We start from the raw sequence: 144,179 nt of genomic DNA, 5'->3' as shown, positions 1-144,179 counted from the left end.
AGGCGGCTGAGCCTTCCTAACCCATACATTGTTCCGGCGACGATCTCCGCGAGAGCTTTCATTTCTTTTAACAACAGCAGGCCCCTTCATGTTAGACATCTTCTTAGGCCTGAAACTAGAACGGGTAGGAACTTCCTTTCGCTTTCGATCAGGACGAGCTTTCACAGTCTTAATACCACGGGTACGAGGTTTGGCAGAATCAGGACCCTCATACTTAACACGAATACGAGGTACCAAAAGCTCAGCCGGCTCCCCATTTCGAGCCTCGGTCCTCACAGCTTTATCATCGGAGCTCATCCACAACTTGTAGTTTTCAGAAAGACCCACAAAGCCATTTGTAGCTACGGCCCAACGCGGGAGACCATCATAATACTTAGCCCACGCTTGAACCCGTGCTTGTGAAAAGGCCGCTACTTTAGGTGGTACCGTATCAGAAAAGGGGATAGTCTGCCTTAAACCGTATTGACGCATGACTCGGTAAGGGAAAATATAAATGGGCCGAGATAGCCCCAACAAAGAAACATAAACCGATACATCAGAACCCCCCGTCATAGTAGTCAAACCCCACCATGGTACCACCCACTTAATAGAACAGATGCCATAAGTAAAAAAGGAGGTCCATTCGGCCTCGTCCTGGCCTTGGTGCAAATATTTTCAAGAGCCTAAGCCGTTCCACGAGCCAAATCTGCAAAAAAACGGGTACGATCAAAAAATAATAATAAAAAGAAAACGGTTCCTGGGGCGCAGTTTCAACGCCCAGGACCAGGCGCCGAAAATTCCAGCGCCCAGCCCTGGGCGCTGAAACTCAGCCCCAAGGCAGAACGAATAAAAAAATATATGTGCAAAAAAATGTATACGTGCGCAAAGAAAAAAATCGATTACCTGCAGTAATAGGGGGCTATCCTTAAAATATTCAGATTTGGCATCCTTCTTCAGCTCATCCGCACTCAGTAAAGTCTCGGCAATAACCAACGGCATAATAGAATAGCAACTTTCCATCTGGCTAATCAAGGGGATCAACCTTATGTCACCGAACTCACCATTGTTATTCGACAGCAAATAATGATTCAACAAGCAAAAAACAAGGGCTCGAATATTCAATTTCTGTTCGGTCATATTCTTACTAGGCCTAAAGTGGTGTTTTACAAGTTTTGCCAAATTAACCTCATCACCTACAACAACTTCAGCAAGCATGTTAGCATCTAGTCCTAGGAAAACCCCTATGGTTGTTTTACTCTCTTCAATAGTGCTAGGAGTGGCAGGGGTAGCATTAATAGGATAGCCAAGGATCGCAGCAAATTCATCTGGCAAAGGACATATTTCGTTGCCCCGAAAGACAAAAACATGATGATCGGAATCCCAAAAGCTTAGGGCTGCTTGCAGAAAATTATAGTCAATGTTAATTTGTTGTAAACCTAAAAGTGCCTCTAAGTGATATTCTTTCAACAAAGCCTTTTCTGTAGGATTAAGGGCCCGTAGCCAACGCCTAACAGTCCGTTGGAGTGAGAAAGTGGGAATCGACATGACAAAAGCAAGGAGTAATTAAAACACAGCAAAGAAAGAAGGAAATTGAGAGTGATGGAAAATAGGGACGTATCTAGCCTCTATATATAGCTGAACGCATCAAGTGACATCCTGATCCCATTCGGAAACGTGTTAAGAAATTCGAAAGTCAAAATTCGCCAGGAAAGGACTTTCAGCGCCCGAAGCTGGGCGCCGAAATAATTAACGCCCAGTCTTGGGCGCCGAAAATGCAGCCCAAGGCCCAGATTTCACAAAACGCGGAACAGGAAAAGGCCTAAAACCGTGTTGCTAGACGCGAGGCCCTATTGCAATTAAGATGAAGCCCAAAAGCACCTTTAAGCTCCCAAATAGCAAAAATGAATGGTAAAACTTGGTCTTAACTTAGACTTGTCTCAAGAAACATATATGTACACTTTTCAAAACAAAAATATCAAGGTCATTCTTCGAAACACCAAAAAATATTGTTAAGTCGTTGGTTTCTCAAGTAAAAAATGTTTGTCTGTCAAAGGATTGAACCGGGCTAAGCTAAACCGAATGATATTAAACTTTGTCGCCCGAAGACTGAAGTCGCACCCCATGACTTCGCCAAAGTAGCACACCACTATGAAAGGCCGCTCGCACATACGAGCTCGACCCCAAACATGATTAAAAAACGTTATGAAGTATGCGAAAAATAACCACCAAAGCCCAAGTGCTTGGGGGCTCGCGAAAAGTATACTCCAACAAAGAGACCGCAATCAAAATCACATTCCCGGGCTGCGCTATACGCCGTCCCATATTTGGATGATCTCGAAAGAACAGGTTCGACCTCAGAAAAGGGTCGTCGTTGACACTTGTACATGGTCCTCTGATCAAAGACCAAGTAGTGGCAAAAATCGAGCCATAAAGACTAGCTCAAAACCACGAAAGCAGACGGTCGCAAGACAAAGGTCCGTCTGAACACGTTGTCAGCCCATGTTCAGGTTACAACTAAATTCGAGCATCCCTCGAAAGAATTCGCTCTTGCAAGAATGAATAAAAAGAAATTCTCAAAAGAAATCACAAAGAACAAAAGAAATAGGAACTTGCCCATCTTCAGTTAGCAGGATCGCGTCACAAACCACGCGAGTTCCCAAATCGAAAAAATGAATTCAGGGATGTCCACCCTTAGAGGACAGGGCTCGCCCACCTTCAGCGGGCGGGGTCTGCGTCACTAGCCGCGCAGGTCCTCAGTTTTCCAAAAATAAAATTTTCAAAATTCAAAATGAAACAGGTTCGCCATCTTTAGCCGACGGGGTCTACGTCACAAGCCGTGTAGGTCCTTATTTTCAAATTTCAAAAACAAGATTCGTGCACTTTTTCGGACGGGGTGTCCACCCTTAGCGGACAGGTTCGCCATCTTTAGACGGCAGGGTCTACGTCACAAGCCGCGTAGGTCCTTATTTTCAAATTTCAAGAACAAGATTCGTCCACTTCTTCGGACGGGGCGTCCACCCTTAGCGGACAGGCTCGCCATCTTTAGCCGGCGGGGTCTACGTCACAAGCCACGTAGGTCCTTAGTCGCTGCAACGATAACTTTATCTGGTTTTCCCTTTTCCAAAAATTAAAAGGATTGGTTTTCCGTTTTTTCCAAAAAAGAGCGATGTGCTGGATTTTCCTTCGTTTTACGTCCCATAAAAACAAGGGGGTTTTCTCGTTTAGCTAGCCCTGAAAATGAGAAACTTTAAAAATGTTTTTACCTCGTGATTGGGCTTGGCCAGGCCCAATTACACTTTATAGCTATGATTTCGAAAACATCTGTAGCTACTCCCAATGACAAAGTGAGGGAGTTTCTGCGCACCTTTAGATCCTTCCAATGACAAAGTGATGAAGTTTCCATACTATCCGTTGACAAATCCCAATGACACGTGAGGGATATGTCGACACTTCAAGTGATGACCCTTAAGTCAAATGTTATCACTCGGGGGCTCGTGAGACCCTCGCAAAAGCAGGTCACCATGACTTGTGTGACGCACTCCGTCTAATACTTTGACCATCGTCTTACTCCAAGACTCAGTCAGAGTGGGGGCTAACTGTAGACACCTACTTTTGTCCCCATTCCCGAAAGGGAAGGTTCGATGATGAAAACGTAAATCTCCACTTGACAACGCATCTCCTATAAAATAACGAATCTCAATTTCCCTTTTCATTTCACCCGAAACCTGCTATTTATGGAAACCTGCTAAAAATAGTAACTGTCGTAATCGGTAATTGTTAAAAGTGGCAAGTCATAAAAGATAGAAACCTGTCAGAATTAGGTGTTGCACTCCAGCATAAATCCTAAAAGAAATAGAAATTGCGAGAGAATCCTATTCCTAATATGATTCGAAAATAAGATCGAGTCACGTATTAATAAAAATCCTAACGAGCCTAGAGTTCGTAACGGGCCCAGACGCATCCCGTCACAAGGTTAATACGCACTAAAAGACTCAATTAAATCTCAAATACTCCGGATTCTAGGAATCCGAATCTGACTAAGAAAAACGGCCCAGATCCTATTTTCAACGCCTGGTTCTGGGCGCCGAAATCTTCGGCGCTCAGGCCTGGGCGCTGAAAATACCTGGTACGTGTTTTTTCCTAATTCTTCGTGGATTAGAGTTCTGCAATTCTATCTTTCCACGAACTCTTTTCTATAAATAGGGCCTTAAGTTCGACGTGAAAAGGACACAACACACAATTATTATTCTGAGTATTGACTCTAAACCCCTAAGCCTAAGCCTCACGCTGCAAAACTGATCACGCGTTCTGTCGCATTCGATCCATAAATCGAACAGAACGTATCCCGTCCCATAATTTGAGATTCGTTAAATAAAAGGAGAAATAGCAAAGTCAAAGTGGTTAGTTTTCTGAGAACCGTGACGCACCTCTCAAGGGTGCGTCGTAATGTGTCCCTTTTCCATGGTTTAATTGCTTTCTTCGCCCTTTTTATGAACTGTTAAACTAACTAAAATCTTATTGTTCGATCACGCTTAATAAATATGATATTTTTGGGAAATTGGATTATCATGCTAGGTCCCTTAAAAAAATCAAAATCAGATAACCATGTTCGATCTAGTACTATATGTTGCATATTATTAAAATCAACTCAGATTAGTTTAATAGTTAACGCATGTCCCTTCAATTATTTATGCTGAGCTAGTAAGGATATCCTGCCTCTGGAGTTATCGAAGAGCGAGTACTCCTCTCGGTAGTTACAGTCCCCCGAACCCTCAATCTCTACCCTGCGGGTGTATGTTGAGCGATCCCCACCACCAGGGATCACAAGGGAACCTACGGCCGTCGTGGTCAAACATAATTGCACTCCCTTTATGTCACGATAACCGGGTTTTGTCAGTTTTTCTCATTGTCGTTAAAAACTGAATGGCGACTCCTATATTACTAGTCAATTGGGTGTAAACTCACAGGAAATCCAATTACACTTGATTTGATAAAAAGAAGCGTCACACCCACGAGGGACGAGGTCACGCATTAGCCTCGTGCTTTTTCGACCCCCTCACACCTACGTGGTTTGCGACGTAGACCCCGCCGACTGAAGATGGCGAGCCTGTTTCATTTTGTCTTTTGAAGATTCTTTTTTCGAAAACTGAGGACCTGCGCGGCTAGTGACGCAGACCCCGCCCGCTGAGGGTGGGCGAGCCCTGTCCGCTGAGGGTGGACGTCCCTGAATTCGTTTTTCGATTAGGAACTCGGGCGGTTCGTGGCGCAATCTTGACCGATTGAGGTGGGCAAGTCCTTATTTTTTTGTTCATCGTGATTTCTTTTGAGAATTTCTTTTATTTATTCTTGCAAGAGAGAATTCTTTCGAGGGATGCTCGGATTTAGTTGTAACCTGAATGTGGGTTGACAACGGACTTAGACGGACCTTTGTCTTGTGGTCGTCTTCTTTTGTGGTTTCGAGCTAGTCTTTACGGCTCGATTTTTGCCACCGCTTGGTCTTTGATCAGAGGTCCATGTACAAGTATCAACGGCGACCTTTACTCTGAGGTCGGAATCTGTTTTTTCTTTTGAGATTATCCAAACATGGGACTGTGTATGGCATAGTCTGGGAATATGATTTTGACTTCGTACACTCTTTGTTGGAGTATATATTTTCTTTCGAGCCCCCAAGCACTCGGGCTTGACGGTCATTTCTTGCAAAGAGAGGTACGTATTTTATAACGTCCTTTAATCATGTTTGGGGTCGTGCTCGTATGTGCGAGCGACCTTTATAGTGGTATGCTATTTTTGCGAAGTCGTAGAGCGCGACTTCATTTTCCAGGCGATGAAGTTTATTTTCCAATAACATCCGGTTTAGCTTGGGCCGGATTAATCTTTTGACAGACAAACATTTTTCATTTTGAGAAACCAACGACTTTAACAATATTTTTTGGTGTTTCGAAGAATGACCTTGATATTTATTTTGTTCATATTTGTTTTGAAAAGTGTACACATATATTCCTGGAGACGAGTCTAAGTTTCGACCAAGTTTTAACATTCATTTTTGCTATTTGGGTGCTAAAGGTGCTTTTGGGCTTGATCTTGATTGCAATAGGGCCTCGTGTCTAGCAACACAGTTTTAAGTCCTTTCCTGTTCCGCGTTTTGCATAATCCGGGCCTTGGGCTGCATTTTCGGCGCCCATGGCTAGGCGTTAATTATTTCGGCGCCCAACCATGGGCGCTGAAAGTCCTTTCCTGGCGAATTTTTGTTTTCGGATTTCTTAACGCGTTTCCGAATGGGATCAGGATGTCACTTGATGTCTTCAGCTATATATAGGGGCTATATACGTCCCTATTTTCCATCACTCTCAATTTCCTTCTCTCTTTGCTGCGTTTTGATTACTCCTTGCTTTTGTCATGTCGATTCCTCCTTTCTCACTCCAACGGGCTGTTAGGCGTTGGCTACGAGCCCTTACTCCTACAGAAAAGGCTTTGTTGAAAGAATACCACTTAGAGGCATTTTTAGGCTTACAACAAATTAATATTGATTATAACTTTCTGCATGAAGCCCTGAGCTTTTGGGATTCCGATCATCATGTTTTTGTCTTTCGGGGCAACGAAATATGTCCTTTTCCAGATGAATCTGCTGCGATCCTTGGTTATCCTACTAATGCTACTCCTGCCACTCCTGGCACTATTGAAGAGGGTAAAACAACCATAGGGGCTTTCCTAGGATTAGACGCTAACATGCTTGCTGAGATTGTTGTAGGTGATGAGGTTAATTTGGCAAAACTTGTAAAACATCACTTTAGGCCTAATAAAAATATGACCGAACAGAAATTGAACATTCGAGCCCTTGTATTTTGCTTGTTGAATCATTATTTGCTGTCGAATAACAATGGTGAGTTCAGTGACATAAGGTTGATCCCCTTGATTAGCCAGATGGAAAGTTGCTATTCTATTATGCCGTTGGTTGTTGCCGAGACTTTGCTGAGTGCGGATGAGCTGAAGAAGGATGCCAAATCTGAATATTCTAAGGGAAGCCCCCTATTGCTGCAGGTAATCGATCTTTTCCTTGCGCACGCGTATGTTTTTTTTTTGCATACTTTTTTACACGTCCTGCCTGGAGCTGAGTTTCAGCGCCCAGGGCTGGGCGTTAGAATTATCGGCGCCTGGTCCTGGGCGTTGAAACTGCGCCCCAGGTTCCGTTTGTTTATTTATTATTTTTTGATCTGATCGTACCCGTTTCTTGCAGATTTGGCTCATGGAACGACTTAGGCTCTTAGAAACTCCTGTCGATCCTAAACATTATCGCCCTATAGCCCTGGGTAACCGGAAGTATTTGCACCGAGGCCAGGACGAGGCCGAGTGGGCCTCCTTTTTACTCATGGTATCTGTTCTATTAAGTGGGCGGTACCGTGGTGGGGTTTGACTACTATGACGGGGGGTTCTGATGTATCGGTTTATGTTTCTTTGTTGGGGCTATCTCGACCTATTTATATTTTTCCTTACCGAGTCATGCGTCAATACGGCTTAAGGTAGACTATCCCCTTTTCTGATACGGTACCACCTAAAGTAGCGGCCTTTTCACAAGTACGGGTTCAAGCATGGGCTAAGTATTATGATGGTCTCCCGCGTTGGGCCGTAGCTACAAATGGCTTTGTGGGTCTTTCTGAAAACTACAAGTTGTGGATGAGCTCCGATGATAAAGCTGTGAGGACCGAGGCTCGAAATGGGGAGCCGGCTGAGCTTTTGATACCTCGTATTCGGGTTAGATATGAGGGTCGTGATTCTGCCAATCCTCGCACCCATGGTATTAAGACTGTGAAAGCTCGTCCTGATCGAAAGCGAAAGGAAGTTCCTCCCCGTTCCAGTTCTAGGCCTAATAAGATGCCTAACATGAAGGGGCCTGCCGTTGTTAAAAGAAATGCAGGCTCTCACGGAGATCGTCTCCGGAACAATGTATGGGTTAGGAAGGCTCAACCGCCAGTAGAAACAGTGACTAATCCAGTTGATGTTGATAATCCTTCCCCCACCATTGTCTGTGTCCTTGAGGCTGCGGGCTATAACCGAGAATGTTTCTGAAGCCTTGGCATCTTTGGAAGTTAGTGTCCAGGAGCCGGTTCTTATGCAGATTGATATAGGGGCAGCGCAGAAGACTGTGGGGGTGGATCCTGCGAACATTGCCCTCTACAAGACTTTATTTGATGATAAGGAAGAACTAGAGTAGTGTAGTTCTTGCTAGGGTGTAGGTGCCCTTTATTCATTTCAGTTGTGTTTGTTCCTTCCTTCTTAGCACTTTTGTTTTCCTTCTTATCATTTTTTAATAAAGGCGTATTTTATTTTTATTTTCATTTTTTGCTTCTCCTCTTTTCTTTTATATTTATATATGTCTAAGACTTTTTTGCACAACGTATATATGTTTTTTTTTTACTTGATTGGACCGAATCCTTGGTAAGGATTGCCTACGTATCTTGTCAGAATCAGGTCGCGCGTAGTTCTAGCTAGAATAAATTCTAGGATGCCGGATTTTAATGGATATGCCCTGAGGTGGAAGCATATTATTTAATCGGTCAAATGAGTGAAGGATTATCATTATTTTGGTCTGCTGTTTTTGCCGTAAGCCGCGTATAAAAATGAAATTCCATGTGTTTTTTGTACGGCTATTTTTTGGTACGCATATCTGGATACGTGCTGTACCCCCCAAGTGTTCGTTATTTTTCCGTTATGTGCGGATAAAATGACGAGCACTTCTGGAAAAAATTTAGGCAAGCAGAGAGTTTCAACGCCCAGGCTGGGGCGTCAAAGATTTCGGCGCCCAGCCCTGGGCGCTGAAAATGATTTCTGGTCGGTCGTTTTGACGCTTTGCTTCACATGTTCTTGCATTTATTTCTTTTTTCTTCGTTTTGTGCTTTGCTTTTTACTCGTATTAAAATCAATTTTGAGGCTATTTCGGAGGCTTTTTTGACTGTTAGCGTGAGACGCATTTTTGTCCGGATTATTTTTTTCTATTCGTGACTTGAAACGGCTTTGAAAATGGAGTTAGGGTGCGGAAGATATGAAGATCTTTGCGTAGGCTTTATGGGCGGGTTGAGGTGCGTGTTGTTAATGAAGGGTATGGTGGGGTTACGTTTTATTAATTTTCTTTTTAAGCAACATTTGTATTTGTTTTGGATTTGATTCCCTTTGATTTCTTTGGGTTGCATGGGTTGACTTTTATGATTGCATGGGTTGACCTTTATGTCTTGGAGATATGAAGGGGATGGTACGGTTTATTTTGTGGATTTCGGGAATTGGTTTCCATGTCACGATTTCAAGACCGAGTGGGCCTTGCTATTGGGCCTAGAGTGGGACGCCTCTTTATTTTTGTATTTGCAAGTACGTTTGGTGCTTATTTAGTGTTAGAATAAAAGTTTTTAGGAGAAATCTTACGCCTTTATTAAATTGGAAAGTAAGGAAAACACACTGAAACAAAATTAGCCTATATTCTAAGGGGTCTTAGGACCACCTAAAGCCTTTATTTTTTCTATCAATCTAAAGAACTACTAGGCGCTTTTTACTAAGGTGCTCTATATGGCTCAAGCCTTGGGTTTAGTCTAGTCAAACTTTGGTCCCTCACCGGTACTCATCTTGAATTCTATTCCTTTTGCGTTGACCCACTGATATGTCTTCACCCATCCGTTCTCGATCTCTTCTAGTGTTGATGCAGGAGAGATTAACCGGGTTGGATCGAAACCTTCATCTTGTAAAGCTAGGGTAGTCATCCTAGTCTCGTCCTCCATAGGCCTCGATTCGTTAAACAATGTCCATGGAGCCTGGTTGTCCAATGTTTCAGCTGTTTTGGTCTTGGTGAGGTGGGGTGCCTCATCCAAGGTGTGGCAGTCATGGAAAATTTCAAATTCGGGTTTTAGCAAGCCATCCTGAACGAAGGGCTCAGGGAAATCACAGCATGCATGGGTGTTCTTCTCCTTCCCGAACGAACATCCCGTTAAGGGTTCTTTGATACGGGGGAAGGAGGGTGGTTTGTTTGGCCTTGTTAAGGCGTAGCCCAGACAGGCGGTCAGCAATATCTTCCTCCGTTGGTTCATAGCCTAAGCCAAAGGGAGTAGATTTTGTTGGGTAAAGGATGGAATGTGCATTCCTTCTTCCTTATGCCCAATGGGGTTCCTGGGAAATAACCTTGAGCTAGCAGCATTCTAGGGATGACTCGGGATTCGTGCGGGTCTAGGAATGTTGGATCATAGTCTTCGATGAACTGGATTGCTTCATCCATTTGAAACCCATAAAGGTCGTCTGTAGTTTCGGCCGTTCCAACCATAGTACAACTGATGTCGAGAGGAGGGGCGCGGATTTCCAGTATTACCCCGTTATGGTTAAGTTTAACCATTTGGTGCAAGGTAGAAGCCACACCTCCTAAGTCATGGAGCCAAGGTCGCCCCAAGAGGAGGTTGAAAGTGGGCTTGATGTCGATTATTTGAAACTCTGTGGTGCGTGCCACAGGCCCGGTTTGTATGGTAAGGTTGATTTTTCCCAACACAGGCCTTCGAGAGTTATCATAGGCTCGTACCCCTTGCGTGGAGGTTTGGAAGTCATCGTTTCCTAGCCCCATGCAATGGGCGGTTCGCAATGGGCAAACGTTAACTGCCGAACCGTTATCTACGAGCGCTAGGGGGATGTTTTGTCCTTTGCATCCAACCACTAGATAGAGGGCTTTATTGTGAGCGCCACCCTCTTTGGGCAAGTCTTTGTCGGTGAAAACTATGGCCTTTTCTCCAGCGTCTCTCGTGACGTGGTTAACCAATGAGTCAGGTGTGATATCTGTAGGCACCGAGATGAGGTCAAGTGAGCGAATAAGCTTTTCGCGATGTTCCTTTGAAGTACACATGAGATCCCAGATGGTAATCTCGGCCTTGGTTCTTTTTAGTTGCTTCAAGAGAGGGTTTTCAATGACTTCTGCGACGGTGGTGTGCCGTCCATTCTCAGGAGTTTGTCTGACTGGGATATCGTCCATAGGAGGTGGGCGAATATCCGGTTGGTATATCCTTCCGGATCGGGTGAGATTGTCGACTTCGGGTTCCTGAGGGGTGGTGTCAATGAGAGCATGCCCGGGCCAAGTTTCAGTAAAGAGGTCCTGGCCCGATATTTGAAATAGGTAGATATCTTCAGCATCATCATCCCAAACACCGCACACTTCTCCCTCGATTCGATCCATAGGGACCACGGCGAGTGGTGCACCTTGAGGTGTAATGTACACCGTAGGGTCGAAGTTCTCATTTTCTGGTTGGTCGAGAGAGATGTGACAAGAGCCGAGTGGGCTCTTATTGTTGTTGGGTTTGCCAACGTTTGGGAGAGGTATCACTTCATCCTCTAGCAGTTTTCAGTGTCATGCCCATTTCCTTGATGGAATTTGCAGTAAGTACCTTCGACCCAATATTTGCTCTTGACAGGAGGGTGACGGGTGGGGCCTATAGGCCTCAACGTTCCTTGATTGGTTAGTCTTTCAAAGGCTTGTACCAAAGTCGACCCGAGTGGGGCAAACTTTCAGTCTCGAACCCATCTTCCAGGGCTTCTTCGGGCGGGAGTCTCCTCTACGGCATGGACTTCTTGTGCTTGGGATGTGTTGCCCCTGTTGTAGGTGTTTCTTTTGTATGCGGGCTTACTTTGTATTGTTTTTGCGAGGTCATCCTCGATCTTTATTCCCACATCATAAACTCTTTTGAAAGTGTCAAGTCCCAGGTACCTAAGGTGTTGTCTGTAAGCCGGGTCCAAGTTGTCAATGAATTTTTGGACCAATTCTGTTTCGGGAGGCCTATTGATTAGTTGGGCCGCCTGGTCCCTCCATCTAGCAAAGTAGGTTGTGAAACCCTCATTTTTATTTTGGAAGAGAACTTCTAGCTCGCGCATGGTGACTTGAAAATCCATGTTCGACGAGTATTGCTTGATGAAGACATTGACAAAGTCTTCCCAAGTGGGGAAGAGCTTAGGGTCCTGGTGGTAGTACCATTTGAGCGGCACAGGTTCCAAGGACAAAGGAAAGGCAGGTAAATACATGGACTTGTCCACGCCTTTCAAGTTCATGGCATTCACAAAGCTCAGTAGATGATCACGGGGATTGTCCGTGGCTTTAAAATTTGGTAAGTCAGATGAACTAAACTTTTCTGGTAGTTTGCCAGGAAAAGGTTCGGGATCGAGGGAGAAGTACTTGCTCCCCATGGTTTGCTGTAGGACCATTTTTTCAATCCTCTTCTCGTTATCGAGGTTATTTTTGGCTTGTGCAGCCGCTAAGGCTTCGTTTTCCATTTTCAGTTGACCCATAAGTTGGGTCATTTGGACCATCTGGTCTCGCAATTCTTCGATGGACATGTTTGAGAGTGCGAATCGAGGTTGGGGAAGCGGAGATCCTTGAAATGAGGGATGACGGACGGAGCTTGGAGTCACTAAACCTGGTGCTGGCGATGTATTTTCAAGACGCACTAACCTTTGATTTCCAGATCGGCACCAAGTGGCAGGACCAGTCCTATGCATAAGATAAGCTAAAGTTTAGGCCCCAAAGTTTCAAGCATTACTTAGTCTAGACTTTGACTCTCTCTATTGGTTTTTTCGCTCTTTCTTTTATTGGTACACTTTTTGGTTTTTCTTTTGGTCATTCTTTGGATTTTCGAAACACTTGCCCGTTGTGACATTCATAGTTATTAGCATGTTCGGTTTTGGTGTCGAGCATTGTCGTCGTAGGAGGCCTAACAACGACACAAAGAGTTATTTTTTTTTATTTTTTATACGTCGCTTTTAGAATCGAGTGCTTTTTCTTACGCCCTCGTAGCAATTTTTACGAATGGTTTTTTTTTGCTACGTGTTTTTTTTGCGGGGGAACCGAGGCTGCTGCGCCTGACCAGAAGACCAGGCAGCAACTTCGTCCAGCTAGGGGCGTTGAAAATGCGTCCCTGGCTGGTTCTCGTTTTCTGTTTTCGTACACTTTTTGTTTATGCGACTTTGATTTTGCGTGCTTGCCTAATAACGTCCTTTACGCGTTGTGCAGCGTTTGTGGGATTCGTTACGGGCCATCCCGAGCATCACTTATTTTTGTGGCGATCGTTCGGGTTTGCGGAACACGTATTTTGGTATAACTCTTTGGCAAATTGGTTTATGAATGTTTGGGCAATTTTTTAAGGTCATTGGTTTTCTAGGATGGTTTGTCATACACAATCATATATTTCGCTACACATAACTAACATTACATCATGAGGCAATAATAATATGTCATGTAGTTTATGATAGGCTTCTATGGGTAGTATTTGCGCCTGGCTTGGTACCGCTTCTATCGCAGATCCAACACATGCCCCGGTCGAGGTAGTGCCTTCAACAGACGAATTTCGCCCAAGAGGCCAATCACGATGTAAGCCAAGGGGGCATGCACCAATGAGAGGGACCTAATGGGCGAGCGATTGGGTTTGGGACGGGTGTACTACTAGCGAAAGTGCCGAGTGGACAACATTCGAAGCGTATGCACCCCCCCGTTGGCGATGGGTATCCTTAGTCAAAACTCCCTGAGGGAGCCAAGATTCGTTATGCGGTTCTTCCCGTTCACATTAATATGCTGATTTTCAGGTCGTCCCAACTTGATGGGGAAATAAACGCGGGGTAGGATCATTTCACCCTTCGGCTATTTTGATTACCTACAAGCACGAGTATTTCCTTCACTATCCCCAGTGGAGTCGCAGCACGAGGCTAATGCGTGACCTCGTCCCTCGTGGGTGTGACGCTTCTTTTTGTCAAATAAAGTGTAATTGGATTTCCTGTGAGTTTACACCCAATTGACTAGTAATATAGGAGTCGCCATTCAGTTTTTAACGACAATGAGAAAAACTGACAAAACCCGGTTATCGTGACATAAAGGGAGTGCAATTATGTTTGACCACGACGGCCGTAGGTTCCCTTGTGATCCCTGGTGTGGGGATCTCTCAACGTACACCCGTAGGGTAGAGATTGAGGGTTCGGGGGACTGTAACTACCGAGAGGGAGTACTCGCTCGTCGATAACTCCAGAGGCAGGATATCCTTACTAGCTCAGCATAAATAATTGAAGGGACATGCGTTAACTATTAAACTAATCTGAGTTGATTTTAACAATATGCAACATATAATACTAGATCGATCGCGATTATCTGATTTAGATTGTATTAAGGGACCTAGCATGATAATCCAATTTCCCAAAAATATTATCTTTATTAGGCGTGATAGAACAATCAGATTTAATTAGTTTAACAGTTCATAAAAGGGCGAGGAAAGCAATTAAATCATGGAAAAGGGACACATTACGACGCACCCTTGAGAGGTGCGTCACGGTTCTCAGAAAACTGACCACTTTGACTTTGCTATTTCTCCTTTTATTTAACGAATCTCAAGTTACGGGACAGGATACGTTCTGTTCGATTTATGGATCGATTGCGACAGAACGCGTGATCAATTTCGCAGCGTGAGGCTTAGGCTTAGGGGTTGAAGTCAATACTCAGAATAATAATTGTGTGTGTTTTTCACGTCGAACTTGGGCTATATTTATTGAAAAAAGTTCGTGGAAAGATAGAATTGTAGAGCTCTAATCCACGAAGAATTAGGAAAGAACACGTCCCAGGTAACTTCAGCGCCCAGGCCTGGCCGCCGAAGATTTCGGCGCCCAGAGCCAGGCGTTGAAAATAGGGTCTGGGCTGTTTTCTTAGCCAGATTCGGACTCTTAGAATCCGGAGTGTTTGAGACTTAATCGAGTCTTTTAGTGCGTATTAACTTTATGACGGAATGCGTCTGGGCCCGTTACGAACTCTAGGCTCGTTAGGATTTTAATTAATACGTAACTCTTATTTTCGAATCATATTAGGAATAGGATTCTCTCGCAATTTCTATCTCATTTAGGATTTATGTTGGAGTGCAACAGCTAATTCTGACAGGTTTCTATCTTTTATGACTTGCCACTTTTAACAACTACCCATTACGGCAGTTACTATTTTTAGCAGGTTTCCATAAATAGCAGGTTTCTATAAATAGCAGGTTTCGGGTGAAATGAACAGGGTGATTGAGATTCGTTATTTTATAGGAGATGCGTTGCCAAGTGAAGATTTATGTTCTCATCATCGAACCTTCCCTTTCGGGAATGGGGAAAAAAGTAGGTGTCTACAGATAGACATTTCTTAGTCACAGGACTGGTCCTGACAGTCTATCTTGAATATATCGTCAAATTGAAGGGACTCATCATTTAATACTAAACCAAGATTAAATGGAATATAAAAATACATTTCATATATGATAAATGTTCAACCCCAATGTTTTACAACCATGGGACTCAAACCCATCTTTAAAACAGTTCATGGAATTCAAAGCTATGCTTGATTTCCAGTGCTACAATGTGAGTGTTGTTTCTCACTTGTTGCATAGGTTTAGTTATCATGCTTTGTCAATCTTAATATCCCTTTCATAGGATGATAAGATCTTTTGAGTTTGTTTATTTTGTGATCTAGTCTTTCTTGCTACAATAGTGGTTCTACGAATTTTGCAATGAAGAACTATCAAGTCAGCAGACATGTGATCTACCAAGTTCATTGAAGAACTCTTTAACATAAAAAACTCTATTTTATTGCTTCTTAGGCAATAAGTACTTTTACTTCAACTGTTTAGGTTGCTAGTGATGCTTTGTTTGGATTTTACTTATCCAAGAAGTTCACAGATATGTGGAAGTCTTTCCAGCTGTATCTTAGAACATAGAAATTAATATTTAATTTCCCACGCAACAACTCATGGTCTCCAATCCATGTTGCCATTTCAAAACACGATGCTCTATAGCTCGTCCTTTGCCAATGGTTAACTCCAAAGGGATCTTGCTTGATCCTTTGCCAGTGTTTATGCGTGTAGCATCAATATTTAGCATATCTTTATTTCCTTGAATCAAGAACTAATCCTATGTACCTTTTCAAGTACCATAAGTTTTTCTTGATCTCAATCTAATTGATCTTTAAATTACTTAGATGAATAGAGATTGGTATATGTTCGTCATGCCCAAAGTCAAACGATACGTTTTTGGCGATCCTCATATTATATCATACATGATAAATTCTTTTGCAGAATAATTCCCAATTGAATTCTATTCATGTAACTTTAGCTCATTCAATTTCAGTAGATACTGAATCCAACTAAATTCTTTGACATATAATATAGATTAAGAATCTCATTTAGATCCTTAGTAAATGCTTATACATAGTTCAAACATCTTTTACTTAGATTTATTCACATGGGTCGAATATCTCCAATGGAGTCTTTCGTGTTTGATTTAGTAAATTCCATTACTTAATCTAAAACAATATTATAAGATCTTTGTAAATAGATCTTAATACCCAGTATGTACTAAGTTTCGCCATGGTCCATCATTGATAAATAATTTTCAAATCTAAGTCATTAGCATTTAAATGTTATTTCTCAATAGAGAGATATGTGTGTGATACACATAGGACCAATTAAGGTTTATGTACTCCCACTAAACTTCATATATATCTATAAGAGTCATGTACCTTTTATGAAACTAAAATACTTGTTAGTCTTCACTAAAATACAGTTCCAATTCCCAATTGCTTGCTTAAATCTGTATTTAGATTTAATAAGCTAGCTTTCCTTTTCAAGCATTTATTTGGATCCACGAATCCTATGACATGTTATGTACATAGTTTACTCCAACATTGGATTGAGGAATACGCTTTGTCATCCAATTGCCATATGTACCAATATGCAATCATTTCTTGAATTATAGACTTGAGCATTATGATTATGCATGAGGTTTCAACACAATCCATGCTATGATTTTGCTTGTAACCATTAGCAACTAATCTAGCTTTGTGTGTGAACACAATTCCATGTTTGATGGTTTTTGTCCTTAAAACCAATTTGCAACCAATAGGTGTTTAATCTATTCTTGCAAATCAACAAAATTTCAATTTTGTCATCAAAACATTGAGTATGTTTTATGGCCTCTAACCATCTAAAACATTTGAGTCTATATATATGGCCTCTAACCATTTTAGGGAATCTATATTTCGTCATAGCTTTCTTACAAGTCACAAACTCATTAATCTACATGATAATAGTTTGACTGCAAGTTGTAGGTTTCTTCACTATCTAATAGAAGAATCTCATAGTTTCATTGACCTGAACTCTATGTTTCTTCACTATCTAATAGAAGAATATCATAGTTTCAAAGACTTGAACTCCATGCCTACTTGGGTATAGAACATCAAACAATAGAATATCAACAGACACTTGAAAGTGAAGGAAATAATGTCCTTGGTCCAAGTATGCATTCTATGTTAAGTCTAATAAATGCGGTTCAGTATTAATTAACAAGTTAATAATTCAGTGAGATCAAGTGAGCTGAATGCCTAGCTAGAGGCCGCTTCAGTTCAAGTGGAATTAATGATATTAATCCACAGCTTACTCTTGACTGAACCCGTAGGGTCACACAAATAGTACGTAAACGGATCAAGTATTTAATGGCATTAAATACTCCATCTATGAATATTCGGAACCGACGGATCTTGGTTTCAGTGGAAGCTAAGATCGTCACAGGCAAGGAATGAATACTCCGGAAACGATGATATTGCCGGAAACGGAAATATGGATCGTATCGGAAATATAAATATTATCCAAGTCGTAGATGTTGCCGGAAACGGAAACACGGTACGTGTCGGAAAATATTATCGGAAATGGAAATATTGCCAGAATCGGAAATATTGCCGGAAACGGAAATATTGTCAGAATCGGAAATATTACCGTAATCGGAAAATAATTCCGGAAACGGAAATATTAAATATTTGTTCGAAACGGAAATTAATTCCGGAATCGGAAATATTAAATATTGTTCGTATCGGAAATGAATTCCGGAATCGGAAAATTTAATCGGAAGCGCATCGTACGAATAAGCATCGGACGAGGCCTGCCGGACGAGGCCCAGCACGAAGCCAGGCCATCGCCCAGCAAGCCAAGCGCGCCGCACAAACAGCCATGCCAGGCCCAGCGCAAGGCCAGGCCCAGCAGGCTGCGCGCAGCGCGCAGCGCGCACAGCGCGCACAGCACGCGCAGAGCGCAGCGCGCGGGCGCTGAGTGGGCTGCTGCTCGCGCGCACGCATGGGGCCCATCATGGCTGCCGTGCGTGTGTGTGCAAGTGTTTGTGTTCGTGCACGTTTCCTAAAACATGCAGAGTTCGGTTAATGATTAAATTCCTAATTCTATTTGATAAATTAATTAAGTTAGAGTTCTTGTAGGATTCTAGGTTTAATTAATTTGTATCTGAATAGGATTTCGATTCCCTTTCCATACCGCTATAAATATGAGGCTAGGGCTCACAATTTATAACACAAGTTTAAAAGTATTCAAAGTGAGTTTTTTGAGAGAAAAATTCAGTCACACATTTGCCTATAAAGTGCCGAAAATAATAGTACCTTAAGGGCGATTCTAGTTGGTCAATCTTAAGGCGGATCCGGACGTGCTGTGGACTATCTACGGAGGGACGACACTTGGAGTCCTAAAGACTTGTTCTTGTTCGGTTCGGGCGCAGCTAGGGAAGGCACGCAACAAAGAGTATGCATCTAATCTATGCTAAATGATTATGTGTAAATAATATGTTTTCCTGGGTTTATGGTTTTTCCGCATGATTTATGAATTGTCATATGTATCATAACCTAACAGTGGTATCACGAGCCCCTTATTATTTTCATAATCTAAATTGCATGAACATGGTTAAATATTACAAATTTGCAAGAATTAAAATGGGTGATTAATTTTCGTAATTGTTAATTAATTGCAAATTGCGTTTATTTAATTATACGTACGCAGTTTTTCGGCAGTTTCTTCGTTACTCATCCGAATTGAGTGATTTTTGTGTCAATTCCACATGTAAAAGACATTCTAAAATTTTGACAAAAATTTTATTTTTCTGCCGAACCCAGAATTCTCAAATTCGAAGCCTAACTATGACTTTTCGAAGGTTTTAGTTTTTCGAATGCAAAATTTCGTAAATTTAAGATGTTAAATTAAATATTTGCGATTCTTGTTGATAAATCTTGAATTTTTGATTGACCTACTGCATATGTTTAACAAGTTTGAATGCCTAGTCTTGTTAATTATGCAATCTAATTTGTAATTATGATTAATTTGTTGAAAATTAGAATAATTTAGAATTAATTTGATTTTCATAATTAATTGTAATTTAATTAGAAACCTATGATTAAAAACCACCATAAAAAATTGTAAATTTACGATAAATTTTAAATTTTTATGACCTAGACTTGAATCCATAACAATCGGAAATCAATTGGATAATAAATTTTCGATTTTTCGCCCTAAAATTATGAAATTAATATTATTTATTAATTTGTCATTAATTTTAAATATAAATTTTAAATTTTTATGCGATTCGTTCATATAACTTGCACGCACAAAGCAATGGACGCTTCGTGTTACCCTTAAGGGGTGTTGCATAATGTGGGCATGCGACGACGAGCAAGGGAGCTCGTCGCCCATGCGGCACGAATGCAATGAGCAAGGGCGTAGTGCACGAGCACAAGGCAGCAGCCCTGCCTTGTGTCGTGTGCCACGACCAATGGACGAATGGGCATGGGCGTAGGGCGAGCCAAGGCAGTCGCGTGTGGGCAGCAAGCGAGCTGCGCCACAACGCGCGCTGCCTCGCACAAGAGCGCGCAGCCTCGCGCGCAGCGAGCGCAAGCTCGCGTGCCACGAGCGCTGCGCCTAGCATTGCTCGCACGCACAGCGAGCGATGTCGCCCGCCCAGCGAGCGATGTCGCGCGCCCAGCGAGCGATGGCTCGCGCGCACAGCGAGCGATGTCGCCCGCCCAGCGAGCAATGTCGCGCGCCCAGCGAGCGATGGCTCGCGCGCCCAGCGAGCGATGTCGCGCGCCCAGCGAGCGATGTCGCGCGCGCACTGCGAGCGATAGCTCGCGTGCGATGAGCGCTGGCGCGCGCAGCGAGCACCAATGCGTGCGGAGGCTTGCGATAGGGATGCAGCAGCTATGCGACGAGCGCATGGGCTGTGCGCACATGGCCAGCAATGGCTGTGTGCGTGCGGCCCATGGGCGTGCAATGCGTAGGGTGTTTGCGTTACGATTAGATCGTTTTGAATGTTTAATTTGAAAATTTCAGTTCACGTAATTTTAATTAATTTTAAAATTATTTAAATTATTTTCTTGGATTTTAATTTTGAATATTATAATTATAATAAATGTAATTTATTCTAATTATTTTACTAAAATTAAAATCATGAATTAATTTAAATGCGACTGAAATTAAATTAAACTTTTTGGATTCAATTATAAATTTATATGAGCTTTAAATTTTAATTAAATTTGTATGTTTCCGGTTAGACTAGAAATACATTTTTATGTTTAAAATTGGTAAAGCATATGAATTTATTGGTTTAAGTGGGAGCGCTTTTTAGTCATAAACTCTTGATTAGGTCTACAAATCCTTAAGGTTAAAACAACTTGATTAGAATTAATAAGGACTGAATAATTGGTAGATTATTGGTGCCCTTGATTAATTGCTGCAAATGTTTACGTGATGCATAATGTGTTTTACTAACCAGCTATGTGGGCCATTCATGATAATGAATGGGTGAATGGTATATATTGTATATGTACTGTTTTGCAGGTTATGAAGTGACTAGTATGGCCCAAATAGGATAGAAAATATGGTCTGCGTACCATTAATTTGAATGTAATTGGTCTAAAGTACCAAAGTTATTTTTCAATTCAAATATGGTCTGCGAACCATCAAATAGTTGTAATTAGTTATAGCTTATCCTATTTGAAGAAAATGGTGCCTCCCACGGAGATTTTCAAGACGGACTTTGAAGTCAAAGCTTCAAGATGAAGTCGGGCCATACTAGATCACAAATATCTTATGCATGTTTTAAGTTATTTATTGTTTTAAATATGTCTTAAAATGCATGAGATCAAAAGCTTGATTATGTTGCATGATTAAGGATTTTAGTTCACTTAAAATCTAACCAACATAGTAAGAGCCTTAAGTTCCAAACTTAAAAATTGAGTTAAAAGGTGCCATGCCAAAATATACACTTGCTTGGATATCCTTTACATCAATCTAGTAATAGTTTTCGCTCAGCGAGGTGTTACTTATTGGTCCTAAAGGGGCAAGGTACACAAATAATTGTGAGTACATGTTAGTTTTGGTGAAACTCAACGATATAAGTAAGGAGTCCTTTTATGTCGTGGCAAATTCGATAGGTTTACCTAATAAGTTCTTAGACGTACCTATCAACCAAGAATAGTCTCTAGACTATTAGCAAAAGGCTTTTGCTTACCTAAGATGTTCTAGGATTAAGTCGACAAACTGTGCTTAGTTCTTCAATGATTTTAGGATCTTGGAATCATTTTATTCACACCTGCCGGAACACATAAATTGAATAAAATGCTTAATAAACATTGAATTATGCATGTATGCTAGAATTTAAGTTTATTAAGAGAAACTGTGAATGGTTATTTATTTGTTTATTCTTTTCAATTGTAGTTTTTAATATGGCAAACAACAATTCATTCAACATTCGATCAATTCTCGAAAAGGAGAAGTTGAACGGGAAAAACTTCCTTGACTGGCAAAGGAACTTGCAAATAGTTCTTATGCAGGAAGAAAAGGAGTATGTCCTAGATGAGGCGATGCCCGAAGCTGCAGGCGACGGGGTCACTCAGGCAGCCCTCAATCGTTGGATTGATGCCAACAAGGATGTGAAATGTCTAATGCTCGCCACCATGAGTGCAGATCTGCAGAAAACGTTCATCAACTCAGATGCTTTCACAATCATCAGTGAGTTGAAGAACATGTTCCAAGATCTGGCTCGAGTCGAAAGATTCGAGACTCATAGGCAAATTCTTGAGACCAAACTTAAGAAAGGCGAGCCCGTAAGTCCACATGTTCTCAAAATGATTGGACTCATTGAGAATATGAGTCGGCTGGATCAGCAATTTTCTCAGGAAATGGCTATAGACACCATCCTCCATTCTCTTCATAGCGGGTATGATCAGTTCAAACTGAACTACAGTATGAATAGTCTGGACAAAACGCTCACTGAGCTTCACGGTATGCTGAAGACCGCTGAAAAGACGCTCAAAAGTGATAAGCAGGATGTGCTTATGGTGCGTGGGGGCAAGTTCAAGAAATCTGGAAAGAAGAGGAATGCTAAGAAAGGTGGCAACAAGGCCAGCCCAACTAAGCAAACTGGCGCCAAATCTGCAAAGAGGAAGGTCAGTCAACCCACTTCTGAATCCGAATGCTTCTACTGCAAGAAGAAGGGGCATTGGAAGAGAGATTGCTTGAAGCTAAAGGAAGATCAGAAGAACGGAACAGTCGTTCCATCTTCAGGTATTTTCGTTATAGACTGTATACTTTCTAATTCAACTTCTTGGGTATTAGATACAGGTTGTGGCTCACACTTATGTTCCAATCCACAGGGACTAAGAAGAAGTAGAAAGTTAAGCAAGGGTGAAGTCGACCTACGAGTGGGGAATGGAGCACGGATTGCTGCATTAGCTGTAGGAACTTACTATTTGTCGTTGCCCTCCGGGCTAGTTTTGGAACTGGAAGAATGTTTCCATGTTCCAAGTCTTACTAAAAACATCATTTCAGTTTCTTGCTTAGATGCTAAGGGATTTTCCTTTATAATAAAAGACAATAGTTGTTCGTTTTATTTTAAAGAGATGTTTTATGGATCTGCTAGATTAGTCAATGGACTTTATTTATTAGATCACGACAAACAAGTATATAACATAAATACCAAAAGGGCCAAAAAGGATGATTCAGATCTCACCTATCTGTGGCATTGTCGATTAGGCCATATAAACTTGAAACGCTTAGAAAGACTTCAAAAGGAAGGAATTCTAGAACCATTTGACTTAGAGGATTATGGTAAATGCGAGTCATGTTTACTTGGCAAAATGACGAAGCAACCTTTCTCTAAAGTTGGAGAAAGAGCAAATGAACTATTGGGTTTAATCCATACAGATGTATGTGGACCAATGAGTACAAATGCTAGAGGTGGTTTCAGCTACTTTATCACTTTCACTGATGACTTCAGTAGGTATGGTTATGTCTACCTAATGAAGCATAAGTCTGAATCCTTTGACAAATTCAAGGAATTTCAGAGTGAAGTAGAGAATCAATTAGGCAAGAAGATTAAGGCACTGCGGTCTGATAGAGGCGGTGAATATCTGAGCTATGAATTTGATGACCATCTGAAAGAATGTGGAATTCTATCAGAATTGACTCCTCCTGGAACACCACAATGGAACGGTGTGTCAGAACGGAGGAACAGAACCTTGCTAGACATGGTCAGGTCAATGATGGGTCAGGCCGAACTTCCATTAGAATTTTGGGGACATGCACTAAATACAGCTGCACTCACTATAAATAGAGCTCCGTCTAAAGCTGTCAAAAAGACTCCATACGAATTATGGTTTGGAAAGCCTCCAAATGTGTCTTTTCTTAAGATTTGGGGATGTGAAGTATACGTCAAACGATTAATTTCAGACAAACTTCATCCAAAATCTGACAAATGTATCCTTGTGGGCTATCCAAAGGAAACAAAGGGGTATTACTTCTACAATACATCTGAGAACAAAGTGTTTGTTGCTCGAGATGGTGTCTTTTTGGAGAAGGATCACATTTCCAAAATGACAAGTGGGAGAAAAGTAGACCTCGAAGAAATTCGAGTCGAACAACAAACTCTAGAGAATGCTCAAGATGACATTCAGGATGAAACTCAGAGATCTTTAGAAGAATCTGGTGAGAATCATGGTCAATCTAGAAATGTTACCCCGCGTAGATCGCAAAGATATAGATCTCAACCGGAAAGGTACTTAGGTATTTTGACGAACGAGAGCTATGACGTTCTATTACTTGAAAGTGATGAACCTGCGACTTACAAGCAAGCTATGACGAGCCCTAGCTCCAAGCAATGGCAAGAAGCCATGCAATCTGAATTAGACTCCATGTCTGAAAACCAAGTATGGGATTTGGTCGATTTGCCAGATGGCTACCAAGCCATTGGAAGCGAATGGGTTTTCAAACTGAAAAAGGACAAGGATGGGAAACTTGAAGTTTTCAAAGCTAGATTGGTCGCAAAAGGTTACAGGCAAGTCCACGGTGTGGATTACGATGAAACCTTTTCACCAGTTGCAATGCTAAAGTCTATTCGAATAATGTTAGCAATCGCTGCATATTACGATTACGAAATATGGCAGATGGATGTCAAAACTGCTTTCTTAAACGGCGTTTTAACAGAAACTGTGTTTATGACACAGCCTGAAGGTTTTGAGGATCCAAAGAATGCTAAAAAGGTATGCAAGCTAAAGAAGTCAATCTACGGATTGAAGCAGGCATCCAGGAGCTGGAATATACGTTTTGATGAAGCAGTCAGTGACTTTGGTTTCATCAAGAACGCGGACGAATCTTGTGTATACAAGAAGGTCAGTGGGAGCAAAATTGCTTTCCTAGTATTATATGTCGACGACATATTTCTTATCGGAAATGACATTCCTATGTTGAACTCTGTCAAGATTTGGCTTGGGAAATGTTTTTCGATGAAGGATCTAGGAGAAGCACAGTACATATTGGGCATCAAGATTTACAGAGATAGATCTAAAAAGATGATTGGACTTAGTCAAAGCACTTATATCAATAAGGTGCTTGATAGGTTCAAGATGGCGGACTCCAAGCGAGGCTACCTACCCATGTCTCATGGAATGACTCTAAGCAAGACTCAGTGCCCAAAAACACTTGATGAGCGTAGACGAATGAATGGGATTCCATATGCATCATTGATTGGTTCAATAATGTATGCTATGATATGTACACGCCCGGATGTTGCGTACGCACTCAGTGCTACGAGCAGATACCAGTCAGACCCAGGAGAGGCGCATTGGACTGCTGCCAAGAACATTCTGAAGTACCTGAAAAGGCACAAAGATGACTTCCTGGTCTATGGTGGAGATGATGAATTAATTGTTAAAGGCTATACGGACGCAAGTTTCCAAACCGACAAAGATGATTTCAGATCACAGTCTGGGTTTGTCTTCTGCCTCAACGGAGGAGCAGTAAGCTGGAAAAGTGCTAAGCAAAGCACCATTGCGGATTCTACAACTGAAGCGGAGTACATTGCTGCACATGAAGCAGCAAAGGAAGCTATATGGCTAAGGAAGTTCATAGGAGAACTTGGTGTAGTCCCCTCCATTAAAGGACCAATAGCCCTGTATTGTGATAATAACGGAGCTATTGCACAGGCAAAAGAGCCTAGACACCACCAGAGAGTCAAGCATGTACTTCGTAGATTTCACCTTCTACGAGAGTTCGTTGAAAGAAAAGAAGTCGAGATAAGCAAAATTGGAACTGATGACAACATATCAGATCCATTAACTAAACCTCTGCCGCAGGCGAAGCACAACTCGCACACTGCAGCTATGGGAATCAAGCATATTGGAGAATGGCTTTGATGTCTCTGTTTAATGTTTTAAAGTTTTAGAGTTTAAATCTTTGTAAAATATTATTGGTTAATCATTCACAATAAATGAAAAGAATTCATTTATCCATTTAATTTGTGGTTTATTAAATGATGAGTCCCTTCAATTTGACGATATATTCAAGATAGACTGTCAGGACCAGTCCTGTGACTAAGAAATGTCTATCAAGTGAACTTGAATGTCAAAGGTTGAAAATGGTCCCTAATCGGAGTTTTCTATAAAATTGGACGCATAGAAAATGTTAGACGATTAGAATGCAAGATGACTAGTAGTTCTGTTTCTTGAACTATGTGGACATGGCAATGTCATAATCATTTGCATAGATACTTACTTTGGGAAGACTAGTATCGGACAAGACCTATGAAACTTTATTGTAAGAGATGAAAGTCTGTCATAAGTAAATTTCATTAAATTATTAGACACTAAATCCTCAATACCTGAGTGATTTGAAGATTACTTGTTTGAGAACTGGTTGCTTTGACGTTGACCAACCGTCGCACCGTAAAAGGAGGCTATAAAGGCAACGCTCAGGTAATCACCTATCAAACGAAGTCTAATCTCAAGATCGCAAGATTGGGATTGTCCTCCCATAAATCGGGATGAGATGCTTAAAAGTTGTACAAGGCCACTCGGAGAGCTAGAAACTGTGAAATGCATGGCCGTGCTCGGATGAATCATAGGCTATGATTATCTGTTTATTTGATCAGTTGAACTCTGAAACCGATGAACACCTCTGGACATAATAAGGATGACAACTCTTACCTTATGTTCAAGAGCAAGCATCGAGCGACAAAGGAATTAGGAAATGCACACTTGTCCCTAAGGACAAGTGGGAGACTGAAGGAAATAATGCCCTTGGTCCAAGTATGCATTCTATGTTAAGTCTAATAAATGCGGTTCAGTATTAATTAACAAGTTAATAATTCAGTGAGATCAAGTGAGCTGAATGCCTAGCTAGAGGCCGCTTCAGTTCAAGTGGAATTAATGATATTAATCCACAGCTTACTCTTGACTGAACCCGTAGGGTCACACAAATAGTACGTAAACGGATCAAGTATTTAATGGCATTAAATACTCCATCTATGAATATTCGGAACCGACGGATCTTGGTTTCAGTGGGAGCTAAGATCGTCACAGGCAAGGAATGAATACTCCGGAAACGATGATATTGCCGGAAACGGAAATATGGATCGTATCGGAAATATAAATATTATCCAAGTCGTAGATGTTGCCGGAAACGGAAACATGGTACGTGTCGGAAAATATTATCGGAAATGGAAATATTGCCAGAATCGGAAATATTGCCGGAAACGGAAATATTGTCAGAATCGGAAATATTACCGGAATCGGAAAATAATTCCGGAAACGGAAATATTAAATATTTGTTCGAAACGGAAATTAATTCCGGAATCGGAAATATTAAATATTGTTCGTATCGGAAATGAATTCCGGAATCGGAAAATTTAATCGGAAGCGCATCGTACGAATAAGCATCGGACGAGGCCCAGCACGAAGCCAGGCCATCGCCCAGCAAGCCAAGCGCGCCGCACAAACAGCCATGCCAGGCCCAGCGCAAGGCCAGGCCCAGCAGGCTGCGCGCAGCGCGCAGCGCGCACAGCGCGCACAGCACGCGCAGCGCGCAGCGCGCGCGGGCGCTGAGTGGGCTGCTGCTCGCGCGCACGCATGGGGCCCATCGTGGCTGCCGTGCGTGTGTGTGCAAGTGTTTGTGTTCGTGCACGTTTCCTAAAACATGCAGAGTTCGGTTAATGATTAAATTCCTAATTCTATTTGATAAATTAATTAAGTTAGAGTTCTTGTAGGATTCTAGGTTTAATTAATTTGTATCTGAATAGGATTTCGATTCCCTTTCCATACCGCTATAAATATGAGGCTAGGGCTCACAATTTATAACACAAGTTTAAAAGTATTCAAAGTGAGTTTTTTGAGAGAAAAATTCAGTCACACATTTGCCTATAAAGTGCCGAAAATAATAGTACCTTAAGGGCGATTCTAGTTGGTCAATCTTAAGGCGGATCCGGACGTGCTGTGGACTATCTACAGAGGGACGACACTTGGAGTCCTAAAGACTTGTTCTTGTTCGGTTCGGGCGCAGCTAGGGAAGGCACGCAACAAAGAGTATGCATCTAATCTATGCTAAATGATTATGTGTAAATAATATGTTTTCCTGGGTTTATGGTTTTTCCGCATGATTTATGAATTGTCATATGTATCATAACCTAACAGAAAGTCCTTTGAATATTCTGTTCTCCTTGAAGCACTTGTAAAGTCTTCTAAGAGATGTCTATTCTTTAGAGCCACTTCTAAAGTCCTTAAAGAATAAGCGTTCGGATTTTCTGAAGAACTTCTAAAAGCCTCCGGAACGTCCGTTTATGTTTGTTGTTCGCCTCGAAGACTTTCGAGGTCTATTTTCTCCCACTTGTCATTATGGAAACGAATCTCCAAAAGGACATTATTTCGAGCAAACAAACATTATGTTCTCAAAAATTCGTGGTAGAAACAATACCCTTGTGTCTCATTTGAATAAATCACAATGAAACATATATCTATACTTGGGCCTTAGTTTATCGAATGAAAAACACTAAGCTCCCACTGAGTTTAGCAACTCTCTAGATATATATTATGAAAAGATATTCTGAAATTACTTTTCAATAGCTTTGACGAATTTGGTTTAGTTTGGTGGTAGTTGAGCATTTTGTTTTAGAAATTATAGGAAAAGTCTTTATGATTCATCATTGATCGAATCAAGTACTAATTGACTTCGATCATTCCAACTTAGATATGTCATATCTTATGGAGCTAGATCGTGAAAATTACAACACACAATCATTGATGATCATTCTTGACTTAAGTAATCATCAACATGATCTGACCTAGATCTTTATGATTCCTTGCCAAGTGGATTTTATACTTCTGAATCTTTGAACTAGCCAAACAGATTCAAATTTATATCACTTTGAGTAAATAAACCAACATTCACTCAAATCTAGGTGAAAGTCATAAAATCTTTCTTTAGCTTTGAACTCTATTGTCTAGGCGTTCTAACAATAGTTCTTATCTTTTGTTACTTTCAACAAGTAAGACTAGCTCGTCTTGAATGATCTAGAAATCAATCAACTTTCAAAAGTCCATCAAAATAGAGCTTATGAATGTTAACTTGTTGATATGGTCTAAGCAACAATGCCAAAGATTAGTGGAACTCAAATCAAGGGGTTGATTTGAACCTAGTAAAGTTTTTATTGTTAAAGAGTTGTTTGTTTTTAATCAAGCATATTGACTCAACCCGTAATTGACCATTTCATTCAAATAAACAAACAAACATTGTTTTTGTTTTTCTTGAATGTGAGTCTTTCTGTGTTTGAAGCAGAAATTTAGGTATGCTGATTATGGAACAAAATAGCCATTAAGTTCCAGCCTTGAAAGGACTTAAAACAAACCAGATGACCCTACAACTAATGTAGCATTGCTATGCTTCATTTCCCACTTGTAGGCCATTAGTGTAACCTAGCTTCCATTATTTGAGTTATTACCGAAGTGAGAACCTCAAGCGGTATATGATACCAAGGAAGTTTTATTGCTAGGTCACTTCTCTTTAAACATTAACTTTTAGGTAGAAACGGAATTGTAAATTTCTTTCACTTGTTCCTTGTTTTCCTATTTCTTGTACCCTTTCTTATAGTCTTAAGAATTGAATTCTTTAGTGTTGACTTTTATACTTTGTTAGACATGTCCAATGTCACTCCATCAAAGTTCTTACCATTTAATTTATGTTGAATATTCTGTTTCAACTAGATGATCTTACCAGAAGCTTCTAAAGTTTTCTAAGCATCGATCTATTTGAATGTCTAGGGACTAGACTCATTCGAGAATTAAATGGACAAAGATATTAGGTTGTTAACCATTGGTAAAGCTGAGTGTTTAAACTCAATGCTTTATGATCTCAAAACTACATTGTATTTTGAATTCACAAGCACCAATCGGTTTGCCATTCGACTTTGATACTCGAAAACAACCATAAAAGTCGCTAAAAGAAACGTACATTTTAAATTGCTCACTTTCTCTCATTTCCGTGAATCGTTCTTGGATTCACTACCAATCGAGGAAATTTATTGTTACCTTTCTAAAAGGATTTACTGCAGTGCAAGATATTTAATTATAACCAATAATTAAAACATACATTGAAGCATGCAAAGTCTAAACATTTATCATGAATAATAACTTGAAAATTAAAGCAATCATGCAATTCAAACAAGTTATTAGCATTTTATTCGAATTTATTGTTCCGGCAGGTGTGAATAAAATGATTCCAAGACCCTAAAACCATTAAAGAATTAAGCATATTATGTATTTTGACTCAATTCTAAAACATTTTAGGTAAGCAAAATCCTTTTGCTAATAGTCTAGAAACTACTTTTGGTTGACAGGTACGTCTAAGAACCTATCGATTTTGCCACGACATAAAAGGATTCCTTACTTATATCGTTGAGTTTCACCAAAACTAACATGTACTCACAATTATTTGTGTACCTTACCCCTTTAGGACCAATAAGTAACACCTCGCTGAGCGAAAACTATTACTAGATTGATGTAAAGGATACCCAAGTAAGTGTTTATTTTGGCATGCCACCTTTTAACTCAATTTTTAAGTTTGGAACTTAAGGCTCTTACTATGTTGGTTAGATTTTAAGTGAACTAAAATCCTTAATCATGCAACATAATCAAGCCACAATCTCATGCATAATTAAGACATATTTAAATCAATAAATAACTTAAAGCATGCATAAGATAAATGTAATCTAGTATGGTCCGACTTCATCTTGAAGCTTCAACTTCAAAGTCTGTCTTGAAAATGGATTGAAAACTCCGTCTTGAATTTCACCGTGGGAGGCGCCATTTTCTTCAAATAGGATAAGCTATAATTAAACTAATTACAACTATTTGATGGTACGCAGACCATATTTAAATTGAAAAACAAATTTGGTGCATTAGACCAATTACATTCAAATTAATGGTACGCAGACCATACTTTCTATCCTATTTGGGCCATACTAGTCACTCCATAACCTGCAAAACAGTACATATACAATATATACCATTCATCCATTCATTATCATGAATGACCCACATAGCTGGTTAGTAAAAACACGTTATGCATCACTTAAATATTTGCAGCAATTAATCAAGGGCACCAATAGTCTACAAATTATTCAGTCCTTATTAATTCTAATCAAGTTGTTGAACCTTAAAGGATTTGTAGACCTAATCAAGAGTTTATGACTAAAAGGCTCCCACTTAAACCAATAAATTCATATGCTTTACTAATTTTAAACATAAAAATGTATTTCTAGTCTAACCGGAAACATACAAATTTAATTAAAATTTAAAGCTCATATAAATTTATAATCGAATCCATTAATTTAATTTATTTCAGTTGAATTAACCGAATTTAAATTAATTCAAGGTTTAATTTTAGTAAAATAATTAGTATAAATAAAATTTATAATAATTATAATATTCAAAATTTAAATCCAAGAAAACAATTTAAATTATTAATTTTAAAATTAATTAAAATTATTTCCGAACTGAAAATTCAAAATTAAATTTGAAACGACTCAATCAAGACACGATGAGGCACTTGGGCTTGCGCCCAAGCCCCATCGAGTGCACGAGGCTTAGCGCCCCTTGATTGTTCGTACAACAACACGCAAGCAACCACACGCAACGCAGCACTGCAGGCCACACTGCGCGCGCGCTTGCTCGCTCGTCGCTCCTGCAGGCCACACGCAACGCAGCACTGCAGGCCACGCTACGCGCGCCCGCTTGCTCGTCGCCTTGCGTCTGCTTGCTTGCTGGGCGTGGCAGCGCGTGCTGTGGCGCAGCACGCTTGCCGCCACACGCGTCTGCCACTGGCTTGCGCCTTGCCCTTCGCCCTTGCCCACTCGCCCACATGCGCACAACACTCGACACAGGGCAGCGTGTTGCCTTGTGCTCGTGTGCCATGGCCCTTGCTCGTTGCATCGTACCGCATGGGCGACGAGCTCCCTTGCTCGTCGTCGCATGCCCGCACTATACAACACCCCTTAAGGGTAACACGTAGCGTCCATTGCTTTGTGCGTGCAAGTTTTATGAGCGAATTGCATAAAAATTAAAACTTTTATTTCCAAAATTAATGACAAATTAATAAATCATATTAATTTCATAATTTTAGGGCGAAAAATCGAAAATTTATTAATCAATTAATTTCCGATTAACATGGATTCAAATCTAGGTCATAAAAATTTAAAATTTAATCATAAATTAAATTTTTTTATGGTGGATTTTAATCATTGGTACCTAATTAAATTATTAATTAATTATGAAAATCAAATCAATTCTAAATTATTCGAATTTCAACAAATTAATCATAATTACAAATTAGGTTGTATAATTACCAAGTCTAGGCATTCATAATTGTTAAACATATACAGTAGGTCAATCAAAAACTCAAGATTTATCAACAAGAATCGCAAATATTCAATTTAACATCTTAAATTTACAAACTTTTGCGTTCAAAAAACTAAAACCTCCGAAAAGTCATAGTTAGGCTTCGAATTTGGGAATTCTGGGTTTCGGCGAAAAACACTATTTTTGTCAAAAATTTAGAATGCCTTTTACATGCGGAATTGACACAAAAATCACTCGATTTGGTTGAGTAACGAATTTTCTGCCGAAAAACTGCGTACATATAATTAAATAAACGCAATTTGCAATTAATTAACAATTACGAAAATTAATCACCCCTTTTAATTCCTTGCAAATTTGTGAAATTTAACCATGTTTATGCAATTTAGATTATGAAAATAATAAGAGGCTCGTGATACCACTGTAAGGTTATGATACATATGACAAAACATAAATCATGCGGAAAAACCATAAAGCCAGGAAACATATTATTTACACATAATCATTTAGCATAATTTAGATGCATACACTTTGTAGCGTGCCCTCCGTAGCTGCGCCCGAACCGAACAAGAACAAGTCTTTAGGACTCCAAGTGTCGTCCCTCCGTAGATAGTCCACAGCACGTCCGGATTCGCCTTAAGCTTGACCAACTAGAATCGCCCTTAAGGTTCTAGGATTTTCGGCTATTTAGGTTGCAAGTGTTTGGCTGATTTTTGCTTCAAAATCTTACCTTTAGAATACTTCAATTGTCGATGTAAATATGTGACCCTAGGCACCTATTTATAGAGTTTATGGAAAGGAACTATAATCCTACTAGGATATGGATTTATTAATTAGAATCCTATTAGAACTCTAAATAATAAATCTAATCTTTTAGGATTAGGATTTAATCAATGCACGAATTCCAATAGGACTAGGATTCGTTACGAACACGAGTGTTGCACGACCACGAGGAACGCACGCACCCGCGCAGGCCTTGCGGCCCACACGAGCAGGCGCTGCCTCGCAGCCCACGAGCATAATCCCGCGCGCGCCTATGGCCTTGATGGGCCTGGCCTTGCGCTGGGCCTGGCGAGGCTGTGGCAGCTCCGTGTTTAGGCGCTTGGCTTGCTGGGCGCGGGCCTGGCTTCGTGGTGGGCCTTCGTCTAGCAAGCCTCGTCCGATGCTAATTCGTAGGATGCACTTCCGATTAAATTCCCGGTTCCGGAATTCATTTCCGATACGAACAATATTTAATATTTCCGATTCCGAAATTAATTTCTGTTTCGAACAAATATTTAATATTTCCGTTTCCGAAATTATTTTCCGATTCCGAAAATATTTCCGATTCTGACAATATTTCTGTTTCCGGCAATATTTCCGATTCCGGCAATATTTCCATTTCCGATAATATTTTCCGATACGTACCATGTTTCCGTTTTCGGCAACATCTACGACTTGGATAATATTTATATTTCCGACACGATCCATATTTCCGTTTCCGGCAATATCATCGTTTCCGGAGTATTCATTTCTTGCCTTTGACGATCTTAGCTCCCACTGAAACCAAGATTCGTCGATTCCGAATATCCATAGATGGAGTATTTAATGCCATTAAATACTTGATCCGTATCGTACTATTTGTGTGACCCTACGGGTTCAGTCAAGAGTAAGCTGTGGATTAATATCATTAATTCCACTTGAACTGAAGCGGCCTCTAGCTAGGCATTCAGCTCACTTGATCTCACTGAATTATTAACTTGTTAATTAATAATGAACCGCATTTATTAGACTTAAAATTAAATGCATGCTTGGACCAAGGGCATTATTTCCTTCAGTTAGCAGAAGTTTGAGTGGATTAATAGAATCAGGGAAAGTTGTTGGTGAGACTGATGAGGCTGATTCAGATGAAGAGGGTGATGGTGGTGGGCTTGACGTTACTGATGATCAGGAGTTGAATGACAGTGATGGTGAGGTGGTGAGTGTGATTGGGTCATATGATGAAGGGCCTAACTACCTTGTTTTTAACCCACCAGTAAACTTCAAGGGGAGTGTTGAGTTGTGGAAAGGGTTGAAGTTCCCATCTAACATTGTGTTGAGAAAGTCTATTAGGTTCAATGCAATTCAAAAGGGGTACAACTACTACTACTTACACAACATCAAACAGAGATTGTCCATATATTGTGCCAACAGATGTAAGTGTCCTTGGAAGAAAGCTAGGATTGTTAGTTGTAGTTGCAAACAGAAAAGAAAGTGTAGGTTTAAACTGCATGCTAGGAAGTTGAAGGGGGAGGATAGTTGGCAGATTAAAAGCATTAGGGCAGAGCACATTTGTGGGTGGCAGTATGACAACCCCAAGGTTACATCAAAGTATCTGGCTGAGAGATATTTAGATGATTGGATGGATGAACCTAACACAAAGGTTAAGGCTTTAATAAAGAGGGCTAGGAGAAAAGTGAAGTCAGAAATTGGTTATTACAAGGCCTGCAGAGCAAAAAAATTGGCTTTGAAAATGATTTTTGGAGATGCAATCTTAGAGTATGCTAGAGTGTGGGACTATGCAGCAGCAATTAGGAAGTATAACCCGGGAAGCACTGCTGTTGTGAAGGTTCAGGGGATAGAAAACCCACCACCCTTGTTTCAGAGGTTGAATATATGTTTGCAAGCTTGCAAAGAGGGCTTTATGGGTGGTTGCGGGCCAATTATTGGTGTTGATGGGGCACATTTGAGAGGTTCATACACTGGCATTCTGTTGACAGCAGTGGGGAAGGATGGGAATAACAATATATTCCCTGTGGCATGGGCAGTGGTTGAGACAGAAAATGCAGAAACTTGGAGTTGGTTCCTTAAGTTGTTGAGGAGTGACATTATTTCAGTAGCTGATGTTGTCACTTGGGTGCATGAGAAGGAAGATGAAGTGACCTACATGTCTGACAGACAAAAGGGACACCTCTTCCCCCCTTTTTTTTGTTTTCTCCATTTCAGTATTCTGATTTCTTCATATCAGTATTATGTGAAGGCCTGAAGTCAGTGCTATGTTTTCTTGTTTGAATAGTAAATAAGGTGAAGTAAATCAGTAGGTATTTGTCCTAAAATGTCCTAAAATCACATAAGTTGACCAACTTTGACTTATGTTGGAATGATCGTGCCTAAATACACTTATTTGTACTAAAATGTCCTAAATTGTCCTAAAATCACCTTAGTTGACCATAGTTGACTTATATTGGAACAATCGTGCCTAAATACACATATCTAACCCTAAGTGTCTTAAAATCACCTAAGTTGACCACAGTTGACTTGTCTTGGAATGATCGTGCCTAAACACACTTATGTAACCCTAAATTGTCCTAAATCACCTTAGTTGACCATAGTTGACTTATATTGGAACGATCGTGCCTAAATACACATATCTAACCCTAAATGTCTCAAAATCACCTAAGTTGACCATAGTTTACTTGTCTTGGAACAATCGTGCCTAAATACACTTATGTAACCCTAATTGTCCTAAAATCACCTAAGTTGACCATAGTTGACTTATATTGGAACGATCGTGCCTAAATACACATATCTAACCCTAAATGTCTCAAAATCACCTAAGTTGACCATAGTTGACTTGTCTTGGAACAATCGTGCCTAAATACACATATCTAACCCTAAATATCTCAAAATCACCTAAGTTGACCATATAGTTGACTTGTCTTGGAACAATCGTGCCTAAATACACTTATGTAACCCTAAATGTCCTAAAATCACCTAAGTTGACCATAGTTCACTTATCTTGGAACGATCGTGTCTTTGTTTTAATTCCTCAACTTTGCTCTCCACATGTTTTAATTGTTTCTGTTCTGAAACTTTGCTCACATTTCTATGCAGGGTTTACTTGATGCATTCAGAACTGTCATGCCAAATGCGGAGACAAGATATTGTTGTAGACATATATGGACTAACTTCAAAAGCAAGTTCCCTGGTGTGTTATACAAGGAACATTTCTGGAAGGCAGCAAGGTCATCCACAAAGGTATCATTCTATACTGTTCCTTCATTTTTACCTTGGTTTCTGTGGTTTCTGCCTTGGTTTCTGTGGTTTCTGTGGTACCATGCTAAGGTTTACTCACTGTTATTTGCAGCACTATTTCAACACTCACATGGAAACTATAAAGGAACTAAATGTGGAAGCATTCAAGTACTTGGAAGATATCAAAACAAGTCACTGGTCTAGGCATGGGTTTAGCACTGCAAGCAAGTCTGGTATGCTGCTCAACAATTGCTGTGAGAGTTTTAATAATGTTTTGAGGGAAGCAAGGGAAAAACCTATCCTATAGTTAATGGAATGGATAAGGAGGTATATAATGCAAAGATTTAATGGAAAAAGGGAGGGATTGAAGAGTTTTCAGGGTGTTATCATGCCATATGTGGTTAAGATGGTTCAGCAGGGATTGAAGCAAGTGCATAGCATGAGAATTAGACAAGCTAACCTACATGAGTTTGAGGTGGACCATGAGCTCGATACTTTTGTTGTGAACTTAGAATCTAAGGTTTGCGGATGCTACAGATGGAGTTTGATGGGAATTCCATGCTTGCCTGCATTGGCATGTATCCAAACAAGGCGGCTAAACTACGAAGACTTCATCCACCCAGCTTACCATGTTCAGACATATGCTAAGTCGTATGCCCGACCATTTAGAGGTATGCCTGGTCAGAACCAGTGGGATAAAATACCATACCCATGTCCACTGCCTCCTCCTTACAGAAAAATGCCTGGTAGGCCTAGCACACACAAGAGGAAAAAGGCAGCCGGAGAAGATGAGGATAAGCAACCTGTCAAGAGGGCTAAACGGCAGAACAAGTGCAGCAATTGTGGTGCTCTAGGGAATTACAAACCTAAGTGCCCAAAGGCTGGTCCAGCAGAAACAGTGGCTGCTCAAGCTTCTAACCATGTTGAAGAGGTGTTGTTGTCTTCACAGAATGCTCCACCTCTCACTCAAACTCATTAGCTAAGTGACTTACTTAAGTTAGATAAGTTAGTGAATTTTATGTTCTTCATAGTTAAGTTAGTCAGCAACTGATTGTGTGTTGCTAATGAATCCAAAGTCAGTCAGCAGCTAGTAATGTGCTCACCAAACATTAGTCAACTTTGGTATATTTTGAGTCAACTATTTGTGAATGATGAAGACTTTTGTAATATTTTGCCAAACTGCAGAAGGATAAGTAATATATTCATGGCAATATACATCTTATTTTAGCAAGATATGTCCTTTTGATTTTTTTTTCCGATTTATCTTGTGAAATTGAAACCGAACAAGTTTAGCGGAAACGCGACCTTTAACAATGTTTTTGGCTATACGAATATACGAATTATGAAGAGAAATCATTGAGACAAACTTTCCATTCATTAGAAACCATAATGGTTTGATTACAAACAACCCATCACACCAAAAGACAATACATCGAATAATGACTAAAACCTAGCTTCGTACTTTACTAAAACACCAACACCCTATCATCCTATTATCTACCCAAATAGCTTCATAAGGGTGAAGCTCACTACAACAGACACAATTGAACATATACACCGATAACCCCTACTAGATTATTTTTAACCAAATCAGATTTAATCAACCCACATTCATTCTTGGCACCATGAACCTTCAACATGCCATTGTTCTTCTTCAACATTTTGACCTCTTTAGCAAGCCTAGCCTTCTCTTGCTCAATACATGCCATTTTGTTCCTCATAATGGCAAGATCAGTTGAAACCCTATGCTTTTCTGCTACTAGGACATTAGTAACATCCCTCTGCCAGTAAAGTATACCTTCATCAACCCAATCAAATTTATCGCAACCTCTTTGCCCGGTTTCGGGATTGTAGAATTTGCAAGCCACGAACTTCCTTCCCGGTTTTTCATGAGTCCACGCGGTCCTCTTTGCTACAAGATAACCACAACCACATCTAACTTGATTCAAATGTGCCATGGTCCTGCAATTCCATCTACAAAACAGAATCAATTTACAAAATTGGGAAAAAAAAAACCTCTAAGTTTCCTACATTAAAATTAGGCATCATTAATGAACAAAACTTAAAAAAAATTAGTGGTTGAGTGTCGAAAATCAATTAGTGTTGCAGCAAGAAGAACGAGGATGAAGAAAGAAGAGAGGAAAAAAATTGGTGGAGCGAGGATGAAGAATGAGGACGAAGAACAGAGAGAGAAAGGGAGGGAATTTGGGGTTTTATTTTGCCTCCAAATTGGGTTAGGTGATAAAAAGGGAGGGAAAGTGGGTGCCCTTAGTAAATCCGGCCAAGTCAAGGGGGGAAATAGCGAGTCAACGCCTGAAAATTGAAGGAAATAATGCCCTTTGTCCAAGTATGCATTCAAAGTTAAGTCTAATAAATGCGGTTCAGTATTAATTAACAAGTTAATAATTCAATGAGATCAAGTGAGCTGAATGCCTAGCTAGAGGCCGCTTCAGTTTAAGTGGAATTAGTGATATTAATCCACAACTTACTCTTGACTGAACCCGTAGGGTCACACAAATAGTACGTAAACGGTTCAAGTATTTAATGGCATTAAATACTCCATCTATGGATATTCGGAATCGATGGATCTTGGTTTCAGTGGGAGCTGAGATCGTCACAAGCAAGAAATGAATACTCCGGAAACGATGATATTGCCGGAAACGGAAATATGGATCGTATCGGAAATATAAATATTATCCAAGTCGTAGATGTTGCCGGAAACGGAAACATGGTACGTATCGGAAAATATTATCGGAAATGGAAATATTGCCGGAATCGGAAATATTGCCGAAAACGGAAATATTGTCAGAATCGGAAATATTATCGGAATCGGAAAATAATTCCGGAAACGGAAATATTAAATATTTGTTCGAAACGCAAATTAATTCCGGAATCGGAAATATTAAATATTGTTCGTATTGGAAATGAATTCCGGAACCGGGAATTTAATCGGAAGCGTATCGTACGAATAAGCATCGGACGAGGCCTGCCGGACGAAGGCCCAGCACGAAGCCGGGCCATCGCCCAGCAAGCCAGCACGCCACACGCCAAGCCAAGGCAGCGCCCAGGCCCACCGCAAGGCAGGCCCAGCGCGCGCCGAGGCCATGGCTGCGTTGTGGGCCTCGTGGCGTGGGCTGAGCGCGCGATCGCATAGGCGCCCCTCGTGGACTGCCGTGCGTGTGTGTGTTTGTGTTCATGCACGATTCCTAAAGCTATTAGGATTTGGTATATGATTAAATTCCTAATCCTAAAAGGATAAATTAATTAATTAGAGTTCTTATAGGATTCTAGTTTAATTAATTCGTATCCTAGTAGGATTCCAATTCTCTTTCCATACCTCTATAAATAAGAGCCTAGGGTCATAATTTATAGACACAATTGAAGTATTCAAAAGGTAAGTTTTTAAAAGAAAAATCAGCCATACACTTGGAACACAATAGCCGAAAATTCCTAGTAACCTTAAGGGCGATTCTAGTTGGTCAAACTTGAGGCGGATCCGGACGTACTGTGGACTATCTACGGAGGGACGACATTTGGAGTCCTAAAGACTTGTTCTTGTTCGGTTCGGGCGCAACTAGGGAGGGCACGCTACAAAGTGTATGCACCTAAATTATGCTAAATGATTATGTGTAAATAATATGTTTCCTGGCATTATGGTTTTTCCGCATGATTTATGTTTTGTCATATGTATCATAACCTAACAGTGGTATCACGAGCCTCTTATTATTTTCATAATCTAAATTGCATGAACATGGTTAAATTATACAAATTTGCAAGGAATTAAAAGGGGTGATTAATTTTCGTAATTGTTAATTAATTGCAAATTGCGTTTATTTAATTATATGTACGCAGTTTTTCGGCAGAATGTTCTTTACTCAACCAAATCGAGTTATTTTTGTGTCAATTCCGCATGTAAAAGGCATTCTAAAATTTTGACAAAATTAATATTTTTCGCCGAAACCCAGAATTCCCAAATTCGAAGCCTAACTATGACTTTTCGGAGGTTTTAGTTTTTCGAACGCAAAAGTTTGTAAATTTAAGATGTTAAATTAAATATTTGCGATTCTTGTTGATAAATCTTGAATTTTTTGTTGACCTACTGTATATGTTTAACAAGTTTGAATGCCTAGCCTTGTTAATTATGCAATCTAATATGTAATTATGATTAATTTGTTGAAAATTCGAATAATTTAGAATTGATTTGATTTTCATAATTAATTAATAATTTAATTAGATACCTATGATTAAAAACCGCCATAAAAATTGTTAATATGTGTTAAATTTTAAATTTTTATGACCTAGATTTGAATCCATGTTAATCGGAAATTAATTAAGTAATAAATTTTCGATTTTTCGCCCTAAAATTATGAAATTAATATGATTTATTAATTTGTCATTAATTTTGGAAATAAAAGTTTTAATTTTTATGCAATTCGCTCATAAAAGTTGCACGCACAAAGCAATGGATGCTACGTGTTACCCTTAAGGGGTGTTGTATAGTGCGGGCATGCGACGACGAGAAAGGGAGCTCGTCGCCCATGCGGTACGAATGCAACGAGCAAGGCGAGTGGTGCGCGAGCACAAGGCAGTAGCCCTGCCTTGTGTCGTGTGCTATGCGCCATGGGCGAGTGGGCAAGGGCGAGAGGCAAGGCAGCGAGCAGTCGCGTGTGGGCAGCAAGCGAGCTGCGCCACAGCGCGCACTGCCTCGCGTAGCGAGCGCGAGCTTGCGTGCAGCGCGCACTGCCTCGCGCAGCGAGCGTGGCTCGCGTGCGACGAGCGCTACGCCTGCATCGAACGCTGGCGCGCGCAGCGAGCACTTGCTCGCGTGCATCGAGCGCTTGGCGCGCGCAGCGAGCACTGGCTCGCGTGCTTCGATTGATGCCTTGCGATGGTGAGCAGCAGCAGACGCGACACAGCACATAGGCTGCACGCATCGTGGCCAGCGATGGCTGCGTGCATGTGGCCTATGGCTGTGCGTTGCGTGGTGATGTGCGTACCTTGTGTTACGATTAAGTCGATTTAAAATTTTAATTTGAAATTTTCAGTTCATGTAATTTTAATTAATTTTAAATTTAATAATTTAAATTGTTTTCTTGGATTTTAATTTTGAATATTATAATTATGATAAATTTTATTTATTCTAATTATTTTACTAAAATTAAAAATCTTGAATTAATTTAAATTCGACTGAAAATAAATTAAATGTGTGGATTCAATTATAAATTATATGAGCTTTAAATTTTAATTAAATTTGTATGTTTCCGGTTAGCCTAGAAATACATTTTTATGTTTAAAATTAGTAAAGCATATGAATTTATTGGTTTAAGTGGGAGCCCTTTTTAGTCATACACTCTTGATTAGGTCTACAAATCCTTTAAGGTTAAAACAACTTGATTAGAATTAATAAGGACTGAATAATTGGTAGATTATTGGTGCCCTTGATTAATTGCTGCAAATATTTATGTGATGCGTACAATGTGTTTTAACTAACCAATTATGTGGGCCATTCATGATAATGAATGGGTGAATGGTATATATTGTATATGTACTGTTTTGCAGGTTATGAAGTGACTAGTATGGCCCAAATAGGATAGAAAATATGGTCTGCGTACCATTAATTTGAATGTAATTGGTCTAAAGCACCAAATTTGTTTTTCAATTTAAAAATGGTCTGCGTACCATCAAATAGTTGTAATTAGTTTTAATTATAGCTTATCCTATTTGGAGAAAATGGCGCCTCCCACGGTGAAATTCAAGACGAAGTTTCCATTTTCGAGACGGACTTTGAAGTTGAAGCTTCAAGATGAAGTCGGGCCATACTAGATCACATTTATCTTATGCATGCTTTAAGTTATTTATTGCTTTAAATATGTCTTAATTATGCATGGGATTGTGGCTTGATTATGTTGCATGATTAAGGATTTTAGTTCACTTAAAATCTAACCAACATAGTAAGAGCCTTAAGTTCCAAACTTATAAATTGAGTTAAAAGGTGCCATGCCAAAATAAACACTTGCTTGGATATCCTTTACATCAATCTAGTAATAGTTTTCGCTCAGCGAGGTGTTGCTTATTGGTCCTAAAGGGGCAAGGTACACAAATAATTGTGAGTACATGTTAGTTTTGGTGAAACTCAACGATATAAGTAAGGAGTCCTTTTATGTCGTGGCAAAATCGATAGGTTTACCTAATAAGTTCTTAGACGTACCTATCAACCAAGAGTAGTTTCTAGACTATTAGAAAAAGGCGTTTGCTTACCTAAAAGATTTTAGAATTGAGTCTAAATACATAATGTTCTTAATTCTTCAATGGTTTTATGATCTTGGAATCATTTTATTCACACCTGCCGGAACACATAACTTGAATAAAATGCTTAATGAACATTGAATTATGCATGTATGCTAGAATTTAAGTTTATTAAGAGAAACTGTGAATGATTATTTATTTGTTTATTCTTTTCAATTGTAGTTTTAATTATGGCAAACAACAATTCATTCAACATTCGGTCAATTCTCGAAAAGGAGAAGTTGAACGGGAAAAACATCCTTGATTGGCAAAGGAACTTGCAAATAGTTCTTATGCAGGAAGAAAAGGAGTATGTCCTGGAAGAGGCGATGCCCGAAGCTGCAGGCGACGGGGTCACTCAGGCAGCCCTCAATCGTTGGATTGATGCCAACAAGGATGTGAAATGTCTAATGCTCGCCACCATGAGTGCAGATCTGCAGAAAACGTTCATCAACTCAGATGCTTTCACAATCATCAGTGAGTTAAAGAACATGTTCCAAGATCTAGCTCGAGTCGAAAGATTCGAGACTCATAGGCAAATTCTTGAGACCAAGCTTAAGAAAGGCGAGCCCGTAAGTCCACATGTTCTCAAAATGATTGGACTCATTGAGAACATGAGTCGGCTGGATCGGCAATTTTCTCAGGAAATGGCTATAGACACCATCCTCCATTATCTTCATAGCGGGTATGATCAGTTCAAACTGAACTACAGTATGAATAGTCTGGACAAAACGCTCACTGAGATTCACGGTATGCTGAAGACCGCTGAAAAGACGCTCAAAAGTGATAAACAAGATGTGCTTATGGAGCGTGGGGGCAAGTTCAAGAAATCTGGAAAGAAGAGTAATGCTAAGAAAGGTGGCAACAAGGCCAGCCAGACTAAGCAACCAGCTGGCGCCAAATCTGAAAAGAGGAAAGTCAGTCAACCCACTTCTGAATCTGAATGCTTCTACTGCAAGAAGAAGGGGCATTGGAAGAGAGATTGCTTGAAGCTAAAGGAAGATCAGAAGAACGGAACAGTCGTTCCATCTTCAGGTATTTTCGTTATAGACTGTATACTTGCTAATTCAACTTCTTGGGTATTAGATACAGGTTGTGGCTCACACTTATGTTCCAATCCACAGGGACTAAGAAGAAGTAGAAAGTTAAGCAAGGGTGAAGTCGACCTACGAGTGGAAAATGGAGCACGGATTGCTGCATTAGCTGTAGGAACTTATTATTTGTCGTTGCCCTCTGGGCTAGTTTTGGAACTGGAAGAGTGTTTCCATGTTCCAAGTCTTACTAAAAACATCATTTCAGTTTCTTGCTTAGATGCTAAGGGATTTTCCTTTTTAATAAAAGACAATAGTTGTTCGTTTTATTTTAAAGAGATGTTTTATGGATCTGCTAGATTGGTCAATGGACTTTATTTACTAGATCACGACAAACAAGTTTATAACATAAATACCAAAAAGGCCAAAAAGAATGATTCAGATCCCACCTATCTGTGGCATTGTCGATTAGGCCATATTAACTTGAAACGCTTAGAAAGACTTCAAAAGGAAGGAATTCTAGAAACATTTGACTTAGAGGATTATGGTAAATGCGAATCATGTTTACTTGGCAAAATGACAAAGCAACCTTTCTCTAAAGTTGGAGAAAGAGCAAATGAACTATTGGGTTTAATCCATACAGATGCATGTGGACCAATGAGTACAAATGCTAGAGGTGGTTTTAGCTACTTTATCACTTTCACTGATGACTTCAGTAGGTATGGTTATGTCTACCTAATGAAGCATAAGTCTGAATCCTTTGACAAATTCAAGGAATTTCAGAGTGAAGTAGAGAATCAATTAGGCAAGAAGATTAAGGCACTGCGGTCTGATAGAGGCGGTGAATATCTGAGCTATGAATTTGATGACCATCTGAAAGAATGTTGAATTCTATCAGAATTGACTACTCCAAGAACACCACAATGGAACGGTGTGTCGGAACGGAGGAACAAAACCTTGCTAGACATGGTCAGGTCAATGATGGGTCAGGCCGAACTTCCAATAGAATTTTGGGGACATGCACTCAATACAGCTGCACTAACTATATATAAATAGAGCTCCGTCTAAAGCTGTCAAAAAGACTCCATATGAGTTATGGTTTGGAAAGCCTCCAAATGTGTCTTTTCTTAAGATTTGGGGATGTGAAGTATACGTCAAACGATTAATTTCAGACAAACTTCATCCGAAATCTGACAAATGTATCCTTGTGGGCTATCCAAAGGAAACAAAGGGGTATTACTGTTAGGTTATGATACATATGACAAAACATAAATTATGCGGAAAAACCATAATGCCAGGAAACATATTTTTTACACATAATCATTTAGCATAATTTAGGTGCATACATTTGTAGCGTGCCCTCCCTAGCTGCGCCCGAACCGAACAAGAACAAGTCTTTAGGACTCCAAATGTCGTCCCTCCGTAGATAGTCCACAGTACGTCCGGATCCGCCTCAAGTTTGACCAACTAGAATCGCCCTTAAGGTAGCTTAGGATTTTCGGCTAGGTTAGTGCAAGTGTATGGCTGAATTTTTCTTCAAAAACTTACCTTTAGAATACTTCAATCGTGTGTCCATAAATTATGACCCTAAGCCTTTATTTATAGAGGTTTGGAAAGGGAATTGAAATCCTAGTAGGATATGATTTAATTAAACTTAGAATCCTACAAGGACTCTAATTAATTAAATAATCCTTTTAGGAATAGGAATTTAATCATACACAAAAACCTAATAGATTTAGGAATTGTGCATGGACACAAACGCACACACGCACGGAGCCAAGAGGGCGCCCCGCACGCGTGAGTGCGCTCGGCCCACGCAGCCCACGCTTTGGCAGCCATGCCTTGGCGCGCTGGGCCTGCCTTGCGGTGGGCCTGGCGCTGCCTTGGGCTGGGCGTTGGCGCGCGTATTGCTTGCTGGGCGATGGCCCGACTTCGTGTTGGGCCTTCGTCCGGCAGGCCTCGTCCGATGCTAATTCGTACGATACGCTTCCGATTAAATTCCCTGTTTCGGAATTCATTTCCGATACGAACAATAGTTAATATTTCCGATTCCGGAATTCATTTCCGTTTCGAACAAATATTTAATATTTCCGTTTCCGGAATTATTTTCCGATTCCGATAATATTTCCAATTCTGACAATATTTCCGTTTCCGGCAACATTTCCGATTCCGGCAATATTTCCATTTCCGATAATATTTTCTGATACGTACCATGTTTCCGTTTCTGGCAACATCTATGGCTTGGATAATATTTATTATTTCCGATACGATCCATATTTCCGTTTCCGGCAATATCATCGTTTCCGAAGTATTCACTTGCTTGTGACGATCTCAGCTCCCACTGAAACCAAGATCCGTCGATTCCGAATATCCATAGATAGAGTATTTAATCCCATTAAATACTTGATCCGTTTACGTAATATTTGTGTGACCCTACGGGTTCAGTCAAGAGTAAGCTGTGGATTAATATCATTAATTCCACTTGAACTGAAGCGGCCTCTAGCTAGGCATTCAGCTCACTTGATCTCACTGAATTATTAACTTGTTAATTAATACTGAACCGCATTTATTAGACTTATCATTGAATGCATACTTGGACCAAGGGCATTATTTCCTTCAGTGTCCCACTTGTCCTTAGGGACAAGTGTGCATTACCTAATTCCTTTGTCGCTCGATGCTTGCTCTGGAACATAAGGTAAGAGTTGTCATCCTTATTATGTCCAGAGGTGTTTCTCGGTTTCACAGTTCAACTGATCAAATAAACTGATAATCATAGCCTATGATTCATCTGAGCACGGCCATGCATTTCACAGTTTCTAGCTCTCCGAGTGGCCTTGTACAACTTTTAGCATCTCATCCCGATTTATGGGAGGACAATCCCAATCTTGCGATCTTGAGATTAGACTTCGTTTGATAGGTGATTACCTGAGCGTTGCCTTTATAGTCTCCTTTTACAGTGCGACGGTTGGTCAACGTCAAAGCAACCAGTTTTCAAATAAGTAATCTCAAATCACTCAGGTATTGAGGATTTAGTGTCTAATAATTTTAATGAAATTTACTTATGAAAGATTTTCATCTCTTACAGTAAAGTATCATAGGTCTGTCCGATACTAGTCTTCCCAAAGTAAGTATCCATGCAAATGATTATGACATTGCCATGTCCACATAGTTCAAGAAACAGAACTACTAGTCATCTTGCATTCTAGTCGTCTAACGTTTTCTATGCGTCCAATTTTATAGAAAACTCCGACCAGGGACCATTTTCAACCTTTGACATTCAAGTTCACTTGATAGACATTTCTTAGTCACAGGACTGGTCCTGACAGTCTATCTTGAATATATCGTCAAATTGAAGGGACTCATCATTTAATACTAAACCAAGATTAAATGGAATATGAAATTACATTTCATATATGATAAATGTTCAACCCCAACGTTTTACAACCATGGGCCTTAAACCCATCTTTAAAACAGTTCATGGAATTCAAAGCTATGCTTGATTTCCAATGCTACAACGTGAGTGTTGTTTCTCACTTGTTGCATAGGTTTAGTTATCATGCTTTGCCAATCTTAATATCCTTTTCATCGAATGTTCTTCGAGATATGATGATAAGATCTTTTGAGTATGTTTATTTTGTGATCTAGTCTGTCCAGCTACAAGAGTGGTTCTACGCATTTTTCAATGAAGAATCATCAAGTCAGCAGACATGTGATCTACCCAAGTTCAATGAAGAACTCTTAACATAAACAACCCTGTTTTATTGCTTCTTAGGCAATAAGTACTTTTACTTCAACTGTATTGGTTGCTAGTGATGCTTTGTTTGGATTTACGTATCCAAGCAGTTCACAGATATGTGGAAGACTTTCCAGCTGTATCTTAGAACATAGAAATTATTACTTAATTTCCCACGCAACAACTCATGGTCTCCAATCCATGTTGCCATTTCAAAACATGATGCTCTATAGCTCGTCCTTTCCAATGGTTAACTCCAAAGGGATCTTGCTTGATCCTTTGCCAGTGTTTATGCGTGTAGCATCAACTATTTAGCATATCTTTATTTCCTTGAATCAAGAACTATTCCTATGTACCTTTTCAAGTACCATAAGTTTTTCTTGATCTCAATCTAGTTGATCTTCACTTAGATCAATAGAGACTGGTATATGTTCGTTATGTCTGAAGTCATACGATACGTTTTTGTCGATCCTCATATGATATCATACATGATAAATTCTTTTGCAGAATGATTCCCAATTGAATTCTATTCATGTAACTTTAGCTCATTCAATTTCAGTAGATACTAAATCCAGCTAAATTCTTTGACATATGATATAGGTGAAGAATCTAATCTAGATCCTTTGATGTTTAACTTAGTAAATGCTTATACATAGTTCATGTTAGGTTATGATACATATGACAATTCATAAATCATGCGGAAAAACCATAAAGCCAGGAAAGCATATTATTTACACATAATCATTTAACATAGTTTAGATGCATACTCTTTGTTGCGTGCCTTCCCTAGCTGCGCCGGAACCGAACAAGAACAAGTCTTTAGGACTCCAAGTGTCGTCCCTCCGTAGATAGTCCACAGCACGTCCAGATCCGCCTTAAGCTTGACCAACTAGGATCGCCCTTAAGGTACTTAGAATTTTCGGCACTTATAGGCAATTGTGTGACTGAATTTTTGCTCTCAAAAATCACTTTGAATACTTGAATACTCGATGTAAATATGTGACCCTAGGCACCTATTTATAGAGTTATGGAAAAGGATTTGGAATCCTATTAGGATACTAATTTATTTAATTATAATCCTACTAGGACTCTAATTAAATAAACTAAATCTTTTAGAATTAGATTTAATCATATGACAAATCCCGGTAGCCTTAGGATTCGAGTAACACACTTCGAGTGATACGCTAGCACCGCACGCAGGCCTTGCGGCCCACGCACAGCGCCAGCCCACTCGTCGCAGCCCCGCGCGCGCGCCAAGGCCATTGCTGGGCCTGGCCTTGCGCTGGACCGGGCGTGGCTTGGCAGCGTGTTTTTGGGCGCTTGGGCTTGCTGAGCGTAGGCCTGGCTTCGTGCTGGGCCTTCGTCTAGCAAGTCTCGTCCGATGCTAATTCGTACGACGCGCTTCCGATTAAATTCCCGATTCCGGAATTTATTTCTGATACGAACAATATTTAATATTTCCGATTCCGGAATTAATTTCCGTTTCGAACAAATATTGAATATTTCCGTTTCCGGAATTATTTTCCGATTCCGATAATATTTCCGATTCTGACAATATTTCCGTTTCCGGCAATATTTCCGATTCCGGCAATATTTCCATTTCCGATAATATTTCCGATACGTACCATGTTTCCGTTTCCGGCAACATCTACGACTTGGATAATATTTATATTTCCGATACGATCCATATTTCCGTTTCCGGCAATATCATCGTTTCCGGAGCATTCATTTCTTGCCTGTGACGATCTCAGCTCCCATTGAAACCAAGATCCGTCGATTCTGAATATCCATAGATGGAGTATTTAATGCCATTAAATACTTGATCTGTTTACTTACTATTTGTGTGACCCTACGGGTTCAGTCAAGAGTAAGCTGTGGATTAATATCATTAATTCCACTTGAACTGAAGCGGCCTCTAGCTAGGCATTCAGCTCACTTGATCTCACTGAATTATTAACTTGTTAATTAATACTGAACCGCATTTATTAGACTTAACATAGAATGCATACTTGGACCAAGGGCACTATTTCCTTCAGTCTCCCACTTGTCCTTAGGGACAAGTGTGCTTTTCCTAATTCCTTTGTCGCTTGATGCTTACTCTTGAACATAAGGTAAGAGTTGTCATCTTTATTATGTCCAGAGGTGTTCCTCGGTTTCAGAGTTCAACTGATCAAATAAATAGATAATCATAGCCTATGATTCATCCGAGCACGGCCATGCATTTCACAGTTTCTAGCTCTCCGAGTGGCCTTGTACAACTTTTAAGCATCTCATCCCGATTTATGGGAGGACAATCCCAATCTTGCGATCTTGAGATTATACTTCGTTTGATAGGTGATTACCTGAGCGTTGCCTTTATAGCCTCCTTTTACGGTGCGACGGTTGTTCAACGTCAAAGCAACCAGTTCTCAAACAAGTAATCTCAAATCACTCAGGTATTGAGGATTTAGTGTCTAATAATTTTAATGAAATTTACTTATGACAGATTTTCATCTCTTACAGTAAAGTTTCATAGGTCTTGTCCGATACTAGTCTTCCCAAAGTAAGTATCTATGCAAATGTTTATGACATTGCCATGTCCACATAGTTCAAGAAACAGAACTACTAGTCATCTTGCATTCTAGTCGTCTAACGTTTTCTATGCGTCCAATTTTATAGAAAACTCCGACTAGGGACCATTTTCAACCTTTGACATTCAAGTTCACTTGATAGACATTTCTTAGTCACAGGACTGGTCCTGACAGTCTATCTTGAATATATCGTCAAATTGAAGGGACTCATCATTTAATACTAAACCAAGATTAAATGGAATAAGAAAATACATTTCATATATGATAAATGTTCAACCCCATTGTTTTACAACCATGGGCCTCAAACCCATCTTTAAAACAGTTCATGGAATTCAAAGCTATGCATGATTTCCAGTGCTACAACGTGAGTGTTGCTTCTCACTTGTTGAATAGGTTTAGTTATCATGCTTTGCCAATCTTAATATCCTTTTCATCGAATGTTCTTCGAGATATGATAATAAGATCTTTTAGAGTTTTTTTATTATGTGATCTAGTCTTTCTTACTTTGATGGTGGTTTTACTCATTTTGCAATGAAGAACCATCAAGTTAGCAGACGTTTTTCTTGCTTCAAGAGTGGTTCTACGCATTTTTCAATGAAGAACCATCAAGCCAGCAGATAAGTGATCTACCCAAGTTCAGTGAAGAACTTTAAACAACCCTGTTTTATTGCTTCTTAGGAAATAATTACTTTTACTTCAACTGTATAGGTTGCTAGTGATGCTTTGTTTGGATTTACCTATCCAAGCAGTTCATAGATATGTGGAAGACTCTCCAACTATATCTTAGAACATAGAAATTATTATTTTAATTTCCCACGCAACAACTCATGGTCTCCAATCCATGTTGCCATTTCAAAACACGATGCTCTATAGCTCGTCCTTATCAATGGTTAACTCCAAAGGGTCTTGCTTGATCCTTTGCCAGTGTTTATGCGTGTAGCATCAATTTTTAGCATATCTTTATTTCCTTGAATCAAGAACTATTCCTATGTACCTTTTCAAGTACCATAAGTATTCTTGATCTCAACCTAGTTGATCTTTACTTAGATCAATAGAGATTGGTATATGTTCGTCATGGCTAAAGTCATACGATACGTTTTTGGCGATCCTCATATTATATCATTCTTTTGCAGAATAATTCTCAATTGAATTGTATTCATGTAACTTTAGCTCATTCAATTTCAGTAGATACTGAATCCAGCTAAATTTTTTGACATATAATATAGGTTAAGAATCTCACTTAGATCCTTTGATGTTTTAACTTAGTAAATGCTTATACATAGTTCAAACATTCTTTTACTTAGATTTATTCACATGGGTCGAATATCTCCAATGGAGTATTTCGTGTTTGATTTAGTAAATGCCATTACTTAATCCAAAATAATATTATAAGATCTTTGTTAATAGATCTTAGTACCCAGTATGTACTAAGTTTCGCCTTGGTCCATCATTGATGAATAATCTCAAATCTAAGTATTTAGCATTTGAATGTTATTTCACAATAGAGAGATATGTGTGTGATACACATAGGACCAATTAAGTTTTATGTACTCCCACTAAACTTCTTATATATCTATAAGAATCATGTACATTTTATGAAACTAAAATACTTATTAGCTTCACTAAAATACATTTCTAATTCCCAATTGCTTGCTTAAATCTGTACTTAGATTTTATAAACTAGCTTTTCTTTTCAAGCATTTATTTGGATCCACAAATCCTATGACATACCATGTACATAGTTTATTCCAACATTTGATTGAGGAATACGTTTTGTCATCCAATTGCTATATGTACCAATATGCAATCATTGCTTGAATATAGACTTGAGCATTACGATTATGCATGAGGTTTCAACACAATCCACACCGTGAATTTGCTTGTAACTTTTAGCAACTAATCTAGCTTTGTGTGTGAACACAATTCAATGTTTGATTGTTTTTATCCTTTAAAACAAACTTGCAACCAATAGGTGTGAAACTATTCTTGCAAATCAACAAAATTTCAATTTTGTCATCAAAACATTGAGTATGTTTTATGGCCTCTAACCATTTAAAACATTTGAGTCTATATATGGCCTCTAACCATTTTAGGGAATCTGGGTTTCGTCATAGCTTTCTTACAGGTCACAAACTCATTAATCTACATGATAATAGTTTGAGTGCAAGTTGTAGGTTTCTTCACTATCTAATAGAAGAATTGCATAGTTTTAGTGATATGAACTCTATGCCTACTTGGGTATAGAACATCAAACAATAGAATATCAATAGCCACTTGAAAGTCCTTTGAATATTCTATTCTCCTTGAAGCACTTGTAAAGTCTTCTAAGAGATGTCTATTCTTTAAAGCCACTTCTAAAGTTTTTAAAGAATAAGTTCGGATTTTCTGAAGCACTTCGAAAAGCCTCAGGAATGTCCGTTTATGTTTGTTGTTCGCCTCGAAGACTTTCGAGGTCTATTTTCTCCCACTTGTCATTTTGGAAACGAATCTCCAAAAGGACATTATTTCGAGCAAACAAACATTATGTTCTCAAAAATTCGTGGTAGAAAGAATACCCTTCTGTCTCATTTGAATAAATCATAATGAAACATATATCTATACTTGGGCCTTAGTTTGTCGAATGAAAAACACTAAGCTCCCACTGAGTTTTGCAACTCTCTAGATATATTTTATGAAAAGTTATTCTGAAATTACTTTTCAATAGCTTTGACGAATTTGGTTTAGTTTGGTGGTAGTTGAGCATTTTGTTTTAGAAATTATAGGAAAAGTCTTTATGATTCATCATTAATCGAATCAAGTACTAATTGACTTCGATTATTCCAACTAAGATATGCCATATCTTATGGACCTAGATTGTGAAATTACAACACACAATCATTGATGATCATATTTGGTCTCAAGTAATCATCAACATGATCTAACCTAGATCTTTATGATTTCTTGCCAAGTGGATTTTATACTTCTAAATCTTTGAACTAGCCAAACAGATTCAACTTATATCACATTTGAGTAAATAAACCTATATTCACTCAAATCCATGTGAAATAATAAAGTCATAAAATCTTTCTTTAGCTTTGAACTCTATTGTCTAGGCATTCTAACAATAGTTCATATCTTTTGTTACTTTCAACAAGTAAGACTAGTTGTCTTAAAATGATCTAGAAATCAATCAACTTTCAAAAGTCCATCAAAATAGAGCTTTTGAATGTTAACTTGTTGATATGGTCTAAGCAACAATGCCAAAGATTAGTGGAACTCAAATCAAGGGGTTGATTTGAACCTAGTAAAGTTCTTTAAAGAGTTGTTTGTTTTAATCAAGCATATTGACTCAACCTGTAATTGACCATTTCATTCAAATAAACAAACAAACATTGTTTTTGTTTTTCTTGAATGTGAGTCTTTCTGTGTTTGAAAACAGAAATTTAGGTATGTTGATTATGGAACAAAATAGCCATTAAGTTCCAGCCTTTGAAAGGACTTAAAACAAACTAGATGACCCTACAACTAATGTAGCATTGCCATGCTTCATTTCCCACTTGTAGGTCATTAGTGTATCCTAGCTTCCATTGTTTGAGTTATTACCGAAGTAAGAACCTCAAGCGGTATATGATACCAAGGAAGTTTGATTGCTAGGTCACTTCTCTTTAAACATAAACTTATAGGTAGAAACGGAATCGTAAATTCCTTTCATTTGTTCCTCGTTTTCCTATTTCTTGTACCCTTTCTTATAGTCTTAAGAATTGAATTCTTTAGTGTTGACTTTTATACTTTGTTAGACATGTCCAATGTCACCCCAACAAGGTTCTTACCATTTAATTTATGTTTAATATTAAGTTTCAACTAGATGATCTTACCAGAAGCTTCTAAAGTTCTCTAAGCATCGATCTATTCGAATGTCTAGGGACTAGACTCATTCGAGAATTAAATGGACAAAGATATTAGGTTGTTAACCATTGGTAAAGCTGGGCGTATTAAACTCAATGCTTTATGATCTCAAAACTACAGTGTATTTTGAATTCACAAGCACCAATTGGTTTGCCATTCGACTTTGATGTTCGAAAACAACCATAAAAGTCGCTATAAGAAACGTACATTTTAAATTGCTCACTTTCTCTCATTTCCGTGAATCGTTCTTGGATTCACTACCAATCGAGGAAATTTACTGTTACCTTTCTAAAAGGATTTATTGCAGTGCAAGATATTTAATTATAAACAATAATTAAAACATACATTGAAGCATGCAAAGTCTAAACATTTATCATGAATAATAACTTGAAAATGAAAGTAATCATGCAATTTAAACAAGTCATTAGCATTTTATTCGAATTATGTGTTCCGGCAGGTGTGAATAAAATGATTCCAAGACCCTAAAACCATTGAAGAATTAAGCACAGTTTGTCGACTCAATTCTAAAACATTTTAGGTAAGCAAAAGCCTTTTTGCTAATAGTCTAGAAACTACTCTTGGTTGATAGGTACGTCTAAGAACTTATTAGGTAAACCTATCGATTTTGCCACGACATAAAAGGACTCCTTACTTATATCGTTGAGTTTCACCAAAACTAACATGTACTCACAATTATTTGTGTACCTTGCCCCTTTAGGACCAATAAGTAACACCTCGCTGAGCGAAAACTATTACTAGATTGATGTAAAGGATATCCAAGCAAGTGTATATTTTGGCATGGCACCTTTTAACTCAATTTTTAAGTTTGGAACTTAAGGCTCTTACTATGTTGGTCAGATTTTAAGTGAACTAAAATCCTTAATCATGCAACATAATCAAGCTTTGATCTCATGCATTTTAAGACATATTTAAAACCAATAAATAACTTAAAACATGCATAAGATAAATGTGATCTAGTATGGCCCGACTTCATCTTGAAGCTTTAACTTCAAAGTCCGTCTTGAAAATCTCCGTGGGAGGCACCATTTTCTTCAAATAGGATAAGCTATAATTAAAACTAATTACAACTATTTGATGGTACGCATACCATATTTGAATTGAAAAACAACTTTGGTACTTTAGACCAATTACATTCAAATTAATGGTACGCAGACCATATTTTCTATCCTATTTGGGCCATACCAGTCACTTCATAACCTGCAAAACAGTCCATATACAATATATAACATTCACCCATTCATTATCATGAATGGCCCACATAGTTGGTTAGTAAAACACATTATGCATCACATAAACATTTGCAGCAATTAATCAAGGGCACCAATAATCTACAAATTATTCAGTCCTTATTAATTCTAATCAAGTTGTTTTAACCTTAAGGATTTGTAGACCTAATCAAGAGTTTATGACTAAAGGGGCTCCCACTTAAACCAATAAATTCATATGCTTTACTAATTTTAAACATAAAAATGTATTTCTAGTCTAACCGGAAACATACAAATTTAATTAAAATTTAAAGCTCATATAAATTTGTAATTGAATCCAAAAAGTTTAATTTAATTTCAGTTGTATTTAAATTAATTCATGATTTTAATTTTAGTAAAATAATTAGAATAAATAAAATTTATTATAATTACAATATTCAAAATTAAAATCCAAGAAAATAATTTAAATTATCAATTTTAAAATTAATTAAAATTACGTAAACTGAAAATTTCAAATTAAAATTTCAAAACGATCTAATCGCAACGCAACAATCCCACGCAACGCACGCCCATGGGCCACACGCACACAGCCATCGCTGGCCATGTGCGCGCAGCCCATGCGCTGCCTCGCATCGCTGCTGCTCACCATCGCAAGGCATCACGCGAGCTGGTGCTCGCTGCGCGCGCCAGTGCTCGACGCACGAGCATGCTGCCGCAGCCCATCGCTGGGCGCAGCGCTCGTCGCACGTCGCAACACGCACCCGCACGCCATCGCTGGACGCAGCGCTCGTCGCACGCACAACAAGCACTCGCACGCCATCGCTGGGCGCAGCGCTCGTTGCACGCACAACAAGCACTCGCACGCCATCGCTGGGCGCAGCGCTCGTCGCACGCACAATAGCGCCCGCTGCGCGCGAGCGATCGATGCTTGGCGCAGCACTCGTGGCACGCGAGCTTACGCTCGCTGCGCGCGAGGCTCTGCACGCTTGCGCGAGGCAGTGCGCGCTGTGGCGCAGCTCGCTTGCTGCCCACACGCGACTGCTCGTGCCTTGCTCTCGCCCTCGCCCATTCGCCTATTGTACACAGCCCACGACACAAGGCAGGGATGCTGCCTTGTGCTCGTGCACCATGGCCTTGCTCTTTGCATTCGTACCGCATGGGCGACGAGCTCCCTTGCTCGTCGTCACATGCCCGCACTATACAACACCCCTTAAGGGTGACACGTAGCGTCCATTGCTTTGTGCGTGCAAGTTATATGAGCGAATCGCATAAAAATTTAAAATTTATATTCAAAATTAATGACAAATTAATAAATAATATTAATTTCATAATTTCAGGGCGAAAAATCGAAAATTTATTATTCAATTGATTTCCGATTAACATGGATTCAAGTCTAGGTCATAAAAATTTAAAATTTAACATAAATTTACAATTTTTATGGTGGTTTTTTAATCATAGGTATCTAATTAAATTATAACTAATTATAAAAATCAAATTAATTCTAAATTATTCCAATTTTCAACAAATTAATCATAATTACAAATTAGATTGCATAATTAACAAGGCTAGGAATTCAAACTTGTTAAACATATACAGTAGGTCAATCAAAAATTCAAGATTTATCAACAAGAATCGCAAATATTTAATTTAACATCTTAAATTTACGAAATTTTGCATTCGAAAAACTAAAACCTCCGAAAAGTTATAGTTAGGCTTCGAATTTGAGAATTCTGGGTTCGGTCGAAAAACACTATTTTTGTCAAAATTTTAGAATGCCTTTTACATGCGGAATTGACACAAAAATCACTCGATTTGGATGAGTAACGAAGAAACTGCCGAAAATCTGCGTACGTATAATTAAATAAACGCAATTTGCAATTAATTAACAATTACGAAAATTAATCACCCCTTTTAATTCTTGCAAATTTGTAATATTTAACCATGTTCATGAAATTTAGATTATGAAAATAATAAGAGGCTCGTGATACCACTGTTAGGTTATGATACATATGACAATTCATAAATCATGCGGAAAAACCATAAAGCCAGGAAAGCATATTATTTACACATAATCATTTAACATAGTTTAGATGCATACTCTTTGTTGTGTGCCTTCCCTAGCTGCGCTCGAACCGAACAAGAACAAGTCTTTAGGACTCCAAGTGTCGTCCCTCCGTAGATAGTCCACAGCACGTCCGGATCCGCCTTAAGCTTGACCAACTAGGATCGCCCTTAAGGTACTTAGAATTTTCGGCACTTATAGGCAATTGTGTGACTGAATTTTTGCTCTCAAAAATCACTTTGAATACTTGAATACTCGGTGTAAATATGTGACCCTAGGCACCTATTTATAGAGTTATGGAAAAGGATTTGGAATCCTATTAGGATACTAATTTATTTAATTATAATCCTACTAGGACTCTAATTAAATAAACTAAATCTTTTAGGATTAGATTTAATCATATGACAAATCCCGGTAGCCTTAGGATTCGAGTAACACACTTCGAGTAATACGCTAGCACCGCACGCACGCCTTGCGGCCCACGCACAGCGCCAGCCCACTCGTCGCAGCCCCGCGCGCGCGCCAAGGCCATTGCTGGGCCTGGCCTTGCGCTGGACCGGGCGTGGCTTGGCAGCGTGTTTTGGGCGCTTGGGCTTGCTGAGCGTAGGCCTGGCTTCGTGCTGGGCCTTCGTCTAGCAAGTCTCGTCCGATGCTAATTCGTACGACGCGCTTCCGATTAAATTCCCGATTCCGGAATTTATTTCCGATACGAACAATATTTAATATTTCCGATTCCGGAATTAATTTCCGTTTCGAACAAATATTTAATATTTCCGTTTCCGGAATTATTTTCCGATTCCGATAATATTTCCGATTCTGACAATATTTCCGTTTCCGGCAATATTTCCGATTCCGGCAATATTTCCATTTCCGATAATATTTTCCGATACGTACCATGTTTCCGTTTCCGGCAACATCTACGACTTGGATAATATTTTATATTTCCGATACGATCCATATTTCTGTTTCCGGCAATATCATCGTTTCCGGAGCATTTATTTCTTGCCTGTGACGATCTCAGCTCCCACTGAAACCAAGATCCGTCGATTCCGAATATCCATAGATGGAGTATTTAATGCCATTAAATACTTGATCCGTTTACGTACTATTTGTGTGACCCTACGGGTTCAGTCAAGAGTAAGCTGTGGATTAATATCATTAATTCCACTTGAACTGAAGCGGCCTCTAGCTAGGCATTCAGCTCACTTGATCTCACTGAATTATTAACTTGTTAATTAATACTGAACCGCATTTATTAGACTTAACATAGAATGCATACTTGGACCAAGGGCACTATTTCCTTCAGTTCAAACATTCTTTACTTAGATTTATTCATATGGGTTGAATATCTCCAATGGAGTCTTTCGTGTTTGATTTAGTAAATTCCATTACTTAATCTAAAACAATAGCATAAGACCTTTGTAACCAGATCTTAATACCCAGGATGTACTAAGTTTCGCCATGGTCCATCATTGATGAAGAATTTCAAATCTATGTCATTAGCATTTGAATGTTATTTCACAATAGAGAGATATGTGTGTGATACACATAGGACCAATTAAGTTTTTATGTACTCCCACTAAAGTTCTTATATATCTATAAGAATCATGTACATTTTATGAACCTAAAATACTTATTAGTTTCACTAAAATACAGTTCCAATTCCCAATTTCTTGCTTAAATCTGTACTTAGATTTCATAAGCTAGCTTTCCTTTTCAAGCATTTATTTGGATCCACAAATCCTATGACATGCCATGTACATAGTTTCTTCCAACATTTGACTGAGGAAGGTGTTTTGTCATCTAATTGCCATATGTACCAATATGCAATCATTGCTTGAATTATAGACTTGAGCATTACGATTATGCATGAGGTTTCAACACAATCCATGCCATGAATTTGCTTGTAACCTTTAGCAACTAATCTAGCTTTGTGTTGTGAACACAATTCCATGTTTGATGGTTTTTATCCTTAAAACCAACTTGCAACCAATAGGTGTGAAACTATTCTTGCAAATCAAGAAATTTTCAATTTTGTCATCAAAACATTGAGTATGTTTTATGGCTTCTAACCATCTAAAACATTTGAGTCTATATATGGCCTCTAACCATTTTAGGGAATCTATATTTCGTCATAGCTTTCTTGCAAGTCACAAACTCATTAATCTACATGATAATAGTTTGACTGCAAGTTGTAGGTTTCTTCACTATCTAATGGAAGAATCGCATAGCTTCAATGACCTGAACTCCACGTTTCTTCACTATCTAATAGAAGAATCTCATAGTTCCAGTGACTTGAACTCTCTACCTACTAGGGTATAGAACATCAAACAATAGAATATCAATAGCCACTTGAAAGTCCTTTGAATATTCTGTTCTCCTTGAAGCACTTGTAAAGTCTTCTAAGAGATGTCTATTCTTTAAAGCCACTTCTAAAGTTCTTAAAGAATACGTGTTCGGATTTTCTAAAGAACTTCGAAGAGCCTCCGGAATGTCCGTTTATGTTTGTTGTTCGCCTCGAAGACCTTCGAGGTCTATTTTCTCCCACTTGTCATTTTGGAAACGAATCTCCAAAAGGACATTATTTCGAGCAAACAAACATTATGTTCTCAAAAATTCGTGGTAGAAACAATACCCGTGTGTCTCATTTGAATAAATCACAATGAAACATATATCTATACTTGGGCCTTAGTTTGTTAAATAACAAACACTAAGCTCCCACTGAGTTTCGCAACTCTTTAGATATATATTATAAAAAGATATTCTGAAATTACTTTTCAATAGCTTTGACGAATTTAGTTTAGTTTGGTGGTAGTTGAGCATTTTTGTTTAGAAATTATAGGAAAAGTCTTTATGATTCATCATTGATCGAATCAAGTACTAATCGACTTCGATCATTCCAACTTAGATATACCATATCTTATGGAGCTAGATCGTGAAATTACAACACACAATCATTGATGATCATTCTTGGTATAAGTAATCAACAACATGATCTAACCTAGATCTTTATGATTTCTTGCCAAGTGGATTTTATACTTCTGAATCTTTGAACTAGTCAAACAGATTCAACTTATATCACATTTGAGTAAATAAACCTATATTCACTCAAATCTGTGTGAAATAATAAAGTCATAAAACCTTTCTTTAGCTTTGAATTCTATTGTCTAGGCGTTCTAACAATAGTTCATATCTTTTGTTACTTTCAACAAGTAAGACTAGCTTGTCTTGAATTGATCTAGAAATCAATCAACTTTCAAAAGTCCATCAGAATAGAGCTTTTGAATGTTAACTTGTTGATATGGTCTAAGCAACAATGCCAAAGATTAGTGGAACTCAAATCAGGGGTTGATTTGAACCTAGTAAAGTCCTATTGTTAAAGAGTTGTTTGTTTTAATCAAGCATATTGACTCAACCCGTAAATGACCATTTCATTCAAATAAACAAACAAACATTGTTTTTGTTTTTGTTGAATGTGAGTCTTTCTGTGTATGAAGAAGAAATTTAGGTATGCTGATTATGGAACAAAATAGCCATTAAGTTCCAGCCTTTGAAAGGACTTTAAAACAAACCAGATGACCTTACAACTAATGTAGCATTGCCATGCTTCATTTTGAAGGAAATAATGCCCTTGGTCCAAGTATGCATTCTATGTTAAGTCTAATAAATGCGGTTCAGTATTAATTAACAAGTTAATAATTTAGTGAGATCAAGTGAGCTGAATGCCTAGCTAGAGGCCGCTTCAGTTCAAGTGGAATTAATGATATTAATCCACAGCTTACTCTTGACTGAACCCGTAGGGTCACACAAATAGTACGTAAACGGATCAAGTATTTAATGGCATTAATTACTCCATCTATGAATATTCGGAACCGACGGATCTTGGTTTCAGTGGGAGCTAAGATCGTCACAGGCAAGAAATGAATACTCCGGAAACGATGATATTGCCGGAAACGGAAATATGGATCGTATCGGAAATATAAATATTATCCAAGTCGTAGATGTTGCCGGAAACGGAAACATGGTACGTATCGGAAAATATTATCGGAAATGGAAATATTGCCAGAATCGGAAATATTGCCGGAAACGGAAATATTGTCAGAATCGGAAATATTACCGGAATCGGAAAATAATTCCGGAAACGGAAATATTAAATATTTGTTCGAAACGGAAATTAATTCCGGAATCGGAAATATTAAATATTGTTCGTATCGGAAATGAATTCCGGAATCGGAAAATTTAATCGGAAGCGCATCGTACGAATAAACATCGGACGAGGCCTGCCGGACGAGGCCCAGCACGAAGCCAGGCCATCGCCCAGCAAGCCAAGCGCGCCGCACAAACAGCCACGCCAGGCCCAGCGCAAGGCCAGGCCCAGCAGGCTGCACAGCGCGCACAGCGCGCACAGCACGCGCAGCGCGCAGCGCTCGCGGGCGCTGTGTGGGCTGCTGCTCGCGCGCACGCATAGGGCCCATCGTGGCAGCCGTGCGTGTGTGTGCAAGTGTTTGTGTTCGTGCACGTTTCCTAAAACATGCAGAGTTCGGTTAATGATTAAATTCCTATTTCTATTTGATAATTAATTAAATTAGAGTTCTTGTAGGATTCTAGGTTTAATTAATTTGTATCTGAATAGGATTTCGATTCCCTTTCCATACCCCTATAAATATGAGGCTAGGGCTCACAATTTATAACAAAGTTTCAAAGTATTCAAAAGTGAGTTTTTTGAGAGAAAATTAAAACACACATCTTGCTCATAAAGTGCCGAAATTTTCTAGTACCTTAAGGGCGATTCTAGTTGGTCAATCTTAAGGCGGATCCGGACGTACTGTGGACTATCTACGGAGGGACGACACTTGGAGTCCTAAAGACTTGTTCTTGTTCGGTTCGGGCGCAGCTAGGGAGGGCACGCAACAAAAAGTATGCATCTAAATTATGCTATATGATTATGTGTAGATAATATGTTGTCCTGGGTTAATGGTTGTTTCCGCATGATCTATGTAATGTCATATGTATCATAACCTAACAGTGGTATCAGAGCCCCTTATTATTTTCATAATCTAAATTGCATGAACATGGTTAAATAATACAAATTTGCAAGAATTAAAAGGGGTGATTAATTTTCGTAATTGTTAATTAATTGCAAATTGCGTTTATTTAATTATACGTACGCAGTTTTTCGGCAGTTTCTTCGTTACTCATCCGAATTGAGTGATTTTTGTGTCAATTCCGCATGTAAAAGGCATTCTAAAATTTTGACAAAAATATTATTTTTCTGTCGAACCCAGAATTCTCAAATTCGAAGCCTAACTATGACTTTTCGAAGGTTTTAGTTTTTCGAATGCAAAATTTCGTAAATTTAAGATGTTAAATTAAATATTTGCGATTCTTGTTGATAAATCTTGAATTTTTGATTGACCTACTGCATATGTTTAACAAGTTTGAATGCCTAGTCTTGTTAATTATGCAATCTAATTTGTAATTATGATTAATTTGTTGAAAATTAGAATAATTTAGAATTAATTTGATTTTCATAATTAATTGTAATTTAATTAGAAACCTATGATTAAAAACCACCATAAAAATTGTAAATTTATGATAAATTTTAAATTTTTATGACCTAGACTTGAATCCATAACAATCGGAAATCAATTGGATAATAAATTTTCGATTTTTTCGCCCTAAAATTATGAAATTAATATTATTTATTAATTTGTCATTAATTTTAAATATAAATTTTAAATTTTTATGCGATTCGTTCATAAAACTTGCACGCACGAAGCAATGGACGCTTCGTGTTACCCTTAAGGGGTGTTGTATAATGCGGGCATGCGACGACGAGCAAGGGAGCTCGTCGCCCGTGCGGCACGAATGCAATGAGCAAGGGCGTAGTGCACGAGCACAAGGCAGCAGCCCTGCCTTGTGTCGTGTGCCACGAGCAATGGACGAATGGGCATGGGCGAAGGGCGAGCCAAGGCAGTCGCGTGTGGGCAGCAAGCGAGCTGCGCCACAACGCGCGCTGCCTCGCACAAGAGCGCGCAGCCTCGCGCGCAGCGAGCGCAAGCTCGCGTGCCACGAGCGCTGCGCCCAGCATTGCTCGCGCGCACAACGAGCGATGTCGCTTGCCCAGCGAGCGATGTCGCGCGCCCAGCGAGCGATGGCTCGCGCGCCCAGCGAGCGATGGCTCGCGCGCACAGCGAGCGATGTCGCCCGCCCAGCGAGCGATGTCGCGCGCCCAGCGAGCGATGGCTCGCGCGCCCAGCGAGCGATGTTGCGCGCCCAGCGAGCGATGTCGCGCGCGCACTGCGAGCGATAGCTCGCGTGCGATGAGCGCTGGCGCGCGCAGCGAGCACCAATGCGTGCGATAGCTTGCGATGGGGATGCAGCAGCTATGCGACGAGCGCATGGGCTGCGCGCACATGGCCAGCGATGGCTGTGTGCGTGCGGCCCATGGGCGTGCAACGCGTAGGGTGTTTGCGTTACGATTAAAGATCGTTTTTGAATGTTTAATTTGAAAATTTCAGTTCACGTAATTTTAATTAATTTTAAAATTAATAATTTAAATTATTTTCTTGGATTTTAATTTTGAATATTGTAATTATAATAAATTTTATTTATTCTAATTATTTTATTAAAATTAAAATCATGAATTAATTTAAATACGACTGAAATTAAATTAAACTTTTGGATTCAAATATAAATTGATATGAGCTTTAAATTTTAATTAAATTTGTATGTTTCCGGTTGGACTAGAAATACATTTTTATGTTTAAAATTAGTAAAGCATATGAATTTATTGGTTTGAGTGGGAGCGCTTTTAGTCATAAACTCTTGATTAGGTCTACAAATCCTTAAGGTTAAAACAACTTGATTAGAATTAATAAGGACTGAATAATTGGTAGATTATTGGTGCCCTTGATTAATTGCTGCAAATGTTTACGTGATGCATAATGTGTTTTACTAACCAGCTATGTGGGCCATTCATGATAATGAATGGGTGAATGGTATATATTGTATATGTACTGTTTTGCAGGTTATGAAGTGACTAGTATGGCCCAAATAGGATAGAAAATATGGTCTGCGTACCATTAATTTGAATGTAATTGGTCTAAAGTACCAAAGTTATTTTTCAATTCAAATATGGTCTGCGAACCATCAAATAGTTGTAATTAGTTATAACTTATCCTATTTGAAGAAAATGGTGCCTCCCACGGAGATTTTCAAGACGGACTTTGAAGTCAAAGCTTCAAGATGAAGTCGGGCCATACTAGATCACAAATATCTTATGCATGTTTTAAGTTATTTATTGCTTTTAAATATGTCTTAAAATGCATGAGATCAAAAGCTTGATTATGTTGCATGATTAAGGATTTTAGTTCACTTAAAATCTAACCAACATAGTAAGAGCCTTAAGTTCCAAACTTAAAAATTGAGTTAAAAGGTGCCATGCCAAAATATACACTTGCTTGGATATCCTTTACATCAATCTAGTAATAGTTTTCGCTCAGCGAGGTGTTACTTATTGGTCCTAAAGGGGCAAGGTACACAAATAATTGTGAGTACATGTTAGTTTTGGTGAAACTCAACGATATAAGTAAGGAGTCCTTTTATGTCGTGGCAAATTCGATAGGTTTACCTAATAAGTTCTTAGACGTACCTATCAACCAAGAATAGTTTCTAGACTATTAGCAAAAGGCTTTTGCTTACCTAAGATGTTCTAGGATTAAGTCGACAAACTGTGCTTAGTTCTTCAATGATTTTAGGATCTTGGAATCATTTTATTCACACCTGCCGGAACACATAATTTGAATAAAATGCTTAATAAACATTGAATTATGCATGTATGCTAGAATTTAAGTTTATTAAGAGAAACTGTGAATGGTTATTTATTTGTTTATTCTTTTCAATTGTAGTTTTTAATATGGCAAACAACAATTCATTCAACATTCGATCAATTCTCGAAAAGGAGAAGTTGAACGGGAAAAACTTCCTTGACTGGCAAAGGAACTTGCAAATAGTTCTTATGCAGGAAGAAAAGGAGTATGTCCTGGATGAGGCGATGCCCGAAGCTGCAGGCGACGGGGTCACTCAGGCAGCCCTCAATCGTTGGATTGATGCCAACAAGGATGTGAAATGTCTAATGCTCGCCACCATGAGTGCGGATCTGCAGAAAACGTTCATCAACTCAGATGCTTTCACAATCATCAGTGAGTTGAAGAACATGTTCCAAGATCTGGCTCGAGTCGAAAGATTCGAGACTCATAGGCAAATTCTTGAGACCAAGCTTAAGAAAGGCGAGCCCGTAAGTCCACATGTTCTCAAAATGATTGGACTCATTGAGAATATGAGTCGGCTGGATCAACAATTTTCTCAGGAAATGGCTATAGACACCATCCTCCATTCTCTTCATAGCGGGTATGATCAGTTCAAACTGAACTACAGTATGAATAGTCTGGACAAAACGCTCACTGAGCTTCACGGTATGCTGAAGACCGCTGAAAAGACGCTCAAAAGTGATAAGCACGATGTGCTTATGGTGCGTGGGGGCAAGTTCAAGAAATCTGGAAAGAAGAGGAATGCTAAGAAAGGTGGCAACAAGGCCAGCCCAACTAAGCAAACTGGCGCCAAATCTGCAAAGAGGAAGGTCAGTCAACCCACTTCTGAATCCGAATGCTTCTACTGCAAGAAGAAGGGGCATTGGAAGAGAGATTGCTTGAAGCTAAAGGAAGATCAGAAGAACGGAACAGTCGTTCCATCTTCAGGTATTTTCGTTATAGACTGTATACTTGCTAATTCAACTTCTTGGGTATTAGATACAGGTTGTGGCTCACACTTATGTTCCAATCCACAGGGACTAAGAAGAAGTAGAAAGTTAAGCAAGGGTGAAGTCGACCTACGAGTGGGAAATGGAGCACGGATTGCTGCATTAGCCGTAGGAACTTACTATTTGTCGTTGCCCTCCGGGCTAGTTTTGGAACTGGAAGAATGTTTCCATGTTCCAAGTCTTACTAAAAACATCATTTCAGTTTCTTGCTTAGATGCTAAGGGATTTTCCTTTATAATAAAAGACAATAGTTGTTCGTTTTATTTTAAAGAGATGTTTTATGGATCTGCTAGATTAGTCAATGGACTTTATTTATTAGATCACGACAAACAAGTATATAACATAAATACCAAAAAGGCCAAAAAGGATGATTCAGATCTCACCTATCTGTGGCATTGTCGATTAGGCCATATAAACATGAAACGCTTAGAAAGACTTCAAAGGGAAGGAATTCTAGAACCATTTGACTTAGAGGATTATGGTAAATGCGAATCATGTTTACTTGGCAAAATGACAAAGCAACCTTTCTCTAAAGTTGGAGAAAGAGCAAATGAACTATTGGGTTTAATCCATACAGATGTATGTGGACCAATGAGTACAAATGCTAGAGGTGGTTTCAGCTACTTTATCACTTTCACTGATGACTTCAGTAGGTATGGTTATGTCTACCTAATGAAGCATAAGTCTGAATCCTTTGACAAATTCAAGGAATTTCAGAGTGAAGTAGAGAATCAATTAGGCAAGAAGATTAAGGCACTGCGGTCTGATAGAGGCGGTGAATATCTGAGCTATGAATTTGATGACCATCTGAAAGAATGTGGAATTCTATCAGAATTGACTCCTCCTGGAACACCACAATGGAACGGTGTGTCAGAACGGAGGAACAGAACCTTGCTAGACATGGTCAGGTCAATGATGGGTCAGGCCGAACTTCCATTAGAATTTTGGGGACATGCACTAAATACAGCTGCACTCACTATAAATAGAGCTCCGTCTAAAGCTGTCGAAAAGACTCCATACGAATTATGGTTTGGAAAGCCTCCAAATGTGTCTTTTCTTAAGATTTGGGGATGTGAAGTATACGTCAAACGATTAATTTCAGACAACTTCATCCAAAATCTGACAAATGTATCCTTGTGGGCTATCCAAAGGAAACAAAGGGGTATTACTTCTACAATACATCTGAGAACAAAGTGTTTGTTGCTCGAGATGGTGTCTTTTTGGAGAAGGATCACATTTCCAAAATGACAAGTGGGAGAAAAGTAGACCTCGAAGAAATTCGAGTCGAACAACAAACTCTAGAGAATGCTCAAGATGACATTCAGGATGAAACTCAGAGATCTTTAGAAGAATCTGGTGAGAATCATGGTCAATCTAGAAATGTTACCCCGCGTAGATCGCAAAGATATAGATCTCAACCGGAAAGGTACTTAGGTATTTTGACGAACGAGAGCTATGACGTTCTATTACTTGAAAGTGATGAACCTGCGACTTACAAGCAAGCTATGACGAGCCCTAGCTCAAAGCAGTGGCAAGAAGCCATTCAATCTGAATTAGACTCCATGTCTGAAAACCAAGTATGGGATTTGGTCGATTTGCCAGATGGCTACCAAGCCATTGGAAGCAAATGGGTTTTCAAACTGAAAAAGGACAAGGATGGGAAACTTGAAGTTTTCAAAGCTAGATTGGTCGCAAAATGTTACAGGCAAGTCCACGGTGTGGATTACGATGAAACCTTTTCACCAGTTGCAATGCTAAAGTCTATTCGAATAATGTTAGCAATCGCTGCATATTACGATTACGAAATATGGCAGATGGATGTCAAAACTGCTTTCTTAAACGGCGTTTTAACAGAAACTGTGTTTATGACACAGCCTGAAGGTTTTGAGGATCCAAAGAATGCTAAAAAGGTATGCAAGCTAAAGAAGTCAATCTACGGATTGAAGCAGGCATCCAGGAGCTGGAATATACGTTTTGATGAAGCAGTCAGTGACTTTGGTTTCATCAAGAACGCAGACGAATCTTGTGTATACAAGAAGGTCAGTGGGAGCAAAATTGCTTTCCTAGTATTATATGTCGACGACATATTGCTTATCGGAAATGACATTCCTATGTTGAACTCTGTCAAGATTTGGCTTGGGAAATGTTTTTCGATGAAGGATCTAGGAGAAGCACAGTACATATTGGGCATCAAGATTTACAGAGATAGATCTAAAAAGATAATTGGACTTAGTCAAAGCACTTATATCAATAAGGTGCTTGATAGGTTCAAGATGGCGGACTCCAAGCGAGGCTACCTACCCATGTCTCATGGAATGACTCTAAGCAAGACTCAGTGCCCAAAAACACTTGATGAGCGTAGACGAATGAATGGGATTCCATATGCATCATTGATTGGTTCAATAATGTATGCTATGATATGTACACGCCCGGATGTTGCGTACGCACTCAGTGCTACGAGCAGATACCAGTCAGACCCAGGAGAGGCACATTGGACTGCTGCCAAGAATATTCTGAAGTACCTGAAAAGGCACAAAGATGACTTCCTGGTCTATGGTGGAGATGATGAATTAATTGTTAAAGGCTATACGGACGCAAGTTTCCAAACCGACAAAGATGATTTCAGATCACAGTCTGGGTTTGTCTTCTGCCTCAACGGAGGAGCAGTAAGCTGGAAAAGTGCTAAGCAAAGCACCATTGCGGATTCTACAACTGAAGCGGAGTACATTGCTGCACATGAAGCAGCAAAGGAAGCTATATGGCTAAGGAAGTTCATAGGAGAACTTGGTGTAGTCCCCTCCATTAAAGGACCAATAGCCCTGTATTGTGATAATAACGGAGCTATTGCACAGGCAAAAGAGCCTAGACACCACCAGAGAGTCAAGCATGTACTTCGTAGATTTCACCTTCTACGAGAGTTCGTTGAAAGAAAAGAAGTCGAGATAAGCAAAATTGGTCTAATCTCAAGATCGCAAGATTGGGATTGTCCTCCCATAAATCGGGATGAGATGCTTAAAAGTTGTACAAGGCCACTCGGAGAGCTAGAAACTGTGAAATGCATGGCCGTGCTCGGATGAATCATAGGCTATGATTATCTGTTTATTTGATCAGTTGAACTCTGAAACCGAGGAACACCTCTGGACATAATAAGGATGACAACTCTTACCTTATGTTCAAGAGCAAGCATCGAGCGACAAAGGAATTAGGAAATGCACACTTGTCCCTAAGGACAAGTGGGAGACTGAAGGAAATAATGCCCTTGGTCCAAGTATGCATTCTATGTTAAGTCTAATAAATGCGGTTCAGTATTAATTAACAAGTTAATAATTCAGTGAGATCAAGTGAGCTGAATGCCTAGCTAGAGGCCGCTTCAGTTCAAGTGGAATTAATGATATTAATCCACAGCTTACTCTTGACTGAACCCGTAGGGTCACACAAATAGTACGTAAACGGATCAAGTATTTAATGGCATTAAATACTCCATCTATGAATATTCGGAACCGACGGATCTTGGTTTCAGTGGGAGCTAAGATCGTCACAGGCAAGAAATGAATACTCCGGAAACGATGATATTGCCGGAAACGGAAATATGGATCGTATCGGAAATATAAATATTATCCAAGTCGTAGATGTTGCCGGAAACGGAAACATGGTACGTATCGGAAAATATTATCGGAAATGGAAATATTGCCAGAATCGGAAATATTGCCGGAAACGGAAATATTGTCAGAATCGGAAATATTACCGGAATCGGAAAATAATTCCGGAAACGGAAATATTAAATATTTGTTCGAAACGGAAATTAATTCCGGAATCGGAAATATTAAATATTGTTCGTATCGGAAATGAATTCCGGAATCGGAAAATTTAATCGGAAGCGCATCGTACGAATAAACATCGGACGAGGCCTGCCGGACGAGGCCCAGCACGAAGCCAGGCCATCGCCCAGCAAGCCAAGCGCGCCGCACAAACAGCCACGCCAGGCCCAGCGCAAGGCCAGGCCCAGCAGGCTGCACAGCGCGCACAGCGCGCACAGCACGCGCAGCGCGCAGCGCGCAGCGCGCGCGGGCGCTGTGTGGGCTGCTGCTCGCGCGCACGCATAGGGCCCATCGTGGCAGCCGTGCGTGTGTGTGCAAGTGTTTGTGTTCGTGCACGTTTCCTAAAACATGCAGAGTTCGGTTAATGATTAAATTCCTATTTCTATTTGATAAATTAATTAAATTAGAGTTCTTGTAGGATTCTAGGTTTAATTAATTTGTATCTGAATAGGATTTCGATTCCCTTTCCATACCCCTATAAATATGAGGCTAGGGCTCACAATTTATAACAAAGTTTCAAAGTATTCAAAAGTGAGTTTTTTGAGAGAAAATTAAAACACACATCTTGCTCATAAAGTGCCGAAATTTTCTAGTACCTTAAGGGCGATTCTAGTTGGTCAATCTTAAGGCGGATCCGGACGTACTGTGGACTATCTACGGAGGGACGACACTTGGAGTCCTAAAGACTTGTTCTTGTTCGGTTCGGGCGCAGCTAGGGAGGGCACGCAACAAAAAGTATGCATCTAAATTATGCTATATGATTATGTGTAAATAATATGTTGTCCTGGGTTAATGGTTGTTTCCGCATGATCTATGTAATGTCATATGTATCATAACCTAACACATTTTCCACTTGTAGGCCATTAGTGTAGCCTAGCTTCCATTGTTTGAGTTATTACCGAAGTAAGAACCTCAAGCGGTATATGATACCAAGGAAGTTTGATTGCTAGGTCACTTCTCTTTTAACATTAACTTTTAGGTAGAAACAGAATTGTAAATTCCTTTCACTTGTTCCTTGTTTTCCTATTTCTTGTACCCTTTCTTATAGTCTTAAGAATTGAATTCTCTAGTGTTGACTTTTATATTTTGTTAGACGTGTCCAATGTCACTCAAACAAAGTTCTTACCATTTAATTTATGTTGAATATTCTGTTTTCAACTAGATGATCTTACCAGAAGCATCTAAAGTTCTCTAAGCATCGATCTATTCGAATGTCTAGGGACTAGACTTATTCGAGAATTAAATGGATAAAAGATATTAGGTTGTTAACCATTGGTAAGGCTGAGTATTTAAACTCAATGCTTTATGATCTCAAAACTACAATGTATTTTGAATTCACAAGCACCAATCGGTTTGCCATTCGACTTTGATACTCGAAAACAACCATAAAAGTCGCTAAAAGAAACGTACATTTTAAATTGCTCATTTTCTCTCATTTCCGTGAATCGTTCTTGGATTCACTACCAATCGAGGAAAGTTACTGTTACCTTCTAAAGGATTTACTGCAGTGCAAGATATTTAATTATAAACAATAATTAAAACATACATTGAAGCATGCAAAGTCTGAACATTTATCATGAGTAATAACTTGAAAATTAAAGCAATCATGCAATTTAAACAAGTTATTGGCATTTTATTCGAATTTATTGTTCCGGCAGTTGTGAATAAAATGATTCCAAGATCCTAAAATCCATTGAAGAATTAAGCACATTATGTATTTAGACTCAATTCTAAAATCTTTTAGGTAAGCAAACGCCTTTTGCTAATAGTCCAGAAACTACTCTTGGTTGATAGGTACGTCTAAGAACTTATTAGGTAAACCTATCGATTTTGCCACGACATAAAAGGACTCCTTACATATATCGTTGAGTTTCACCAAAACTAACATGTACTCACAATTGTTTGTGTACCTTGCCCCTTTAGGACCAATAAGCAACACCTCGCTGAGCGAAAACTATTACTAGATTGATGTAAAGGATATCCAAGCAAGTGTATATTTTGGCATGGCACCTTTTAACTCAATTTTTAAGTTTGGAACTTAAGGCTCTTACTATGTTGGTTAGATTTTAAGTGAACTAAAATCCTTAATCATGCAACATAATCAAGCCACAATCTCATGCATAATTAAGACATATTTAAAGCAATAAATAACTTAAAGCATGCATAAGATAAATGTGATCTAGTATGGCCCGACTTCATCTTGAAGCTTCAACTTCAAAGTCCTTCTCAAAAATGGAAACTTCGTCTTGAATTTCACCGTGGGAGGCGCCATTTTCTAGAAATAGGATAAGCTATAATTAAAACTAATTACAACTATTTGATGGTACGCAGACCATTTTTAAATTGAAAAACAAATTTGGTGCTTTAGACCAATTACATTCAAATTAATGGTACGCAGACCATATTTTCTATCCTATTTGGGCCATACTAGTCACTTCATAACCTGCAAAACAGTACGTATACAATATATACCATTCACCCATTCATTATCATGAATGGCCCACATAATTGGTTAGTTAAAACACATTATACGCATCACATAAATATTTGCAGCAATTAATCAAGGGCACCAATAATCTACCAATTATTCAGTCCTTATTAATTCTAATCAAGTTGTTTTAACCTTAAAGGATTTGTAGACCTAATCAAGAGTGTATGACTAAAAAGGGCTCCCACTTAAACCAATAAATTCATATGCTTTACTAATTTTAAACATAAAAATGTATTTCTAGTCTAACCGGAAACATACAAATTTAATTAAAATTTAAAGCTCATATAATTTATAATTGAATCCACACATTAAATTTATTTTCAGTCGAATTTAAATTAATTCAAGATTTTTAATTTTAGTAAAATAATTAGAATAAATAAAATTTATCATAATTATAATATTCAAAATTAAAATACAAGAAAACAATTTAAATTATTAATTTTAAAATTAATTAAAATTACATGAACTGAAAATTTCAAATTAAAATTTTAAATCGACTTAATCGTAACACAAGGTACGCACATCACCACGCAACGCACAGCCATAGGCCACATGCACGCAGCCATCGCTGGCCACGATGCGTGCAGCCTATGTGCTGTGTCGCGTCAGCTGCTGCTCACCATCGCAAGGCATCAATCGAAGCACGCGAGCCAGTGCTCGCTGCGCGCGCCAAGCGCTCGATGCACGCGAGCAAGTGCTCGCTGCGCGCGCCAGCGTTCGATGCAGGCGTAGCGCTCGTCGCACGCAGACCATATTTGAATTGAAAAACAAATTTGGTGCTTTAGACCAATTACATTCAAATTAATGGTACGCAGACCATATTTTCTATCCTATTTGGGCCATACTAGTCACTTCATAACCTGCAAAACAGTACATATACAATATATACCATTCATCCATTCATTATCATGAATGGCCCACATAATTGGTTAGTTAAAACACATTGTATGCATCACATAAATATTTGCAGCAATTAATCAAGGGCACCAATAATCTACAAATTATTCAGTCTTTATTAATTCTAATCAAGTTGTTTTAACCTTAAGGATTTGTAGACCTAATCAAGAGTTTATGACTAAAAAGGGCTCCCACTTAAACCAATAAATTCATATGCTTTACTAATTTTAAACATAAAAATGTATTTCTAGTCTAACCGGAAACATACAAATTTAATTAAAATTTAAAGCTCATATAAATTTATAATTGAATCCACATATTTAATTTATTTTCAGTCGTATTTAAATTAATTCATGATTTTAATTTTAGTAAAATAATTAGAATAAATAAAATTTATTATAATTATGATATTCAAAACCAAAATCCAAGAAAACAATTTAAATTATTAATTTTAAAATTAATTAAAATTACATGAACTGAAAATTTCAAATTAAAATTTTAAAACGATCTAATCGTAACACAAGGTACGCAACGTCACCACGCAACGCACAGCCATAGGCCACACGCACGCAGCCATCGCTGGCCATGTGCGTGCAGCCTATGTGCTGCATCGCATCCATCGCTGCACACCATCGCAAGGCGCCTCGAAGCACACGAGGCTACTGCTCGCTGCTCGCACCTGCCCTCGTCGCACGCGAGCTTGCGCTCGCTGCACGAGGCAGTGCTCGTAGCTTGCGAGCAAGCGCTCGCTGCGCGCGAGCGTTTGTCGCTGGGCGTAGCGCTCGTCGCAGGCGAGCTTGCGCTCGCTGCGCGCGAGGCTTCACACGATGCGCGAGGCAGTCGCGTTGTGGCGCAGCTCGCCTGCTGCCCACACGCGACTGTCGCTGCCTTGCTCTCGCCCTTTGCCCACTCGCCCATCGCACATAGCACACGACACAAGGCAGGGCGCTGCCTTGTGCTCGTGCACCATTGCCTTGCTCGCTGCATTCGTACCGCATGGGCGACGAGCTCCCTTGCTCGTCGTCGCATGCCCGCACTATACAACACCCCTTAAGGGTAACACGTAGCGTCCATTGCTTTGTGCGTGCAAGTTATATGAGCGAATCGAATAAAAATTAAAAAATTTATTTTCAAAATTAATGAGAAATTAATAAATCATATTAATTTCATAATTTTAGGGCGAAAAATCGAAAATTTATTAATTAATTGATTTCCGATTAACATGGATTCAAGTCTAGGTCATAAAAATTTAAAATTTAACATAAATTTACAATTTTTATGGTGGTTTTTAAGCATAGGTATCTAATTAATTTATTAATTAATTATGAAAATCAAATTAATTCTAAATTATTCCAATTTTCAACAAATTAATCATAATTACAAATTAGATTGCATAATTAACAAGGCTAGGCATTCAAACTTGTTAAACATATACAGTAGGTCAATCAAAAATTCAAGATTTATCAACAAGAAACGCAAATATTTAATTTAACATCTTAAATTTACAAACTTTTGCGTTCGAAAAACTAAAACCTCCGAAAAATCATAGTTAGGCTTCGAATTTGGAAATTCTGGGTTTCGGCGAAAAATATTAATTTTGTCAAAATTTTAGAATGCCTTTTACATGCGGAATTGACACAAAAATAACTCGATTTGGTTGAGTAACGAATATTCTGCCGAAAAACTGCGTACATATAATTAAATAAACGCAATTTGCAATTAATTGACAATTACGAAAATTAATCACCCCTTTTAATTCCTTGCAAATTTGTATAATTTAACCATGTTCATGCAATTTAGATTATGAAAATAATAAGAGTCTCGAGATACCACTGTTAGGTTATGATACATATGACAAAACATAAATCATGCGGAAAAACCATAATGCCAGGAAACATATTATTTACACATAATCATTTAGCATAATTTAGGTGCATACATTTGTAGCGTGCCCTCCCTAGCTGCGCCCGAACCGAACAAGAACAAGTCTTTAGGACTCCAAATGTCGTCCCTCCGTAGATAGTCCACAGTACGTCCGGATCCGCCTCAAGTTTGACCAACTAGAATCCCCCTTAAGGTAGCTTAGGATTTTTAGCTAGGTTAGTGCAAGTGTATGGCTGAATTTTTCTTCAAAAACTTACCTTTAGAACACTTCAATCGTGTGTCCATAAATTATGAACCTAGGCCTTTATTTATAGAGGTTTGGAAAGGGAATTGGAATCCTAGTAGGATACGATTTAATTAAACTTAGAATCCTACAAGGACTCTAATTAATTAAATAATCCTTTTAGGAATCGGAATTTAATCATACACAAAAACCTAATAGATTTAGGAATTGTGCATGGACACAAACGCACACACGCACGGAGCCACGAGGGCGCCCCGCACGCGTGCGTGCGCTCGGCCCACGCAGCCCACGCTTTGGCAGCCACGCCTTGGCGCGCTGGGCCTGCCTTGCGGTGGGCTTGGCGCTGCCTTGGGCTGGGCGTTGGCGCGCGTATTGCTTGCTGGGCGATGGCCCAGCTTCGTGCTGGGCCTTCGTCCGGTAGGCCTCGTCCGATGCTAATTCGTACGATACGCTTCCGATTAAATTCCCGGTTTCGGAATTCATTTCCAATACGAACAATATTTAATATTTCCGATTCCGGAATTCATTTCCGTTTCGAACAAATATTTAATATTTCCGTTTCCGGAATTATTTTCCGATTCCGATAATATTTCCAATTCTGACAATATTTCCGTTTCCGGCAACATTTCCGATTCCGGCAATATTTCCATTTCCGATAATATTTTCCGATACGTACCATGTTTCCGTTTCTGGCAACATCTAAGACTTGGATAATATTTATTATTTCCGATACGATCCATATTTCCGTTTCCGGCAATATCATCGTTTCCAGAGTATTCACTTGCTTGTGACGATCTCAGCTCCCACTGAAACCAAGATCCGTCGATTCCGAATATCCATAGATAGAGTATTTAATGACATTAAATACTTGATCCATTTACGTACTATTTGTGTGACCATACGGTTTCAGTCAAGAGTAAGCTGTGGATTAATATCATTAATTCCACTTGAACTGAAGCGGCCTCTAGCTAGGCATTCAGCTCACTTGATCTCACTGAATTATTAACTTGTTAATTAATACTGAACCGCATTTATTAGACTTATCATTGAATGCATACTTGGACCAAGGGCATTATTTCCTTCAATTACTTCTACAATACATCTGAGAACAAGGTGTTTGTTGCTCGAGATGGTATCTTTTTGGAAAAGGAACACATTTCGATAATAACAAGTGGGAGAAAAGTAGACTTCAAAGAAATTCGAGTCGAACAACAAACTCTAGAGAATGCTCAAGATGACATTCAGGATGAAACTCAGAGATCTTTAGAAAAATCTGGTGAGAATCATGGTCAATCTAGAAATGTTACCCCGTGTAGATCGCAGAGATATAGATCTCAACCGGAAAGGTACTTAGGTATTTTGACAAACGAGAGCTATGACGTTCTATTACTTGAAAGTGATGAACCTGCGACTTACAAGCAAGCTATGACGAGCCCTAGCTCCAAGAAATGGCAAGAAGCCATGCAATCTGAATTAGACTCCATGTCAGAAAACCAAGTATGGGATTTGGTCGATTTGCCAGATGGCTACCAAGCCATAGGAAGCAAATGGGTTTTCAAACTGAAAAAGGACAAGGATGGGAAACTTGAAGTTTTCAAAGCTAGATTGGTTGCAAAAGGTTACAGGCAAGTCCACAGTGTGGATTACGATGAAACTTTTTCACCAGTTGCAATGCTAAAGTCTATTCGGATAATGTTAGCAATCGCTGCATATTACGATTACGAAATATGGCAGATGGATGTCAAAACCGCTTTCTTAAACGGCGTTTTAATAGAAACTGTGTTCATGACACAGCCTGAAGGTTTTGAGGATCCAAAGAATGCTAAAAAGGTATGCAAGCTAAAGAAATCAATCTACGGATTGAAGCAGGCATCAAGGAGCTGGAATATACGTTTTGATGAAGCAGTCAGTGACTTTGGTTTCATCAAGAACGCAGACAAATCTTGTGTATACAAGAAGGTCAGTGGGAGCGAAATTGCTTTCCTAGTATTATATGTCGATGACATATTACTTATCGGAAATGGCATTCCTATGTTAAACTCTGTCAAGATTTGGCTTGGGAAATGTTTTTCGATGAAGGATCTAGGAGAAGCACAGTACATATTGGGCATCAAAATTTACAGAGATAGATCTAAAAAGATGATTGGTCTTAGTCAAAGCACTTATATCAATAAGGTGCTTGAAAGGTTCAAGATGGCAGACTCCAAGCGAGGCTACCTACCCATGTCTCATGGAATGACTCTAAGCAAGACTTAGTGCCCAAAAACACTTGATGAGCGTAGACGAATGAATGGGATTCCATATGCATCATTGATTGGTTCAATAATGTATGCTATGAAATGTACACGCCCGGATGTTGCGTACGCACTCAGTGCTACGAGCAGATACCAGTCAGACCCAGGAGAGGCACATTGGACTGCTGCCAAGAACATTCTGAAGTACCTGAAAAGGCACAAGGATGACTTCCTAGTCTATGGTGGAGATGATGAATTAATTGTTAAAGGCTATACGGACGCAAGCTTCCAAACCGACAAAGATGATTTTAGATCACAGTCTGGGTTTGTCTTCTGCCTCAACGGAGGTGCAGTAAGCTGGAAAAGTGCTAAGCAAAGCACCATTGCGGATTCTACAACTGAAGCGGAGTACATTGCTGCACATGAAGCAGCAAAGGAAGCTATATGGCTAAGGAAGTTCATAGGCGAACTTGATGTAGTGCCCTCCATTAAAGGACCAATAGCCCTATATTGTGATAATAACGGAGCTATTGCACAGGCAAAGAAGCCTAGACACCACCAAAGAGTCAAGCATGTACTTCGTAGATTTCACCTTCTACGAGAGTTCGTTGAAAGAAAAGAAGTCGAGATAAGCAAGATTGGAACTGATGACAACATATCAGATCCATTGACTAAACCTCTGCCGCAGGCGAAGCACAACGCGCACACTGCAGTTATGGGAATCAAGCATATTGGAGAATGGCTTTGATGTCCTTATTTAATGTTTTAAAGTTTTAGAGTTTAAATCTTTGTAAAACATTATTAGGTTAATCATTCACAATAAATGAATAGAATTTATTTTTCCATTTAATTTGTGGTTTATTAAATGATGAGTCCATTCAAGTTGACGATATATTCAAGATAGACTGTCAGGACCAGTCCTGTGACTAAGAAATGTCTATCAAGTGAACTTGAATGTCAAAGGTTGAAAATGGTCCCTGGTCGGAGTTTTCTATAAAATTGGACGCATAGAAAACGTTAGACGACTAGAATGCAAGATGACTAGTAGTTCTGTTTCTTGAACTATGTGGACATGGCAATGTCATAATCATTTGCATAGATACTTACTTTGGGAAGACTAGTATCGGACAGACCTATGAAACTTTACTGTAAGAGATGAAAATCTGTCATAAGTAAATTTCATTAAAATTATTAGACACTAAATCCTCAATACCTGAGTGATTTGAGATTACTTGTTTGAGAACTGGTTACTTTGACCTTGACCAACCGTCGCACCGTAAAAGGAGGCTATAAAGGCAACACTCAGGTAATCACCTATCAAACGAAGTCTAATCTCAAGATCGCAAGATTGGGATTGTCCTCCCATAAATCGGGATGAGATGCTAAAAGTTGTACAAGGCCACTCGGAGAGCTAGAAACTGTGAAATGCATGGCCGTGCTCGGATGAATCATAGGCTATGATTATCTGTTTATTTGATCAGTTGAACTCTGAAACCGAGAAACACCTCTGGACATAATAAGGATGACAACTCTTACCTTATGTTCAAGAGCAAGCATCGAGCGACAAAGGAATTAGAAAATGCACACTTGTCCCTAAGGACAAGTGGGAGACTGAAGGAAATAATGCCCTTGGTCCAAGTATGCATTCAATGTTAAGTCTAATAAATGCGGTTCAGTATTAATTAACAAGTTAATAATTCAGTGAGATCAAGTGAGCTGAATGCCTAACTAGAGGCCGCTTCAGTTCAAGTGGAATTAATGATATTAATCCACAGCTTACTCTTGACTGAACCCGTAGGGTCACACAAATAGTACGTAAACGGTTCAAGTATTTAATGGCATTAAATACTCCATCTATGGATATTCGAAATCGACGGATCTTGGTTTCAGTGGGAGCTGAGATCGTCACAAGCAAGAAATGAATACTCCGGAAACGATGATATTGCCGGAAACGAAAATATGGATCTTATCGGAAATATAAATATTATCCAAGTCGTAGATGTTGCCGGAAACGGAAACATGGTACGTATCGGAAAATATTATCGGAAATGGAAATATTGCCGGAATCGGAAATATTGCCGGAAACGGAAATATTGTCAGAATCGGAAATATTATCGGAATCGGAAAATAATTCCGGAAACGGAAATATTAAATATTTGTTCGAAACGGAAATGAATTCCGGAATCGGAAATATTAAATATTGTTCGTATCGGAAATGAATTCCGGAACCGGGAATTTAATCGGAAACGTATCGTACGAATAAGCATCGGACGAGGCCTGCCGGACGAAGGCCCAACACGAAGTCGAGCCATCGCCCAGCAAGCCAGCGCGCCACACGCCAAGCCAAGGCAGCGCCCAGGCCCACCGCAAGGCAGGCCCAGCGCGCGCCAAGGCCATGGCTGCGTTATGGGCCTCGTGGCGTGGGCTGAGCGCGCGCAAAGGCGCCCCTCGTGGGCTGCCGTGCGTGTGTGTGTTTGTGTTCATGCACGATTCCTAAAGCTATTAGGATTTGGTATATGATTAAATTCCTAATCCTAAAAGGATAAATTAATTAATTAAGTTCTTATAGGATTCTAGTTTAATTAATTCGTATCATAGTAGGATTCCAATTCCCTTTCCATACCTCTATAAATAAGAGTCTAGGGTCATAATTTATAGACACAATTGAAGTATTCAAAAGGTAAGTTTTTGAAAGAAAAATCATCCACATACTCGCAACACAATAGCCGAAAATTCCTAGTAACCTTAAGGGCGATTCTAGTTGGTCAAACTTGAGGCGGATCCGGACGTACTGTGGACTATCTACGGAGGGACGACATTTGGAGTCCTAAATGCTTGTTCTTGTTCGGTTCGGGCGCAGCTAGGGAGGGCACGCTACAAAGTGTATGCACCTAAATTATGCTAAATGATTATGTGTAAATAATATGTTTCCTGGCATTATGGTTTTTCCGCATGATTTATGTTTTGTCATATGTATCATAACCTAACAAAAATGGGAAAAGGTTGTGTTTTGCAAAAAATTTTACTTTTAGGTCTGTTTTTGCAAAAAAAAAATTATAAAAGGTTTTTTTTGCAAAAAAATGGTTATAAAAGGTTGTTTTTGGCAAATTTGCCTTTTGTCATTAAGATTTTGGCATGGTAATAATGATTGACAATAATAATGGTAATAATGATTTTGCTATTATATTCTAGGTTTGAGTCTCTCGTCTCAGTTGGAATAGATATTGAAGTTTATCATACAGATGACATACTAGCTTCGATATTGAAGTTTAGCACATTCTTGTAAAGAACTTGAATTTGATCATGGCTCATGAGTTCGGCGCATAACTATCATGTAGGATCAAAACCGAGTTAACCTCATGATTGGAGTCCAAGTTTTACAAAAAATCACCAATTGAGACTCACTTTTTTTTGTTCAATAATTGGAACCTCATCTTACTTTTTTAGCCAAAGTTAACTATAGTGGTTAAGAAATGTTAAGTCCTTGGATTAACAAATAAGAAATATAATTATAACATTTTATTTTTGCAAAAATATAAAACTAATTTAATTAATTAATTGTTATTCTTACACTTCCAATATCCCCCTCTTGAACAAACATCACCGGAAACTGCCAACACCACATTAATTTCTATTTTCTTTATTAATGAAGTTCGTCCATTATAGATTTATAGTTCACAGTTCAACGATAAATTGATAAAAAAAATGTTAAGTAACTAATTTCTAATATTTACATAATTTTACTTCGAAACCAACAAAACCAAAATGTTCCCTTGACTGTTTTAACATATAGCTATAAAATGGGTCATGTCAAGGGCGGCTCCGGCCCAAACTTAATGAAATTAGTCTGTTCGGATCATAAACAAGTCATATTTAGTCAGTTCAAGTGACCTATTTAGCATAGCTCAGCCTGTTCCGACCCATGTTTTTTTAAAAGAAAATGAGTATACGAGTCACATCCTAAAAATAATTCGTAGTCTGTATCAATCTATCATACTTCTCACTGTATGTCACCCCTTTAAAAGGCATCTTCATTTGAAATAATGGTCGAACCTCATTTTACTTTCAATCAATTTATGAAGTATGCAAAATTTTTGCTCTCCTTAAGTGATTAAGGTATAAACATCACGAAGTAAACATAAAAAATAAAAATAAAATAAATCAAACAATAACAAATCGATCAAAATCAACACAAAAACAATAAAATTTAGCAGCATTAATATCATACAAAATCACAAAATTAACCAATTCAATCATTAATCTCACAAAAAATCACATTTTTTTTGAGGGGAACAAAAAATCACAAAATTAACAAGTACCAATTAACTCAAATCTAAAGACGAACAAAATAAACCCAATAAAACCCCTAAAAAAATTGGCAAATAATACTACTTATTAAGTCATAACTCTTATAATTTATTTTTGATTTATTTTATTAGTTTGAATAGTCAACCTTGAGTTAAAGGTGAGTTAAACTACCAAAAATCTAACCTTAGGCCCCAATTATTGACAAAAAAAAAAAAAGGTCCCAATTGGTGATTTATTGCAAAATTTAGACCCCAATAATGGGCTTAACTCGAACAAAACCATGAAAGACTTCTTGGACAATTCTAACAATTGTGTATCAGTTTATGTACCCGTGTTTGACATTTATAAATTCGCCTAAGTAACGCAAAAGTATGGAATCCTAGCACCTCAGTTTCAACAATTGATTCTAGCACCTCGGTTTTATTCACACTATAAATCATTATGATCTCTGTTGATCAATTCTGATCTGAACATAATCTGTACAAAGTCGATATCTAGGCCAGTTCTAATTTGGATATATCGATTTTGATCTGGACATGATATGTACAAATCGATTATGATCTGCGCATATTGGTTCTGTAAGGATCGAACATGATTTATAAGACCTGAACATGACCTGGACATGATCTATATATTATCTTATCATATCGGTTCTAGCCTTGATATATAATGGTTTTGATCTGTGAAAATCAGTTTTGATATGGACATGATCTGATTATATCGTTTCTAATCTGGACTAATGGTTTTAATTTGTACATGATGAATTTGAATGTTTTGTTAATGTTTTTTTATGCCTTCAATAATAGATTTTAATTGCACCCACAATATCATTCTTTTTTATTAAAGCAATAATAGTATTAAAATAATAGTAATAATAACAATGATATAAATATATACCAATAATAATAATAATAACAACAATAAAAATAATAATAATATGATCTGATATGATATGATCTGAACTTATTTTTTCTGATTTGATCTGGTCTGATCTGGTCTAATCCGATGAAATCTGAAATAAGTAATAAGGTCCTGAAATAAGGTGAACTAAATAAGGTCTAAGTCTATCGAATATTTTGGACAATTATCTTATTAAACCTATAAAATATATTATACGTAGTAGGATAGTTTCAAAATAAATAAAAAAAAAAAATACGTAGTAGGGAGGGAGTTTCATATCGATACTTAAAATAATACGTAGTAGGGAGGGAATTTAAAAGGCGCTTCTAAAGAAGTTTACATGACACGTGACGCTCTGCTTATTAGTCATTCACTCTATGCGATTTTCACATACATGAAAAAAAATGGAGTTAAGATAAAGAATGGGGTCTCATCTTTGCAATTTTTCACCGTTAAGTACCCGTATTTTTTTTTTCACCGTTAAGGACCCGTAAAATATATTCCGGCCTAAATTAAATAATAAATCTGAAAGTTTAGTCCCTATGATTAAAAGATTAGTCCCCATGATTAAAAGGTTAGTCCCTTACACGTGTCAACATATTATTTGCGGTGCAATAAACAATAAGCCAATTAATTATTGACACGTGTCACAACAAATTAAGGGTGAATTAAATATTTTCCTTTATGATGTAAATTAAAAATTCAATTAGAAAATATAATATAATAATATATTTTAGTGTAACTTTTTTTTAATTAATGGAGTAATATTATTTGCTAAAATTCTAATAATATATTTTTGCGTACTCTGTATTTTGATTATTTCTATACTACTTAATTGTTGTTGGATTTATTTTCCTATACCACACAATGTATACATTGGATAACATTCGTGGCTTCACAAAGAGTGTACTAGTTTATCAACTTACGTGGCTTTACATCAACAATACGGTAATTATTCACTTGGTCATTCATGGACATATATTATATCAACAAGTTTTTTGTATCAGATTAAGTTAGTCTTGCTTTTTGGTAATGACGTATTGACATTTGTATGAAAAGCCTCGAGTTATTTATCAATTCGTAGTCCTAACTTCCATACCAACGGGTGGATGAGCATTCCTCTTATGTCATCACTTATAAATCAAAGAGAAGCTGCTACTAGTATCAACTATAAGTTGTTCTGCTTCAATATGTGTTTTGCATTTTCATTGTTACGGCTAATTTTTTATGGGTGCAAATGGAAAAACATGACAGAAAAGAGAAAAATAGATTACAAATACTCTTTTTAAAATAAAAAAAATTTATACGGCGTATAAGAATTATGTGAATGTTCTTCTTTTAAAAATTCCTATAGAAAATATACATATTTTTCAGAATTAAGTTACATAGTGTAATTCAACTTATGATATTAAAGATTTCCTCCCTTTTTTTTTTATTAATTCTAATAATATTGTATATGTAGTATATGTTAAAAATATAATACTTCCGAAATAAATACAAAGTACAAATTTATGAAGTATTAATTCAATGTAAACTTTTAGATTTTATTAAATGCTTGAAATTGATTTTATTTTATTTTATTTATGATGTGGTTAAAGGTGAGTTAAAGGTGAGTTAACTTGCCAGAAAATGAAGTTGAGGTCCTAAAGGGTGAAAAAAAAGGTGTAGGTCGCAAAGGGTGAAAAACTCAAAAGGTGGGCCCCAAACATTAGCTTAACTCGAAAAAAATGTGAAATATATATGGTTTGCATAAGGTTTGTACCCCAACCTTGTGTTTAAACAATAAGGTCTTACCACTAAGACATGAGATATTTCATGTTATCATTGCGAAAATAAAAATAATAAATGCAAATGTTAATCCCTCTGTTCCTTTAAATTCTTCCCGGTTGGAATCGGGGAGGGGATTAAGAAAAATAGAATCTTGGTTTGTTTGGGTATATGTATAATGATTGGGTGTAAGAGTAATAATTGTGTGTAAGAGATTTGAATAAGGGAAGGAGAGATAAAATAATAAAGAAATAAGGCAAAGGGAAGATATTTTATTATTAATAATAAAAAAATCAGATTACATGTGAATAAAAACATGCAAACATATAAGATGGCTTCGAAACTCTCCTCCACCTTCACGCCTCCTCCCATCATCATCATCGCCATCATTAACATCATCTTCTCTTCTCTCTCACTGATTACACACCAACATGAACAAAATTTGGCAACAATTCTACGAAAATGAACTCAGAAATAATTAGCAAAAAATTCAATAAAATTAACCCAAAAATATCAAGAAAATTAACCCAAAAATAAAATTATTCCAAAAAATTAAATAAAATTAACCTAAAAAATTCGGAACATGAACCCAGAAACAATTAGCAACAAAAATTCTCAACAATAATTCTACGAAAATAAGAGATTAATCAACAAAAATTCAGAGATTAATCAACAGAAATTATTCAACAAATTCAGCGACTCTTCGTGTGGATTATTCAACAAAAATTCAATAAAATTCAGAGAAAATTCAACCCATAAAATTCGTAACATGCATGGACCCAAAAATAAAGATCAACCAAAAAGTCGAAACATCAACCCAGAAAAATTCGAACATCAACCCAAAGAAATCGAAATTTTTAGAGGATTACTCATAAATAATTACCCACAAAAATCGAAACATAAATTATCCATAAAAAATCGAAACAATAAAGGAAATAAAAAAATCGAAAATTCAAGCAAATTCTAGCCGTCAAATTTCACCATCAATCCACGGTTTTGAGGATTTAGAGGTGAAATTCGACTATGAAAACTCTAGATCTAGAGTTTTCATAGTCAAATTTCACCATCTAAAGCCTTGATCTAGAGTTTTTTCGGAGGGTGGTGGTGGTGGCGACGACGGAGGTGTGGTTGTGGTGGTGGTGGTGGTGGTTGCGGTGCAGATCTAGAATTTCACCATTTAAATTCGATTTCATGGTTGCGATTTGTCGAAAACTTTCATATTTGAGGAACAAAGAGATTTGGAAGAAGAGAGAAATTTAGAGTTTTCGAAAATCAAAGAGATTTTGGAGGGAGAGAGAAAAACGTGAGAGGAAGCAGGAGAGAAATGAAGAACAATTGAGAAATCAGAGAGTTTTTGGAGGAGAGAGAAAAAATGTGAGAGGAAGAAGGAGAGAAATGAGGAAAGAGACGTGAGAATGATGGGTTAAGTGGAGGTGAGAGAGTGGTTTATGGTAGGGGTGTTCATAAAAAACCGTAACCGCAAACCGTACCGAAAACCGAAAAAATCGACTTAAATGGACGGTAAACCGAACCAAAAAAATAATATAAACGGTTACGGTTACCGAACCTGCAAAATTAACGGTTAAACGGGTCGGTTACGGTTACAATTTTTGACAAAACTGTTAACCGAATAAACTGAAATTTATTTTTTCAAAAAAATTATTCAATTTAATTTAGTTGGAGGTGACAAAATCACAAAATTATAGGTAAAGTATTTTAGTAAAAAAACTAGTATAGTACCACGGTTTATATATTTTAACTTTAAGTGCAAAGTTCAATTAAATTAGAAAAGAAACATAGAAAAATACATAGATTTTTTATTCGTTTTCGCGCACCACCCATTGTTTCATGTTATGTATAAAAATCAGTTATCATCATGTATTTTGAGAGATGTCAATTCTCAAGTTGAACCATTGAACCGCTAGGTTGGTCCGATCATTTAGAACCCAAACCGTGAATAACCCGCGAGCTGAAACCGAAGACCGGACCGACATGATATATTAACCCGGTTGAGATCTGAAACCGGGTAACAAACTCGTTTCGCAGCAACCCGATCCATTTCAACCCGAACCGGATGGATCTGAAAGTCGTTAATGACCAAAAACCGTTTCAATCCAAACCGTTTGAATCCGAGGAAAACCCGTTTACAATACCAACTTTTTTAACGTGTAACCCGCTTAATTTGAACCGTTTACAACCCGTAACCCGTTTAATTCGAATCGATTATAACCTAAAACCTGTTTAATCCCGCTAGTGATCTTAAATTCTTAACACTTTTAAAAGTCAGTTATTGTCTTTACCCTCCTAATTGAGGCCTCAATATTAGAATTTATAAACGTATTAAAAATTGTGATTTTATAATTTGGAATCGAATTCGGCTGACCCGACGTTTAACCCTCTACCCATTTTATCTCGTTACTGATTTATCTATATTGTATGAACTTATCGATAAAAACTTGAACCGAGATAAACTTGAATCTGATGAAACCCAGCTATACCTATTCAACCCGACCCATTTTAGATCTGATATTCAGTTCAAATACTATCTCATATTTTATTGTGTTACCCGTACCCATTTTAAGTACCTGTCCAATCTCAAGTATATTCTTTTGAAATCAGGTCTGAACAAATCCATAAATTTTATTTGATTTAATCAGTTCCAAGTCTAGTAAGTTTAGATAAGTTCAGATTAATTCGAAAATTTTATTTCAAATAAGGCGAAGAGAATGCACCCAACCTCCATTTTTCTTTGTTCCACCCGCTTATTACATATGTGGTCAAAATAATAAATAAATAATTGATTATACTTTGTGGAGTATTTATGAAAGAAATAAACTATGTTTGCTAAAATGCAAAACGAAAGAAGATCCACATACTTCATCACCACGAAGAATACAATTTTATCTCTATGGATGTTCATCACTCGTCGAATCACTACTTATATATTCCCGTACATCTAACAGGGGGGAAACGGACAACTGTTCATTCAACCCGCTTCACTTATTTTATTATTTCAATTGTGATATAAAATAATTTATTGAGATATTGAAGATAATAATATCATAGAATTGAGAATACTCCGCACTCTTAAAGTTATAAAATTTTAGATATTGGCGAATTTGTTTGGTGATAGTTTCTACTTTATTTATGTGTTTCCAGTACGTTTATAAATAGCGGAAAACTTTAATAGCGGACACAAATTTTGATATAATATTAAAGCATTCACCCAAAAGGGAAAACGTAAAGAACAAAAAGAGACGAACCCCCAATATTTCTGTTTGTTATCCGCGAGAGAAAATAACATACAAAGCGACATGGAATAGTGGTTAAACATTTGAGTGTGTCTTGCTTGATTTTGGGTTCGAACCCCATTACTGGTTGTTTTTCGCCTTGGTTTTAAGTAAACACACAATGCTAAGTAAGAGGACTACGGTCTACAGAGTATATTTTTTTTTGTTAAAGGGTCATTTTGACACATTTTCCTGAGTTACCTATTATGTTATTTGGGAGTTACTTAATATAATATTTAGTGTTACTATTTTAGAGTTCGGATCCTCTAGAGTTTTAATAAAACTCTACATCTAAACCATACATTTTAAAATCAATGACTCATATTGATCAGAAAAAATTGGGGGAGTTTTTGGAAAGATGATTTTGAACCATTGATTTTTCATTCAATGGTTGATATGTTCAAACTCTACCTTGTAGAGTTATTTTAGAACTCTAGAGGATCCAAAACCCTATTTTACTACTCTATAATAAGGGATATTAACTTCTTTTTGAACGGTTACTTTTTAATCATTTCGAGTTATATTTTATAAAAATTGGTTACTTAATAACGGGGCACAAATTACTATTTTACTACTTTTTTTATAGGACTATTTGATTACTTCGTATTAAGGGATATTAACCTTTTTCAAAATATTACTTTTTAATCATTTTTAGTTACTTATTGTATAAAAATTGGTTACTTATTAAATGGGAGATGAGTTACTATTTTACTATTTTATATCAAGGGATATTATTTTACTTTTTTTATATTCTAAAGGTTACTTTTAATCATTTTGAGTTACGTATTTTACAAATTTTGATTACTTATTTAACGGCATAGAGTTACTATTTTACTACTACGTATTATGGGATACAAAATATAAACTCTTTTTTCAAAGGTGATACTTTTTTTTTCCGAGTTACTTATTTTATAAAATTGGGTTACTTGTTATAAGGGAGATGAATTACTATCCTACTTGTTATGAGTTGCTATGTTTTAATCATTTCAAGTTAATTATTTTATGAAAATGGGTTAAATAATTATTATACAATAGATGAGTTATTATTTTACGTACTCTCCTTATTAAGATATCTATATACTAAACGAAAGAAAAACGTGAGAGGAAGCAGGAGAGAAATGAAGAACAATTGGGAAATCAGAGAGTTTTTGGAGGAGAGAGAAAAATGTGAGAGGAAGAAGGAGAGAAATGAAGAGAGAGACGTGAAAATGATGGGTTAAGTGGAGGTGAGAGAGTGGTTTATGGTAGGGGTGTTCATAAAAAACCGTAACCGTAAACCACCGAAAACCGAAAAAACCGACTTAAATGGACGGTAAACCGAACCGAAAAAATAATATAAACGGTTACGGTTACTGAACCTGCAAAATTAACGGTTAAACGGGTCGGTTACGTTTACAATTTTTGACAAAACTGTTAACCGAATAAACTGAAATTTATTTTTTCAAAAAAATTATTCAATTTAATTTAGTTGAAGGTGACAAAATCACAAAATTACGGGTAAAGTATTTTAGTAAAAAAATGTTTGTTTATACACAACTAGCCCAATTAGTGTACTTACTTCTTAGGCTTTTAGTCTTAGCCCATTAGTTCTTTCTTGAAACAACTAATTCTTGGACCCATTCAACGAACGAGCTTGGTATATATTGATTCACCCAAACATGTTATACCAAAGAAGTAAAGATACTCTCGTAAAAAATGCAACTTCATATTGAATATTCATTTCCTAAGAATGGTTTTTGTCTTTTAGTTTTTGGTGTGTAATTCTTCAACCTTAACTTAATCAAATAATTATGAGATGTAAGGATGATGGCCAACCAGTATACTCTTTTCTTACATCCTTTATTATAATATGGAATTACAATGTGATAACCATGAGACAAATATTATGTTTTTTGATGTAAAAGCAAGGTTAAAATAAAGTAGGTTTTTTTTCTTCAATTTTCTTATTCTTGAGTAATTACACCAATCAACATCATTGAACCTCATGTATGGTAACATAACATTCACGAAAGAAACAAATGAAGGGAGGTTCAAAAGTAATCAAGAAAAAAATACATTCTAAAGGGAAATTAGAAAATAACCGTCAATATTTGCAGGAAGTATCTGGTGCAAGTAGATGGTGAAACTTCAGGCATCAAACTATGATCAAATCTTAATATAGACTATAGACTACAACAGATAGGGATGTCAGTGGGGCGGGTTTTATAGGAGACCCGCCCCGCATCCGCCCCAAGTAGGCGGGGATGGAGGTAGGTTTGGCGGGTGATGGGGCGGGGATGGGTATAAAAATCATACCCGCCATGGGTGATGGGGCGGGTGTGGATTTTGTGTTGGACCCGCCCCATCCCCGCCCACCCCGCCCCATCCCCACCCGCCCCGCTTGATTCTCGTCAACCCTATCCGAATATCATTCCCTAAGTGAATTGAAAAATTTAAAGAGCATAAAAAGTTGACCACTTTTTTTATGCGTTTGGATTGGTTTGTAGTATTTGATATTATGAATTAAGGCAAAACTTCTAATTTTATGTGTTAAAATTTTTTTGTGGGTATTGACGCGGATATGGAGCGGGGATGAGACGGGGATGGATACCCAGGCGGGTGGTGGGGACGGGATGGATTTTAGTTTGTACCCGTTGCGGCGGGGATGGGGATGAATTTTGTACCCACCATGGGTGATGGGGTGGGGATGGGAATGAAAATTTTAGGTGGGGATGGGGATGGAGGGACATACATCCGCATCCGCCCCGCCCCATTGACATCCCTAACAACAGATAACTGTTTCTTTTAAAATTGATTGATATCATAACTGTAACATACCCGTATCCGCTACATAAAATGGAAGAAAATAATTATAAAAAATGTTTGTTTGGGTATGGACATATATTAACACATTTTTTTTAAAAAAAAAACTATCATAAAAATTGTTATTTTTCCATCACTGACATTACCCGCACGCACGGATTTTGATAAAAAATTTTCACAAAATATTTAAATGAATATCTCCGAAAATACTGCAAGTAATAACATTTTTAACATACTCGTTTAAATTTATTCATCTAATATGCATATTTAAAATGCTAATATTTTTATTTGACTAAAATATCGAGTGATATATTTTCCATTATTAATATAGTGATTTGACTAAAATATTACGAATTTAGAATAATTAATATTACATCGTATCTATTATTGTCATAATTATAAACTAAATTTTGTTTCCATACATAAATAATTTATTAAAAAAGGTAGAGAATAAAAATAAAATAAAATAGATACACTTTTTTGGGAAAGTGATTTTTGGCGGGAAAAATTCTCACCAGGAATTGATTCGTGTCATTCATGATGTCTCTTTTAGATAAATCACCAACAAGACAACAATAGTCAAAGTGGAATATGTGAATAGTGTAAAAATATCAATGACAACTTTTGTGTAAGACCGCCTTACCGAAAAGACCACTTTGATTGTTTAACTAATTGGTTCAATTGCTTATCTAATTAGTTCTAGTGCTTAACTAATTAGTTTCATTGCTCAATTAATTGATTTTAATGCTTAGCTAATTAGTTCTAATGCATAACTAACTGATTTCATTGTTTAACTTATATGACACCAATGCGGTCTTTTGCGTAAGACCGTCTTATATAAAAGTTTGTAAAATATCAAACGTTGCGAGTATTTATTAACATAGGAAGTATTATGTTTGGTATATCTATTAAAGAATGTAATCCTAAAACTTCCAGAGTGTATTGTACAAATAAATTAACTTCTACGGAGTATGTAACTATTAGATACAATCAGACTCCTATATAAATACTACAAATTATTATTAAATAAAATTAAAAAATAAACACTGTTCTGTGACTTTATTTTTTGAAATTTACTTCACACTTATTCTCTTTATTCGTGCTTATAGCTATTTTCTGTACCACATTTTGTCACAAATAAAATTTAAATGATACTCTGTTGTTGTTCAAACTACAAAATAATAAAGCGCTCCGTGCATTACAAGGGTTAAAACTAGTTACTCTCAATTAAATAATGCTCGTGAATTTCTAATTGGGGGCTTTGGGGCGGTGAATTTTGGCCCAATATCAATAAATCCGACAGTCTCATATCACCGGACACCGGTTAATCAGGTTTCCGGCGAAAATCCGGCGGCCTACGTTAGCAGACACTCTTATTAGGAAGGCAAATTGGCCGTTTGTTGTATTGCTTCTGCTCCCTCTGCGAATGGGTAATCCAAGTTTCATCGCTCTTAATTTTAAATTTTAAATTTTAAATTATATTTTTAGTTGCAATGTACTTCAGTTTAATTAGTTTGAAACCCATCAAAAAATTAATGCAGAAAATTTAGTTCTGTCTTGCAATGATTTATGTTATAGACAATGTACAACTTCTATCTTGCAAAGTTGCACCCGGGTGCGATTAGAGCTAGGTACACCAAATGATGATTTTGGTTACGGTTCATCATTGAACTGTACGTTATGATGCACTATGAATTTAAGTGAGGCCCTAAACACCCTCACAATTACTTATAATTGCCCGCACATTTTATGTTATAATCGTTAAAGACAATGTACAAATTCTATCTTGCACCCGGGTGCAACTAGAACTAGGTGCACCAAATGATGATTTGGGTTACAGTTTCATCCTTGAACTACGTTACGATGCACTATAAATAAGTGAGGCATATACCCGAAACATTTGCTGGCAATTACTTATAATCGCCTGCATGTTTTATGTTATAGACAATGTACAAAATTTATGTTGCACCCAGGTGCAACTAGAGTTAGGTGCACCTAATGGTATTTTGGTTACGGCTTCATCCTTGGTTAACAAAATGGCGACAAATTGAGCGTCGAATCAAGTTGATTCTTATTTGCTATGGATAGTAGTCACTGAGTATTAGACTTCACTTGTTGAGTAATGTAATTTATATTGTTAATCAGTTTGTTTAGTGAAATATTGATAGGAGTGATGAACTTTATGTGAAATTTAACTTAGGAAAGGTTATTGAAAACTTTGGTTATAAGGGTTGGAGTTGATGTATAGGTTGCACATCTTATGCATAACATTATATAAACACGTTCTTTTGCAGCATGAAGTACCGCGAAGGCAGTACTAGTAGTAGTAGCCTGGCTAGTAGGTAGTTTCATCGATATCTTAGTGAAAGGAAGGAATTTATGACTTTTGATTTGCTTTAGAGATATTCGCACATTGATCCATCAATAACTCAGTGAGTCAGTGGAGATAGGCTATTTTGTGAGTCATACATACAGGTATAAAACTAACAGAAAGCCAGAAATGTGCCATAGGATTCATACATACTACCTTATTGGTGTTACCAAATTTCAAGGTTGTTCAACTACTGGTATTGCCGTATCACTATAATACGAGCTTGATTGAGAGGAAGTTTTATTGGGTGACTGATTCTTATCCTTTGATGAAAGTGGTTGAACCGTTGAAGGAGATGTATGGTCTAAGGTAGAGACGCTTCTAACTCTTTGGCCGCAAATTTTAGTTTGCTAAGGAGCGATGCTCATTCATTAATAGGCACATTGGAAACACCAAACTCGACCACCCATTGAGGAAAGTATGTAAGGTCAGTGTGGTTTCTCCTTCATCCACTAGGTTCATGTTGTCTCCTTATTAACTACCTGATTCTTTAAGGAATAGAGAATGTATTATTCGTTGTATTTGAATAAGTTCTTGAGATCTATCCTTACTTTCTGCAAGTTTCCATGTCTGCCAATCTCGGGGTTTTCAGAAGTAATTAACAGAAATATTTTGTTTTAGGCTTTTGCCATTCTTTATTCGATGTCACATCTGACTCTCGTTTCTTATTTTCGGCAACACAAAATATGACCGTCTGTTACCATATGTTCCAACGAAACACCCACCTAGTGTTTGAACACTTTGTTGTCTTAGAAGCAAGCCCTGTGTCAGTTTAACATGAAACATAGTTGAGAAAATGCTAAAGCAATTGAGAGAGAAAGAGAGACTTTGAGAGAATAATTCGAATTGTATTGAATGAATAATATTACAGCAGACTTAACTATATATACAGTTGATTAGATGATGTGTCTTAACCAATATGAAGCAAGCTAAAAGCTAGGATCCAATCAGGATCATTTACTTGTACACCTAAGCTATCTAAGCTGATTTATTACAAGATGAATCAAGTAACTAACTCGCTAACAAACTCCCGTGAATGTAGGGGTGTTTGTTGAGCATGCTTGCTTCTAGAATCATCCAATGTGATCACTGCATTGCTGGTTGCATGACCATGCAATGTGTTGCTTGAGTTGGAGTCTGCAGGAACTGCAGGGAGCTGTAAACCAACACCCTGTTTGTGATTACATTAGCAGAACTTTGAACCTCCCACCTCTTTAAGTTTTTTTTACTGTTTCCTCATTTTTTGTCCTTTCTTTGATGATGAGTGGGAAGAGGTAGTAAATTGAACTAGTGATTTATGAAGGTATGTTGCTGATCTTATCCATTTTTTGGAGCTGTTTATTATGCACTCGTACATCCTAAGCCACCGGCAACTGCAATTCCAGAGCAGGTTCAAGTATATGAGAATTTTTCTTCACCTCATCTTCTAAACAGAGGCAATCACTTGAGGGGAAAACTGTTTCAGAACATGTTGAAGTTGGAACTTACTTGCACGTATATGTACATCCAAGATGCTTCCCTGTTTTTGAGAATAAAGTTATTTGTGCTGTTGGGTGCTTGTAGTTTTCCTTTATGTATAAGTCACACATGGATTCTTTCAGGTGCTATGAAATCGATTGGAAGTCGAGGATTATAGCTGTTACTAAATCTTATGTGATTCTGGACAAGCCTGCTGGCACTTCTGTAAGTAACTCTTGGAACTACTAGTTCTGTGAATGAAGAAACTAGAATAGTAACTCTTGTATCTTACGTGATCTTCACTCTATTAATTGTTATCTTTTCTTATGCTTTTGTTCCTCGTTGTTAAAAGCATCTATTTTAAGGTAGATGTGTTTATACCTAATATTTTAAGGTCATCCCCGTGGTCTGTCAGACTGGGGACTGTGGGACATTATCCCATTTAACTTAGAGCTGTGATTATCTTCTGATGCAGACCTTTGAAATGCCTATGTTAATATCCAAGCTATTATCTTCTATGATGCTTATCTGTCTTTGACTAGGTAGGAGGAACTTCCAACAATATTGAAGAAACTTGTGCGAACTTTACTACTCGTGCTTTGGGATTGACTAGTCCGCTCTTGACTACACATCAGATTGATAACTGTACTGAAGGATGGTAATATGCTTAGACAGTTGCAGACTATTTTCGTTCAACTGTTTTGGTGCCTAAATCAGCATGTGACCGTCAAACTCATTGCAGTGTTGTGATGGCCAGGGCAGAGGATTACTGTTCTATTTTTCATGAAAAAATTAGAGTAAGTTGATACTGTCTTTATCAATAAAGTTTCATATATGATACAATTATTACTGTATTGGACGTAGACAATCAGATCCATTTATAGTTTTATACATTATACATGAACCATTCTGACTGATTAATCTTTCTTATGTTTGGTGCAGTTAGAGTACAGTTTTGAAAAAATCTTACCAAGCTGATATCTGATATGTGTGTTGCTTTACATTAGGATAAGAAGGTCAAGAAATACTATCTTGCCCTTGTTGCAGCTCCAGTATCGTGTGGGATAATCACCCATTACATGCAACCGGCAAAGCTTGCTCCACGTATAGTTTCTGAAGGTAACAATCAATGTATTAGCCCTTCTGTTTCTTCTTCATAAATTGTAAAATATAAACATCTGTCAGTAAGTGGTGTATAAGTCTTTTGATGTCTTAGAAACTTGCCAAATTTCTGCAATTAAATAACAAAAACTGCAGCAGTAGGAGGATTATGTATTTCCCTTTAACTGAAATCCTTGCTTTTAATTCAGTAATTATGCAAGTCTCTAAAAAAGAAAAAAGCCATTATGGATCTCATTGTTACTGAGATTTAGGGAGGTCTCAATTCTTGTAGCCATACGGGCTTACCCCTATTTATACAAACATACTCAATCAAATTGCTAGAGTAGTGCAACAAATTACTAGTTTTACATACCTAGTGTTCTTGTTAATTATTTTAAGTATAGGAGTAGCTTATCTTTTCTTACTTTGTAATGGATAAAAAAGATTAGTGTAATTTGAAAGTTCTGCATATAAGCTTGTGTTAAGAAAAGCTATGCAGTATTGCTATTAAGGTAAGATTCACATAGAGCTGAGCATTTCATTGAATGCAGAATATGTGAAAGGATCTCAATTATGGCAGCTTGAAGTTTTGGATTGCAAAGAAGTTCCCTGGCCAAACACTATAATTGAAGAGAAGTATCAAATCAATGACTGCGGATGGCCTGTCCGAGTTAATATTGGTCCCCTGCCACTATCATTAGCCATTCGACAGTTGATGGGAAAAAATGAAACAGAATGGATTCGTGCAATGAAAGTCATAGCTGTTCATTTTCTCGAAAACCGCAAGGAGTACTATGATTCGTGATTTTGTTGAGCAAGCTTTTGAAGCAGAGCCTGGCAATGAGGGTTGGATATATCAGAGTCTCTCGTTGACCAACTTGCATAAATTGGTTATTCAAAATTGGTCCTATCTGAGTGATGCTTTCCTTATTTATTATTATGGTGGGGGTTGGGACCCGGAATTCAAGGTCCGAGATAAATATCAAAAAGAACAATTAAGCCTAACAACGGTTGAGGAGGCAGAGAGAATGATCGGTGTGTGTGCTTTTTCGGTAATAAAGGAGATTGATATACAGAAATCTAAAGTGAAATTTGAAGAAAAAATGGAAATTATGGCTGAGCTTGCGAAAAAGGCTAAGGAAGAGCTGCAAAGAAAGAGACTAGAAGAAGGTGAAGGTGAAGGTGAAGGTGAAGATGAGGAGAAGAAGAGGAAGGATGGGGAAGGGGACATTAAATACAACAGTACGTGAAGCAGCAGACACTAGGAAATGATTCTTCAATCTGACAGTGGCAAATTTCTTAGGTAAAACAATCTTTACAGAGTATACAACACAAACCCCAATGTTCTGAAATATAGCATTAGGTACAGTGATTTTGTGTTCCAATGTACGACTTTCCTTGCTACAAAACATGATAGATAAGGTAGATAAAGCAGCAACAATCAGTTTCTATTTAAACTTGTTCTTTGTTGCTCTAGAATAGGGAACTGTCCAACTTGCAGAAACATCACCACGAGATATCTCATTTAATTTGCAACCAAGAGATCGAATGAATGAAAAATATTAAGGGTTGGTAAGATCTGCACAAAAGACACGAGTCGTCCATCATCATCATCATGTTTTTCAGTCTCCCACTAACATCAATCAGCATTCCACACCCATCTCTGCCATAAGATATGCCACTTGTTAATTGGTGAAAGTATCTTAGGGTCTAATGTTTGTGTTCATTTGCATGTTAATTTACAACATAACATAGATATTGATCGATGCTCCCATGTCCAATGTCTCTGCAATTGGGACTTATATTATAAATTGACATAGTAGTCCAACTTCAATAGTAGCAATACTGATGAGTGAGTTCAATTGGTTTGAGTGCCATGACTTCAGCAAGAAAGTGATTGTTCATTTCATGTGTGTCGCCATCAAAGCGTGTTCAATTTTATTTCACTCACTGACTATGATTTGAAATTGCAGAGGGAGAAGTCAGAGTCTTGAAGAAGATTCTTCAGTTAGAAAAGGAGCTGGATGCTAAGCAGAAGTTGCTGATGGAGATCGGGGAGTTAAGAAGAAAGCTAGAAGTCACCAAGCATCTTGGAAATGATGTTGACGCTTAAGTTAAGATTTAAAGACATGAATCATTCGGAAGCTATGAATCAAACTCTTATGGTTAAACAAAGGCAGAGCAATGATGAACTACAGCCAGCTCGGGAAGGATTAATCACAGTATGTCCTCGCACATTCTATATTACTCTTGGTTCATAGTGATTGTCTTCCTTTCAATATGGTATATTTTTCATTTAGTTTTCCTTTAGTTCCAACAGTATGAAAAGTATTACCCAGAGATCTGTAAGAAGGTCCATGCCTAACGCAAAATACGATTATATTGTAACCTCTATGACAGTAAAGAGGTTGTTTGTATTATATTCTTGATCTAAATCACAACATCTGCCTGTTTAAAGAGCTTGATGATCAACATTTTTCCAGGAGTCATCTTCATCTATCTCAAGGAATTAATAAACCAATGACTCAATTCTAATAAGAACTCCCATTATGGAAGTATCTGACTCCAGGTTTGAAATTTGTGGCATCATCCTGCAAAAGAACAACAATTAGCATTTCACATCTCAAGAGAAAAAAGATATTGGTTCCCATTGATGGTAGAACGGTTTGGCTGATGGACAGGGACGGCCGAAGGGTTCTGCTTATAGTACGTTCTGGATATTATTGAATCTGGTTGGTGGTATTCATAACCACTTGAATCGTAACAAGTATCCTCTGTCGGAATGACTGCTAGGTTGCATTTTTTCTCGAGGTACTTCATTTTGTCGTATTCATACATCTTGACCCGATCATGGGGCTGGCCACGGCCAAGTAAATCAGCCCGTACGTGCCTAATAGACTCAGTTGTGCAATGCCTCATGTTGTCTCTTTTTTTTACAGGATGTCATACCAAAAGACTCAGTTTTGCACAGCACGTTGAGCATACTCTCTGTAGTAGGCCTTGTGGTATGCTTCTGGATCTAAATTCATCCCCACCCCCAAATTAATTAAGGCCTCTTCTATTTGTGGCAGGCCATGGTGGTTTTCTTTTCTTTATATTATACTTAAGACTTGTGGAGTAGCTGTTCAAAGCCATGAAAACCTCGAAACATTTCGTATTTTCTGATGTATATTAGTTATTGAATAACCTGTCTAATATTCATGATCTTAAACTAGCATGTTTATCTCTTGACTAATTCTGATTCTCCCATGCTTTGCAGGAACCTTTACAAGTTATACATTTTTATTGCTGCTATAACTGTTGTGTCTGTGGCGGCGTGGAAGCTTCCAGAAACAAAAGGAAAGAACTGGAGGAAATTCAAGCATACTTCAGATAAAAATAGTTTAATGTATAAATTTCATATCTTAGATATATAAATTAGTTTTGCAGTAGCAATATTATGGAAGCATTTGAACATAACACTCTTAGTCCAAGCATCAAATAATTTTGCATCACCCTAGGCTTAATGTAATATGGACCTCGAGGTATTGTAGTTTGTTTTAGAAACATGAAGGAGTTTGAATTTTCACGTTCGTAGGAAATACTCCACACCTTTTTGGCTTGTTATCGTGACTCCAAATTTTCATTGGCACCTACATAGTAAACGTATTTGCGATTTTGTATTGTCTATTACATGGAAATTAAAAAATTTTATAAATTTTCTTGCATATTTATTGTATTTGCCACAAATTTGTAAATGTCCGGATTTTATGTAAAATTTTTAGAAACAAATTTGTATGTCTATCGCGCACAATCCAACAGCTAGTTTACTACAAAAAAAAAAAAAAAAAATCATCCGTCTCTCAAGTTTTGTTTAGGTAGTACACTTTACTAAATTTATTGTCAAATTTAATTGCCAAAAACAATATCTTGTCTAATTCAAAGTTTATGCTTTGTTATACGATTCACTTGTTTGCGTTGACAATTTGCATTGACTCACATTTAGGTTTATCGATCTCAAACTTTCTAAATGTTTCGAAACAACGTCAATCGCATAATGTTTTAAGTAGAGCTGGCAAAATCTAATACGACACGAAAAAAGCGGGTTAGGGTCAAGGTTTAAGACTCATTTAATTAAACAGGTCAACACAACACGACACGTTTACTTAAATGGGTAGGGTGCTAAATTGGCTAAGATAAATAATTTAATTTTTAACCAAATATTTTTGACAGTGGTTTAAATAGATATTGAAATAAAAAAAAGTCAAAATAATAATTAGGAATTATAAAACTTAAAATAAAATTGAGTTGTCCTAATAAAATCATATCTGCATTTAGCCATTTAGTATCCTTTGATCCTTTCTACTTTCTAGGGCAGCAACGAGACGCAAGGAGGGTAGTACTATACTAGCTACTTTCCTAAGTTCCCTATTTCCACTTGTAATAAAGGCTTTCAAAAAACCATAAAAAAAGAAAGAAAACACAGCAATAACAATGGCGAACTGAGCTTGAAAGTTGAAACCAGCAGCTACAGAGCTACTACAGTAGGAAAAAAGGAAAATTTCTCCATGGGAAAAGCAAAGGTACCGTCTTTTTATTTTTTAATTTCTCAATGTTGTTCATTTTAGTAGGTTTTGGTTGTGTTTAATTTTAAAAAAGCGTCTTTTTTGTTTTTGTTTTCAACCCAGAAAAATGGGTCTCCTACTTTTCGACCTGAGCAAATTGATAGGAAACACTTCGTTCATTTTGAACTACACAACCGAGATGGCCGTGTGCGCCAAAGGTTGGTTGAAGCCATCATTTCCATTCAAAACATAGCTTCTTACGGTGTTCCTAAGATATTTTCTACACCACACTTGGGAAATGGCAAACTCCTTCCTCCCACACAAGCCTTTGTTGTGTTATTGTTGGAATTCAGAGACCAGAAACCCACTCCTGACCGTAACCTGGCTTTCAATTTTTCCAAGAGTTCCAAAATGAACAAGTTGAGTTTCAAAGAGATAGAAGGTGAAGAAAATGATGAGAAAAATTATAAAGTTCCAGTTTTGGTGTGGAAGGGCGATTTATATGGGTTGGGTTTTAACAATTACCTAAACAAGTGGGTTTTATTTAACGATTTCTTTAAAACTACTGGCCTTAAGATACAAGATGCAAAAATTTTGTCCAAGAGTTCCAATTACGAAGGAGATATACCTGAGAATGTTGGTCCCCTGCCACTATCATTAGCCATTCGACAGTTGATGGGAAAAAATGAAACAGAATGGATTCGTGCAATGAAAGTCATAACTGTTCATTTTCTCGAAACCGCAAGGAGTACTATGATTCGTGATTTTGTTGAGAAAGCTTTTGAAGCGGAGCCTGGCAATGAGGGTTGGATATATCAGAGTCTCTCATTGGCCAACTTGCATAAATTGGTTATTCAAAATTGGTCCTATCTGAGTGATGCTTTCCTTATTTATTATTATGGTGGGGGTTGGGACCCGGAATTCAAGGTCCGAGATAAATATAAAAAAGAAAAATTAAGCCTAACAACGGTTGAGGAGGCAGAGAGAATGATCGGTGTGTGTGCTTTTTCGGTAATAAAGGAGATTGATATACAGAAATCTAAAGTGAAATTTGAAGAAAAAATGGAAATTATGGCTGAGCTTGCGAAAAAGGCTAAGGAAGAGCTGCAAAGAAAGAGACTAGAAGAAGGTGAAGGTGAAGGTGAAGGTGAAGATGAGGAGAAGAAGAGGAAGGATGGGGAAGGGGACATTAAATACAACAGTACGTGAAGCAGCAGACACTAGGAAATGATTCTTCAATCTGACAGTGGCAAATTTCTTAGGTAAAACAATCTTTACAGAGTATACAACACAAACCCCAATGTTCTGAAATATAGCATTAGGTACAGTGATTTTGTGTTCCAATGTACGACTTTTCTTGCTACAAAACATGATAGATAAGGTAGATAAAGCAGCAACAATCAGTTTCTATTTAAACTTGTTCTTTGTTGCTCTAGAATAGGGAACTGTCCAACTTGCAGAAACATCACCACAAGATATCTCATTTAATTTGCAACCAAGAGATCGAATGAATGAAAAATATTAAGGGTTGGTAAGATCTGCACAAAAGACACGAGTCGTCCATCATCATCATCATGTTTTTCAGTCTCCCACTAACATCAATCAGCATTCCACACCCATCTCTGCCATAAGATATGCCACTTGTTAATTGGTGAAAGTATCTTAGGGTCTAATGTTTGTGTTCATTTGCATGTTAATTTACAACATAACATAGATATTGATCGATGCTCCCATGTCCAATGTCTCTGCAATTGGGACTTATATTATAAATTGACATAGTAGTCCAACTTCATTAGTAGCAATACTGATGAGTGAGTTCAATTGGTTTGAGTGCCATGACTTCAGCAAGAAAGTGATTGTTCATTTCATGTGTGTCGCCATCAAAGCGTGTTCAATTTTATTTCACTCACTGACTATGATTTGAAATTGCAGAGGGAGAAGTCAGAGTCTTGAAGAAGATTCTTCAGTTAGAAAAGGAGTTGGATGCTAAGCAGAAGTTGCTGATGGAGATCGGGGAGTTAAGAAGAAAGCTAGAAGTCACCAAGCATCTTGGAAATGATGTTGACGCTTAAGTTAAGATTTAAAGACATGAATCATTCGGAAGCTATGAATCAAACTCTTATGGTTAAACAAAGGCAGAGCAATGATGAACTACAGCCAGCTCGGGAAGGATTAATCACAGTATGTCCTCGCACATTCTATATTACTCTTGGTTCATAGTGATTGTCTTCCTTTCAATATGGTATATTTTTCATTTAGTTTTCCTTTAGTTCCAACAGTATGAAAAGTATTACCCAGAGATCTGTAAGAAGGTCCATGCCTAACGCAAAATACGATTATATTGTAACCTCTATGACAGTAAAGAGGTTGTTTGTATTATATTCTTGATCTAAATCACAACATCTGCCTGTTTAAAGAGCTTGATGATCAACATTTTTCCAGGAGTCATCTTCATCTATCTCAAGGAATTAATAAACCAATGACTCAATTCTAATAAGAACTCCCATTATGGAAGTATCTGACTCCAGGTTTGAAATTTGTGGCATCATCCTGCAAAAGAACAACAATTAGCATTTCACATCTCAAGAGAAAAAAGATATTGGTTCCCATTGATGGTAGAACGGTTTGGCTGATGGACAGGGACGGCCGAAGGGTTCTGCTTATAGTACGTTCTGGATATTATTGAATCTGGTTGGTGGTATTCATAACCACTTGAATCGTAACAAGTATCCTCTGTCGGAATGACTGCTAGGTTGCATTTTTTCTCGAGGTACTTCATTTTGTCGTATTCATACATCTTGACCCGATCATGGGGCTGGCCACGGCCAAGTAAATCAGCCCGTACGTGCCTAATAGACTCAGTTGTGCAATGCCTCATGTTGTCTCTTTTTTTTACAGGATGTCATACCAAAAGACTCAGTTTTGCACAGCACGTTGAGCATACTCTCTGTAGTAGGCCTTGTGGTATGCTTCTGGATCTAAATTCATCCCCACCCCCAAATTAATTAAGGCCTCTTCTATTTGTGGCAGGCCATGGTGGTTTTCTTTTCTTTATATTATACTTAAGACTTGTGGAGTAGCTGTTCAAAGCCATGAAAACCTCGAAACATTTCGTATTTTCTGATGTATATTAGTTATTGAATAACCTGTCTAATATTCATGATCTTAAACTAGCATGTTTATCTCTTGACTAATTCTGATTCTCCCATGCTTTGCAGGAACCTTTACAAGTTATACATTTTTATTGCTGCTATAACTGTTGTGTCTGTGGCGGCGTGGAAGCTTCCAGAAACAAAAGGAAAGAACTGGAGGAAATTCAAGCATACTTCAGATAAAAATAGTTTAATGTATAAATTTCATATCTTAGATATATAAATTAGTTTTGCAGTAGCAATATTATGGAAGCATTTGAACATAACACTCTTAGTCCAAGCATCAAATAATTTTGCATCACCCTAGGCTTAATGTAATATGGACCTCGAGGTATTGTAGTTTGTTTTAGAAACATGAAGGAGTTTGAATTTTCACGTTCGTAGGAAATACTCCACACCTTTTTGGCTTGTTATCGTGACTCCAAATTTTCATTGGCACCTACATAGTAAACGTATTTGCGATTTTGTATTGTCTATTACATGGAAATTAAAAATTTATTATAAATTTTCTTGCATATTTATTGTATTTGCCACAAATTTGTAAATGTCCGGATTTTATGTAAAATTTTTAGAAACAAATTTGTATGTCTATCGCGCACAATCCAACAGCTAGTTTACTACAAAAAAAAAAAAAATTCATCCGTCTCTCAAGTTTTGTTTAGGTAGTACACTTTACTAAATTTATTGTCAAATTTAATTGCCAAAAACAATATCTTGTCTAATTCAAAGTTTATGCTTTGTTATACGATTCACTTGTTTGCGTTGACAATTTGCATTGACTCACATTTAGGTTTATCGATCTCAAACTTTCTAAATGTTTCGAAACAACGTCAATCGCATAATGTTTTAAGTGGAGCTGGCAAAATCTAATACGACACGAAAAAAGCGGGTTAGGGTCAAGGTTTAAGACTCATTTAATTAAACAGGTCAACACAACACGACACGTTTACTTAAATGGGTAGGGTGCTAAATTGGCTAAGATAAATAATTTAATTTTTAACCAAATATTTTTGACAGTGGTTTAAATAGATATTGAAATAAAAAAAAAAGTCAAAATAATAATTAGGAATTATAAAACTTAAAATAAAATTAAGTTGTCCTAATAAAATCATATCTGCATTTAGCCATTTAGTATCCTTTGATCCTTTCTACTTTCTAGGGCAGCAACGAGACGCAAGAAGGGTAGTACTATACTAGCTACTTTCCTAAGTTCCCTATTTCCACTTGTAATAAAGGCTTTCAAAAAACCATAAAAAAAGAAAGAAAACACAGCAATAACAATGGCGAACTGAGCTTGAAAGTTGAAACCAGCAGCTACAGAGCTACTACAGTAGGAAAAAAGGAAAATTTCTCCATGGGAAAAGCAAAGGTACCGTCTTTTTATTTTTTAATTTCTCAATGTTGTTCATTTTAGTAGGTTTTGGTTGTGTTTAATTTTAAAAAAGCGTCTCTTTTTTTTTGTTTTTTTTTTGTTTTTGTTTTCAACCCAGAAAAATGGGTCTCCTACTTTTCGACCTGAGCAAATTGATAGGAAACACTTCGTTCATTTTGAACTACACAACCGAGATGGCCGTGTGCGCCAAAGGTTGGTTGAAGCCATCATTTCCATTCAAAACATAGCTTCTTACGGTGTTCCTAAGATATTTTCTACACCACACTTGGGAAATGGCAAACTCCTTCCTCCCACACAAGCCTTTGTTGTGTTATTGTTGGAATTCAGAGACCAGAAACCCACTCCTGACCGTAACCTGGCTTTCAATTTTTCCAAGAGTTCCAAAATGAACAAGTTGAGTTTCAAAGAGATAGAAGGTGAAGAAAATGATGAGAAAAATTATAAAGTTCCAGTTTTGGTGTGGAAGGGAGATTTATATGGGTTGGGTTTTAACAATTACCTAAACAAGTGGGTTTTATTTAACGATTTCTTTAAAACTACTGGCCTTAAGATACAAGATGCAAAAATTTTGTCCAAGAGTTCCAATTACGAAGGAGATATACCTGAGAATGTTGGTCCCCTGCCACTATCATTAGCCATTCGACAGTTGATGGGAAAAAATGAAACAGAATGGATTCGTGCAATGAAAGTCATAGCTGTTCATTTTCTCGAAACCGCAAGGAGTACTATGATTCGTGATTTTGTTGAGCAAGCTTTTGAAGCGGAGCCTGGCAATGAGGGTTGGATATATCAGAGTCTCTCGTTGACCAACTTGCATAAATTGGTTATTCAAAATTGGTCCTATCTGAGTGATGCTTTCCTTATTTATTATTATGGTGGGGGTTGGGACCCGGAATTCAAGGTCCGAGATAAATATCAAAAAGAACAATTAAGCCTAACAACGGTTGAGGAGGCAGAGAGAATGATCGGTGTGTGTGCTTTTTCGGTAATAAAGGAGATTGATATACAGAAATCTAAAGTGAAATTTGAAGAAAAATTGGAAATTATGGCTGAGCTTGCGAAAAAGGCTAAGGAAGAGCTGCAAAGAAAGAGACTAGAAGAAGGTGAAGGTGAAGGTGAAGGTGAAGGTGAAGATGAGGAGAAGAAGAGGAAGGATGGGGAAGGGGACATTAAATACAACAGTACGTGAAGCAGCAGACACTAGGAAATGTTAGGTTATGATACATATGACATTACATAGATCATGCGGAAACAACCATTAACCCAGGACAACATATTATTTACACATAATCATATAGCATAATTTAGATGCATACTCTTTGTTGCGTGCCCTCCCTAGCTGCGCCCGAACCGAACAAGAACAAGTCTTTAGGACTCCAAGTGTCGTCCCTCCGTAGATAGTCCACAGCACGTCCGGATCCGCCTTAAGATTGACCAACTAGAATCGCCCTTAAGGTACTAGAAAATTTCGGCACTTTTATGAGCAAGATGTGTGTTTTAATTTTCTCTCAAAAAACTCACTTTTGAATACTTTGAAAACTTGTTATAAATTGTGAGCCCTAGCCTCATATTTATAGGGGTATGGAAAGGGAATCGAAATCCTATTCAGATACAAATTAATTAAACCTAGAATCCTACAAGAACTCTAATTTAATTAATTTATCAAATAGAATTAGGAATTTAATCATTAACCGAATTCTGCATGTTTTAGGAAACGTGCACGAACACAAACACTTGCACACACAAGCACGGCAGCCACGATGGGCCCCCATGCGTGCGCGCGAGCAGCAGCCCACGCAGCGCCCGCGCGCGCTGTGCGCGCTGCGCAGCCTGCTGGCCCTGGCCTTGCGCTGGGCCTGGCTTGGCTGTTTGTGCGGCGCGCTTGGCTTGCTGGGCGATGGCCTGGCTTCGTGCTGGGCCTCGTCCGGCAGGCCTCGTCCGATGCTTATTCGTACGATGCGCTTCCGATTAAATTTTCCGATTCCGGAATTCATTTCCGATACGAACAATATTTAATATTTCCGATTCCGGAATTAATTTCCGTTTCGAACAAATATTTAATATTTCCGTTTCCGGAATTATTTTCCGATTCCGGTAATATTTCCGATTCTGACAATATTTCCGTTTCCGGCAATATTTCCGATTCTGGCAATATTTCCATTTCCGATAATATTTTCCGATACGTACCATGTTTCCGTTTCCGGCAACATCTACGACTTGGATAATATTTATATTTCCGATACGATCCATATTTCCGTTTCCGGCAATATCATCGTTTCCGGAGTATTCATTTCTTGCCTGTGACGATCTTAGCTCCCACTGAAACCAAGATCCGTCGGTTCCGAATATTCATAGATGGAGTATTTAATGCCATTAAATACTTGATCCGTTTACGTACTATTTGTGTGACCCTACGGGTTCAGTCAAGAGTAAGCTGTGGATTAATATAATTAATTCCACTTGAACTGAAGCGGCCTCTAGCTAGGCATTCAGCTCACTTGATCTCACTGAATTATTAACTTGTTAATTAATACTGAACCGCATTTATTAGACTTAACATAGAATGCATACTTGGACCAAGGGCATTATTTCCTTCAGTCTCCCACTTGTCCTTAGGGACAAGTGTGCATTTCCTAATTCCTTTGTCGCTCGATGCTTGCTCTTGAACATAAGGTAAGAGTTGTCATCCTTATTACGTCCAGAGGTGTTCCTCGGTTTCAGAGTTCAACTGATCAAATAAACAGATAATCATAGCCTATGATTCATCCGAGCACGGCCATGCATTTCACAGTTTCTAGCTCTCCGAGTGGCCTTGTACAACTTTTAAGCATCTCATCCCGATTTATGGGAGGACAATCCCAATCTTGCGATCTTGAGATTAGACTTCGTTTGATAGGTGATTACCTGAGCGTTGCCTTTATAGCCTCCTTTTACGGTGCGACGGTTGGTCAACGTCAAAGCAACCAGTTCTCAAACAAGTAATCTCAAATCACTCAGGTATTGAGGATTTAGTGTCTAATAATTTAATGAAATTTACTCATGACAGACTTTCATCTCTTACAGTAAAGTTTCATAGGTCTTGTCCGATACTAGTCTTCCCAAAGTAAGTATCTATGCAAATGATTATGACATTGCCATGTCCACATAGTTCAAGAAACAGAACTACTAGTCATCTTGCATTCTAATCGTCTAACGTTTTCTATGCGTCCAATTTTATAGAAAACTCCGATTAGGGACCATTTTCAACCTTTGACATTCAAGTTCACTTGATAGACATTTCTTAGTCACAGGACTGGTCCTCACAGTCTATCTTGAATATATCGTCAAATTGAAGGGACTCATCATTTAATAAACCACAAATTAAATGGAAAAATGAATTCTTTTCATTTATTGTGAATGATTAACCAATAATGTTTTACAAAAGATTTAAACTCTAAAACTTTAAAACATTAAACAGAGACATCAAAGCCATTCTCCAATATTCTTGATTCCCATAGCTGCAGTGTGCGAGTTGTGCTTCGCCTGCCGCAGAGGTTTAGTTAATGGATCTGATATGTTGTCATCAGTTCCAATTTTGCTTATCTCGACTTCTTTTCTTTCAACGAACTCTCGTAGAAGGTGAAATCTACGAAGTACATGCTTGACTCTCTGGTGGTGTCTAGGCTCTTTTGCCTGTGCAATAGCTCCGTTATTATCACAATACAGGGCTATTGGTCCTTTAATGGAGGGGACTACACCAAGTTCTCCTATGAACTTCCTTAGCCATATAGCTTCCTTTGCTGCTTCATGTGCAGCAATGTACTCCGCTTCAGTTGTAGAATCCGCAATGGTGCTTTGCTTAGCACTTTTCCAGCTTACTGCTCCTCCGTTGAGGCAGAAGACAAACCCAGACTGTGATCTAAAATCATCTTTGTCGGTTTGGAAACTTGCGTCCGTATAGCCTTTAACAATTAATTCATCATCTCCACCATAGACCAGGAAGTCATCTTTGTGCCTTTTCAGGTACTTCAGGATATTCTTGGCAGCAGTCCAATGCGCCTCTCCTGGGTCTGACTGGTATCTGCTCGTAGCACTGAGTGCGTACGCAACATCCGGGCGTGTACATATCATAGCATACATTATTGAACCAATCAATGATGCATATGGAATCCCATTCATTCGTCTACGCTCATCAAGTGTTTTTGGGCACTGAGTCTTGCTTAGAGTCATTCCATGAGACATGGGTAGGTAGCCTCGCTTGGAGTCCGCCATCTTGAACCTATCAAGCACCTTATTGATATAAGTGCTTTGACTAAGTCCAATCATCTTTTTAGATCTATCTCTGTAAATCTTGATGCCCAATATGTACTGTGCTTCTCCTAGATCCTTCATCGAAAAACATTTCCCAAGCCAAATCTTGACAGAGTTCAACATAGGAATGTCATTTCCGATAAGCAATATGTCGTCGACATATAATACTAGGAAAGCAATTTTGCTCCCACTGACCTTCTTGTATACACAAGATTCGTCCGCGTTCTTGATGAAACCAAAGTCACTGACTGCTTCATCAAAACGTATATTCCAGCTCCTGGATGCCTGCTTCAATCCGTAGATTGACTTCTTTAGCTTGCATACCTTTTTAGCATTCTTTGGATCCTCAAAACCTTCAGGCTGTGTCATAAACACAGTTTCTGTTAAAACGCCATTTAAGAAAGCAGTTTTGACATCCATCTGCCATATTTCGTAATCGTAATATGCAGCGATTGCTAACATTATTCGAATAGACTTTAGCATTGCAACTGGTGAAAAGGTTTCATCGTAATCCACACCGTGGACTTGCCTGTAACCTTTTGCGACCAATCTAGCTTTGAAAACTTCAAGTTTCCCATCCTTGTCCTTTTTCAGTTTGAAAACCCATTTGCTTCCAATGGCTTGGTAGCCATCTGGCAAATCGACCAAATCCCATACTTGGTTTTCAGACATGGAGTCTAATTCAGATTGCATGGCTTCTTGCCACTGCTTGGAGCTAGGGCTCGTCATAGCTTGCTTGTAAGTCGCAGGTTCATCACTTTCAAGTAATAGAACGTCATAGCTCTCGTTCGTCAAAATACCTAAGTACCTTTCCGGTTGAGATCTATATCTTTTCGATCTACGCGGGGTAACATTTCTAGATTGACCATGATTCTCACCAGATTCTTCTAAAGATCTCTGAGTTTCATCCTGAATGTCATCTTGAGCATTCTCTAGAGTTTGTTGTTCGACTCGAATTTCTTCGAGGTCTACTTTTCTCCCACTTGTCATTTGGGAAATGTGATCCTTCTCCAAAAAGACACCATCTCGAGCAACAAACACCTTGTTCTCAGATGTATTGTAGAAGTAATACCCCTTTGTTTCCTTTGGATAGCCCACAAGGATACATTTGTCAGATTTTGGATGAAGTTTGTCTGAAATTAATCGTTTGACGTATACTTCACATCCCCAAATCTTAAGAAAAGACACATTTGGAGGCTTTCCAAACCATAATTCGTATGGAGTCTTTTCGACAGCTTTAGACGGAGCTCTATTTATAGTGAGTGCAGCTGTATTTAGTGCATGTCCCCAAAATTCTAATGGAAGTTCGGCCTGACCCATCATTGACCTGACTATGTCTAGCAAGGTTCTGTTCCTCCGTTCTGACACACCGTTCCATTGTGGTGTTCCAGGAGGAGTCAATTCTGATAGAATTCCACATTCTTTCAGATGGTCATCAAATTCATAGCTCAGATATTCACCGCCTCTATCAGACCGCAGTGCCTTAATCTTCTTGCCTAATTGATTCTCTACTTCACTCTGAAATTCCTTGAATTTGTCAAAGGATTCAGACTTATGCTTCATTAGGTAGACATAACCATACCTACTGAAGTCATCAGTGAAAGTGATAAAGTAGCTGAAACCACCTCTAGCATTTGTACTCATTGGTCCACATACATCTGTATGGATTAAACTCAATAGTTCATTTGCTCTTTCTCCAACTTTAGAGAAAGGTTGCTTTGTCATTTTGCCAAGTAAACATGATTCGCATTTACCATAATCCTCTAAGTCAAATGGTTCTAGAATTCCTTCCCTTTGAAGTCTTTCTAAGCGTTTCAAGTTTATATGGCCTAATCGACAATGCCACAGATAGGTGAGATCTGAATCATCCTTTTTGTCCTTTTTGGTATTTATGTTATATACTTGTTTGTCGTGATCTAATAAATAAAGTCCATTGACTAATCTAGCAGATCCATAAAACATCTCTTTAAAATAAAACGAACAACTATTGTCTTTTATTAAAAAGGAAAATCCCTTAGCATCTAAGCAAGAAACTGAAATGATGTTTTTAGTAAGACTTGGAACATGGAAACATTCTTCCAGTTCCAAAACTAGCCCGGAGGGCAACGACAAATAGTAAGTTCCTACGGCTAATGCAGCAATCCGTGCTCCATTTCCCACTCGTAGGTCGACTTCACCCTTGCTTAACTTTCTACTTCTTCTTAGTCCCTGTGGATTGGAACATAAGTGTGAGCCACAACCTGTATCTAATACCCAAGAAGTTGAATTAGCAAGTATACAGTCTATAACGAAAATACCTGAAGCAGGAACGACTGTTCCGTTCTTCTGATCTTCCTTTAGCTTTGGACATTCTCTTTTGTAATGGCCTATTCCATCACAATAAAGACAGCTTGATGTGGACTTGTCCTGCTTTGATTTAGCATTGCCCTTGGACTTTCCACCTTTCTTGAATGGTCTCTTTCTAGCCTTGAGTAAATCTTTGGCTTCACAGTCCAGTACTATTTCAGCCTTTCTGACAAGGTGAATAAATTCTGCAACTGTTTCTTCTCTTGGTTCACTTAGGTATAGTTGCTTGAAGCGACCAAACCCACTGTGTAGTGAATTGAGCAAGACAGAGACTGCCATCCTTTCGCTTATTGGTGTTCCTAGTAGACTTAGGCGATCAAAATATGAACACATAAGATCCACATGGAACCTCAGTGGGACGCCTACCCTCTGTTTAGTGCGAAGGAGCTGAACATGTGTTTCTTGGACTTCCATCCTATAACACCTGTTGGGAGAACTAACCTTTAGACTAGACATTGATTCAATCAACTCATGGACGTTCAGGTCCCTGTCCTCCGTACTTCCACGACAGATATCCCTCAGATTCTTGATGAGCGTAAAAGGTTCATAGGCTACAAACCTTTTAGCCCAATCATCAGGGATATTGTTCAGCATGAGACTCATAACCTTTTTGAGATCCGCATCCCAGGCGTAAAATCTCTCAGGGGTCATGTCTCTGGCATAGTAGCTTGGCATGGGATGTGACAGTACAAACTCAAGTCCATTGAGTTTGACTATTTCAACTAGCTTAGCTTCCCATTCAAGAAAATTTGTCAGGTTCAGCTTGACCATAACCTCAGAACCCATGATGATGTTTTGATTGTTGTTTGCCATATTGAAACTACAATTGAAAAGAATAAACAAATAAATAACCATTCACAGTTTCTCTTAATAAACTTAAATTCTAGCATACATGCATAATTCAATGTTTATTAAGCATTTTATTCAAATTATGTGTTCCGGCAGGTGTGAATAAAATGATTCCAAGATCCTAAAATCATTGAAGAACTAAGCACAGTTTGTCGACTTAATCCTAGAACATCTTAGGTAAGCAAAAGCCTTTTGCTAATAGTCTAGAAACTATTCTTGGTTGATAGGTACGTCTAAGAACTTATTAGGTAAACCTATCGATTTTGCCACGACATAAAAGGACTCCTTACTTATATCGTTGAGTTTCACCAAAACTAACATGTACTCACAATTATTTGTGTACCTTGCCCCTTTAGGACCAATAAGTAACACCTCGCTGAGCGAAAACTATTACTAGATTGATGTAAAGGATATCCAAGCAAGTGTATATTTTGGCATGGCACCTTTTAACTCAATTTTTAAGTTTGGAACTTAAGGCTCTTACTATGTTGGTTAGATTTTAAGTGAACTAAAATCCTTAATCATGCAACATAATCAAGCTTTTGATCTCATGCATTTTAAGACATATTTAAAACAATAAATAACTTAAAACATGCGTAAGATAAATGTGATCTAGTATGGCCCGACTTCATCTTGAAGCTTTGACTTCAAAGTCCGTCTTGAAAATCTCCGTGGGAGGCACCATTTCTTCAAATAGGATAAGTTATAACTAATTACAACTATTTGATGGTACGCAGACCATATTTGAATTGAAAAATAACTTTGGTACTTTAGACCAATTACATTCAAATTAATGGTACGCAGACCATATTTTCTATCCTATTTGGGCCATACTAGTCACTTCATAACCTGCAAAACAGTACATATACAATATATACCATTCACCCATTCATTATCATGAATGGCCCACATAGCTGGTTAGTAAAACACATTATGCATCACGTAAACATTTGCAGCAATTAATCAAGGGCACCAATAATCTACCAATTATTCAGTCCTTATTAATTCTAATCAAGTTGTTTTAACCTTAAGGATTTGTAGACCTAATCAAGAGTTTATGACTAAAAAGCGCTCCCACTTAAACCAATAAATTTATATGCTTTACTAATTTTAAACATAAAAATGTATTTCTAGTCCAACCGGAAACATACAAATTTAATTAAAATTTAAAGCTCATATCAATTTATAATTGAATCCAAAAGTTTAATTTAATTTCAGTCGTATTTAAATTAATTCATGATTTTAATTTTAGTAAAATAATTAGAATAAATAAAATTTATTATAATTACAATATTCAAAATTAAAATCCAAGAAAATAATTTAAATTATTAATTTTAAAATTAATTAAAATTACGTGAACTGAAATTCTCAAATTAAACATTCAAAAACGGTCTTTAATCGTAACGCAAACACCCTACGCGTTGCACGCCCATGGGCCGCACGCACACAGCCATTGCTGGCCATGTGCGCGCAGCCCATGCGCTCGTCGCATAGCTGCTGCATCCCCATCGCAAGCCTCCGCACGCATTGGTGCTCGCTGCGCGCGCCAGCGCTCATCGCACGCGAGCTATCGCTCGCTGGGCGCGCGACATCGCTCGCTGGGCGCGCGACATCGCTCGCTGGGCGGGCGACATCGCTCGCTGTGCGCGCGAGCAATGCTGGCTGTGCGCGCGAGTCCTCGCTCGTTGTGCGCGCGAGCAATGCTGGGCGCAGCGCTCGTGGCACGCGAGCTTGCGCTCGCTGCGCGCGAGGCTGCGCGCTCTTGTGCGAGGCAGCGCGCGTTGTGGCACAGCTCGCTTGCTGCCCACACGCGACTGCCTTGGCTCGCCCTTCGCCCATGCCCATTCGTCCATTGCTCGTGGCACACGACACAAGGCAGGGCTGCTGCCTTGTGCTCGTGCACTACGCCCTTGCTCATTGCATTCGTGCCGCACGGGCGACGAGCTCCCTTGCTCGTCGTCGCATGCCCGCATTATACAACACCCCTTAAGGGTAACACGAAGCGTCCATTGCTTCGTGCGTGCAAGTTTTATGAACGAATCGCATAAAAATTTAAAATTTATATTTAAATTTAATGACAAATTAATAAATAATATTAATTTCATAATTTTAGGGCGGAAAAATCGAAAATTTATTATCCAATTGATTTCCGATTGTTATGGATTCAAGTCTAGGTCATAAAAAATTAAAATTTATCATAAATTTACAATTTTTTATGGTGGTTTTTAATCATAGGTTTCTAATTAAATTACAATTAATTATGAAAATCAAATTAATTCTAAATTATTCTAATTTTCAACAAATTAATCATAATTACAAATTAGATTGCATAATTAACAAGACTAGGCATTCAAACTTGTTAAACATATGCAGTAGGTCAATCAAAAAATTCAAGATTTATCAACAAGAATCGCAAATATTTAATTTAACATCTTAAATTTACGAAATTTTGCATTCGAAAAACTAAAACCTTCGAAAAGTCATAGTTAGGCTTCGAATTTGAGAATTCTGGGTTCGGCAGAAAAATAAAATTTTTGTCAAAATTTTAGAATGTCTTTTACATGTGGAATTGACACAAAAATCACTCAATTCGGATGAGTAACGAAGAAACTGCCGAAAAACTGCGTACGTATAATTAAATAAACGCAATTTGCAATTAATTAACAATTACGAAAATTAATCACCCCTTTTAATTCTTGCAAATTTGTAATATTTAACCATGTTCATGCAATTTAGATTATGAAAATAATAAGGGGCTCTGATACCACTGTTAGGTTATGATACATATGACATTACATAGATCATGCGGAAACAACCATTAACCCAGGACAACATATTATTCACACATAATCATATAGCATAATTTAGATGCATACTCTTTGTTGCGTGCCCTCCCTAGCTGCGCCCGAACCGAACAAGAACAAGTCTTTAGGACTCCAAGTGTCGTCCCTCCGTAGATAGTCCACAACACGTCCGGATCCGCCTTAAGATTGACCAACTAGAATCGCCCTTAAGGTACTAGAAAATTTCGGCACTTTTATGAGCAAGATGTGTGTTTTAATTTTCTCTCAAAAAACTCACTTTTGAATACTTTGAAAACTTGTTATAAATTGTGAGCCCTAGCCTCATATTTATAGGGGTATGGAAAGGGAATCGAAATCCTATTCAGATACAAATTAATTAAACCTAGAATCCTACAAGAACTCTAATTTAATTAATTTATCAAATAGAATTAGGAATTTAATCATTAACCGAACTCTGCATGTTTTAGGAAACGTGCACGAACACAAACACTTGCACACACACGCACGGCAGCCACGATGGGCCCCCATGCGTGCGCGCGAGCAGCAGCCCACGCAGCGCCCGCGCGCGCTGCTCGCTGCGCGTGCTGTGCGCGCTGTGCGCGCTGCGCAGCCTGCTGGCCCTGGCCTTGCGCTGGGCCTGGCTTGGCTGTTTGTGCGGCGCGCTTGGCTTGCTGGGCGATGGCCTGGCTTCGTGCTGGGCCTCGTCCGGCAGGCCTCGTCCGATGCTTATTCGTACGATGCGCTTCCGATTAAATTTTCCGATTCCGGAATTCATTTCCGATACGAACAATATTTAATATTTCCGATTCCGGAATTAATTTCCGTTTCGAACAAATATTTAATATTTCCGTTTCCGGAATTATTTTCCGATTCCGGTAATATTTCCGATTCTGACAATATTTCCGTTTCCGGCAATATTTCCGATTCTGGCAATATTTCCATTTCCGATAATATTTTCCGATACGTACCATGTTTCCGTTTCCGGCAACATCTACGACTTGGATAATATTTATATTTCCGATACGATCCATATTTCCGTTTCCGGCAATATCATCGTTTCCGGAGTATTCATTGCTTGCCTGTGACGATCTTAGCTCCCACTGAAACCAAGATCCGTCGGTTCCGAATATTCATAGATGGAGTATTTAATGCCATTAAATACTTGATCCGTTTACGTACTATTTGTGTGACCCTACGGGTTCAGTCAAGAGTAAGCTGTGGATTAATATCATTAATTCCACTTGAACTGAAGCGGCCTCTAGCTAGGCATTCAGCTCACTTGATCTCACTGAATTATTAACTTGTTAATTAATACTGAACCGCATTTATTAGACTTAACATAGAATGCATACTTGGACCAAGGGCATTATTTCCTTCAGGAAATGATTCTTCAATCTGACAGTGGCAAATTTCTTAGGTAAAACAATCTTTACAGAGTATACAACACAAACCCCAATGTTCTGAAATATAGCATTAGGTACAGTGATTTTGTGTTCCAATGTACGACTTTCCTTGCTACAAAACATGATAGATAAGGTAGATAAAGCAGCAACAATCAGTTTCTATTTAAACTTGTTCTTTGTTGCTCTAGAATAGGGAACTGTCCAACTTGCAGAAACATCACCACAAGATATCTCATTTAATTTGCAACCAAGAGATCGAATGAATGAAAAATATTAAGGGTTGGTAAGATCTGCACAAAAGACACGAGTCGTCCATCATCATCATCATGTTTTTCAGTCTCCCACTAACATCAATCAGCATTCCACACCCATCTCTGCCATAAGATATGCCACTTGTTAATTGGTGAAAGTATCTTAGGGTCTAATGTTTGTGTTCATTTGCATGTTAATTTACAACATAACATAGATATTGATCGATGCTCCCATGTCCAATGTCTCTGCAATTGGGACTTATATTATAAATTGACATAGTAGTCCAACTTCATTAGTAGCAATACTGATGAGTGAGTTCAATTGGTTTGAGTGCCATGACTTCAGCAAGAAAGTGATTGTTCATTTCATGTGTGTCGCCATCAAAGCGTGTTCAATTTTATTTCACTCACTGACTATGATTTGAAATTGCAGAGGGAGAAGTCAGAGTCTTGAAGAAGATTCTTCAGTTAGAAAAGGAGCTGGATGCTAAGCAGAAGTTGCTGATGGAGATCGGGGAGTTAAGAAGAAAGCTAGAAGTCACCAAGCATCTTGGAAATGATGTTGACGCTTAAGTTAAGATTTAAAGACATGAATCATTCGGAAGCTATGAATCAAACTCTTATGGTTAAACAAAGGCAGAGCAATGATGAACTACAGCCAGCTCGGGAAGGATTAATCACAGTATGTCCTCGCACATTCTATATTACTCTTGGTTCATAGTGATTGTCTTCCTTTCAATATGGTATATTTTTCATTTAGTTTTCCTTTAGTTCCAACAGTATGAAAAGTATTACCCAGAGATTTGTAAGAAGGTCCATGCCTAACGCAAAATACGATTATATTGTAACCTCTATGACAGTAAAGAGGTTGTTTGTATTATATTCTTGATCTAAATCACAACATCTGCCTGTTTAAAGAGCTTGATGATCAACATTTTTCCAGGAGTCATCTTCATCTATCTCAAGGAATTAATAAACCAATGACTCAATTCTAATAAGAACTCCCATTATGGAAGTATCTGACTCCAGGTTTGAAATTTGTGGCATCATCCTGCAAAAGAACAACAATTAGCATTTCACATCTCAAGAGAAAAAAGATATTGGTTCCCATTGATGGTAGAACGGTTTGGCTGATGGACAGGGACGGCCGAAGGGTTCTGCTTATAGTACGTTCTGGATATTATTGAATCTGGTTGGTGGTATTCATAACCACTTGAATCGTAACAAGTATCCTCTGTCGGAATGACTGCTAGGTTGCATTTTTTCTCGAGGTACTTCATTTTGTCGTATTCATACATCTTGACCCGATCATGGGGCTGGCGTGGAAGCTTCCAGAAACAAAAGGAAAGAACTGGAGGAAATTCAAGCATACTTCAGATAAAAATAGTTTAATGTATAAATTTCATATCTTAGATATATAAATTAGTTTTGCAGTAGCAATATTATGGAAGCATTTGAACATAACACTCTTAGTCCAAGCATCAAATAATTTTGCATCACCCTAGGCTTAATGTAATATGGACCTCGAGGTATTGTAGTTTGTTTTAGAAACATGAAGGAGTTTGAATTTTCACGTTCGTAGGAAATACTCCACACCTTTTTGGCTTGTTATCGTGACTCCAAATTTTCATTGGCACCTACATAGTAAACGTATTTGCGATTTTGTATTGTCTATTACATGGAAATTAAAAATTTATTATAAATTTTCTTGCATATTTATTGTATTTGCCACAAATTTGTAAATGTCCGGATTTTATGTAAAATTTTTAGAAACAAATTTGTATGTCTATCGCGCACAATCCAACAGCTAGTTTACTACAAAAAAAAAAAAAATCCATCCGTCTCTCAAGTTTTGTTTAGGTAGTACACTTTACTAAATTTATTGTCAAATTTAATTGCCAAAAACAATATCTTGTCTAATTCAAAGTTTATGCTTTGTTATACGATTCACTTGTTTGCGTTGACAATTTGCATTGACTCACATTTAGGTTTATCGATCTCAAACTTTCTAAATGTTTCGAAACAACGTCAATCGCATAATGTTTTAAGTGGAGCTGGCAAAATCTAATACGACACGAAAAAAGCGGGTTAGGGTCAAGGTTTAAGACTCATTTAATTAAACAGGTCAACACAACACGACACGTTTACTTAAATGGGTAGGGTGCTAAATTGGCTAAGATAAATAATTTAATTTTTAACCAAATATTTTTGACAGTGGTTTAAATAGATATTGAAATAAAAAAAAAGTCAAAATAATAATTAGGAATTATAAAACTTAAAATAAAATTAAGTTGTCCTAATAAAATCATATCTGCATTTAGCCATTTAGTATCCTTTGATCCTTTCTACTTTCTAGGGCAGCAACGAGACGCAAGGAGGGTAGTACTATACTAGCTACTTTCCTAAGTTCCCTATTTCCACTTGTAATAAAGGCTTTCAAAAAACCATAAAAAAAGAAAGAAAACACAGCAATAACAATGGCGAACTGAGCTTGAAAGTTGAAACCAGCAGCTACAGAGCTACTACAGTAAGAAAAAAGGAAAATTTCTCCATGGGAAAAGCAAAGGTACCGTCTTTTTATTTTTTAATTTCTCAATGTTGTTCATTTTAGTAGGTTTTGGTTGTGTTTAATTTTAAAAAAGCGTCTCTTTTGTTTTTTTTTTTTGTTTTTTTTTTCAACCCAGAAAAATGGGTCTCCTACTTTTCGACCTGAGCAAATTGATAGGAAACACTTCGTTCATTTTGAACTACACAACCGAGATGGCCGTGTGCGCCAAAGGTTGGTTGAAGCCATCATTTCCATTCAAAACATAGCTTCTTACGGTGTTCCTAAGATATTTTCTACACCACACTTGGGAAATGGCAAACTCCTTCCTCCCACACAAGCCTTTGTTGTGTTATTGTTGGAATTCAGAGACCAGAAACCCACTCCTGACCGTAACCTGGCTTTCAATTTTTCCAAGAGATCCAAAATGAACAAGTTGAGTTTCAAAGAGATAGAAGGTGAAGAAAATGATGAGAAAAATTATAAAGTTCCAGTTTTGGTGTGGAAGGGCGATTTATATGGGTTGGGTTTTAACAATTACCTAAACAAGTGGGTTTTATTTAACGATTTCTTTAAAACTACTGGCCTTAAGATACAAGATGCAAAAATTTTGTCCAAGAGTTCCAATTACGAAGGAGATATACCTGAGAATGTTGGTCCCCTGCCACTATCATTAGCCATTCGACAGTTGATGGGAAAAAATGAAACAGAATGGATTCGTGCAATGAAAGTCATAGCTGTTCATTTTCTCGAAACCGCAAGGAGTACTATGATTCGTGATTTTGTTGAGCAAGCTTTTGAAGCGGAGCCTGGCAATGAGGGTTGGATATATCAGAGTCTCTCGTTGACCAACTTGCATAAATTGGTTATTCAAAATTGGTCCTATCTGAGTGATGCTTTCCTTATTTATTATTATGGTGGGGGTTGGGACCCGGAATTCAAGGTCCGAGATAAATATCAAAAAGAACAATTAAGCCTAACAACGGTTGAGGAGGCAGAGAGAATGATCGGTGTGTGTGCTTTTTCGGTAATAAAGGAGATTGATATACAGAAATCTAAAGTGAAATTTGAAGAAAAAATGGAAATTATGGCTGAGCTTGCGAAAAAGGCTAAGGAAGAGCTGCAAAGAAAGAGACTAGAAGAAGGTGAAGGTGAAGGTGAAGGTGAAGATGAGGAGAAGAAGAGGAAGGATGGGGAAGGGGACATTAAATACAACAGTACGTGAAGCAGCAGACACTAGGAAATGATTCTTCAATCTGACAGTGGCAAATTTCTTAGGTAAAACAATCTTTACAGAGTATACAACACAAACCCCAATGTTCTGAAATATAGCATTAGGTACAGTGATTTTGTGTTCCAATGTACGACTTTCCTTGCTACAAAACATGATAGATAAGGTAGATAAAGCAGCAACAATCAGTTTCTATTTAAACTTGTTCTTTGTTGCTCTAGAATAGGGAACTGTCCAACTTGCAGAAACATCACCACAAGATATCTCATTTAATTTGCAACCAAGAGATCGAATGAATGAAAAATATTAAGGGTTGGTAAGATCTGCACAAAAGACACGAGTCGTCCATCATCATCATCATGTTTTTCAGTCTCCCACTAACATCAATCAGCATTCCACACCCATCTCTGCCATAAGATATGCCACTTGTTAATTGGGGAAAGTATCTTAGGGTCTAATGTTTGTGTTCATTTGCATGTTAATTTACAACATAACATAGATATTGATCGATGCTCCCATGTCCAATGTCTCTGCAATTGGGACTTATATTATAAATTGACATAGTAGTCCAACTTCATTAGTAGCAATACTGATGAGTGAGTTCAATTGGTTTGAGTGCCATGACTTCAGCAAGAAAGTGATTGTTCATTTCATGTGTGTCGCCATCAAAGCGTGTTCAATTTTATTTCACTCACTGACTATGATTTGAAATTGCAGAGGGAGAAGTCAGAGTCTTGAAGAAGATTCTTCAGTTAGAAAAGGAGCTGGATGCTAAGCAGAAGTTGCTGATGGAGATCGGGGAGTTAAGAAGAAAGCTAGAAGTCACCAAGCATCTTGGAAATGATGTTGACGCTTAAGTTAAGATTTAAAGACATGAATCATTCGGAAGCTATGAATCAAACTCTTATGGTTAAACAAAGGCAGAGCAATGATGAACTACAGCCAGCTCGGGAAGGATTAATCACAGTATGTCCTCGCACATTCTATATTACTCTTGGTTCATAGTGATTGTCTTCCTTTCAATATGGTATATTTTTCATTTAGTTTTCCTTTAGTTCCAACAGTATGAAAAGTATTACCCAGAGATCTGTAAGAAGGTCCATGCCTAACGCAAAATATGATTATATTGTAACCTCTATGACAGTAAAGAGGTTGTTTGTATTATATTCTTGATCTAAATCACAACATCTGCCTGTTTAAAGAGCTTGATGATCAACATTTTTCCAGGAGTCATCTTCATCTATCTCAAGGAATTAATAAACCAATGACTCAATTCTAATAAGAACTCCCATTATGGAAGTATCTGACTCCAGGTTTGAAATTTGTGGCATCATCCTGCAAAAGAACAACAATTAGCATTTCACATCTCAAGAGAAAAAAGATATTGGTTCCCATTGATGGTAGAACGGTTTGGCTGATGGACAGGGACGGCCGAAGGGTTCTGCTTATAGTACGTTCTGGATATTATTGCATCTGGTTGGTGGTATTCATAACCACTTGAATCGTAACAAGTATCCTCTGTCGGAATGACTGCTAGGTTGCATTTTTTCTCGAGGTACTTCATTTTGTCGTATTCATACATCTTGACCCGATCATGGGGCTGGCCACGGCCAAGTAAATCAGCCCGTACGTGCCTAATAGACTCAGTTGTGCAATGCCTCATGTTGTCTCTTTTTTTTACAGGATGTCATACCAAAAGACTCAGTTTTGCACAGCACGTTGAGCATACTCTCTGTAGTAGGCCTTGTGGTATGCTTCTGGATCTAAATTCATCCCCACCCCCAAATTAATTAAGGCCTCTTCTATTTGTGGCAGGCCATGGTGGTTTTCTTTTCTTTATATTATACTTAAGACTTGTGGAGTAGCTGTTCAAAGCCATGAAAACCTCGAAACATTTCGTATTTTCTGATGTATATTAGTTATTGAATAACCTGTCTAATATTCATGATCTTAAACTAGCATGTTTATCTCTTGACTAATTCTGATTCTCCCATGCTTTGCAGGAACCTTTACAAGTTATACATTTTTATTACTGCTATAACTGTTGTGTCTGTGACGGCGTGGAAGCTTCCAGAAACAAAAGGAAAGAACTGGAGGAAATTCAAGCATACTTCAGATAAAAATAGTTTAATGTATAAATTTCATATCTTAGATATATAAATTAGTTTTGCAGTAGCAATATTATGGAAGCATTTGAACATAACACTCTTAGTCCAAGCATCAAATAATTTTGCATCACCCTAGGCTTAATGTAATATGGACCTCGAGGTATTGTAGTTTGTTTTAGAAACATGAAGGAGTTTGAATTTTCATGTTCGTAGGAAATACTCCACACCTTTTTGGCTTGTTATCGTGACTCCAAATTTTCATTGGCACCTACATAGTAAACGTATTTGCGATTTTGTATTGTCTATTACATGGAAATTAAAAATTTATTATAAATTTTCTTGCATATTTATTGTATTTGCCACAAATTTGTAAATGTCCGGATTTTATGTAAAATTTTTAGAAACAAATTTGTATGTCTATCGCGCACAATCCAACAGCTAGTTTACTACAAAAAAAAAAAAAAAATTCATCCGTCTCTCAAGTTTTGTTTAGGTAGTACACTTTACTAAATTTATTGTCAAATTTAATTGCCAAAAACAATATCTTGTCTAATTCAAAGTTTATGCTTTGTTATACGATTCACTTGTTTGCGTTGACAATTTGCATTGACTCACATTTAGGTTTATCGATCTCAAACTTTCTAAATGTTTCGAAACAACGTCAATCGCATAATGTTTTAAGTAGAGCTGGCAAAATCAAATACGACACGAAAAAAGCGGGTTAGGGTCAAGGTTTAAGACTCATTTAATTAAACAGGTCAACACAACACGACACGTTTACTTAAATGGGTCGGGTGCTAAATTGGCTAAGATAAATAATTTAATTTTTAACCAAATATTTTTGACAGTGGTTTAAATAGATATTGAAATAAAAAAAAGTCAAAATAATAATTAGGAATTATAAAACTTAAAATAAAATTAAGTTGTCCTAATAAAATCATATCTGCATTTAGCCATTTAGTATCCTTTGATCCTTTCTACTTTCTAGGGCAGCAACGAGACGCAAGGAGGGTAGTACTATACTAGCTACTTTCCTAAGTTCCCTATTTCCACTTGTAATAAAGGCTTTCAAAAAACCATAAAAAAAGAAAGAAAACACAGCAATAACAATGGCGAACTGAGCTTGAAAGTTGAAACCAGCAGCTACAGAGCTACTACAGTAGGAAAAAAGGAAAATTTCTCCATGGGAAAAGCAAAGGTACCGTCTTTTTATTTTTTAATTTCTCAATGTTGTTCATTTTAGTAGGTTTTGGTTGTGTTTAATTTTAAAAAAGCGTCTCTTTTTTTTTGTTTTTTTTTTGTTTTTGTTTTCAACCCAGAAAAATGGGTCTCCTACTTTTCGACCTGAGCAAATTGATAGGAAACACTTCGTTCATTTTGAACTACACAACCGAGATGGCCGTGTGCGCCAAAGGTTGGTTGAAGCCATCATTTCCATTCAAAACATAGCTTCTTACGGTGTTCCTAAGATATTTTCTACACCACACTTGGGAAATGGCAAACTCCTTCCTCCCACACAAGCCTTTGTTGTGTTATTGTTGGAATTCAGAGACCAGAAACCCACTCCTGACCGTAACCTGGCTTTCAATTTTTCCAAGAGTTCCAAAATGAACAAGTTGAGTTTCAAAGAGATAGAAGGTGAAGAAAATGATGAGAAAAATTATAAAGTTCCAGTTTTGGTGTGGAAGGGCGATTTATATGGGTTGGGTTTTAACAATTACCTAAACAAGTGGGTTTTATTTAACGATTTCTTTAAAACTACTGGCCTTAAGATACAAGATGCAAAAATTTTGTCCAAGAGTTCCAATTACGAAGGAGATATACCTGAGAATGTTGGTCCCCTGCCACTATCATTAGCCATTCGACAGTTGATGGGAAAAAATGAAACAGAATGGATTCGTGCAATGAAAGTCATAGCTGTTCATTTTCTCGAAACCGCAAGGAGTACTATGATTCGTGATTTTGTTGAGCAAGCTTTTGAAGCGGAGCCTGGCAATGAGGGTTGGATATATCAGAGTCTCTCGTTGACCAACTTGCATAAATTGGTTATTCAAAATTGGTCCTATCTGAGTGATGCTTTCCTTATTTATTATTATGGTGGGGGTTGGGACCCGGAATTCAAGGTCCGAGATAAATATCAAAAAGAACAATTAAGCCTAACAACGGTTGAGGAGGCAGAGAGAATGATCGGTGTGTGTGCTTTTTCGGTAATAAAGGAGATTGATATACAGAAATCTAAAGTGAAATTTGAAGAAAAAATGGAAATTATGGCTGAGCTTGCGAAAAAGGCTAAGGAAGAGCTGCAAAGAAAGAGACTAGAAGAAGGTGAAGGTGAAGGTGAAGGTGAAGATGAGGAGAAGAAGAGGAAGGATGGGGAAGGGGACATTAAATACAACAGTACGTGAAGCAGCAGACACTAGGAAATGATTCTTCAATCTGACAGTGGCAAATTTCTTAGGTAAAACAATCTTTACAGAGTATACAACACAAACCCCAATGTTCTGAAATATAGCATTAGGTACAGTGATTTTGTGTTCCAATGTACGACTTTCCTTGCTACAAAACATGATAGATAAGGTAGATAAAGCAGCAACAATCAGTTTCTATTTAAACTTGTTCTTTGTTGCTCTAGAATAGGGAACTGTCCAACTTGCAGAAACATCACCACAAGATATCTCATTTAATTTGCAACCAAGAGATCGAATGAATGAAAAATATTAAGGGTTGGTAAGATCTGCACAAAAGACACGAGTCGTCCATCATCATCATCATGTTTTTCAGTCTCCCACTAACATCAATCAGCATTCCACACCCATCTCTGCCATAAGATATGCCACTTGTTAATTGGTGAAAGTATCTTAGGGTCTAATGTTTGTGTTCATTTGCATGTTGGGCCTGGCCTTGCGCTGGGCCTGGCGTGGCTGTTTGTGCGGCGCGCTTGGCTTGCTGGGCGATGGCCTGGCTTCGTGCTGGGCCTCGTCCGGCAGGCCTCGTCCGATGCTTATTCGTACGATGCGCTTCCGATTAAATTTTCCGATTCCGGAATTCATTTCCGATACGAACAATATTTAATATTTCCGATTCCGGAATTAATTTCCGTTTCGAACAAATATTTAATATTTCCGTTTCCGGAATTATTTTCCGATTCCGGTAATATTTCCGATTCTGACAATATTTCCGTTTCCGGCAATATTTCCGATTCTGGCAATATTTCCATTTCCGATAATATTTTCCGATACGTACCATGTTTCCGTTTCCGGCAACATCTACGACTTGGATAATATTTATTTTTCCGATACGATCCATATTTCCGTTTCCGGTAATATCATCGTTTCCGGAGTATTCATTTCTTGCCTGTGACGATCTCAGCTCCCACTGAAACCAAGATCCGTCGATTTCGAATATTCATAGATGGAGTATTTAATGCCATTAAATACTTGATCCGTTTACGTACTATTTGTGTGACCCTACGGGTTCAGTCAAGAGTAAGCTGTGGATTAATATCATTAATTCCACTTGAACTGAAGCGGCCTCTAGCTAGGCATTCAGCTCACTTGATCTCACTGAATTATTAACTTGTTAATTAATACTGAACCGCATTTATTAGACTTAACATAGAATGCATACTTGGACCAAGGGCATTATTTCCTTCAGTCTCCCACTTGTCCTTAGGGACAAGTGTGCATTTCCTAATTCCTTTGTCGCTCGATGCTTGCTCTTGAACATAAGGTAAGAGTTGTCATCCTTATTATGTCCAGAGGTGTTCCTCGGTTTCAGAGTTCAACTGATCAAATAAACAGATAATCATAGCCTATGATTCATCCGAGCACGGCCATGCATTTCACAGTTTCTAGCTCTCCGAGTGGCCTTGTACAACTTTTAAGCATCTCATCCCGATTTATGGGAGGACAATCCCAATCTTGCGATCTTGAGATTAGACTTCGTTTGATAGGTGATTACCTGAGCGTTGCCTTTATAGCCTCCTTTTACGGTGCGACGGTTGGTCAACGTCAAAGCAACCAGTTCTCAAACAAGTAATCTCAAATCACTCAGGTATTGAGGATTTATTGTCTAATAATTTAATGAAATTTACTCATGACAGATTTTCATATCTTACAGTAAAGTTTCATAGGTCTTGTCCGATACTAGTCTTCCCAAAGTAAGTATCTATGCAAATGATTATGACATTGCCATGTCCACATAGTTCAAGAAACAGAACTACTAGTCATCTTGCATTCTAATCGTCTAACGTTTTCTATGCGTCCAATTTTATAGAAAACTCCGATTAGGGACCATTTATAACCTTTGACATTCAAGTTCACTTGATAGACATTTCTTAGTCACAGGACTGGTCCTGACAGTCTATCTTGAATATATCGTCAAATTGAAGGGACTCATCATTTAATAAACCACAAATTAAATGGAAAAATGAATTCTTTTCATTTATTGTGAATGATTAACCAATAATGTTTTACAAAAGATTTAAACTCTAAAACTTTAAAACATTAAACAGAGACATCAAAGCCATTCTCCAATATGCTTGATTCCCATAGCTGCAGTGTGCGAGTTGTGCTTCGCCTGCCGCAGAGGTTTAGTTAATGGATCTGATATGTTGTCATCAGTTCCAATTTTGCTTATCTCGACTTCTTTTCTTTCAACGAACTCTCGTAGAAGGTGAAATCTACGAAGTACATGCTTGACTCTCTGGTGGTGTCTAGGCTCTTTTGCCTGTGTAATAGCTCCGTTATTATCACAATACAGGGCTATTGGTCCTTTAATGGAGGGGACTACACCAAGTTCTCCTATGAACTTCCTTAGCCATATAGCTTCCTTTGCTGCTTCATGTGCAGCAATGTACTCCGCTTCAGTTGTAGAATCCGCAATGGTGCTTTGCTTAGCACTTTTCCAGCTTACTGCTCCTCCGTTGAGGCAGAAGACAAACCCAGACTGTGATCTAAAATCATCTTTGTCGGTTTGGAAACTTGCGTCCGTATAGCCTTTAACAATTAATTCATCATCTCCACCATAGACCAAGAATTCATCTTTGTGCCTTTTCAGGTACTTCAGAATATTCTTGGCAGCAGTCCAATGCGCCTCTCCTGGGTCTGACTGGTATCTGCTCGTAGCACTGAGTGCGTACGCAACATCCGGGCGTGTACATATCATAGCATACATTATTGAACCAATCAATGATGCATATGGAATCCCATTCATTCGTCTACGCTCATCAAGCGTTTTTGGGCACTGAGTCTTGCTTAGAGTCATTCCATGAGACATGGGTAGGTAGCCTCGCTTGGAGTCCGCCATCTTGAACCTATCAAGCACCTTATTGATATAAGTGCTTTGACTAAGTCCAATCATCTTTTTAGATCTATCTCTGTAAATCTTGATGCCCAATATGTACTGTGCTTCTCCTAGATCCTTCATCGAAAAACATTTCCCAAGCCAAATCTTGACAGAGTTCAACATAGGAATGTCATTTCCGATAAGCAATATGTCGTCGACATATAATACTAGGAAAGCAATTTTGCTCCCACTGACCTTCTTGTATACACAAGATTCGTCCGCGTTCTTGATGAAACCAAAGTCACTGACTGCTTCATCAAAACGTATATTCCAGCTCCTGGATGCCTGCTTCAATCCGTAGATTGACTTCTTTAGCTTGCATACCTTTTTAGCATTCTTTGGATCCTCAAAACCTTCAGGCTGTGTCATAAACACAGTTTCTGTTAAAACGCCGTTTAAGAAAGCAGTTTTGACATCCATCTGCCATATTTCGTAATCGTAATATGCAGCGATTGCTAACATTATTCGAATAGACTTTAGCATTGCAACTGGTGAAAAGGTTTCATCGTAATCCACACCGTGGACTTGCCTGTAACCTTTTGCGACCAATCTAGCTTTGAAAACTTCAAGTTTCCCATCCTTGTCCTTTTTCAGTTTGAAAACCCATTTGCTTCCAATGGCTTGGTAGCCATCTGGCAAATCGACCAAATCCCATACTTGGTTTTCAGACATGGAGTCTAATTCAGATTGCATGGCTTCTTGCCACTGCTTGGAGCTAGGGCTCGTCATAGCTTGCTTGTAAGTCGCAGGTTCATCACTTTCAAGTAATAGAACGTCATAGCTCTCGTTCGTCAAAATACCTAAGTACCTTTCCGGTTGAGATCTATATCTTTGCGATCTACGCGGGGTAACATTTCTAGATTGACCATGATTCTCACCAGATTCTTCTAAAGATCTCTGAGTTTCATCCTGAATGTCATCTTGAGCATTCTCTAGAGTTTGTTGTTCGACTCGAATTTCTTCGAGGTCTACTTTTCTCCCACTTGTCATTTTGGAAATGTGATCCTTCTCCAAAAAGACACCATCTCGAGCAACAAACACTTTGTTCTCAGATGTATTGTAGAAGTAATACCCCTTTGTTTCCTTTGGATAGCCCACAAGGATACATTTGTCAGATTTTGGATGAAGTTTGTCTGAAATTAATCGTTTGACGTATACTTCACATCCCCAAATCTTAAGAAAAGACACATTTGGAGGCTTTCCAAACCATAATTCGTATGGAGTCTTTTCGACAGCTTTAGACGGAGCTCTATTTATAGTGAGTGCAGCTGTATTTAATGCATGTCCCCAAAATTCTAATGGAAGTTCGGCCTGACCCATCATTGACCTGACCATGTCTAGCAAGGTTCTGTTCCTCCGTTCTGACACACCGTTCCATTGTGGTGTTCCAGGAGGAGTCAATTCTGATAGAATTCCACATTCTTTCAGATGGTCATCAAATTCATAGCTCAGATATTCACCGCCTCTATCAGACCGCAGTGCCTTAATCTTCTTGCCTAATTGATTCTCTACTTCACTCTGAAATTCCTTGAATTTGTCAAAGGATTCAGACTTATGCTTCATTAGGTAGACATAACCATACCTACTGAAGTCATCAGTGAAAGTGATAAAGTAGCTGAAACCACCTCTAGCATTTGTACTCATTGGTCCACATACATCTGTATGGATTAAACCCAATAGTTCATTTGCTCTTTCTCCAACTTTAGAGAAAGGTTGCTTTGTCATTTTGCCAAGTAAACATGATTCGCATTTACCATAATCCTCTAAGTCAAATGGTTCTAGAATTCCTTCCCTTTGAAGTCTTTCTAAGCGTTTCAAGTTTATATGGCCTAATCGACAGTGCCACAGATAGGTGAGATTTGAATCATCCTTTTTGGCCTTTTTGGTATTTATGTTATATACTTGTTTGTCGTGATCTAATAAATAAAGTCCATTGACTAATCTAGCAGATCCATAAAACATCTCTTTAAAATAAAACGAACAACTATTGTCTTTTATTAAAAAGGAAAATCCCTTAGCATCTAAGCAAGAAACTGAAATGATGTTTTTAGTAAGACTTGGAACATGGAAACATTCTTCCAGTTCCAAAACTAGCCCGGAGGGCAACGACAAATAGTAAGTTCCTACGGCTAATGCAGCAATCCGTGCTCCATTTCCCACTCGTAGGTCGACTTCACCCTTGCTTAACTTTCTACTTCTTCTTAGTCCCTGTGGATTGGAACATAAGTGTGAGCCACAACCTGTATCTAATACCCAAGAAGTTGAATTAGCAAGTATACAGTCTATAACGAAAATACCTGAAGATGGAACGACTGTTCCGTTCTTCTGATCTTCCTTTAGCTTCAAGCAATCTCTCTTCCAATGCCCCTTCTTCTTGCAGTAGAAGCATTCGGATTCAGAAGTGGGTTGACTGACCTTCCTCTTTGCAGAATTGGCGCCAGTTTGCTTAGTTGGGCTGGCCTTGTTGCCACCTTTCTTAGCATTCCTCTTCTTTCCAGATTTCTTGAACTTGCCCCCACGCACCATAAGCACATCCTGCTTATCACTTTTGAGCGTCTTTTCAGCGGTCTTCAGCATACCGTGAAGCTCAGTGAGCGTTTTGTCCAGACTATTCATAATGTAGTTCAGTTTGAACTGATCATACCCGCTATGAAGAGAATGGAGGATGGTGTCTATAGCCATTTCCTGAGAAAATTGCTGATCCAGCCGACTCATATTCTCAATGAGTCCAATCATTTTGAGAACATGTGGACTTACGGGCTCGCCTTTCTTAAGCTTGGTCTCAAGAATTTGCCTATGAGTCTCGAATCTTTCGACTCGAGCCAGATCTTGGAACACGTTCTTCAACTCACTGATGATTGTGAAAGCATCTGAGTTGATGAACGTTTTCTGCAGATCCGCACTCATGGTGGCGAGCATTAGACATTTCACATCCTTGTTGGCATCAATCCAACGATTGAGGGCTGCCTGAGTGACCCCGTCGCCTGCAGCTTCGGGCATCGCCTCATCCAGGACATACTCCTTTTCTTCCTGCATAAGAACTATTTGCAAGTTCCTTTGCCAGTCAAGGAAGTTTTTCCCGTTCAACTTCTCCTTTTCGAGAATTGATCGAATGTTGAATGAATTGTTTTTTGCCATATTAAAAACTACAATTGAAAAGAATAAACAAATAAATAACCATTCACAGTTTCTCTTAATAAACTTAAATTCTAGCATACATGCATAATTCAATGTTTATTAAGCATTTTATTCAAGTTATGTGTTCCGGCAGGTGTGAATAAAATGATTCCAAGATCCTAAAATCATTGAAGAACTAAGCACAGTTTGTCGACTTAATCCTAGAACATCTTAGGTAAGCAAAAGCCTTTTGCTAATAGTCTAGAAACTATTCTTGGTTGATAGGTACGTCTAAGAACTTATTAGGTAAACCTATCGATTTTGCCACGACATAAAAGGACTCCTTACTTATATCGTTGAGTTTCACCAAAACTAACATGTACTCACAATTATTTGTGTACCTTGCCCCTTTAGGACCAATAAGTAACACCTCGCTGAGCGAAAACTATTACTAGATTGATGTAAAGGATATCCAAGCAAGTGTATATTTTGGCATGGCACCTTTTAACTCAATTTTTAAGTTTGGAACTTAAAGCTCTTACTATGTTGGTTAGAATTTAAGTGAACTAAAATCCTTAATCATGCAACATAATCAAGCTTTTGATCTCATGCATTTTAAGACATATTTAAAACAATAAATAACTTAAAGCATGCATAAGATAAATGTGATCTAGTATGGCCCGACTTCATCTTGAAGCTTTGACTTCAAGTCCGTCTTGAAAATCTCCGTGGGAGGCACCATTTTCTTCAAATAGGATAAGTTATAACTAATTACAACTATTTGATGGTACGCAGACCATATTTGAATTGAAAAATAACTTTGGTACTTTAGACCAATTACATTCAAATTAATGGTACGCAGACCATATTTTCTATCCTATTTGGGTCATACTAGTCACTTCATAACCTGCAAAACAGTACATATACAATATATACCATTCACCCATTCATTATCATGAATGGCCCACATAGCTGGTTAGTAAAACACATTATGCATCACGTAAACATTTGCAGCAATTAATCAAGGGCACCAATAATCTACCAATTATTCAGTCCTTATTAATTCTAATCAAGTTGTTTTAACCTTAAGGATTTGTAGACCTAATCAAGAGTTTATGACTAAAAAGCGCTCCCACTTAAACCAATAAATTTATATGCTTTACTAATTTAAACATAAAAATGTATTTCTAGTCCAACCGGAAACATACAAATTTAATTAAAATTTAAAGCTCATATCAATTTATAATTGAATCCAAAAGTTTAATTTAATTTCAGTCGTATTTAAATTAATTCATGATTTTAATTTTAGTAAAATAATTAGAATAAATAAAATTTATTATAATTACAATATTCAAAATTAAAATCCAAGAAAATAATTTAAATTATTAATTTTAAAATTAATTAAAATTACGTGAACTGGAATTTTCAAATTAAACATTCAAAACGATCTTTAATCGTAACGCAAACACCCTATGCGTTGCACGCCCATGCCGCACGCACACAGCCATTGCTGGCCATGTGCGCGCAGCCCATGCGCTCGTCGCATAGCTGCCGCATCCCCATCGCAAGCCTCCGCACGCATTGGTGCTCGCTGCGCGCGCCAGCGCTCATCGCACGCGAGCTATCGCTCGCAGTGCGCGCGCGACATCGCTCGCTGGGCGCGCGACATCGCTCGCTGGGCGCGCGAGCCATCGCTCGCTGGGCGGGCGACATCGCTCGCTGTGCGCGCGAGCAATGCTGGGCGCAGCGCTCGTGGCACGCAAGCTTGCGCTCGCTGCGCGCGAGGCTGCGCGCTCTTGTGCGAGGCAGCGCGCGTTGTGGCGCAGCTCGCTTGCTGCCCACACGCGACTGCCTTGGCTCGCCCTTCGCCCATGCCCATTCGTCCATTGCTCGTGGCACACGACACAAGGCAGGGCTGCTGCCTTGTGCTCGTGCACTACGCCCTTGCTCATTGCATTCGTGCCGCACGGGCGACGAGCTCCCTTGCTCGTCGTCGCATGCCCGCATTATACAACACCCCTTAAGGGTAACACGAAGCGTCCATTGCTTCGTGCGTGCAAGTTTTATGAACGAATCGCATAAAAATTTAAAATTTATATTTAAAATTAATGACAAATTAATAAATAATATTAATTTCATAATTTTAGGGCGAAAAATCGAAAATTTATTATCCAATTGATTTCCGATTGTTATGGATTCAAGTCTAGGTCATAAAAATTTAAAATTTATCATAAATTTACAATTTTTATGGTGGTTTTTAATCATAGGTTTCTAATTAAATTACAATTAATTATGAAAATCAAATTAATTCTAAATTATTCTAATTTTCAACAAATTAATCATAATTACAAATTAGATTGCATAATTAACAAGACTAGGCATTCAAACTTGTTAAACATATGCAGTAGGTCAATCAAAAATTCAAGATTTATCAACAAGAATCGCAAATATTTAATTTAACATCTTAAATTTACGAAATTTTTGCATTCGAAAAACTAAAACCTTCGAAAAGTCATAGTTGGGCTTCGAATTTGAGAATTCTGGGTTCGGCAGAAAAAAACTATTTTTGTCAAAATTTTAGAATGCCTTTTACATGCGGAATTGACACAAAAATCACTCAATTCGGATGAGTAACGAAGAAACTGCCGAAAAACTGCGTACGTATAATTAAATAAACGCAATTTGCAATTAATTAACAATTACGAAAATTAATCACCCCTTTTAATTCTTGCAAATTTGTAATATTTAACCATGTTCATGCAATTTAGATTATGAAAATAATAAGGGGCTCTGATACCACTGTTAGGTTATGATACATATGACATTACATAGATCATGCGGAAACAACCATTAACCCAGGACAACATATTATTTACACATAATCATATAGCATAATTTAGATGCATACTCTTTGTTGCGTGCCCTCCCTAGCTGCGCCCGAACCGAACAAGAACAAGTCTTTAGGACTCCAAGTGTCGTCCCTCCGTAGATAGTCCACAGTACGTCCGGATCCGCCTTAAGATTGACCAACTAGAATCGCCCTTAAGGTACTAGAAAATTTCGGCACTTTTATGAGCAAGATGTGTGTTTTAATTTTCTCTCAAAAACTCACTTTTTGAATACTTTGAAACTTGTTATAAATTGTGAGCCCTAGCCTCATATTTATAGGGGTATGGAAAGGGAATCGAAATCCTATTCAGATACAAATTAATTAAACCTAGAATCCTACAAGAACTCTAATTTTAATTAATTTATCAAATAGAATTAGGAATTTAATCATTAACCGAACTCTGCATGTTTTAGGAAACGTGCACGAACACAAACACTTGCACACACACGCACGGCTGCCACGATGGGCCCCATGCGTGCGCGCGAGCAGCAGCCCACGCAGCGCCCGCGCGTGCTGTGCGCGCTGTGCGCGCTGCGCAGCCTGCTGGGCCTGGCCTTGCGCTGGGCCTGGCGTGGCTGTTTGTGCGGCGCGCTTGGCTTGCTGGGCGATGGCCTGGCTTCGTGCTGGGCCTCGTCCGGCAGGCCTCGTCCGATGCTTATTCGTACGATGCGCTTCCGATTAAATTTTCCGATTCCGGAATTCATTTCCGGTACGAACAATATTTAATATTTCCGATTCCGGAATTAATTTCCGTTTCGAACAAATATTTAATATTTCCGTTTCCGGAATTATTTTCCGATTCCGGTAATATTTCCGATTCTGACAATATTTCCGTTTCCGGCAATATTTCCGATTCTGGCAATATTTCCATTTCCGATAATATTTTCCGATACGTACCATGTTTCCGTTTCCGGCAACATCTACGACTTGGATAATATTTATTTTTCCGATACGATCCATATTTCCGTTTCCGGTAATATCATCGTTTCCGGAGTATTCATTTCTTGCCTGTGACGATCTCAGCTCCCACTGAAACCAAGATCCGTCGATTCCGAATATTCATAGATGGAGTATTTAATGCCATTAAATACTTGATCCGTTTACGTACTATTTGTGTGACCCTACTGGTTCAGTCAAGAGTAAGCTGTGGATTAATATCATTAATTCCACTTGAACTGAAGCGGCCTCTAGCTAGGCATTCAGCTCACTTGATCTCACTGAATTATTAACTTGTTAATTAATACTGAACCGCATTTATTAGACTTAACATAGAATGCATACTTGGACCAAGGGCATTATTTCCTTCATTTACAACATAACATAGATATTGATCGATGCTCCCATGTCCAATGTCTCTGCAATTGGGACTTATATTATAAATTGACATAGTAGTCCAACTTCATTAGTAGCAATACTGATGAGTGAGTTCAATTGGTTTGAGTGCCATGACTTCAGCAAGAAAGTGATTGTTCATTTCATGTGTGTCGCCATCAAAGCGTGTTCAATTTTATTTCACTCATTGACTATGATTTGAAATTGCAGAGGGAGAAGTCAGAGTCTTGAAGAAGATTCTTCAGTTAGAAAAGGAGCTGGATGCTAAGCAGAAGTTGCTGATGGAGATCGGGGAGTTAAGAAGAAAGCTAGAAGTCACCAAGCATCTTGGAAATGATGTTGACGCTTAAGTTAAGATTTAAAGACATGAATCATTCGGAAGCTATGAATCAAACTCTTATGGTTAAACAAAGGCAGAGCAATGATGAACTACAGCCAGCTCGGGAAGGATTAATCACAGTATGTCCTCGCACATTCTATATTACTCTTGGTTCATAGTGATTGTCTTCCTTTCAATATGGTATATTTTTCATTTAGTTTTCCTTTAGTTCCAACAGTATGAAAAGTATTACCCAGAGATCTGTAAGAAGGTCCATGCCTAACGCAAAATACGATTATATTGTAACCTCTATGACAGTAAAGAGGTTGTTTGTATTATATTCTTGATCTAAATCACAACATCTGCCTGTTTAAAGAGCTTGATGATCAACATTTTTCCAGGAGTCATCTTCATCTATCTCAAGGAATTAATAAACCAATGACTCAATTCTAATAAGAACTCCCATTATGGAAGTATCTGACTCCAGGTTTGAAATTTGTGGCATCATCCTGCAAAAGAACAACAATTAGCATTTCACATCTCAAGAGAAAAAAGATATTGGTTCCCATTGATGGTAGAACGGTTTGGCTGATGGACAGGGACGGCCGAAGGGTTCTGCTTATAGTACGTTCTGGATATTATTGAATCTGGTTGGTGGTATTCATAACCACTTGAATCGTAACAAGTATCCTCTGTCGGAATGACTGCTAGGTTGCATTTTTTCTCGAGGTACTTCATTTTGTCGTATTCATACATCTTGACCCGATCATGGGGCTGGCCACGGCCAAGTAAATCAGCCCGTACGTGCCTAATAGACTCAGTTGTGCAATGCCTCATGTTGTCTCTTTTTTTTACAGGATGTCATACCAAAAGACTCAGTTTTGCACAGCACGTTGAGCATACTCTCTGTAGTAGGCCTTGTGGTATGCTTCTGGATCTAAATTCATCCCCACCCCCAAATTAATTAAGGCCTCTTCTATTTGTGGCAGGCCATGGTGGTTTTCTTTTCTTTATATTATACTTAAGACTTGTGGAGTAGCTGTTCAAAGCCATGAAAACCTCGAAACATTTCGTATTTTCTGATGTATATTAGTTATTGAATAACCTGTCTAATATTCATGATCTTAAACTAGCATGTTTATCTCTTGACTAATTCTGATTCTCCCATGCTTTGCAGGAACCTTTACAAGTTATACATTTTTATTACTGCTATAACTGTTGTGTCTGTGACGGCGTGGAAGCTTCCAGAAACAAAAGGAAAGAACTGGAGGAAATTCAAGCATACTTCAGATAAAAATAGTTTAATGTATAAATTTCATATCTTAGATATATAAATTAGTTTTGCAGTAGCAATATTATGGAAGCATTTGAACATAACACTCTTAGTCCAAGCATCAAATAATTTTGCATCACCCTAGGCTTAATGTAATATGGACCTCGAGGTATTGTAGTTTGTTTTAGAAACATGAAGGAGTTTGAATTTTCATGTTCGTAGGAAATACTCCACACCTTTTTGGCTTGTTATCGTGACTCCAAATTTTCATTGGCACCTACATAGTAAACGTATTTGCGATTTTGTATTGTCTATTACATGGAAATTAAAAATTTATTATAAATTTTCTTGCATATTTATTGTATTTGCCACAAATTTGTAAATGTCCGGATTTTATGTAAAATTTTTAGAAACAAATTTGTATGTCTATCGCGCACAATCCAACAGCTAGTTTACTACAAAAAAAAAAAAAAAAATTCATCCGTCTCTCAAGTTTTGTTTAGGTAGTACACTTTACTAAATTTATTGTCAAATTTAATTGCCAAAAACAATATCTTGTCTAATTCAAAGTTTATGCTTTGTTATACGATTCACTTGTTTGCGTTGACAATTTGCATTGACTCACATTTAGGTTTATCGATCTCAAACTTTCTAAATGTTTCGAAACAACGTCAATCGCATAATGTTTTAAGTAGAGCTGGCAAAATCAAATACGACACGAAAAAAGCGGGTTAGGGTCAAGGTTTAAGACTCATTTAATTAAACAGGTCAACACAACACGACACGTTTACTTAAATGGGTCGGGTGCTAAATTGGCTAAGATAAATAATTTAATTTTTAACCAAATATTTTTGACAGTGGTTTAAATAGATATTGAAATAAAAAAAAGTCAAAATAATAATTAGGAATTATAAAACTTAAAATAAAATTAAGTTGTCCTAATAAAATCATATCTGCATTTAGCCATTTAGTATCCTTTGATCCTTTCTACTTTCTAGGGCAGCAACGAGACGCAAGGAGGGTAGTACTATACTAGCTACTTTCCTAAGTTCCCTATTTCCACTTGTAATAAAGGCTTTCAAAAAACCATAAAAAAAGAAAGAAAACACAGCAATAACAATGGCGAACTGAGCTTGAAAGTTGAAACCAGCAGCTACAGAGCTACTACAGTAGGAAAAAAGGAAAATTTCTCCATGGGAAAAGCAAAGGTACCGTCTTTTTATTTTTTAATTTCTCAATGTTGTTCATTTTAGTAGGTTTTGGTTGTGTTTAATTTTAAAAAAGCGTCTCTTTTTTTTTTTTTTTTTTTTGTTTTCAACCCAGAAAAATGGGTCTCCTACTTTTCGACCTGAGCAAATTGATAGGAAACACTTCGTTCATTTTGAACTACACAACCGAGATGGCCGTGTGCGCCAAAGGTTGGTTGAAGCCATCATTTCCATTCAAAACATAGCTTCTTACGGTGTTCCTAAGATATTTTCTACACCACACTTGGGAAATGGCAAACTCCTTCCTCCCACACAAGCCTTTGTTGTGTTATTGTTGGAATTCAGAGACCAGAAACCCACTCCTGACCGTAACCTGGCTTTCAATTTTTCCAAGAGTTCCAAAATGAACAAGTTGAGTTTCAAAGAGATAGAAGGTGAAGAAAATGATGAGAAAAATTATAAAGTTCCAGTTTTGGTGTGGAAGGGCGATTTATATGGGTTGGGTTTTAACAATTACCTAAACAAGTGGGTTTTATTTAACGATTTCTTTAAAACTACTGGCCTTAAGATACAAGATGCAAAAATTTTGTCCAAGAGTTCCAATTACGAAGGAGATATACCTGAGAATGTTGGTCCCCTGCCACTATCATTAGCCATTCGACAGTTGATGGGAAAAAATGAAACAGAATGGATTCGTGCAATGAAAGTCATAGCTGTTCATTTTCTCGAAACCGCAAGGAGTACTATGATTCGTGATTTTGTTGAGCAAGCTTTTGAAGCGGAGCCTGGCAATGAGGGTTGGATATATCAGAGTCTCTCGTTGACCAACTTGCATAAATTGGTTATTCAAAATTGGTCCTATCTGAGTGATGCTTTCCTTATTTATTATTATGGTGGGGGTTGGGACCCGAAATTCAAGGTCCGAGATAAATATCAAAAAGAACAATTAAGCCTAACAACGGTTGAGGAGGCAGAGAGAATGATCGGTGTGTGTGCTTTTTCGGTAATAAAGGAGATTGATATACAGAAATCTAAAGTGAAATTTGAAGAAAAAATGGAAATTATGGCTGAGCTTGCGAAAAAGGCTAAGGAAGAGCTGCAAAGAAAGAGACTAGAAGAAGGTGAAGGTGAAGGTGAAGGTGAAGATGAGGAGAAGAAGAGGAAGGATGGGGAAGGGGACATTAAATACAACAGTACGTGAAGCAGCAGACACTAGGAAATGATTCTTCAATCTGACAGTGGCAAATTTCTTAGGTAAAACAATCTTTACAGAGTATACAACACAAACCCCAATGTTCTGAAATATAGCATTAGGTACAGTGATTTTGTGTTCCAATGTACGACTTTCCTTGCTACAAAACATGATAGATAAGGTAGATAAAGCAGCAACAATCAGTTTCTATTTAAACTTGTTCTTTGTTGCTCTAGAATAGGGAACTGTCCAACTTGCAGAAACATCACCACAAGATATCTCATTTAATTTGCAACCAAGAGATCGAATGAATGAAAAATATTAAGGGTTGGTAAGATCTGCACAAAAGACACGAGTCGTCCATCATCATCATCATGTTTTTCAGTCTCCCACTAACATCAATCAGCATTCCACACCCATCTCTGCCATAAGATATGCCACTTGTTAATTGGTGAAAGTATCTTAGGGTCTAATGTTTGTGTTCATTTGCATGTTGGGCCTGGCCTTGCGCTGGGCCTGGCATGGCTGTTTGTGCGGCGCGCTTGGCTTGCTGGGCGATGGCCTGGCTTCGTGCTGGGCCTCGTCCGGCAGGCCTCGTCCGATGCTTATTCGTACGATGCGCTTCCGATTAAATTTTCCGATTCCGGAATTCATTTCCGATACGAACAATATTTAATATTTCCGATTCCGGAATTAATTTCCGTTTCGAACAAATATTTAATATTTCCGTTTCCGGAATTATTTTCCGATTCCGGTAATATTTCCGATTCTGACAATATTTCCGTTTCCGGCAATATTTCCGATTCTGGCAATATTTCCATTTCCGATAATATTTTCCGATACGTACCATGTTTCCGTTTCCGGCAACATCTACGACTTGGATAATATTTATTTTTCCGATACGATCCATATTTCCGTTTCCGGTAATATCATCGTTTCCGGAGTATTCATTTCTTGCCTGTGACGATCTCAGCTCCCACTGAAACCAAGATCCGTCGATTCCGAATATTCATAGATGGAGTATTTAATGCCATTAAATACTTGATCCGTTTACGTACTATTTGTGTGACCCTACGGGTTCAGTCAAGAGTAAGCTGTGGATTAATATCATTAATTCCACTTGAACTGAAGCGGCCTCTAGCTAGGCATTCAGCTCACTTGATCTCACTGAATTATTAACTTGTTAATTAATACTGAACCGCATTTATTAGACTTAACATAGAATGCATACTTGGACCAAGGGCATTATTTCCTTCAGTCTCCCACTTGTCCTTAGGGACAAGTGTGCATTTCCTAATTCCTTTGTCGCTCGATGCTTGCTCTTGAACATAAGGTAAGAGTTGTCATCCTTATTATGTCCAGAGGTGTTCCTCGGTTTCAGAATTCAACTGATCAAATAAACAGATAATCATAGCCTATGATTCATCCGAGCACGGCCATGCATTTCACAGTTTCTAGCTCTCCGAGTGGCCTTGTACAACTTTTAAGCATCTCATCCCGATTTATGGGAGGACAATCCCAATCTTGCGATCTTGAGATTAGACTTCGTTTGATAGGTGATTACCTGAGCGTTGCCTTTATAGCCTCCTTTTACGGTGCGACGGTTGGTCAACGTCAAAGCAACCAGTTCTCAAACAAGTAATCTCAAATCACTCAGGTATTGAGGATTTATTGTCTAATAATTTAATGAAATTTACTCATGACAGATTTTCATATCTTACAGTAAAGTTTCATAGGTCTTGTCCGATACTAGTCTTCCCAAAGTAAGTATCTATGCAAATGATTATGACATTGCCATGTCCACATAGTTCAAGAAACAGAACTACTAGTCATCTTGCATTCTAATCGTCTAACGTTTTCTATGCGTCCAATTTTATAGAAAACTCCGATTAGGGACCATTTTCAACCTTTGATATTCAAGTTCACTTGATAGACATTTCTTAGTCACAGGACTGGTCCTGACAGTCTATCTTGAATATATCGTCAAATTGAAGGGACTCATCATTTAATAAACCACAAATTAAATGGAAAAATGAATTCTTTTCATTTATTGTGAATGATTAACCAATAATGTTTTACAAAAGATTTAAACTCTAAAACTTTAAAACATTAAACAGAGACATCAAAGCCATTCTCCAATATGCTTGATTCGCATAGCTGCAGTGTGCGAGTTGTGCTTCGCCTGCCGCAGAGGTTTAGTTAATGGATCTGATATGTTGTCATCAGTTCCAATTTTGCTTATCTCGACTTCTTTTCTTTCAACGAACTCTCGTAGAAGGTGAAATCTACGAAGTACATGCTTGACTCTCTGGTGGTGTCTAGGCTCTTTTGCCTGTGCAATAGCTCCGTTATTATCACAATACAGGGCTATTGGTCCTTTAATGGAGGGGACTACACCAAGTTCTCCTATGAACTTCCTTAGCCATATAGCTTCCTTTGCTGCTTCATGTGCAGCAATGTACTCCGCTTCAGTTGTAGAATCCGCAATGGTGCTTTGCTTAGCACTTTTCCAGCTTACTGCTCCTCCGTTGAGGCAGAAGACAAACCCAGACTGTGATCTAAAATCATCTTTGTCGGTTTGGAAACTTGCGTCCGTATAGCCTTTAACAATTAATTCATCATCTCCACCATAGACCAGGAAGTCATCTTTGTGCCTTTTCAGGTACTTCAGAATATTCTTGGCAGCAGTCCAATGCGCCTCTCCTGGGTCTGACTGGTATCTGCTCGTAGCACTGAGTGCGTACGCAACATCCGGGCGTGTACATATCATAGCATACATTATTGAACCAATCAATGATGCATATGGAATCCCATTCATTCGTCTACGATCATCAAGCGTTTTTGGGCACTGAGTCTTGCTTAGAGTCATTCCATGAGACATGGGTAGGTAGCCTCGCTTGGAGTCCGCCATCTTGAACCTATCAAGCACCTTATTGATATAAGTGCTTTGACTAAGTCCAATCATCTTTTTAGATCTATCTCTGTAAATCTTGATGCCCAATATGTACTGTGCTTCTCCTAGATCCTTCATCGAAAAACATTTCCCAAGCCAAATCTTGACAGAGTTCAACATAGGAATGTCATTTCCGATAAGCAATATGTCGTCGACATATAATACTAGGAAAGCAATTTTGCTCCCACTGACCTTCTTGTATACACAAGATTCGTCCGCGTACTTGATGAAACCAAAGTCACTGACTGCTTCATCAAAACGTATATTCCAGCTCCTGGATGCCTGCTTCAATCCGTAGATTGACTTCTTTAGCTTGCATACCTTTTTAGCATTCTTTGGATCCTCAAAACCTTCAGGCTGTGTCATAAACACAGTTTCTGTTAAAACGCCGTTTAAGAAAGCAGTTTTGACATCCATCTGCCATATTTCGTAATCGTAATATGCAGCGATTGCTAACATTATTCGAATAGACTTTAGCATTGCAACTGGTGAAAAGGTTTCATCGTAATCCACACCGTGGACTTGCCTGTAACCTTTTGCGACCAATCTAGCTTTGAAAACTTCAAGTTTCCCATCCTTGTCCTTTTTCAGTTTGAAAACCCATTTGCTTCCAATGGCTTGGTAGCCATCTGGCAAATCGACCAAATCCCATACTTGGTTTTCAGACATGGAGTCTAATTCAGATTGCATGGCTTCTTGCCACTGCTTGGAGCTAGGGCTCGTCATAGCTTGCTTGTAAGTCGCAGGTTCATCACTTTCAAGTAATAGAACGTCATAGCTCTCGTTCGTCAAAGTACCTAAGTACCTTTCCGGTTGAGATCTATATCTTTGCGATCTACGCGGGGTAACATTTCTAGATTGACCATGATTCTCACCAGATTCTTCTAAAGATCTCTGAGTTTCATCCTGAATGTCATCTTGAGCATTCTCTAGAGTTTGTTGTTCGACTCGAATTTCTTCGAGGTCTACTTTTCTCCCACTTGTCATTTTGGAAATGTGATCCTTCTCCAAAAAGACACCATCTCGAGCAACAAACACTTTGTTCTCAGATGTATTGTAGAAGTAATACCCCTTTGTTTCCTTTGGATAGCCCACAAGGATACATTTGTCAGATTTTGGATGAAGTTTGTCTGAAATTAATCGTTTGACGTATACTTCACATCCCCAAATCTTTAGAAAAGACACATTTGGAGGCTTTCCAAACCATAATTCGTATGGAGTCTTTTCGACAGCTTTAGACGGAGCTCTATTTATAGTGAGTGCAGCTGTATTTAATGCATGTCCCCAAAATTCTAATGGAAGTTCGGCCTGACCCATCATTGACCTGACCATGTCTAGCAAGGTTCTGTTCCTCCGTTCTGACACACCGTTCCATTGTGGTGTTCCAGGAGGAGTCAATTCTGATAGAATTCCACATTCTTTCAGATGGTCATCAAATTCATAGCTCAGATATTCACCGCCTCTATCAGACCGCAGTGCCTTAATCTTCTTGCCTAATTGATTCTCTACTTCACTCTGAAATTCCTTGAATTTGTCAAAGGATTCAGACTTATGCTTCATTAGGTAGACATAACCATACCTACTGAAGTCATCAGTGAAAGTGATAAAGTAGCTGAAACCACCTCTAGCATTTGTACTCATTGGTCCACATACATCTGTATGGATTAAACCCAATAGTTCATTTGCTCTTTCTCCAACTTTAGAGAAAGGTTGCTTTGTCATTTTTCCAAGTAAACATGATTCGCATTTACCATAATCCTCTAAGTCAAATGGTTCTAGAATTCCTTCCCTTTGAATTCTTTCTAAGCGTTTCAAGTTTATATGGCCTAATCGACAGTGCCACAGATAGGTGAGATTTGAATCATCCTTTTTGGCCTTTTTGGTATTTATGTTATATACTTGTTTGTCGTAATCTAATAAATAAAGTCCATTGACTAATCTAGCAGATCCATAAAACATCTCTTTAAAATAAAACGAACAACTATTGTCTTTTATTAAAAAGGAAAATCCCTTAGCATCTAAGCAAGAAACTGAAATGATGTTTTTAGTAAGACTTGGAACATGGAAACATTCTTCCAGTTCCAAAACTAGCCCGGAGGGCAACGACAAATAGTAAGTTCCTACGGCTAATGCAGCAATCCGTGCTCCATTTCCCACTCGTAGGTCGACTTCACCCTTGCTTAACTTTCTACTTCTTCTTAGTCCCTGTGGATTGGAACATAAGTGTGAGCCACAACCTGTATCTAATACCCAAGAAGTTGAATTAGCAAGTATACAGTCTATAACAAAAATACCTGAAGATGGAACGACTGTTCCGTTCTTCTGATCTTCCTTTAGCTTCAAGCAATCTCTCTTCCAATGCCCCTTCTTCTTGCAGTAGAAGCATTCGGATTCAGAAGTGGGTTGACTGACCTTCCTCTTTGCAGAATTGGCGCCAGTTTGCTTAGTTGGGCTGGCCTTGTTGCCACCTTT

At 38.1% G+C, this 144,179-nt stretch overlaps 2 protein-coding genes and 1 long non-coding RNA gene across 3 annotated transcripts; all 3 read left to right on the top strand.

Moving 5' to 3' along the window:
* Nucleotides 1-33,776: 33,776 nt before the first annotated feature.
* On the top strand, nucleotides 33,777-36,290 carry LOC110778149 (uncharacterized). The gene is made up of 3 exons (XM_056831861.1): nucleotides 33,777-34,886; nucleotides 35,843-35,986; nucleotides 36,096-36,290. The coding sequence occupies exons 1-3, from the start codon at nucleotides 33,777-33,779 to the stop codon at nucleotides 36,288-36,290; spliced, it is 1,449 nt and encodes a 482-aa protein (XP_056687839.1).
* Nucleotides 36,291-38,106: 1,816 nt separating this feature from the next.
* On the top strand, nucleotides 38,107-98,790 carry LOC110779453 (RNA pseudouridine synthase 6, chloroplastic-like). Its single transcript, XM_056831860.1, has 10 exons — nucleotides 38,107-38,241; nucleotides 91,612-91,661; nucleotides 94,204-94,285; nucleotides 94,603-94,718; nucleotides 94,803-94,857; nucleotides 95,068-95,179; nucleotides 95,713-96,464; nucleotides 97,135-97,972; nucleotides 98,101-98,166; nucleotides 98,421-98,790. Exons 1-7 carry the CDS (start codon nucleotides 38,107-38,109, stop codon nucleotides 95,964-95,966), a joined length of 804 nt encoding a protein of 267 aa, XP_056687838.1. The 3' UTR covers nucleotides 95,967-96,464; nucleotides 97,135-97,972; nucleotides 98,101-98,166; nucleotides 98,421-98,790.
* A 2,906-nt stretch (nucleotides 98,791-101,696) lies between these two features.
* On the top strand, nucleotides 101,697-103,470 carry LOC130464363 (uncharacterized). The gene is made up of 3 exons (XR_008924744.1): nucleotides 101,697-102,475; nucleotides 102,604-102,669; nucleotides 102,924-103,470. It is a non-coding gene; the product is annotated as an uncharacterized lncRNA (long non-coding RNA).
* The last annotated feature ends 40,709 nt before the right edge of the window (nucleotides 103,471-144,179 follow it).

This window comes from Spinacia oleracea, chromosome 6, assembly GCF_020520425.1.
Source record: "Spinacia oleracea cultivar Varoflay chromosome 6, BTI_SOV_V1, whole genome shotgun sequence".
Classification (NCBI taxonomy): domain Eukaryota; kingdom Viridiplantae; phylum Streptophyta; class Magnoliopsida; order Caryophyllales; family Amaranthaceae; genus Spinacia; species Spinacia oleracea.
The sequence above is the reverse complement of the archived record's forward strand: the minus strand, read 5'-3'. Positions and strand labels throughout refer to the sequence as shown.

What these genes read in the sequence shown, in the direction of transcription:
- LOC110778149 (XM_056831861.1), top strand. Translation starts at nt 33,777, where the DNA reads ATGCTTGGACCAAGGGCATTATTTCCTTCAGTTAGCAGAAGTTTGAGT. An exon ending in TGCATGAGAAGGAAGATGAA is followed by an intron (nt 34,887 to 35,842) that starts GTGACCTACATG and finishes ATTTCTATGCAG; the next exon opens with GGTTTACTTGATGCATTCAG. An exon ending in CAGCAAGGTCATCCACAAAG is followed by an intron (nt 35,987 to 36,095) that starts GTATCATTCTAT and finishes TGTTATTTGCAG; the next exon opens with CACTATTTCAACACTCACAT.
- LOC110779453 (XM_056831860.1), top strand. Translation starts at nt 38,107, where the DNA reads ATGAAGAAAGAAGAGAGGAAAAAAATTGGTGGAGCGAGGATGAAGAAT. An exon ending in ACAAGCCTGCTGGCACTTCT is followed by an intron (nt 94,286 to 94,602) that starts GTAAGTAACTCT and finishes GTCTTTGACTAG; the next exon opens with GTAGGAGGAACTTCCAACAA. An exon ending in GATAACTGTACTGAAGGATG is followed by an intron (nt 94,719 to 94,802) that starts GTAATATGCTTA and finishes AACTCATTGCAG; the next exon opens with TGTTGTGATGGCCAGGGCAG.